The 142,695-nt window shown below is 35.1% G+C and overlaps 12 protein-coding genes, 1 long non-coding RNA gene and 4 pseudogenes across 21 annotated transcripts; 6 read left to right on the top strand and 11 right to left on the bottom strand.

Annotated features, from left to right (window-relative positions):
• The first annotated feature begins 174 nt into the window (after positions 1–174).
• Positions 175–4,339, top strand: LOC120115075 (annotated as a pseudogene).
• Positions 4,340–5,231: 892 nt separating this feature from the next.
• Positions 5,232–10,894, bottom strand: LOC120114948 (BTB/POZ and MATH domain-containing protein 1-like). The gene is made up of 2 exons (XM_039135715.1): positions 10,660–10,894; positions 5,232–5,550 (listed from the first exon to the last, which is right to left on the bottom strand). Exons 1-2 carry the CDS (start codon positions 10,802–10,804, stop codon positions 5,360–5,362), a joined length of 336 nt encoding a protein of 111 aa, XP_038991646.1. The 5' UTR covers positions 10,805–10,894; the 3' UTR covers positions 5,232–5,359.
• A 2,903-nt stretch (positions 10,895–13,797) lies between these two features.
• Positions 13,798–17,897, top strand: LOC120115016 (annotated as a pseudogene).
• An 18,950-nt stretch (positions 17,898–36,847) lies between these two features.
• Positions 36,848–46,217, top strand: LOC120115074 (protein BLISTER-like). Its single transcript, XM_039135833.1, has 14 exons — positions 36,848–36,913; positions 37,820–38,345; positions 38,467–38,973; positions 39,015–39,082; positions 40,040–40,159; positions 40,355–40,420; positions 41,140–41,250; positions 41,628–41,704; positions 42,881–42,948; positions 43,066–43,179; positions 44,649–44,809; positions 44,903–44,971; positions 45,340–45,498; positions 45,724–46,217. The coding sequence occupies exons 1-14, from the start codon at positions 36,848–36,850 to the stop codon at positions 45,808–45,810; spliced, it is 2,199 nt and encodes a 732-aa protein (XP_038991764.1). The 3' UTR covers positions 45,811–46,217.
• An 8,335-nt stretch (positions 46,218–54,552) lies between these two features.
• On the bottom strand, positions 54,553–70,329 carry LOC120115013 (annotated as a pseudogene).
• LOC120115015 lies at positions 60,018–60,465 on the bottom strand (annotated as a pseudogene).
• Positions 62,420–62,958, bottom strand: LOC120115014 (non-specific lipid-transfer protein 1-like). Its single transcript, XM_039135792.1, has 2 exons — positions 62,558–62,958; positions 62,420–62,467 (listed from the first exon to the last, which is right to left on the bottom strand). Exons 1-2 carry the CDS (start codon positions 62,893–62,895, stop codon positions 62,458–62,460), a joined length of 348 nt encoding a protein of 115 aa, XP_038991723.1. The 5' UTR covers positions 62,896–62,958; the 3' UTR covers positions 62,420–62,457.
• Positions 69,449–71,747, bottom strand: LOC120115012 (PHD finger protein ING1-like). 4 transcript variants are annotated; one of them, XM_039135787.1, is made up of 7 exons: positions 71,610–71,747; positions 71,378–71,449; positions 70,997–71,184; positions 70,358–70,421; positions 70,158–70,251; positions 69,816–69,972; positions 69,449–69,718 (listed from the first exon to the last, which is right to left on the bottom strand). In XM_039135787.1, the coding sequence occupies exons 1-7, from the start codon at positions 71,638–71,640 to the stop codon at positions 69,608–69,610; spliced, it is 717 nt and encodes a 238-aa protein (XP_038991718.1). In that variant the 5' UTR covers positions 71,641–71,747; the 3' UTR covers positions 69,449–69,607. The 4 variants fall into 4 exon arrangements, with proteins under 4 accessions (XP_038991718.1, XP_038991720.1, XP_038991721.1 ...); XM_039135789.1 differs by having other exon boundaries at positions 69,816–69,969; XM_039135790.1 differs by having other exon boundaries at positions 69,457–69,718; positions 69,816–69,969; positions 70,158–70,248.
• A 1,875-nt stretch (positions 71,748–73,622) lies between these two features.
• LOC120115010 (beta-glucuronosyltransferase GlcAT14A-like) lies at positions 73,623–77,170 on the top strand. The gene is made up of 4 exons (XM_039135786.1): positions 73,623–74,276; positions 74,376–74,451; positions 74,819–74,934; positions 76,431–77,170. Exons 1-4 carry the CDS (start codon positions 73,676–73,678, stop codon positions 76,940–76,942), a joined length of 1,305 nt encoding a protein of 434 aa, XP_038991717.1. The 5' UTR covers positions 73,623–73,675; the 3' UTR covers positions 76,943–77,170.
• Positions 77,171–77,661: 491 nt separating this feature from the next.
• Positions 77,662–78,051, bottom strand: LOC120115031. Its single transcript, XR_005515447.1, has 3 exons — positions 77,989–78,051; positions 77,821–77,871; positions 77,662–77,738 (listed from the first exon to the last, which is right to left on the bottom strand). It is a non-coding gene; the product is annotated as an uncharacterized LOC120115031 (long non-coding RNA).
• A 4,311-nt stretch (positions 78,052–82,362) lies between these two features.
• LOC120115008 (mediator of RNA polymerase II transcription subunit 33A-like) lies at positions 82,363–91,664 on the top strand. Of its 3 annotated transcripts, none has more exons than XM_039135783.1 (12): positions 82,365–82,831; positions 83,751–83,861; positions 84,619–84,966; positions 85,336–85,655; positions 85,767–85,858; positions 86,272–86,638; positions 87,809–88,019; positions 88,384–88,498; positions 88,699–88,860; positions 89,174–89,834; positions 90,062–90,268; positions 90,478–91,663. In XM_039135783.1, the coding sequence occupies exons 1-12, from the start codon at positions 82,554–82,556 to the stop codon at positions 91,593–91,595; spliced, it is 3,990 nt and encodes a 1,329-aa protein (XP_038991714.1). In that variant the 5' UTR covers positions 82,365–82,553; the 3' UTR covers positions 91,596–91,663. The 3 variants fall into 3 exon arrangements, with proteins under 3 accessions (XP_038991715.1, XP_038991714.1, XP_038991713.1); XM_039135782.1 differs by having other exon boundaries at positions 90,472–91,663; XM_039135784.1 differs by lacking the exon at positions 83,751–83,861 and having other exon boundaries at positions 82,363–82,831; positions 90,472–91,664.
• A 6,299-nt stretch (positions 91,665–97,963) lies between these two features.
• LOC120115009 (DUF21 domain-containing protein At4g14240-like) lies at positions 97,964–102,337 on the bottom strand. The gene is made up of 13 exons (XM_039135785.1): positions 102,016–102,337; positions 101,508–101,584; positions 100,644–100,727; positions 100,446–100,559; positions 100,165–100,248; positions 99,952–100,023; positions 99,653–99,720; positions 99,193–99,280; positions 99,007–99,080; positions 98,594–98,927; positions 98,461–98,507; positions 98,276–98,360; positions 97,964–98,197 (listed from the first exon to the last, which is right to left on the bottom strand). Exons 1-13 carry the CDS (start codon positions 102,275–102,277, stop codon positions 98,156–98,158), a joined length of 1,431 nt encoding a protein of 476 aa, XP_038991716.1. The 5' UTR covers positions 102,278–102,337; the 3' UTR covers positions 97,964–98,155.
• Positions 102,338–103,670: 1,333 nt separating this feature from the next.
• Positions 103,671–104,634, bottom strand: LOC120115073 (beta-amyrin 11-oxidase-like). The gene is made up of 2 exons (XM_039135832.1): positions 104,608–104,634; positions 103,671–104,381 (listed from the first exon to the last, which is right to left on the bottom strand). The coding sequence occupies exons 1-2, from the start codon at positions 104,632–104,634 to the stop codon at positions 103,671–103,673; spliced, it is 738 nt and encodes a 245-aa protein (XP_038991763.1).
• A 1,479-nt stretch (positions 104,635–106,113) lies between these two features.
• On the bottom strand, positions 106,114–108,060 carry LOC120114939 (zinc finger CCCH domain-containing protein 25-like). 2 transcript variants are annotated; one of them, XM_039135707.1, is made up of 4 exons: positions 107,861–108,060; positions 107,689–107,757; positions 106,605–106,711; positions 106,114–106,520 (listed from the first exon to the last, which is right to left on the bottom strand). In XM_039135707.1, exons 1-4 carry the CDS (start codon positions 108,030–108,032, stop codon positions 106,434–106,436), a joined length of 435 nt encoding a protein of 144 aa, XP_038991638.1. In that variant the 5' UTR covers positions 108,033–108,060; the 3' UTR covers positions 106,114–106,433. The 2 variants fall into 2 exon arrangements, with proteins under 2 accessions (XP_038991638.1, XP_038991639.1); XM_039135708.1 differs by having other exon boundaries at positions 106,114–106,506.
• Positions 108,061–109,264: 1,204 nt separating this feature from the next.
• On the bottom strand, positions 109,265–116,117 carry LOC120115072 (protein RecA-like). The gene is made up of 4 exons (XM_039135831.1): positions 116,022–116,117; positions 111,196–111,273; positions 110,521–110,805; positions 109,265–109,447 (listed from the first exon to the last, which is right to left on the bottom strand). The coding sequence occupies exons 1-4, from the start codon at positions 116,115–116,117 to the stop codon at positions 109,265–109,267; spliced, it is 642 nt and encodes a 213-aa protein (XP_038991762.1).
• A 10,903-nt stretch (positions 116,118–127,020) lies between these two features.
• On the bottom strand, positions 127,021–136,557 carry LOC120115007. The gene is made up of 2 exons (XM_039135781.1): positions 136,262–136,557; positions 127,021–127,147 (listed from the first exon to the last, which is right to left on the bottom strand). Exons 1-2 carry the CDS (start codon positions 136,462–136,464, stop codon positions 127,036–127,038), a joined length of 315 nt encoding a protein of 104 aa, XP_038991712.1. The 5' UTR covers positions 136,465–136,557; the 3' UTR covers positions 127,021–127,035.
• A 3,332-nt stretch (positions 136,558–139,889) lies between these two features.
• On the top strand, positions 139,890–141,900 carry LOC120115006 (nuclear transcription factor Y subunit C-3-like). Of its 3 annotated transcripts, none has more exons than XM_039135779.1 (2): positions 139,890–139,992; positions 140,918–141,900. In XM_039135779.1, the coding sequence occupies exon 2, from the start codon at positions 140,937–140,939 to the stop codon at positions 141,705–141,707; it is 771 nt and encodes a 256-aa protein (XP_038991710.1). In that variant the 5' UTR covers positions 139,890–139,992; positions 140,918–140,936; the 3' UTR covers positions 141,708–141,900. The 3 variants fall into 3 exon arrangements, with proteins under 3 accessions (XP_038991710.1, XP_038991711.1, XP_038991708.1); XM_039135780.1 differs by having other exon boundaries at positions 139,891–139,992; positions 140,927–141,900; XM_039135777.1 differs by lacking the exon at positions 139,890–139,992 and adding an exon at positions 140,368–140,432.
• Positions 141,901–142,695: the final 795 nt, after the last annotated feature.

Here is a 142,695-nt window from a genome sequence, read left to right as displayed (position 1 = left end):
GTAAATTCTTGAAGTGCCCTTGTAGAAACAAAATTTCTTTCAGGCTAATAAATTTGTTTTTTCCTTGAGATTGTCGTCATGTCGTTGTGGTGATTATATTGTCCTTTTTTGGGGCATTGTATGCATTACGCAATTTATCATTGATCATGCTATATGATTCGCCTTCATTAGCAGTCGGCGGCGGATGTAGATTTTTTTCACTGAATATGGTGAGGGAGCAGAATAGGGATGGAGGAAGTAATTGGAAAAGGAAGCTATGGTGTTGTTTGTTCTGCGTATGACACATACCGGAGAAAAGGTTGCAATTAAGAAAATCAATGATATATTCGAACTGTCTGATGCTACCCGATCCTCAGAGAGATTAAACTTCTCAGGCTCCTACGTCATCCAGACATCGTTGAGATCAAGCACATCTTGTTGCCTCCTTCAAGAAGGGAGTTTAAGGATATATATGTGGTATTTGAACTTATGGAATCTGATTTACACCAGGTCATCAAAGCAAATGATGATTTGACTCCTGAACACTACCAGTTTTTTTTTTGTATCAGCTTCTTCGAGGCTGAAATACATTCACACAGGTTATCATCTTACTTTGCTTTGATTCTTCTGTTTGAATGTAAATAGCATTTCGGAAATGCATAGTTATCATGCAATTTCAAGCTCGTGTTGGTTGCTTTTGATATCCTTGTTTAATTGTTTTCTGTTCTTGTAGCGAATGTTTTTCACCGGGATCTAAAGCCTAAGAATATCTTAGCCAATGCTGATTGCAAACTGAAGATCTGCGATTTTGGACTGGCAAGAGTAGCTTTCAACGATACCCCCACTGCGATATTCTGGACGGTTGGTGCTCTTTACATGATGCTGCATTCAGGAGATAGTTTACATATATATGCAGAAACAGAAGCTTGTTTCTTGGTTCTGAGTAAAAAAATTCCCCTTCTCCTTTACAGGACTATGTTGCAACAAGATGGTACAGAGCTCCAGAATTGTGTGGATCCTTTTTCTCAAAGGTGCAACATTGTTTGTACATTTTATTTGATTGAAAGTAGCTTGGTTTTTCTCCCTCGTTCATTTTTTGATTGATGTGAGGTTTTCGTTTTCATTTTCTAAATAATTTTGTAGTGTGACCACTCACTTTAGCCAAGGCCGTTGTTTTAATACTATACTTTGTGCAACAACCTTAGTTGACATCTGCAGATGCTTTGGCATAGGGATTTTTCTCATTTTTTATTTCTCTAGCATGTACTAGCTTCTAATACAAGTAATGGTGTTTTTCCATCTCTAAATGCGCCATAAGATTTTACACTTATATTCACATTTAGTTTTTTTCTTCCCTTCTATTTTCAGTATACCCCAGCAATAGATATTTGGAGCATCGGTGCATCTTTGCTGAACTTTTAACAGGAACCTTGTTTCCTGGAAAAAATGTTGTCCACCAATTGGATCTGATGACTGATCTTTTGGGAACACCATCTGCTGAAGCCATTGCTAGGGTATGTTGGCATCCATTTTCATTTGTTTACATTGTTCTATTTTAAGCCAAAGCTATTCAGAATCAGTTGTTCTTTGCTTAGATATGGATATCATTTGAGCAGGTACGTAACGAGAAAGCCGAAGATACTTGAGCAGCATGCGAAAGAAAAAGCCCACCCCACTCACCCAGAAATTCCCTAATGCAGATCCTCTTGCAGTTCGTTTGTTAGAAAGGATGCTTGCCTTTGAACCCAAGGATCGGCCTACTGCTGAAGGGTATACACGTTTGTTGCGTTTCATATACTTTATTTAATGTATGGTCTCCTTCTAACATGGATATTTTATTCCTTGCTGGCAGGCCCTAGCTGATCCATATTTTAAGGGATTGGCCAAAGTTGAAAGAGAGCCTTCTGCTCAACCAGTTACCAAGATGGAATTTGAGTTCGAGAGGCGTAGGATTACAAAGGAAGATGTTGGGAGCTCATATACCGTGAAATTCTTGAGTACCATCCTAAAATGTTGAAAGTATTTGGAAGGATCAGAGCCAACTGGCTTCATGTATCCTAGGTATTGTTCTAAACTAACTATTTTTGTTGCAACTTTGACTATATGGCATCTTATGAAACCATTATTCGTTTTTAGGGTTCCATACTCTATTTTTTTCCAGCCAGCCTTTTTTTTATAAGAAGTGGAGGCCTCGTTAAAACCCCCTTCATGATTAAAGGAACACCAATAGGTGTCCTTAATCAGCGGAAGGAGGAAAAGAGTGCCTCAAAATTCATTAATAACTGAAAAATTACATAATGTTTAAAACACCCAGCCCCCTTACAAAAGAACAACCCGAAACACTCAAACAAAACTAACCAATACCTGCCTTAGCTAAGCTATCAGCCCTATATTTCCAGCCAGCCTTGATTTATTTTGTTCTGCTATAATGACTCTCTTTCCCGTGTTCTTCGGTGTTAAAATATATCTGTTGCTTGATATTGCTCGTCTTTAAAAGAGAATTTTAGCCATTATATGAAATGAAAGAGCCCTGGTTCAACTTGTTGGAAGATGCTATTGTTTGTGCCAATCCAAACTTTGGAATCAGTAGACTCCTGCCTTTGGCATTTGGTGCTCGTCTATATAGTTTGGGAAATTTACATTCATATAGAGTATTGCTTATATACAGGAAATGAATGCGAAAACCTCCATTGATGATAGCTGATTCCACTAGTTTGGAAGAAGCTGCAATATGGCATCCTTAACTTGGAATCAATGGGGTCCTCCCTTTGAAATTCCCACATTTACAAATATTCCTATCAATTTGTTTGTGCTTGGAAGCGAAATTAGATTTTAACTATCGGAGATTTTGTTCAACTGCTGTGATTGATTTAATGCATCTTGTTCTGAAGATGTTGCTTTAACGATTCTGAATCTCCGAATTGAATATGTTGTCACTTGTATGTGTGTTTCTTCTGAATGCAGTGCGGTCGACCATTTCAAGAAGCAGTTTGCTTTCCTTGAGGAGCACTATGGAATGGTACCACTGCAGCTCACTCGAGAGACAACATGCATCTTTACCAAGGTAAGTCATCATTAATTTGCATGCGGCTATCAATATCCAGGTGGCAAAGGGCACTCTAGGCACTAGAACCCTTATATTGCCTTACCAAAAACTGTGGCTAGGCGCACCACATGTGTGCCTGATCAAATGCACTATGCCTGAAAAGTTTTAGATGCTTTTTTTCGTATATTGCTAAGGTGCAAGGTGCAAGTAGGTATATAAGCGTATGCTTTGATAACCCTAGTGCTAAAAGTTTATATATGCTCAACAATTATTTTTGGAAGGCAAGATAATTTTGTTAACACGGGTTTCGTAAACAAGCCCTTCATACTTCATAGAACTGAAACTAGCACCTATTAATACCAATCTATCCAAAACTAGAATCCTCAACCTTGTGTTATCTTCATAGGAAATATAAATTTCTCCATTATCATATTGTGATTTTTATACTGATTAGTACACTGTTAAAATGTGTGCAGGCCATGTGTGTTATATTCAGATAATTCTGTACAAAACTCGACAGATGTGACAGATAACTTGTCTAAAGTTCCATCAAGGAGACCGAGAAACCCCTGGCAGAGAGAAGCTTTGCAATCCCCATGTCAAGGCTTCCCCTTCAAGTTCCTCAAAGCATCCAAGGTATGAATTTTTTTCTGAGTGTGTGTGTGTGTATATATATATATATATATTTCCTCTATTTGTTGCCATGCTAATCTCGCACTGAGATTAGAAAGGTTATAACAACTGTCATGCTTCCGATTTTAGAGGCCACCTTTTCTTTATTCATCTAAATCTCTGGTAGAAATAGCCCTACATATACACAAATAAATCATTCTTTTGTTTATGGAAGTTCCAGTACATTGATTAAAATAGCAGATAGAAAGCAAATATCCTACAATTTGCTGGAAGCAGCTTGCCATGGACTTTATATGATCTGCTCATCTTTACTGTTCCGTCTCCCAAACACTGCATCTTCTCCTAGTAACTTGTTTATATAATGAATACAGCATGTGCTTCCAGACCGGGAAAAGTAGTTGGATCGGTAATGCGTTACAACAATTGCGGGGCAGTAGCCGCAGGTGAGGCTCTTGAACAGCGATGGATGGCTCGGAACCCTATAGTTCCAACTCAATATGCATATCCACGGAGAAATCCAGTCTGTAAAAACGATAGGGGAGAAGATGTAGTAGTTGAAGGTTCAAATGATTGCTTCCAAAACCCCAGTACATGGCTAGGAAAGTTGCTGCTGCCCAAGGTGGATCCAGAAGTCAGTGGTATTGATCTAATATCAACTGCTAATGGCTAACAAAAACGCCGGTGATATCCATCCTGTATCGCTCTTCCTTAAAATTAGTTGTTCATCGGGTGAGGAGGCGATGTTATACATCTCCGCTGAGCTGGCTAAGAAAGACAAACTACACACGTTAAGCTATAATTAATTTATAGCACTAATTTGGAGGAGATTGAACTGTGTCTACTGCCCTTCACATCATGGTTTTATGGTCCAGATCACCGCAAGATATGTGAACTTACAGACTTTGATCAGAAGGCAAAGCGAACTCTTAATTTATGAAGTTCTCTACTTATGTTCTTATTCTTTAACACCCTTTACCCTCCAAGTTGGCTTGCAATTACTTATATGATGCTTCAGTTGGTGTAATGACATCAAATATTGGTCTAAAAAATGGAACATGTTTTACTTCTGCCCCTTGTCTGCTTGTTGATGTTGTCACATTCCTAGATAAATATGCATTTGAGCATTCGTAAAGGATATATGTTAAAAAAAAGTGGTAAGTAGACGTTTAGTGCTTTTATTAGCATTTTTATTCATTTGGTCATTCAATTACGTTTTCTTAAAGTTCAGTTTTAATTTTATTTTTGCTTATTTGTAAAAATTTAACGGTAATACTAAGTGTTATATTAACGTTTTTTTTAAATAATACTTATTATTCATGAAAGGAAATATCACATTGCTTGTCTCGTTAAAAAAAATTCTCTAATCCTAAACGAAGGAAAAAAAGTGCGCCTAAGCATAAGCAGTGGAACAAAACAGTCAATAACTACTATAAATTCAACGAAACCTTTAAAACAGTTCCCTATCAGCACAAAAAACAATCTAGCCATGCACTACAACCAGGAAAAGCAGCTAACAACCACAAATCAAAGAAAAATTTCAGCCAGGGGGAAAGCCTGAAGCCAATTCGCCAACTGATTAAATATGAATTTTCAAATATTCACCAATGTTAGTACAAGTGCAAAGAATGTCTAATGCTATCTTACTCTCTTTTATTAGTTTTTCTTACTAATCAAAAGATGAGTTACATGTTATTCGCTAAATCATTGTAGTCTTGGTTTGACCCGTCGGCCATTAACATCGGAACCATCCAACGGTGGTGCTTCTTTTCTTCTTCGATATCCACAAGTAATAACAGAATGCTCCCCGATTCTCGCAACATATTGCAGCAGTTCGGTAAGAACACCTGGGCAGCTTTCCTTCAGATACTCGAATCCATATTTTTGCATCACAGCTGAAACCAATGCAACAACGATTTTTGTCATTTTACACATATCTCTTACAAAGGTATAAGATATAATTAAAAGGGTTCCTCATTAGAGAGAACTCTATCAGTAACAATGAATTCTCATTGCATTTGCTTTATTGCAAAGAGAAGGATGTGTAAAGTAAGGGGCACGCCTAATGCACAAACAAATTCAAAAAGGGTGTGCTGCACTGAAGTGGTGCAGTTATTGTTGAAATGGAAATAGGAATATTATAATTTTAGTTTATTGTAATTTTTAGGGTATTTACAAGATTAGTCTTTATGCTTCAACTATAATACCCTAACCCATTTAACTTCAAACCATCCCAATCTTCTAGTTCTCTCTCAAGTGTGTTTTGTAAACACCTGTAAGTTTTTCTCTCTTAGTAAAATATCTGCAGCAGTCCGGAGACATAAGCAAATTAGCTGAATTCTGTTATCAATTTCGGGTATTTTTTCCGGTTTTATTTCGCACTCTCACTAATCTAGTTATAGGGAAATTACTCGTTACTCGTTTTATTTCCCAACAACTGATAATCAGAGCTTTTAGTTGTGAATTTTGTCAATTTTGCGAGGTTACTATTCATTACTATTCACGTGAATAGTGAATTATGTGAATAGTAAAAAAATTATCAGCGATACGAATTTGTCGATGGAGGTGTTCTAATACACGGTGGTTCGTAAGAATTGTCAGAAACGATCCAAACGAAGCCATATTCGAGTGGAAGCGATGGCTGCAGACGAAGGTAAGGTGAAAATTGAAAAGTTCGATGGTGCGGACTTTGGCTTTTGAAAGCAGATTGAAGATTTTCTGTACCAGAAAAATCTATATCAACCTCTCTCAGGAAAACAACCAGAGGGCATGAAGAATGAAGACTGAGCTCTTCTCGACAGACAAGCCCTCAGAGTTATCCGACTAACGTTATCCCGCAATGTTGCTTTCAACATAGCAAAGGAAAAGACCACGGCGGGTCTTATGGCGGCTCTCAGTATGTATGAGAAGTCATCGGCCTCAAACAAAGTTCATTTGATGAGGCATTATTCAATTTGCAGATGGCGGAAGGGGCATCGGTGGCTCAACACCTAAATGAACTCAACACAATCACAACCCATTGAGTTCCGTGGAAATTGAATTCGATGATGAAGTTCGAGCTTTAATTCTCTTATCATCTCTACCAGACAGTTGGAATACTACTGTTACAGCAGTCAGCAGCTCGTCGGGAAACATCAAATTAAAATTCGACGATGTTCGGATCTGGTATTGAGCGAAGAAATTCGACGGAGAGAATCGGGAGAAACATCAAGCTCATCAACCTTGCACACGGAGTCTAGAGGGAGAACTTCAGAAAAAATTCAAATCGTGGCAGATCGAAATCCAGAAGGGCAAATCAAGAACAGAAAAGAAGATTTTACCTGTTATAATTGTGGCAAGAATGGCCACTTTAAACAGATTGTCGAGCACCGAAGAAAGATACCGGCGCACAGGAATCTGCCAACGTGACAGAGGAGACAGATGATGCCATGATTTTAAGCGTTAACAGTCCGATTGAATCATGAATCTTGGATTCAGGGGCATCTTTCCACTCCACCCATGACAAGAAATCATGGAGAACTATGTCAGTGGTGACTTTGGGAAGGTTCATCTAGCAGATGATGAAACCTTGAAGATCGTCGGAAAATGAGACATCCGATTAAAGCTGCCAAACCAAACCACCTGGACGCTGAAAGGAGTTAGACATATTCCAGGCCTCAAAAGAAATTTGATTTTTATAGGACATCTTGATGGAGAGGTTATAGTACAACTTTTTTAGGTTGTGAATGGAAGATTACCAAAGGAGCACTCGTCATTACTCGTGGTAAGAAGATTGATACTCTCTATGTAACATCAAATTTAGAGAATATCATTGTTGCAGCAGATGCTGATGGAAAATCAAACCTATGACACCAAAGGCTTGGCCATATGAGCGAGAAAGAGATGAAGACACTTTTGTCAAAAGGGAAGCTATCGGATCTAAAGAATGTAGATGTCAAACTATGTGAAGATTACATCTTTGGCAAACAAAAGAAAGTCAGTTTTGCAAAGATTGGTAAGACACCCTAGGCAGAAAAAGTTGGAGTTGGTTCATACTGATGTATGGGGACCATCTCCAGTTCAATCTCTTGCAGGCTCATTATTTATGTCACTTCATCGATCAACAAGGAAGGTGTGGGTTTATTTTCTGAAGATGAAATAGAAGTCTTTGATACCTTCAGAAATGGAAAGCCATGGTGGAAAATGAGACTGGTTTGAAAGTCAAGCGGTTGAGGTCTGATAATGGAGGAGAGTACAAAAATAGAAGATTCAGAGATTTCTGAGCAAACAATAGGATTAAGATAGAGACAACAGTTCCCATGACTCCGCATAGAATGGCGTAGCAGCGCGCATGAACAGAACTCTGAATGGACGTGCCAGAAGCATGAGGATACATGTCGGATTGCCCAAATTTCTATGGGCTGAAGCTATCAACATTGCAGCTTACCTGATCAACCGTGGACCCTCAGTTCCTTTGGATGACAGAATACCAGAGGAAGTTTAGAGCAAGAAAGAAATAAACCTTTCACACTTAAGAGTGTTTGGTTGTATTTCTTATGTACACATAGACTCTGCTGAAAAAAGTAACTTGATACTAAGTCCAACAAATGTGCCTTGTTGGTTATGGCGGTAATGAATTCGGTTACCGGTTTTAGGACTATGAAAATCGAAAGATCATCAGAAGCAGCGATGTCATTTTCAATGAGAATGTGATGTACAAAGACAGGTCAACCGTAGAATCAAGTAGCTCAAGGTCGAAGCTGAAACAAAGGAATTTGCTGAGTTCGAGGAGATTTCTGGAAATGATATTCAGATCAATCCTGAAGCAGTTCAAGAAGAACCAGCACACCAAAACTGAGACGCTCCTCCAGAATTCCTAAACCACCCAACGGTAATCTCCTTCTTTGCACTACTTGTTGCTTCTGACAATGGTGAACCAGAGTGCTATGATGAAGCAATGCAAGTGGAGGATTCAGTCAAGTGTGAGTCTCCATGAAAGATGAGATGGATTCGCTTATGTCAAATCAGAAGTGGGAATTAGTTGAATTACCACCAGGCAAGAAAGCGCTCCACAACAAGTGGATTTACATGATCAAAGTAGAGCACGATGGGAGCAAACGCTACAAAGCAAGATTGGTTGTCAAAGGTTTTCAGCAAAAAGAAGGTATTGACTACAATGAAATTTTCTCTCTAGTCGTAAAACTGTCTACAATAAGACTGTGTTGAAAATTATAGGTGCAAGAATTTACATCTTGAGCAGTTAGATGTAAAGACAACTTTATTCATGGTGATTTGGAGGAAGAAATCTATATGAGGCAGCCATAAGGCTTCATAGAGGCAGACAAGAAAAACCTGGTATGCAGGTTGAAGAAGAGTTTGTATGGTTTAAAACAAGCTCCTAGACAGTGGTACAGAAGTTCGATAGCTTCATGAGTAGCAGTGGTTTTAACCAGATGCCAAACATATCATTGTTGCTACATCAAGAGGTTCGACAACAACTTCATTATTTTATTATTGTACGTTGATGACATTCTCGTTGCAGGCTCAACATGCAAGATATTATAAACTTGAAGAAAAAATTGTCGAAGCAGTTTTCTATGAAAGATCTGGGCGTTGCAAATCAGATTCTTGGGATGAGGATCAAGAGAGATACAAAGTCGGGACTTTGATGTTATCACAGGCTCTGAGTACATCAACAAAGTACTCTCCAGGTTCAACATGCAAGATGCTAAACCAGTAAGTACACCTTTAGGTGTTCATTTCAGACTTCCAAAGAACAGTCACCAAAGACGGAGGAAGAACGTGTACACATGGTGAAGGTGTTGTACGCCTCAGCAATTGGAAGTCTGATGTATGTCATGGTTATACCAGACCAGATATTGCTCAAGTGGGAGTTGTTAGCAGGTACATGAATAATCTGGGCAAGGTATTAGGAAGCAGTCAAATGGATCATCAGATATCTGCGAGATACTACAAACAAACACTTTGTTTCAAAGGTGGAGATACGATACTAATAGGCTATGTGGATGCTGACTTAGCCGGAAACGTTGACATCAGAAGGAGTACTACATGGTATGTCTATACTCTAGGAGGTACTGCAGTGAGTTGGGTTTCTCAACTACAGAAGATAGTTGCTCTCCACAACTGAAGCAGAATATTCTGTTATGGAAGCCAGTAAGGAGATGGTTTGGCTCCAAAGTTTCTTAGAAGAGTTAGCAAGAATAAGAAAACAATGTCATGTATGCGACAATCAAAGTGTTATCCATCTAGTAAAGAATCCGTCTTTTCATTCCATGACGAAGCACATACAATTACGGTATCATTTTATTCGGTCTTTCTGTAAGATGGGATTTTGAAACTTGAAAAGATTAGTGGAGCTCAAAATCCGGCAGACATGTTGACAAAGACGGTGACCACAAACAAACTGAAGTTGTGTTCAGCTTCAGTTGGCATGCTAGAGTACAAGACCAGAAATGCTGCTGCATCGATCGAGGTGTGAAGAGAGATTAAATCAGTCTTCAAGTGGGAGATTGTAAAGTCAAGGGGGCACCGCCTAATGCACAAACAAATTCAAAAAGGGTGTGCTGCACCGAAAGTGGTGCAACTATTGTGAAATGGAAATGAGAATATTGCAACTTTAGTCATTGTAATTTTTAGAGTATTTACAAGATTAGTCTCTAAGCTTCAACTATAAATACCCTAACCCATTTAGCTTCAAAATCACCCCAAAATCTTCTAATCTCTCTCAAGTGTGTTTTGTAAACACCTGTAAATTTTCTCTCTTAGTAAAAGATCTGCAGCAGTCCGGAGACGTAAGCAAATTGGCTGAACTCCGTTATCAATTTCGGGTATTATTTTTCCTCTTTATTTCACATTCTCACTAATCTGGTTATAGGAAAATTACTCGTTACTCATTATTCTCAACAGATGATGAAAAGAGACTGGAAAAGTAGGAAGACGAAAAATTTAGACATTCTCTAAGCCTACGCTGGTGAATCTAAAATAGAATTGGTTTTCAGTCCTACCTTTTAAATTTTCCGACGATGCAACGAATTTTAAGCATACAGCTTTCAAATGCAAACCGTTGTGCTGTTCTGCCAAAGCTAATGTAGTTGCAACTGTGTTTATTGCAACACCCTCACAAAGCTTATCCTCACAGAGCAATCTCATTTCACAAGCGCGTAACAGTCAGCAGCGGCAAGCAGATGTTGAGCAACAAGCGTAGAAGCCCATTTAGAAGTTGAACCCACTAGCTCTTCCATGTCTGTAAGGTATCCCAGTAAATAAAATGGAGCAATGCCTGCAAATATCCAATCATGGCGATAAGAATCTCTCTCTTTATATATATTCAAGATCACTTGCCAAGTCACCTTGGGAATCCTCACGAGATTCAGCAAGTTTTAGTTATGCCTAGGAAAATTTAAAACAGAGAATGCTAGTTAAATTGCTCAATCAAAAGGAAAAGAAAAAGAGGGGTTAAAATATTGGTTCTTGACAAGGAAAGAGCAAAGCAGGACCAAGAATCTCATAGCATGGACCTGCTATTTTTTTTTTTTTTGATAGAAATAGGAGGTCTCATTAAAAACCTTCCTCTTAGTTGGCTCTTGTGGAAGAGGCAACTAGTGGAAGGAGGAAAAGAGTACCTAATCTTATTGATAAACCATAATTACATAAGATTACAGCTTACATAATAAACTTCCCGAAATAAAATACAAACCAAACCAACCATAAATCTCTAAACATCAACCAATCCCCTCCTTAGCTAAATTGTCAGCATCCTAATTGCAGCTCCTAGGAATCCATCTAACAATAATACCTCTAGCAGAAACTAAGGCCTCAATTTCCCCAACTCCATTCCAACTCCATGTTCACCGAAGTAAAATGAAGCCATGATGTCATCTGTATCAAGTCTCATAGTTACTAAGATATGTTTCATTACATTTTATCCACTGCCATGCACATTAAGCAACATTTAGAAATTAAAATAGGATTAACATGGAGATATCTAACACTTGGGACACCCAATGCCTGATGTCACAAGTAAGCAGCTGGATTTACTGATCCAAAAGCTGGATCCTCAATGCGTCTAGCAGAAGCACTTCTGCAGACAGCTCAGAAATTTCGTAAAAGCATTTTAGTGTATATGATTATCAAATCCATGTCAACTGAAACTACACTTATATTATTTCCACTAGCAATTAGAAAGGAAGCAAAAGAAGACACTTAACCGAGGATAGGAAGAGTAATGTACAGGAGCAGCGCCTTAGTTAGGAGAGGAATCCCGATGTACACTCCTGTATAAGCCATCCTGTATGGCACCACATTACTCAACTAACAGAAAGAACCAAGATAGCTTCCGCTTCCTCTTCCTGTGAACCTTGCCATACCATCCAAAAATATGCTCATGATGAACACAATTATAGGTTCCTAAGACACACAACAGCTTGAAGGAAGTCGGATCATTATGTTCTGCTCCTAATCACAATAATTGTGCTTCTAATTGTAAAATAAGTTAATCATTTAATAAACCCTGGGATTTATGATATGCCAACAGAAATCCAAATTTCACACTCAATACCTAAACCAAATTGAAATACAATAAAACCATTGCTCTAGCGAAGTTCATATTAAATAATTCACCCCAATGAAAATAACCTTCTATTTCTCGATACTTATCACCATCCAGCTTGCTTGCACTAGAGAAAATGACGATTCTGAAGCTTAAGTTCTATATATAAGTCTATGGGAATTATGAACTCACTAGTAATTAAACATTAGGTATGATTTTAAAAAAAAAATTAAAAGTTTAGATATTAAAACAGATCAAAACTTATAATTTATACTAAATACGTAATTACCCTTAGTTTCATCTGTTTTTGTATTTGGTTTGTTTGGGGTTAAGGAAGCCTTCATTATCTCATCCAAATAGTCCAATGCCCGAAGATGGCCGAACAATGCAATCCATTAATTCTTCATGACCAAGACCAATACTAGAAGAAGTGTTTATGCGTTGAATCGAAGTATATTTTAGGGTAAATTATATATTTAGTACCTAACTAATATTTTATTCTGTTATGGTCACTCAACTATTTATTTTTCAAAATCATACCTAACGTTATGTTTTGGTTTCATTTTAATCACTCATCGTTAAAAAAATTAACTGTTATACTGACATGTCACCATAAGATAATGTCATATCATCATTAGAAAAAAAAATTAAAGAATACAATGTCAGCAGTTTTGTTAATTTTCTTAACAATGTTGACTAAAATGAAATTAAAATTTAACGTTATGTACGCTTTTAAAAAAAATAGTTAATTAATAAAATAGAACAAAAGTGATCATTTAGATATTATATAAGTAGTTTACCCTATATTTTATTTTTTTATGAATCTTAAATTTAATCCTAATCCTATCTAGAGGGACGGAGAAAAGAGACTCTAGAGGAAGGAAGGGGAGTGTCCTTACTGGGCCTATAACATATGACCTAAGGAATATAAAGGAACAAAGTTGAGTAGCTTGCAAACCGACTAAATGTGCTTATAAATATTTAGTCACCCAACTATGTATATTGTTTCATTTTGGTCAGTTAATTTTTTTTTTAAATCATAAATAACTTTAAATTTTGGTTTTATTTAAGTCACTCGCCATTAATAAATTAATGATGATATTGATGTGTCACTATAAGATAATATCACATCATCGTTGAAAAAATAAAAGAATTTACCACTAATTTTATTATTTTTAACAAAGAATTAGTAAAATAAAACTAAAATATAATATCAATATAAATTTTGAAAAATATATTTAACTGAATAAAATAAAACTATAAAAATAATTAGTCCACTAAATACATAGTTTATAAAAAAACCTAACCCTCTTGTATAAAACATTGCCCACATTATAAGATAGCTGTCACTTATTAATTAGGTACTTTTACCCATAGTTTTTATTTTGAAAAAATATTATTTTTTAATACGTGAATAAGATCAGCTCTGCATATTTTTATCTTAAAAAAATGTAGATGTATAGCCAAAGCTCCCCTTGGTGGCACCAAAGAGCAGGAAATAATTTCCTCCACTCATAGCATATCCTATCTGCTTATCAAAAGCCAAAGACAACTTCTCCATCAACAACCTCTTGTTTGTTTAAACTTATATTTTACACTTATAAATTAAGTTCCACTCCTCTCTCTCTCTCTTATTGTCTTCTTTTCTTCTCCTTGTACAGCCAATCCCAGCAACACACACTTTTCTGGTTCCTTGTCAGACCATTTTCAGGCACTTCCCAGGTCAGTTCCTTCTCTCTTCATCTCAGCATTATTTGGCTCTTTTTTTTTTACTCTTGATGGCTTGAGATCTTTGTGCTTCACATTATGCACCTTTTATGGCAACATGATCATGCTGTAAGCCTGTAATCACTACCTTTTTCACTTGTATATGAGCCATATAATGTGAGATGGTGTTTATCAAAGTGGCATTGTAAGTTGACTTTTAGATCTCTTTTAGATTCTTTGTTTCTCTTGTGTTTAATTTGAACCCTGAATAGTTGGATCTTGAATCAACTGAACAAAAGTGTTTTCCCTTGGGACCCTTTTGTTCATTGAAATGAGAGTTATTTGGCTGGTCCCCCACTAGTTTTTGCCAAAGTTTTGCTACTGATAAAGGATCAGTGGTTGGAGTTTGGAGCTTTGGACCAGCAGCTCCCTCATCAAGGAGAGAGCAAATATCACTAGGTCTAGTCCCTATCCATTAAGGCTTTGCACATGGTCCACTTAGCTGAAGATTAGTGTATAAAATTCTTTAATTTCTAGTTTTCTAATACTTTTTTTTCTTAACAATGCTGTATTTGTAAGAACTAAGACATCCTGTTGGATTCCAAAAGTTTAAGAAAGATAATGTTTGTGGTCCAAGATTTAATCTGACCATGAGTTGAACAGGAAAAGAAAATGGTCTTTTATGTACTTACCATTGTTCATTTCATTTCTTTTTTTTTGGGTATAAGGATCTAGGAATAAGAGAATATGTTGAAGATGGTTTGAACTATACACTTGTTGAATGCCACCTTTTAATAGTGACTACATAAACCGATCGGTTTAATCCCGAGATCCGTTCATTTATCCTTTGTGATTTTGTATAAACCTTAATATATATGTATACCATGTTGGTGGTAAGTTAGTATAAACCTTGTACTGGAAAGAATAGGGCCTTCTATTCTTGCATAATCTGTATTAAAACTTTGATTCTATTTTTTTCTCGGTTGGATGTGTCGATGTTTATGTTGATTGTTATCCTTGTTTGATTTCTCTCAGTTGGGAGAAGGGGGGAAATGGCACAGATTTTAGCACCTTCGACTCAATGGAAAATGAGTCTACCAAAGACCTCGACCTTCAGAAGTCCCGACGCGACGAAAATGTGGAGTCCACTGGTATTGAAACATAACAGGAAAGGAGCATCTAAAAACTCTTGCAAATTTAGAGTGCTTGCCCTGTCTGAGAACAGCACCGTCAACAGGCTAGAGAAGCTACTGAACATGGATGTCTCTCCATACACTGACAAGATCATTGCTGAGTATATTTGGTACATCATCTCTCTAACACATTTGATCTATGTTTCAATATGAAATCAATGTTCAAATATAGATTTAAGATGGCAGTTTTCCTTGTACCTCAATCACTGCTGTTTCTGCACTGAAACAGGATAGGAGGCAGTGGAATCGATATGCGTAGCAAGTCCAGGGTAAGAAAAATATCAGAGCTAAAATTGCATAAGTTTCAATCCGGGATATCATTTTTTTTCTTATGTTTCTTTGGGCCTTATGATATGCAGACAATATCAAAGCCAGTTGAACATCCCTCTGAGCTTCCCAAGTGGAACTACGATGGATCAAGTACCGGACAAGCACCCGGAGACGATAGTGAAGTTATTTTATAGTAAGCCCCTCTAAAAGAAATCAGAAACTTTATTTATTGCTTGTTATCATCAAAACACCATTTTGACTGAAAACTTCATCCAGCCCTCAAGCAATCTTTAAGGACCCTTTCCGAGGAGGTAACAATATCTTGGTGAGTATTATCGAAGGCACGCGATAAAAAAATTTCTTACTAATTATATAGTGTGGTTAACATTTTCTTATGTGTTTCAAAAAGGTAATTTGTGATGCTTACACACCAGCTGGTGAGCCAATTCCCACAAACAAGCGCGGAGCTGCTGAGATTTTCAGTAGCAAGAAGGTGGTAGATGAAATACCATGGTACGAATTACTTTATTTCAACTGTCTTATTCTTTCGTTTAATTTCGGATTGTTCGAGATTTATATCGCAATCTTGTATTTTCTTTTATCCTATATCGGCATTCATACTAAAGGAAATGTCCTCATGTTGCTATACCTTTCTGATTAGGTTTGGGATAGAGCAAGAGTACACTTTACTTCAGCAAAACGTGAAATGGCCTTTGGGTTGGCCTGTTGGAGGCTACCCTGGTCCACAGGTAATAATATGACTTGTAGAGTTCCGTAAGTTCAAGCTAGTAATATAGTCTTACATGAACTTATACATTAGCATGGTTGTTTGGTGCCAATTTCAGGGTCCTTATTACTGTGGAGCTGGAGCTGACAAGTCATTTGGGCGTGACATCTCGGATGCTCATTACAAAGCTTGCTTATATGCTGGCATTAACATCAGTGGCACCAATGGGGAGGTTATGCCTGGCCAGGTCTGCTTCCTTCGAATCCTTCTCATCTTCCTAATGAAAACAAAGTACTATTGCTGTCATGCTTGTTTGTTCATTAGTTATCACCATTTTGATTCTGTGAATTACCATCCAGTGGGAGTATCAAGTAGGTCCAAGTGTTGGTATCGAAGCTGGAGATCACATTTGGTGTTCTAGATACATTCTTGAGGTATTTCTTCTCCATATGATTTCGTTAGTCTTATGGAGACCACTGCAAAATTCCGACCTTTGCAGCATCTATAAATAAAGTCACAAATAAACATAGGCTTCGTTTAAACAACTTTGATCACCTTTACATAAATGTTGATTTGTACGATTACTTACCAATAGTTCCCTCTATTCTTACAGAGAATCACTGAACAAGCTGGCGTTGTCCTCTCACTTGATCCTAAGCCAATTGAGGTAATGTAACATTCCGTAACATTCGATTCCGACTATTAGTCCATCAGAGGGGTTGCTCAATTCATTTTCCTATTGCTAGGGTGACTGGAATGGTGCTGGATGCCACACAAATTACAGGTCTTACTCCTGACTTTTCTAAGTTTGATTTGCAACTTTGGGGGTTATATGCCTTCTTTGGTAAATTTAAATAGTAGTACTTCGTTTATGTACGAAACGGATTTCTTAACGCAGTACAAAGAGCATGAGGGAGAAGGAGGCTTTGAAGTTATAAAGAAAGCAATTCTGAATTTGTCGCTTCGCCACAAGGAGCATATTAGTGCTTATGGTGAAGGAAATGAGAGAAGACTGACAGGAAAGCATGAAACAGCTAGCATCGACACATTTTCATGGGTACGTTTCATGAGATATTTGTGCCTTGCAATGGAAGCTGTGGGAAACTTAAGATACTTCTTTAATATTCATAAAACTTTTCATGTATGAACTTGCAGGGAGTGGCTAATCGCGGTTGCTCAATCCGAGTTGGGCGTGACACCGAGAAGAACGGAAAAGGTACTACCATCATTAGAAATTCCAATAGTTATATTTAAGTTCCAACATGCCATCTAACTTGTAAGCCAAGTGAACGATCAATGGGTTGCAAGCATTATAAATACGGTTGAAAAACTTCGAACTCGGGATTTCTGATATGTTATTAATAGCGTATTTAACCATATAGTGAAAAGCTCAACTATTATATTTAGGATCCAAAGAAGGATGCAAAAAGCTCTAATTTGTTGACATCAAGCATCCTTAATGTTGTTTTTTCATTGCTTCATTGTTAGGTTACTTGGAAGACCGGCGCCCGGCTTCAAACATGGACCCGTACGTCGTGACATCGTTGCTGGCAGAAACTACAATACTGTACGAGCCAACACTTGAAGCCGAAGCACTCGCTGCTCAGAAGGTTGCTCTGAAGGTCTGATTCAAATCAGCTTGGCTTGGTCTAGCTCATTTACAGGGGTGGTTTTGCACTTTTTATAAATTGGGTGGCTTTTAGGCCTAATTCCTGTAAATGAAAGGATCCGAAAATGAGTACTTGTCTTTTCAATTGGTTCTTAAATGGATTGTCTTGTAAATTAAAATCTTTGGTCTTATCTTCCATCTTTGGTCAATGGATATTAATTTTAGATGTTTAGGTGTTGAGGATTTCCCTAAGCAACTAAAAGAATAAAAGTTCAATTGTGTTTGCATAGGCATATTCGTTTTCCTTGGGTGTCCGACTGGAGCAGCCAGCAACAGCAGCTGGAGGTTGCTGGTAAACTCTATTCCCAACCACTTCCGTCCAAGCAAGGTGAGCCATAGAATCCGCCACTCGATTCGTTCCGAGGCACATATGTAAACGTCAAATTCCAATATCTTCGCCTTAAGCTTCTGAATATAATGAACCATCGAAGAGGAAGTGTTTCTACCAGGCCCTGCATTAATGGCATCAATAGCTTGCTTGCGGTCCGACTCCACACTATCGGCAAACCCGGACTTCCTGCCAGAGTCGAACCTTCAACAATTCCCCATAATTCCATATCCATGATCGAGCAGTTTCCAATCAGCTTTGAGAAGCCACTAATCCACCTTCCCTCGTGATCTCGAATCACTCCTCCACAAGCAACATAGCCAGAATCCTTTGTCTGCGCTCCGTCCGTATTTAGCTTAAAAGTTCCAACCGGAGGGCCTTCCCAAGGACTGTTCCGAGCTGTTCTAGTCTCCGGGCGTACTGCAGCAACATAGTTACTCGCCATCGCAGTGGTTGCACCATTCTTTATGCGAAAACTTTGCATAAGAAGACTATCTTCAGCAACATGATCCGGGTCAACAAAATAAGATTTCTCCTGCACCAAAGACGCCACACAATGGCCCCGAAGGTTAAATCCCAATCAGTCGGATCATTGGGAAATTATTCCTGCTGCGTAACATTAGCGACAATCCAGTCATGTAACGATAAACTACAAAACTCATCAAGCCGATGTGGTTTTACCACGCTTTGCCAAACGGACTTCGCTGCTCTACAATCTAGAAGAATATGAAGGCTAGATTCAATTCTCGCTTCACATACTCCACAGCTTGTCTCCATTGTTAAACCATGCCGTCATCTCTCCTTTGTCAATAACCAGAGAAAGGGTTTAATTCGAGGAAGACCCCGATAAGACTTGATCGGATTCCATGCTAAAGTAGCTTCACCTCCCTCTCCGATACTACCCCGTCGAGAATACGCACTTTTCACAGTGAATTACTTACGTGTTTCCCACTTCCACGTTGGAATGTCGTCCTCATTTGGCGCCTTCATAGCAGCGATATAGCCAAGGACACGAGGGTGAAAAATTGGCTCGATTAAATCCCACCTCCATTCACCATTCACCGCCACATCTTGCACCTTCATAATGATATTCATGCAAACTAGCGGATCCATGCACCACTCTTTTAAAGGGCCAAGATCCTTAATCCATGTCATTCCAAAAATCTGCAATCGCTCCATTTCGAACGCTCCAACACACTCCCTCCCTCACATCATTCCACACTAATGAGAGACCTCTCCACAACCTCGAACGAGATGGCAAAGAAATACTCAGCAGTGCTAATTCGGACATCTTATACTTTGAGCGTAATTTCATGAGAATGCTTCATTTTGTTTATTCAAATCTTTAAACCCCAATCCCCCATTACTAACCGGTTTGCATACCTCCTCCCACCGAACAAGATGAAACTTTTGCTTCTCATCATTACCTCCCCATATGAAGCGTCGAATGAGCCGTTCAATGTCGTTGCAAATACCCTTTGGAAGATAAGACGTTTGCATGGTGTAAGAAGGTAAAGAAGAGAGGACCGACTTAGCTAACACTACTCGTCCTGCAAAAGAAAAAATGGTGAGCTTTCCACCTACTTGATTTATCTTGGACCTTCTGCACAATATAATGATATGTTGCCTTAGTAACACGATTATGCAGTAGCGGCACTCCAAGATACTTCCCAAGATCATCCACACACGAATACTGGATACCACTACTTATCTCAGATCGTAAATGATCCGGAACATATGAGAAAAACAGATCGTCGTTTTGGCAGTGCTAGCTTTATGTCCCGAACTGTAGGTGAAGTCCTGAAAGAACTATTGAATGAGATCTAACTGAGACAAGGAAGCCTCGGCAAACAAGAGGAGATCATCTGCAAAAAATAGATGGGAAAGCCTGAGACCATTTCGAGAGAGTTGAATCGGTTTCCATTCCCCCGTCTTTACTTTGTTTGAAATAGCTTAGGAGAACCTTTCCATGCAAAGCACAAACAAGTATGGGGAGAGAGGGTCACCTTGCCGAATACCACGCGTAGGCCTGAACTTTGCTGTTTTATGACCATTCCATACAACCTGGGTAGTTGTTGTCGAAACACAACTCATAATCAGATGGCGGAGCTGAGAAAGAATTCCAATATCAATGAGGGTATCATCAATAAAGTCCCATTCAAGCCTTTCATAAGGTTTCTCCAAATCAACTTTGATTACCATCCATCCCTTGTTTCCTTTCTTCCTTCGCATCGAATGAACAACTTCCTGTGTTATGATTATATTATCCGAGATCCTACAACCAAGGACAAAATTGTATGAGTTTCAGAAATCCACTTCGGAAGATGACCTTTAAGCCTGTTAACACAACCTTAGTAATAATTTTAAATACAACATTCTTCGAGGATTCTCCACACTTTACAAAGACTTCAATTCCGACAGCTATGGCTTCTATCTTTGTTTGAGGGTAGAACTCGGTTATGTTGGATTGAACCCAATTATCGGCGACAGACTGGTCGCCGGCGATTGAGGCAAGGAGGTCGTTTGGAAGAGCGACGACGACGGTGATCCCGGAGTTCGCCAACGCAGTCAGAACGGTAACGTCGATGTCATAGAGCTTCACTTTGTTTTTTCCCTGTGTTAGGTATGGCTCATAAAGGACAGGAGATGGAGCGGAGTGAGCGAACATCAACTGTCCTTACAAAGAAAGTCTCGTTGTGGGGTTACCAATTATGTGGGTTGGGGTGCGGGGGCGTAGCCCCCGCGGTACGGTACATGGTTGATTTTGTAATTATGTACCAGGGTTTTCTATTATAAATAGAGATGTAACCTAGACCTAAAATATCATTGAATAAAATTCTAGCGCCGCCTAGGCACCGAGGACGTAAGCAAATTGCCGAACCTCGTAAAATTCTCGTGTTCTTTCGTTTTCTTTACCCGTTTTCGTCAACAATTGGTATTAGATGTCAGGAGCAAAATTCGAAGTCGCGAAATTCGATGGTCAGGGTAACTTCGGATTATGGCAAACGAGGGTGAAGGATCTATTGGCGCAGCAAGGGATCTTGAAGGCTTTGCGACCTATAAAGCCGACGTCGATGGATGAGGAGATTGGGAAGAATTGCAGCAGCGAGCGGCAGGAACCATACGATTATGCTTGGCGGACGAGGTCATGTATCACGTCATGCATCTATCGTCTCCAGACGAAATTGGAGGAAGTTGGAAGTCAGTTTATGTTCAAATCCTTAACGACAAAATTGTATCTGAAGCAGCGGCTGTATGGGCTGAAGATGCAGGACGATCACGATTTGGCGCAACACGTGAATGTCTTCAATCAAATCGTTTCTGATCTGGCTCGGCTTGATGTGAAAATTGAGGATGAAGACAGAGCGATGATTCTGTTGTGTTCGTTGCCTTCCTCTTACGAACACATGGTGACTACTCTTACATATGGGAAAGAGACTATCAACGTTGAGGAGATTACTGCAGCCTTGTTGGCTCACAACCAGCGGAAGCAGAATGCAGGGGAAAGCTCTCAAGCCGATAGCTTATATGTCAAAGGTAATCGAGATCGTGGACGGAAGCCAGAGAAGGCAGGGTCCGGGAAGCGGAATTCCAGATCCAAATCCAGGGATAAGAAGACGATTCACTGTTACAAGTGCAAGGAGGCGGGACATATGAAGCGATACTGTCCGAAGTTGAAAAAACAGACTGATGAGAAGCGTGATGGCTCATCCAAGTCTGTGAACGTGGTCGAGGATGATACTTCTGATTGCAGTGAGGGTGATATGCTTTCTATTTCAACGACACAATTGATGGATGCTTGGATTCTTGATTCTGGATGTTCTTATCACATCACGCCAAATAGGGAATGGTTTTCGACATACAGGCCGGTTAATTCTGGTTCGGTTTATTTGGGTGATGATCGATGTTGCAATATTGTTGGTATTGGTGATGTCAGAATTAAGATGCACGATGGCTCCGTTCGGACGTTGAGTGGTGTTCGACATATCCCAGACTTGAAGAAGAATTTGATTTCCTTGGGCACTTTGCACAAGAATGGTTTTATCCCTAAGGCTGACGAGGATAGGGAAACCATTCGGATTGTTAAAGGAGCATTGACTGTGATGAAAGGCAAGATGACTGCAGGGAATATCTACAGATTGTTAGGGAGTACCGTTGCAGGTGGAGTTCACTCTGTTGAGTCCTGTGATGATACGACAAAATTGTGGCATATGCGCCTTGCTCATCTTAGTGAACGTGGTATGGCAGAATTATACAAGAGAAACTTGTTGCATGGTGTCAAAAGCTGTAAGCTCGATTTTTGCAAGTATTGTGTTCTTGGTAAACAGACTAAAGTCCGTTTCAAGACTGCGAAGCACACAACTCAAGGGATTCTTGATTATGTGCATTCTGATGTATGGGGGCCTTCCACGACATCATCTTTGGGTGGATCTAGGTACTATGTTACTTTTATTGATGATTTTTCACGGAAAGTTTGGGTGTATTTTTTGAAACAGAAATCTGAAGTTTTTGAGAAGTTCAAGCTGTGGAAAGCTGAGGTAGAAAACCAAACAGGACGAAAAATCAAGTGTTTACGGTCTGACAATGGTACGGAGTACACAGATTCATAGTTCCTACAATTCTGTAAGGAGCATGGGATTCAGAGGCATTTTACAGTGCGCAAGACACCACAACAGAATGGTGTTGCGGAACGAATGAACAGGTCATTGAATGAAAGAGCCAGATGTTTGCGGTTGAATGCGGGGCTTCCCAAACACTTCTGGGCTGAGGCTGTTAACATGGCGTGTTACTTTATCAACAGATCGCCAAGGGCATCGCTGGCTGGGAAAGTTGCAGAAGAGGTATGGACTGGTCATGATGTTAGTTTTGATAACTTACGGATTTTTGGTTGTCCTGCTTATGTGCATGTACCTGCTGATGAGAGATCCAAACTTGATGCAAAATCGAAGGAGTGCATTTTTCTGGGTTACAAGAAAGGTGTCAAAGGATTCAAGTTCTGGGATCCAGTTGCGAAGAAAGTTGTGATTAGTAGAGATGTCGTTTTTGATGAACAGTCTATGTTGCAGCAGAAGCAAGACACGACAGTGGTAGATTTCGAGCAGTTTCCAGTTGAGAAACCAGAAACTTCTCAACCGACTTCTGGTGGTTCCACTACGGATGATTTGCAGGATTATAGTCTCGCCAGAGACAGGGTGAGACGGACGAATATAAAGCCTCCGAACAGATTGGGTTTTGAAGACTTGGTATCTTTTGCACTTACTGTTAGCAGTGATGATCCAGTTACTTTTCATGATGCCGTTACTAGTCAGGAAACGACAAGTGGATGGCAGCCATGGTTGAGGAGATGGAGTCTTTGAATCACAATCGCACATGGGAGTTAGTTCCCCTTCCTGAGGGTAAGAAGCCGATTGGTTGCAAATGGGTGTATAAGAAGAAACCAGCAGTAACAGAAAAAGAGGGGGAGAAGTTCAAGGCTCGTTTGGTAGCGAAGGGTTTTTCACAGCAGAAAGGAGTTGATTATGATGAAATCTTTTCTCCTGTGGTCAGGCACACTTCAATCCGAGAAGTACTTGCATTGGTGGCTAGTTGGGATTTGCATTTAGAGCAGATGGATGTTAAAACTGCTTTTTTGCATGGTGATTTAGAGGAGATCTACATGCGGCAACCTGAAGGTTTCACTCAACCTGGAAACGAGCATTTAGTTTGCAGATTGAAGAAATCTTTGTACGGGTTAAAACAGTCTCCGAGACAGTGGTATAAACGGTTTGACTCCTATATGATCAATATTGGCTACAACCGATGTGAGTATGATTGTTGTGTCTATGTTAAGAGCCTTGATGATGGTTCTTTTATTTTCTATTACTGTATGTTGATGATATGTTGATTGCTGCGAAGAACATGGATGATGTTATCGGTTTGAAAACTTTATTAAGTCAGGAATTTGATATGAAAGATTTAGGTGCTGCAAAGAAAATTCTTGGAATGGAAATTTGCAGGGACAGAGACTCAAGGAAACTGCGGCTATCTCAACGGGGTTATGTTGAGAAATGCTAGAAAGGTTTGCGATGAGCAGCGCGAAACCAGTTAGCACTCCATTGGCGAATCATTTTAAGCTCTCATCAGAACAGTGCCCTAAGACAGATAAGGAAGCTGAAAATATGACAAAGGTTCCGTATTCTAATGCTGTTGGCTGCTTGATGTATGCGATGGTATGTACTCGTCCTGATTTAGCTCATGCTGTTAGTCAAGTTTGTAAGTACATGTCTAAACCTGGTAAGCAACATTGGGATGCAGTCAAGTGGATCTTTCGGTACTTAAAGGGTACTGTGGGACATGGAATTATTTTTGGGAGTCAGGGGATAATCCTTTGGTTGTAGGATATGTGGATTCAGATTATGCAGGTGACTTGGATAATAGAAGATCTACGACAGGGTATGTGTTTACTCTTGGTGGAGGGCCTATTTGCTGGAAGTCTACTGTTCAATCTGTCGTGGCACTATCTACAACTGAAGCTGAATACATGGCAGCGGCTGAAGCTGCAAAAGAAGCTTTATGGCTTACTGGTTTAGTGAAGGAGTTGGGTGTTCAACAAGGTGGAGTTCAGTTGCTTTGTGATAATCAAAGTGCTATTCACTTGGCTAAGAATCAGGTGTATCGTGCTAGAACTAAACATATTGATGTAAGGTTCCCACAAGATCAGAGAGTTGGTTGCATCTGGAGAGGTTTTGTTTCAGAAGGTACATACTGATGAGAATGCCGTTGATATGTTCACCAAGCCAGTTACGACAGACAAGTTCAAGCATTGCTTGGACTTGTTGAATGTTTCGAGTTGTTAAAGAAGTAAGGTAACCCAACCCACATTGAAGTTTCCAAGGGGCAGGATATTCGCCAAGGTGGAGATTTGTTAGGTATGGCTCATAAATATACCAGTAAAGAGGACAGGAGATGGAGCGGAGTCAGTGAAGCGAACATCAACTGTCCTTACAAAGAAAGTCTCGTTGTGGGGTTACCAATTATGTGGGTTGGGGGTGCGGGGGCGTAGCCCCCGCGGTACGGTACAGGGTTGATTTTGTAATTATGTACCAGGGTTTTCTATTATAAATAGAGATGTAACCTAGACCTAAAATATCATTGAATAAAATTCTAGCGCCGCCTAGGCACCGAGGACGTAAGCACATTGCCGAACCTCGTAAAATTCTCGTGTTCTTTCGTTTTCTTTACCCGTTTTCGTCAACACCCTGGGACTTGAACAGCTCGACGACTTTCTCTGGCGACGGTAAGTTGTTGGTGACACAACCTTAGTTAATCGGATTAACTTAATCCTGACCGAACCAGCAGCATCTGTAAGAAAGTAAAAAAAATACAACTTTGAGTTGTTGAGACTAAAAAAAGGAAAGGATTTCATTTTGAAGCCCATAACCCAGACAAATATGGAGGAGAGGAGAACAATGGGTGAAATGAGAAGATATATAATGGTTGGGAAGCCATGGCCAGAGCTCTGAACTTTGAAGAAGAAGAAGAAAAATGAAGTGTTTAAGTTTAAAAAAGAGGAGAGGGATTTTACCGTGGAAAACCAAACTACTTGGATTGAAAATAGCAATGACAGCTACCACCTAGAGGGTAAAGTGTATTATAATAACAAAATCAATAAAAAATAATATTTTAAGTAGTATTTTATCCAATATATTAATAAAATTAGTAAAACACCCTGACGATTGTCATTTCGATGTCAAAATAATTTCCTTCTTCTCGGATAATAAATAAAGGAAAATTCGTAGAGAACTAGGGTCGAATCCACAGAGATTTGAAAAATTTTTAATTTATGTTTGATTGGTCTATGTCAGGCGTGAAAGATAGTAAAATATGGGGTTTTGGTAAAATGAGATTTAAGTAGTAATAAAAAAGATTAAATAAATAAAAGTGATTAAAGTAAAAAAATAAGAGAATAAATTTTGTGAATAAATAAAGTAAAAATAGTCTCAAACCTTGCTTTGACTCAATTTCTTTTAGATCATCGAATAAGATTTTCTCTTCGGGATTCACGTCGGTTACTTTGTCTACGAGAGCTATCCCCGCGACTCTATCTTGTATACCGAATACCCAAGATAATTTTTTGATTTCGGCTTCGGGAATTGATTCTATCAACATCTATTGTCGTAGACCAATTACCGTTTAAGTTTGTGGCGACCGACTCGGATTGTTGCTTCTATAACCGTCAATTCCGATCTCAAATCCCTCTTGGCGAAGCTATCTCGCCAAGTGTGTTCCCAGGAAGTCGAATTGCTTTCTATAAGTCGAATCTTCCTCCCACACATTTAATCGCAACAACCTCTTGACCAAAGTCAATCTTTGATTTTGAAAATTGTTTTGATTTTGAAAACTGTTTTGATTTTGAAAACTGTTTTGATTTTGAAAAAGAATAAGCACAGAGATTGAGAAAGATTTCTGAAGATATTAGGGACATGTTTCAATTATCCCGTTGGAATTGAGTCATCACGACAACTCTCGACTTATGAAAAGTTTAGCTAAGCATGACAAAAGTCATACTTAACATATTAAAAACAAGTTTGAAAATAAAAAAAAATAAAAGAACTTGAAAAGGAAAAAGAGAAAACTTTTATAAAAACTAGAGAGAAAAGAAGAATGTATTTCGAATGATGATTTTAGGCTTATCCCAAGTGGGTATTTATAGTCTCATAAAGCCTAAGAGATAAACAAAGAAAATAAATAAAATAATCATAAAAGATAATTGTTTTAAATTTAAATTCAAACTTAAACTAGTCTCCTAATACAACTCTACTCGTCAATCCTCCAGAAGGTGTGCGGATGAAGTCTTCTAAAAACCGCCGCTTATTGGACCTTCTAGAAACTGCCACGTCAGCCCGCGTCGTGCCCATGTCTCCAGCCGTGACCAAATAAATAAAAAAATGCAGAATTCGCCCCGTTTTGTCACAAATTCTGGAAAGCAAGGACCTGTACGTATAACACGACCAATTCAGCAGCAATAATTCCACAAAATCGAAGAAATAACGAGCAAATATTAACTATTCTGAACATTCATCAAATTCCCCTTCACTTATCTCATGCTTGTCCTCAAGTATGATTAACCAAATCAGTCAAAAACTTCATTAAACGTTCTTTTGTCAAGTTTCACATTCAAGGAAGCAAGGTAGAGACCACAATAACTATTCAAGTCAAGAAATCAATCAATTGAACATTACCAATTGGAGCAAGTCAAGTGCAATTGTAATATCCATTCATTTATTAATCTCAATGCTCATAACTCAACACCTTACCGGGATTCACTCAAATCACTCAATGTGTTTGGGGTAAAGAAACTCTAAATGTCAGAATTGACACGGTATTACCATAAGCCTACAAGTAAATCAAATCTCCACTACTAATAAGAACAAAATGCATAAATCAAATGGTCTTTTATTGGTTGTAACGGGGCTTAGGTAAAGGTGGGGCAAAGACTAAAAATATGGCTAAAAATTCAAGGTAAGAAACTGACAAATAATAATCTCAACTCCATCAAAACATTAAGCACAAAATAAAAAGACGATATATCAAACAACAAATTTCTTTTCGAAATGTAGTTTTTTCCTTTTCACACTTTGTTGTTTTGTTTTCTATTTTTTTCTTTTTTCTTTTTTTCTTTTTCGAACAGCTTCTTTTTTTTTTTGAATTGCTGTTTTTTTCCCAATGGAGCATACAATGGAAAATATTATTCACTTGCCCTGAAAAAGGTAGAAAAGAGGGATAAAATAAAAAGGCTCGGGTTTATGAATATGGTGAAAATAAAGAAGCGAGAATAGACTCAAAAGTGGTTAACTAGAGGGAAAATGCATGGGTATGCTATTTAGTGGGGAAATGGAATGGTTAATCCTAAGGTGCCCAAATCATCTTTAAGCATCATGTTCATGTGTAATCTCGACAATATTTAACATGCAGGTTCTAGAATACCAATGTCAAATTCGACACACTCAATCCAACAAAATGAGAGCGAAAATGATATGCTCGTAAATGCTCAAATCTCACCAAATTGTTTCATGCATTGAGCTAGTCACATTTCAACCAACAAAGTCATGGAATATCACAAAAACACCAACTTATCACAATTCATGCTATTCGCTATCAATAACATCCTAACTTAAATAATCATGTGTTCTCAAACAAGCATAGCAAAAAAAAATTCAACAAGACAAAAACAATTCAATGAAATTTCCGACAAATCCTATCAACACATACTAGCATCTAAACATAAAGATAAGCAAGGTGAAATTCAATCCTACACTCTACTCCCCCTCACTTAAAGTGTTTTACCTCAAAACGAAAACTAAAGTGTAAGAGAAGGAATTAGAGTACTCCCCGGATTTCATGTCGGTTTTGCTAACATGTGTCGTTTAATGAAACGGTGCGCACATGCTTCTCATTCCTCCCTTTTTTTTTCTTTCCTGCTCGACTGTGCATTGTAATTTCCGAACTGTTTGAATGAAAATATTGCAATTCTTCATCGTTTAAGTTCGAATAAAAATATTATGTTCCTGAAAAATAAATTAAATTAAATTAAACATGTTTGATTGAATAAAATAAAACAAAAACAAAAAATAAAATAAAATAAATAAATAAATAAATAAAATGTAACAGAATTGAAAATAATGGGTTGCCTCCCACGAAGCGCTTTATTTAACGTCGTTAGCTCAACAACCTGGTTTAGACTATAGGTTCTTCTAGGTTGAGATCTTCAATTAAGCAAACTTCACTGTTCGCATAATATGGTTTAATCCTATGTCCATTTACTTTAAACCGAGTACCCAAATTATCTTTAATTTCGACTACGCCATGAGGAAATATTCCAGTTACCGCATAAGGTCCGTTCTATTTTGATCGAAGTTTACCTGCAAAAAGTTTTAATTTTGAGTTAAAAAAAAAGAACTTTTGTCTGATAGAAAAATATTTAGAAACAATTTTTCGAGCATGGAATTCTTTTGTTTTGTCATTATATATTTTGGCGTTGTCGTAAGCATCTCTTCAGATTTCCTCAAGCTCTTGTATATGTAACTTCCGTGTTTCGCCAACCGCTTCTAACTCCATATTGCACTGTTTTATGGCCCAATATGCCTTGTGTTCTAGCTCGACTGGTAAATGGCACGGCTTGCCGAACACAATGCGATATGGTGACATTCCGATAGGTCCTTTATTTGCAGTCCGATAAGCCCACAAAGTGTCAACTAATTTCAAACTCCAATCCTTGCGATTTGGCTTAACTATTTTCTTAAGAATCGTCTTTATTTCTCGGTTTGAAATTTTTGCTTGTCCGTTTGTTTGGGGATGATAAGCCGTGGTGATTCTGTGACTCACTCCATGCTTTTTCATGAGCACATCAATTACTCGATTGATGAAGTGTGTGCCGCGATCACTTATTATCGCTCTTGGTGTACGAAACCTGGAAAAAATACAATTCTTTAGAAATTGAACAGTAGTTTTTGCATCGTTATTTCAAGTGGCTTTAGCTTCTACCCACTTCGAAACATAATCAACCGCAAGGATTATATAATAATTGCCAAAAGAAGAAACAAATGGACCCATATAATCAAGTCCCCAAACATCAAATATTTCACATATATGTATAGAATTAAGGGGCATTTCGTTTCTTCGACTCAAATTACCTGCACGTTGACAATTATCACTAGATTTTCAAAACAAATAGGCATCGCGAAAAATATGAGGCTAAAAGAATCCGCATTCCAAAATTTTATGAGCGGTCCGCTCCGGTCCAAAGTGTCAACCACACGAATAAGAATGACAAAAATTTAAAATTAAGCTTACCTCGCTTTCAGGAAACATCGTCTAATTACCTGGTTTGAATGATACTTCCAAAGATACGGATCATCCCAAATGAAGAAACGAGATTCTCTTTAATACAGTTTACTTCAGCCCTCGTTAAATCAGATGGTAATTTACCTGTACTAAGTAATTGACTATATCTGCAAACCAAGGTACTGACGTTTGCGCCATCATCAAGCTTTCCTCCGGGAATTCTTCACGAATGGGAGGATCAACTGTAGTGATTGGAAGTCGGCTTAAGTGATCGGCCACTAAGTTCTCACATCCTTTCTTGTCCTTGATTTCCAAATCAAACTCTTAGAGGAGTAAGATCAAACGGATTAGTCGTGGTTTCACCTCCTTTTTACTGAGTAAGTACTTCAAGGCTGCTTGATCAGAGAAAATGACAACTTTAGTGCCAAGAAGATATGATCTAAATTTATCTAATGCAAAAATAATAACAAATAATTCTTTTTCAATTGTTGAATAATTCCGTTGTGCAGAATCCAAGGTACGAGATGCATAAGCGATAACGTGAGGTTCTTTCTCGATCTTTTTTCTGAGCACAGCCCCAACACTTCCATCTGAAGCATCACACATGACTTCAAAGGGGAAGTCCCAATTCAGTGGTTGGACTATGGATACCGAAACCAACTTCTTCTTTAGTATGTCGAATGATTCCATGCATTGTTGGTCGAAATTGAAGGCTTTATCCTTCTGTAATAGCTCGTATAATGGTTGCGCCACCTTAGAGAAATCCTTAATGAATCTACGGTAAAAACCTGCAAGACCAAGGAAAGAGCGAATTTCCCTCACTGAAGTGGGGTAAAGAAGTAAACGTATTATATTGGTTTTCGCCTTATCTACCGCAATTCATTTAGATGAAACAATATGTCCTAGAATTAGACCTTTATCAACCATAAAGTGATGTTTCTCAAAATTCAGAACAAGGTTAAATTCTAGGTATCGATGCAACACATTTTTCAAATTTAATAGACACTCATCGAATGAATTACCGTAAACAGTGAAGTCGTCCATTAAGACTTCAATACCTTTCTCAATAAAATCAGAAAAATACTAATCATACACCTTTGGAATGTGGCAGGTGCATTGCAAAGTCCGAAAGGCATGCATCGGTAAGCGAAAGTGTCGAAAGGACATGTAAACGTCGCCTTTTCTTGATCTTCAGGTACTACTGGAATCTGGAAGAAACCTGAAAATCCATCAAGACAACAATATTGAGATTTACCGGCTAATCGTTCTATCATTTGATCTATGAACGAAAGAGGAAAATGGTCTTTTCTAGTTAAAGAATTCAACTTCCTGTAATCGATACAGACTCTCCATCCATTCTGAACTTGTGTTGGTACAAGTTCTCCTTCAGAATTTTCAATCACTGTAACTCCTGTTTTTTTAGGAACTACATGTATCGAACTTACCCATTTGTTATCCGAAATTGGATATATAATATTTGCATCTAGGAGTTTTTGTATCTCATTTTTTACAACTTCCATCATTAGTGGGTTTAGCCGGCGTTGACCTTCACGTGTCGGTTTTGCACCTTCTTCGGTTTTAATTTTATGCATGCAAGTGGATTGACTCAACCCTTTTATATCAGCGATGGTCTATCCTATGGCCTCCTTGTATTGGTGCAAAATAGTGATTAAGTCCTTTTCCTCCTCATCGGATAACTTTTTTGATATGATTACTGGTAGAGTGTTATTTTCTCCGAGGAAGGCATATTTCAAATGATCAGGCAACGGTTTTAGTTCAACTTCGGGTGCCTGCAAAACAGAAGGAAATACTTTGGGCTTAGAAGAAATCAAATTCAACTCGGTATGATCAGAACTCATGTTTTCATCATGATCCTCTAGCTCCCTGCATATATCAAAGGAAAATTAGTCCTTAAAAATTCATCAGCCAAAAGATCAATTAAATCAACATAATTTAAACTTTCCACTTTATCAGGATATCACATTGCCTTATATACATCAAATTTAACGATCTCACCGTCGAATTCTATAGTTAAAATTCCGCTCCTTACGTCAATTTTTGTATTTGCAGTGCTTAGGAAAGGGCGCCCCAAAAGAATATCAGATGATGTGCTTGTGCGATCATTCTCCATGTCGATTATATAAAAATCGGCGGGAAATATCAAGTCGCTTGCCTTCACCAATACATTCTCTAAAAGTCATTTTGGATAGATCACCGACCTGTCGGCAAGTTATATCGAAATCTTTGTATCCTTCAAAGGGTCGTTAGTAACCATTTTATAAACAGATAGAGGCATTACATTAATTGATGCACCAAGATCACACATTGCTCGTTTTATCTCAACTTTTCCACTTTTACAAGGGATTGCAAACATACCTTGGTCCTTTAGTTTAGGTGGTAACTTTCGTTGGAAAACGGCTGAGACATTCGCTCCTAAGTTCACTTTCTCGACTCCGGTAAGCTTTCTTTTGGTCGTACATAGATCCTTTAATAACCGGGCATACCTTGGAACCTTCTGAATAACCTCAAAGAGAGGTATGTTAACTTCCACCTTCCGAAGTACGTCTAATATTTCATTTTCCTTAGTTTTTTTGATCTTTTTAACTAACCTTGATGGAAAAGGCGGTGGCACGTCATAGTGAGATAAAGTTGGGTCGTCTATTTATTCTTCGTTATTCTCTTTCTAGGACCTTGAATCATCAGTCTTTTTCTCATTTTGGGTTGCTTCGTTTGATGGAACAGGTGGTGCCACTATTGTACCGCTCCGAAGAGTGATGGCGCTGACGTTCCCCCTCGGGTTTACTTCAGTTTCAGATGGAAGTTTACCTTGTGATCCCAAGCGACCTACGGTTTGAGCCAGTTGGCTCATCTGCTTGTATATCTCTTGTAAGCGGGTTTCAGTATGATTCTGAAACTTTTCCTGTGAAAGTGCTAACCTCTCGACAATTGATTCTAATTAGGGCTGAGCAACGAAATCGAGAAAACCAAAAAACCGACACGAACCGAGTAAAACGGTTCGGTTCAGTTCAGTTTGGCTTTAAACGGTTCGGTTTTCAGTTCGGTTTAAAGGCTTTATTTTTTTGATTCGGTTCGGTTCGGGTTTTCCATATGGAACCCATTTATTCCATATTGAACCGAATAGGCAATTTTTGTAAAAAAAATTATAGTTTCAAGTGTTTTTTTTATTGAAAAACCGATAAACCGAACCGAACCGAACCAAAAAACCCGAACCGTTAAAAAAACTGAACCGAACCAAAAAAACCGGTTTCGGTTTTTTTGATTTTTTAACTATTCGGTTTCGGTTTAAATATTGAAAACCCGTTTATTTCGGTTCGATTCAATTTTTGGTAAAAAACCGAACCGAACCGAACCGAATACACCCCTAATTCTAATTATGACTTCTGTGGTTGTTGCGGTGGTGGAGGTCTTTCTTGATAGCCTTGATTCGGTCTTGAGTTCTGAGCATAACTGAAGTTCGGATGATCCCTCCATCCTGGGTTGTATGTATTACCGTAAGAATTATAAGCTCTTTGGGGATGTCCCGGAAAATTCCCGACTGTATTGGCTTGAGTTGATGCGTCGTCTTGAATCAGTGGATAACCGTCTGTCGGATGATCAAGTAATGCACATATTCCACATACTCGGTTTTGCCCTATCTTTCCTGAAACAAGAGAGTTTACGACTTCAGTAAGCTTATCGATTTTATTTTCTAAGGAAGATGAATTTATCTCATGAACCCTTCGAGAAGGTTCATTATTTGTGCAAAATTGTTGGGAGTTTGCAGCCATTGTCGATATTAAGTCCCTAGCCTCAGTAGGAGTCATATTCACCAAGGCTTCACCGCTAGCTGCATCGATCATCTTCATTTCCAGGGGGATAATCCTTCATAAAAGTATTGAAGGAGTGTTTGTTCAGTTAACCCATGTTGTGGGCAACTAGAACATATCTTTTTAAACCGCTCCCAGTAGTCGTAAAGTGACTCTCCATCAAGCTGTTTGATTCCGAGTATTCTTCTTCGTAGTTCACTTACTTTTTCCGCAGGGAAAAACCTGTTAAGAAAAAGACGAGTCATGTGAGCCCACGTAGTAATAGAATTAGGAGGAAGATAAAATAACCACTCTAATTGGCTAAGGAAAAAGGAAAAGCTCTAAGTTTAATTTGGTTCTCGGTTACTCCTTGTGGCGTCATGCTAGAGCAGACCATGTGGAATTCCTTGAGATGTTTGTGTGGATCCTCGTTTGGCAATCCGCGGAATGTAGGGAGGAGATGAATAAGGCCAGTTTTCAACTGGTATGGAGTTTCTCCTTGGGGAAAATCAATGAACATAGGTCCTTGTTCAGTGGGTGTCGCGGCTAACTCCCGAATAGTAAGTTCGGCCATCAGATTTGTATTACCTGAATTTGATTCTTATTCTGGATTTGTTTGTTGTCTCTTTCTTTTTCGAAGTGTCTGTGCGTGGAGTCTCCTAGCTTTAGCTTCGATCTCCGGGTCGTACTCCACTAATGCGCCCGGATTAGTCCTGGTCATAAATCAAAAGTAAACAAAAATTAGTAACTTTGGCGAAGTTCCCGGCAACGGAGCCAATTTGACAACTGTCGTTTCGATGTCAAAATAATTTCCTTCTTCTCGGATAATAAATAAAGGAAAATTCGTAGCGTAGAGAAGTAGGGTCGAATCCACAGGGACGTGGAAAATTCTTAATTTATGTTTGATTGGTCTATGTCAGGTGTGAAAAATAGTAAAATGAGGGGTTTTGGTAGAATGAGATTTAAGTAGTAATAAAAACGATTAAATAAATAAAAGCGATTAAAGTAAAAAAATAAGAGAATAAAGGTTGTGAATAAATACGGTAAAAATAGCCTCAAGCCTTGCTTTGACTCAATTTTCTTTATATCATCGAATAAGATTTTCTCTTCGGGATTCAAGTCGGTTACTTTGTCTACGAGGGCTATCCCCTTGACTTTATCTTGTATACCGAATACCCAAGGCAATCTTTCCAGCTTCGGGAATTGATTCTATCAACATCTATTGTCGTAAACCAATTACCGCTTAAGTTTGTGGCGACCGACTCGGATTGTTGTTTCTATAACCGTAAATTCCGATCTCAAATCCCTCTTGGCGAAGCTATCTCGCCAAGTGTGTTCCCAGGAAGTCGAATTGCTTTCTATAAGCCGAATCTTCCTCCCACACATTTAATCGCAACAACCTCTTGACCAAAGTCAATCTTTGATTTTGAAAACTGTTTTGATTTTGAAAAAGAATAAGCACAGAGATTGAGAGAGATTTCTGAAGATATTAGGGACCTATTTCAATTCTCCCGTTAGAATTGAGTCATCGCGACAGCTCCCGGCTTATGAAAAGTTTAGCTAAGCATGACAAAAGTCATACTTAGCATATTAAAAACAAGTTTGAAAATAAAGAAAAATAAAAGAACTTGAAAAGGAAAAAGAGAAAACTTTTATAAAAACTAGAGAGAAAAGAAGAATGTATTCTGAATGATGAGTTTAGGTTTACCCCAAGTGGGTATTTATAGCCTCTCAAACCCTAAGAGATAAACAAAGAAAATAAATAAAATAATCTTAAAAGATAATTGTTTTAAATTTAAATTCAAAATTAAATTAGTCTCCTAATACAACTCTACTCGTCAATCCTCCAGAAGGCGTGCAAATGAAGTCTTCCAAAAACCGCCGTTGACTGAACCTTCTAGAAACTGCCACGTTAGATCGCGTCGTGCCCAGAGTTGTGCCCATATCTCCAGCCGTGACCAAATAAATAAATAAATGCAGAATTCACCCGTTTTGTCACAAATTCTGGAAAACAATGATCTGTACAAAAATAAGTATAACACGACCAATTCAGCAGCAATAATTCCACAAAATCGAAGAAATAATGAAAAAAGATTAACTATTCTGAACACTCATCACACCCAATAATAATAAAATCAATATAAATAATAATATTTCCGGTAACTTTTTACTGATTTTGTTAAAGTAATAATAACAAAACCGATAACGATTTTCTTTAGTCGTATATTAAGATTGCAGCATGTGAGGCTTTTTGCTCGACCGTTTTCTTCGAAAGGCACTATTTCCGTGGTGGACGACAACGGCAGAAGAAAAGCATATTAAAAATTGATAAATTCTAAACTTTTCCTTAAACCCCTATAGATTTACAAAATGATCCATAATTAAATTTTATCTAAAATTCAAGGATTAAAACAAAAATTAAACAATTTTATTAACATGCCTAATCATCAAGTTGTTAAACCTTTAACGACCATTTATGGTAAGTGATCACATCTTAATCAAAACGAAATGAGAGTAATTACGAATTAATTTTTTTAAATCGAGTGACCATACATTAAAAAATAAAAAAAGTTACCAATTTTGTAGTTTACCCAACAATGTACTAATTAAATTTGAAAAAAAGGATTAAAAATAGAAAAAAAACTAAAATGTTTTTAAATCGAGTGACCATACATTAAAAAATAAAAAAAGTTACTAATTTTGTAATTTACCCAACAATGTACTAATTAAATTTGAAAAAAAGATTAAAAATAGAAAAAAAAACTAAAATATTTTTCCCACGCTTCAATAATAATAACTAATAAAAATACACAGCTCTCCGTTCTGTGATCTGATCGGAGCTCCCGCCTCCTTTCTCTTGTTTGTTTCTTTTTTTTTCCATTTAATTTTAGTTTTTGTTTTTGTTTTAATCTCAAAATTTCGTAATCTTCTATCTCTTAATTATCGAATCTCGTGTTTGTTGATCTGCTTCGAAGAGGCAAGAGAGGGGCGGGGTTTTTTTGTGTGGAAGCTTTGTCGCTGAACTTGATAATTTATCTATTTCACCTTTTTTCTTGTGAATTAGTAGGGGGGGGGGGGTTAGAATCGTTAATTGAATAGATTTTTACGAGGTTTTCGAGAAATGGCGTCGGCTCAGGTTTTGACTAGTTCGCGGAAACAAGGACATTTAGAAGCTGGGAAACGACGGGTACATTTTTTTCATCCTTATTTTTTTCCTATATTGTTTGATTTTGATTATTTGTTGTTTTAGTGGTTTATGTTTTGAGATCTGGTCGATGATTTTGTTTCTCATTAAATTTATTAGGCATATATAGTCAGCTATTTAGAAAATTAATTTCAAGGTTGGACTAGAATTGAGGGTGTATTTTGGTATTTTTATATATGATCTGTGGAACATTTGCATTGTTTTGGTAGATCATGGCTAGAATTGATGGTATTTGGACTCAATTATTTTGCTAGATGATACCTTTTGGAAGATAAAGTGCTTTTATGCATTAAATCTTATGTTTGTGACGATAAGGTGATGCCATTGGAGCTAAAAAGGGAATCCAATGTTTTTTGTTTTTCTTCGTAAATTGAATCAATGCTACTGTTTGTATTCAAGCTGGAAAGGATGAAAAAACTTTATTTGACACTCTAATAGGCTGTGATTTCTATGAAGAGTAAATTTAAGTTGCCTAACTGATAGCGTTGCTGATATGCTTTTGTACCGGAGTAATGTATCTTATTGCTACTTCCATTTTGTGATGGGTTGGGTCAGTTCTGGTTGTTTGGAACTGTTCTTTGATTTGTTTCGGGTCATTCTCGTCATATTAATTAGGACCACGAAACAAAAATAATTCCCATCCTAGAGTTGCATGTTTTGTCTTGGACTGCTGCGCTCTTTACATATTTTGATAAGTTAATATCCTCCTAAATAATCCCGTACGTTGATTGGATTTTGTATAATTTTACTCTGGGTTGTACCTACAATAAAAAAAATTTAGTTGCATATTTTTAAGCAAATGTGTATTTTTCATTTTTTGTAAATGAGAAAATAATTCGTTGAAGTATATCCCATGTATGGTTACAATTCATACCTCCTTTCTTGCAGCTTGAGGAATTTCGTAAGAAAAAAGCAGCTGAGAAAGCCAAGAAGGCAGCATCTACCTCCCAAGCTCAAGCTTCCGATGTTAGCTTAAATGATAAACAGCAATTAGAAACTGAACAACTACGGGTCACCGAATTAGGTGGTGCTGGTACATCTGATGGACCTGAGCCCTCTTCTGTAAAAACAATTAACAACTATAAAACATTTGAAGCTTACTCAAACAAAATGAATGATTATAATTCATCTTCTACAAAAGCACATACGCATGCAAAAAGTCAAGAAAATGAGAAATATGGTACTTCATATAATGCTGGACCATTGTCTAATGATAGTCTACTGACAGAACATATGAGTAATGCCTTTCAAGAACCCAAGTTGAAAGAAGATGGTTATTTGAAGGTCCCTGCAACTTTAAATCCTATTTCTTCTGAATATATTGTTAGTAAAATATCTCCACAGAATTCACTGCAAAACAAAGCCAGTGGCAGCTTGCTAGGTAGTAGCCATGGCCCATTTTCTTTATATGAAGGTAATGTTGAATATTTGTTTTGAATATGACCGGAATTTATTTCTATATATCTATGTTTTCATCATATTTGGTTTTGCTAGGAAACTAACATAGCATAGCATTTTCTGTGGTTTAACTGCAGACCCTGATCAATCTACCTCAGGTAGAACAGAGTCTATCCGAGAAGTTGGACAGAACTTGCAGGGAACAGCAGAATTTAAGGAACCTATGATTTCTAATTTTGGAGAAAGAAAACTCAGTAGTTCATCCAGTGGTTTTCCAAGTGTGCATATTCCATCCATACAAACATCTGGGTCATCAGAGTTAAGTTTTGATTTCAGAAATTCCTCGAGTTACACGTTACAGCATTCAGTCACAAGTGATACTAGTTCCACGAGATCTCGCCCGTCTTTCCTTGATTCTCTTAATGTTTCTGGAGTTTCTTCTGGGTCTCATTTTCAACTTAATCAACCTGCAAAGGATGTATCAGCCTCCCACAGTTCACAATTCAACAGTAGTAATGCAATAAGATCATCTCCTTTTGAGAAACCATTAACAGAGACTGGAAATGTTGGAACTTACTCCAAGCTTGCATTCCCCGTTTTTCCTAGAGGCAGTGAGGACTCTGGTCATTTTTCAGCTCCTGCTAGTATTAATGGTGACCATTTGAAACTGAATATTGCTAATGAGAATATCTTGAGAAGAAGAATGAATTCTACTGTATCAAACAGAATGAGGATTTTGCAGCTTTGGAGCAGGTACTCATATCTTCTATTATTGAGGCTCCATTGTTCCCAAATTTCTAATGATTCTTCTGTTTTATGGTTTTCCCTTGGGTGATTTATACTGCTTGAGTGCTTGTAATACGGAGTTCCGTAGTAACATGAAAACACATTTCTTGAAGTGCACTTTTTGATGTCTTAGCAATATCTCATTATAGGTATCCAAGATTATATTTAACTCATCTGATGCAACTTGACATTCCATAATGTATATGAAATTTACTATTAGCTTATGTTCTATCCAAAAGAACCATGAATCTATTTTCTTCCTATAGCTGTATAGGGATCTATGTAGTTGTTTGAAATATACTGGAGAAGAAAGGTTTATGGGTCTCTAGAATGCAAAAGAAAAAGGGACTGTCATTCACCAGTCTAATATTTATGTGCTAAAATATATGATGTTGCTTTAAGTGGTGAAAAATCTAGGCTGGTAATTTAGAGTTTAGTTGAGGGATGCTGATTTTTTTTTATAAAAAAGGCCTCATTGTTCCTCTATGGTGAAACCGTAATGGATAAGAATATTCTTATCTGTAGATCTATGTCTTGTTTCACCATCTTATCTTTCGGTGTGGATGAGCTGGAGTAGGGTGGTGTTTGGTTTGGAATGGTAGGTTTGGATATTAAGAGGCAAGGAAGAGGTGACTTGTGACCCTTGAGCGTTTTAGTTATAATAGACTTTTTCGTATTTCAAGCCTTAATTTCATGTTGGTACCTTAGAGATGAGCTACTAGAAATGGCTGGTCAAAGACCTCCTGAAAACCATTGAGACGAAACCATTGCCATAGATTTTGAAGTTTCTAATATACTCACCCTTCAACTTTTGATGTAAAAGACTATAGTTTTTCATATGTTGTTTGTCAAAATGGTTTTGTTTATTGACTTTTTTCTGGTACATTGTTTTGAATTATTAATTTATTTATTCTTATTGTGCAGCATATTGAAGATTTGACTCAGGAAAAGTTTTCATTGCAACGAGCTCTTGAGGCCTCACGTACATTAGCAGAATCTTTGGCTGCTGAAAATTCATCTTTGACAGATAGTTATAATCAACAGGTGTGCTTCCTGTTATTAGATTAGCAACCTCACTACATGTCATGGTCATGATATGTTTGTTATTAGTTCATGGTGCATTTTCATTCTAGCTTATTTTATGAAATTATGGAAAGCACTTAAATGTCGCTTCATTGTCCCAATTACTATTCTGAATCCTTTTTAAAAATCTCTTAATTATTTGACTTTTCTCCCCAGAGAGGTGTTCTTAACCAGCTAAAATCTGACATGGTGCACTTACAGGAAGAAATCAAGGCCCAATTGGTTAGTATTCGTTATATTTAGGTACTGGTGGTCAGTTCAGGTTGTTAGAAATAATTGAATGTCTTGCAACTACATACAACTTTATATCATATAATAAATGCAATTGTGTTTATATGGCTAGTTTCATGTGTGCACATATGCACATGGATTTAGACTTTTTTCCACTTTCATAATTTTTTATCTTAAAACTGAGATTTCTACTGCTGTCTATTGCATCTTTAATCATACCTATTAACCAGAAAATGCAGTACAAGGATGAAGGAACCCCTCATGACGTTGTCCTTCTGTAGGCCCTTTTTGATCTACACATGAAGGGATCTTAAGTAGTATTATTATTCCATGTTTATTAAATATGAGGTCTCTTTTGGTTTTATATTCAGGTTGGGCCTCTTCACTTATTGCCCATTAGTTTTAGGTTAGATGCTTAACAACTTTAAATCTATAAAAATGATGCTTAAAGTTGGAGTTTGTTTATTATTCCTTGATTCAATCAGTAAGTATATTGTTTGTAATGGTTTTCTTTTGTTGCAAAAGAATGGAAGCACAGGATGCAATTCAGGTTTGTGCTGTATTTTAAAATGCTATGATGCATGTATTCTGTCTGATAATGTTCAAATGGGCAAGAAAGCTTGTCCCAAAGACATTTTTAATTTTCCTTTTACATTTTATTTCAGTGTACTCTTATATCTGTTTTCTTGCTGACTGTTTGGGATTTGCAGGCAGAGATCGAGTCTTTTAAAATGGAATATGCAAATGCCCGTCTGGAATGTAATGCAGCCGATGAACGCGCCAATATACTGGCTTCTGAAGTCATTGGTTTGGAAGAGAAGGTAACAAATGTTTTAATGGGTGACGTTTTTTCTTCCCTTTCTAATATCATTCTATTCATCGCAGAACCTCTCTCTCTAGACAACAATGCAGAGAGATTGGCAAACTGTCATGTTTGTGTAGGAATGGTTGTAATATCTACTACATGTTAAGGGTGTTTCTTGGACATTTATTAGAGATGGAATGTTTTTAAGTGTTGGTCTAACTTGAGTAGCTCTCTGTTCCTTTGTGATTGCTTTGATTCTGTTAATTTGCTTGTTTTAGATGATGTTATTAGCATTTGGAGTTTATTCTATTGAATATTTCTGCATAAAGCTGTTGACACTGGAGTAACTTTGTCATCTGCTATATTAAAACGTTTTTAATATCCTTTCTGTAGGCACTGAGATTAAGGTCGAATGAGCTAAAATTGGAGAGGCAATTGGAGAACTCACAGTCTGAAATTTCTTCCTTCAAGTATGCTTTATTATTATTATGATGATGTTGCTAAAGGACTAGTTATCTATATTTTCAGCATAAGTTCATTTCTTATTTCTTCTTTGTAATCTATCCAATATAGAGGCCTTTTTCATTCCGTAGTTATTTTCTAGATTGTAATGCTCATATTGAAGATGGTCATTGTTTCCATTCTGAACCAATGCTTAGATTGTCTGGATATATTTATCCATTTCAAACTTTATGATTATGTGGTTATGAAATATTTATGCAGATGAAAAAAAAGGACATAGTATAAACAAAAAGCTAAGTCTTCTTGTTAAGTGTTTAATTTGTGCATTAAAATAATTCAATATGACATAGAATGCAATTTTATGTAATAAGTCGCTTTTATTTGCAGTCATATTTAACATCAAAGTATGTTTTGTTAGTGACCATAGGAGAGCTGATCCCTCAGTATGCTTGGATTCTGTTTTCTATTAAGTTTTATACACAGAAACTGCTTTGTTTTTGGATATTAGTTTTGCTGCTTATGCCATGTGAATGATTGTTGTCAAGTACCTCATTATTGGATGAATTATTTGTGATTGTTATTTACTAAATAAAGAAAACAGAAAAGAAGAAGAAGAAAAAGGGTGGTGAATGGTGATATGGGATTTAAATTGCGTCTGCTATTGCATTGTGTTTATCGTGATTGCGGACGTGACAGATGCTATCGCAGTCTTTGTGGGCATCACAGTCTTGGACTTTTTTCTGATTCGTGCAACGTATTGTAAAACATAACAATTATAATTATAAAAACCATTTTTTTAAAACCGGTGATAACAGGGAATAGCGTTCGTTGTTGCTGCTATTTCCGTTATAGCATTTTTTTGTGGCCATTATGCACTGTTATTGGCACAATTTTTGTTCCACATCACTATTTGATGGTTAAGTGGCCGCGGAGGGTGCCACTACTGTGAAATAGTGGTCACGACACAGCTATCGAACTGCTATTTGAATCCCTGGTAATAGTGTTTATTATTGGTTTTGTGCATTTTGATTTCATGAATTAATAAATTCTTACTTTTTGTAGTTTTACCCAGGGAATCTCTTTGGTATTGTTTCTTACGTTTTCCATAATATTATCACGGAAATGTATTTTCATGTCAAGTTCTCTGTTATGCAAGGATGTCTTATTCATTTTTAATCTTGCAGAAAGAAAATGTCAAGCCTAGAGAAAGAGCGTCAGGATTTTCTGTCAACTATTGAAGCTCTTCAAGAAGGTAAGTTTTAAAATCTCAGGGGTGTTTGTTATTATAGTATTTAGTTATACGTAAGTTTTTATGATTTTTCCTATAATAGCCATATGCTTTCGTAATATTCTTATTCATTTAATGCAGAGAAGAAGGTACTCCAGTCGAAGCTTAAAGATGCTTTCCGCAGTGGAAAGTCCGTTAATGTTATCAAGAATCCTGCTTGTAAGAAGGATATGTCAACTTCAACAGAAGATCTAGGTAATTGCGTTGCCTTTTTTATTGACATCTACATGCATAAATGGCGTATATTATAAATAAGTACCTAAAGTATACCAATTTTTAAATCTAAGTACCTAAAGTATTTTTTGGTCAAAATAGGTACATAGAGTATTTTTTGGTCAAAATAAGTACCTAAAGTATTCAATATTTTTCATCTAAGTTCTAAAAAATTTGACACATGACGTTAATTTTTTTTTTGAAAAAAGAGGAGAATTTTATCAATGGCTTACACATGGGACTACCTTGGTCAGAGCCTCGTTAAAAAACCTCCCTACCCCTAAGTGGAGGAAAAAGAGTGCATCTGAGCAATGGCACAAGAGGATACAATGACAAAAACATAAAACACAGAGCAAACATTCCCAAAACTTAACCCCAAATCATATGCGCTCACTTCACACTCTTGGACTACTATAGGAACAGGACAACAGTAACCCCAGAATTACTAGAGAAAAAACTCTCCCTAAACATGGTACACCCCTATTGCCATATTTGCCAACTGATCAGCCGCCATGTTGCAGCTTCTTGGGATTTGATTAATTACAAACATCTCTCTTGCAATTGCAGCTTCTAAAGGGTGAATTTAGGCATTAGATGAAAAATATGGAATACTTTAGGTACCAATTTTGACCAAAGAGAAGTTTAGATACTTACTTCGACCAAAAAATACTTTAAACACTCGAATGAAAAAAAGGTGATATACTTCAAGTACTTTTGATATAATCCTGCATAAATTATCGTATCTTATTTTACTGAACCAAAATTCAGTTGCATATGGCAGGAAACTGCTAAACACATTCCCAATTCCCAAAATACTATTGGTCTGAGACTCAGGGTCACATGAATTCTGCACAGGGTCAATTTTTGCTCAATATTGGTATATCCCCATAAGTTGAGTATACAGGTTGAAGCGTAGCGAGATTTAAGAAAAAAATTTCTCCTTGAAGTTGTATATTGTTTTGACTCTGATTTGAGGATATGACTATGGCATGTCTTGTAGGTTGGATTAATGAGATAAGTGTAGTATTATTATCTTACATATTAGAAGCGTTGCTCTTGTGCTAGGTTTGGAGTAGGTATTTATTAGGATGAGGATGAGTTACTTCAACATTCGAGTTTTTGTAATGCATTTGTACCACACATGAGCCTGATGCTTCGGAGTACGCATTGATATAAACATATCATCCTACATGGACGTACAAATAAGAAAACTTAAGGACAATTTAGTATTAGTTCTAGACCAATATCAACATCCGTATTTGAACTTGATTTTGAGCTACTTGAAAGGAAAATCAAATATATTATTGTTGCAGTGCATCAAGCTCCAGTACTTCATAGCCGTTCTGACAAGTCTGCTGGCGATTGTAGTATTTATGGTGATTCTTTTAAGTTGCTTTGATTTTCTATGGTCCTTTGTTTTAATGTCGATTTATTTGTTGCATTTTTTGCAGCAAGTTCGGACGCTACTTCTGATGACAAGGAACCAAATATCAGTAATGATGCCTCTACAGCAAGCTTGCTGCCTGAAAATGGAGGATTCGAAGTTTCTTCTGTTTATATTCCTCCTGATCAAATGAGGATGATTCAGAACATTAATTCTATGATTTCTGAGGTAGATCATTTTACATGTTTCAGATTTTCTTCTGGTTTTTATTATTATTTTTTACTCTGTTATAATCACCGGACCACATTTTTCTTGTTGCAGTTAACAATGGAGAAAGAAGAACTGATACAAGCTTTGTCATCCGAGTCATCTCAAAGTGCAAAGCTGAAGGTAACATACCCGAACTAGACATATAGTCATTATTTTCAAGTATTTGTATTAGTTTCATTTGGTTTTTGTTGCTTGGCGTCGTATTAGAATACATAGAAAACTTCTAAAAAATTGAAAAACTTGAAGGTGGAATTTAAGAACATATTTTAATTAGAGAAACTAATTGAAGGCACAGCATTTAAGTATTATTATATTTTCAGTAATTTTCTTGCCGACTATATTTCCATTTTTTTCAATTTGGCATATGAACTGCTTTTTCTTGCTAACTGTTTTCAACGGGCTCGTTAAATGGTTGATTGTTTCTCATTCTAAATGAATGATTGATTATAATTTCCTCTCTCTATAACATTGTTAATTCAAATGTGAAGGAATTGAACGAGGAGTTGTCTAGGAAACTTGAACTGCAAACTCAAAGATTGGAGCTTCTGACCGCTCAAAGTCTGGCAAGTGATAATATCCCGGCTAGACAACCTGAGTCTCGAATAATTCATGAGATTACTGCTCCATATGCAGATGAGGGTGATGAGGTACCATTTCTCTCTCTCATGTTAGTTATTTTTATTCTAACGTTATCGATTTTCGTAGCAACATGTTTACCTTGGTTTGGAGATGCACTCATTTGCACTTTTAAGTCATCTTACTGGAAGATTGAGCCTTCTGTATATGTTAACGTTCAATTCAACCTTGCCAATAATCGATACACGCAGATATTCGAGAATTTCAAACATTTAAAGTCTTTAATTTCCTTGTAGGTGGTGGAGAGGGTATTAGGATGGATCATGAAGCTCTTCCCTGGAGGGCCATCAAGACGGAGACCCAACAAGCGGCTTTCGTACTAAATCCACATAATCTTGGAAAAGACAGGTCTAAACTTGCATATACCTTTGTTCTGGTTTGCCTTCCCTTGTTTTTGGTGGTTGTGAGGGAGATTGCAAATTCATATAGTTCGAGTCAATTATACACAACTAATTCTTTTTTGATAGAAGAAAAAATTAGCTCATATTGATCGGGTTACCAACAAAATCCAAATGTCAGTTTGTTAGAGTGGCATAAGGAAGGCCCTCGCCGCAGTCACTGTGTTTTCGTTTCCGGTATCAAATATTGATGGGAGGGGAAATCACTCGATGCTGAGAGGAACTAAGAGACATAAGGTATAGGAGAGATTGTTAAGTTTGTAGCGTGCATTTGTTGGATTTATGATGAACAAATTTGGGTTTTTAAGAAACACTTGATTCTGTTGCCTTCACTGTGACTGCTTTGATGCATCTTTAGTCCATAAAAAGGTGGCCTTTGATGCAAATGCCAAGTTTTTTTAGTTAGTGTTAAAGACAGTAAATTTTGAACTCGAATTTGAGTTTCGGTTAGAACTCGAAGTCGAATATGAGAACCCAACTCATTAAATTTTTTTTGATCGGCCAACTAAATAATTTACATGACAGGTCTTGGGTCATTAAGATTAGATCAACTAAATCATAATTGAAATTGCATACAACACAATATCTAAATAAATCTGAAGAAAACTCACACATAATTTACGTAGCAAGAGATTCGAACATGAAATATTTTTGTGCAATCTGTACAACCATATCGCTCTCCCGATAGATGTTTCTCAAACCAGAAACAACCCAAGTCTCGTTCGTGTAACTTCATCTTTAGGAAGCTCACCACTGGCCGAAGAAGCACAGGCGAGATCAAGATTGAAATTGCAGGAATCACGCTACCACGAGAAGCAAGAGCATCACGTCTCCTTCATGCGTGTGAGATAAACATGCATACTATCACTGCCCTTCTTGAGAGGCTGAAGTTTGTAACGAAGACTCATAACATCAGTGGTGGATTGATTTGCAAAGGATTGAAGAACTGTGCTCCGTACAGCAGTTGCCGCGCGTTTTTGTCCAAAACAAACTGTGTTAGGAGAGGACTGCTTACCATTAAGAGAACCAAGAAGCAAGAGAACTATCCTGAGTGAGAAAACCTTCATAGTTATCATTCGGAACCATTCCACCGGCTTTATTAACGGTCGTCTCCGACAGAGGTCTCATTAATCTCGTCAAGAACCACTCAAACCGATGACTCCTGCCTATGAGCAACACTTCTTGTTTCCACAAAAGAAAGTTTGTTTCATCAAGGTTAACATTCACTTTCTTGTTGGTAAATGCCTTGGTATTCTTTGAAAACTCCATCGAAGTGGCATTGCCTTGCTGCCCTGCGCCAACTTGCGACATCGCAACAACTCCAACACGACTGAGCAATGGGAGATTGGAAGTTCAAAGAGAAACCAGACAGCATTTATATCTGACAGATACCCATGCAGTTGACCTAACAGACTATCAGTTTTAACAAACTAAACGCCTATAGCTCAGCTAAAGCCACGTGTTTCACAAGCCGATTATACAACCAATACATCATCATCTTCCGACCGATATATTTTAAGAACTTTCACAGCCTTTTCATAAATCTCAGTATGGTAAGAAGACGGTGAAGTTGAATTTTGATTATAACTCTGACTATAGAGAGACAGTAAATACCCGATCTTCTCTCGACCCTTTGCATCACCAATCATTTGTGCATAGGGATTGACTCCTCCAGATGTTCCCATAGTTTTATCACCTTCTCCTACCTCCAGAATGTTTTCAAGCCCTTCCAGGCAAACTTTGACTATCCTTGGATCACGACAGATAAGAAGATCACACAACGGTTTGATGCAACCTTGATGTGCAAGGAACCTAAAATATAGATAACTTATCATCGATAGGTTAGCAGGAACATGATTTCAAGCAACTAATATAGGAAACCATTCTCATACCTGATCTGATCAAGAGTTCCGGAAGATATAGCATTTGAGATTGCCCTTGCAGCTTCTCCCTTGATATCGAATTCAGCATTTTGTAGCAGATGAACCAGCGGAGATTTGATATCAGCTTCAATCACTGCCTGTAAAATCATACCATTTGCATAATCATTATACAAATGAAAGTGGAACAAAGAGATCATCAAATTTTAATAAAAGGGAAGTGTCTAAAACCTGGAGTTGCACATCATTTCCTGCAACGATATTTCCAGCTATACGAAGAGCAGGTTTTAGCACTGAAAGAGATGAGTGCCTATGGAAGCCAAAGAATTTTTATCCTACTAATGAAAACGACAAAAAGAAAAACAAGAAATAGAAAGACTTTTTAGAATTAATAACCGTGATATAGTGTCTAACTCACAGCAAAAGCTCCACCAGACGTCTGCATACACCTGCTTCAATAACAGCTTGAATTTCATCATTGGAAAGATATGAGAGTGCCCAACATGAAATCACATAAGACTTTTTCATCATTTGAATGAATAAGACGTGCCAATGTAGGAAGTGCAGGCTTAACCTGTAAAAGAAATAACTAGTACCTTGACAATGATACTCAACATCCATTAGCCACCAGATTAGATTTCAAAGATCCAAGACAATGAATTTTCTTTGTAAAAGGAATAACGTTAAACATGAAGTAACAAGGTCAAACCTGATCAAATGGGGGCCTGGGTTTGCCTCGACAAAAGTTTAACAGGGTCCATGTAGCAATTCTTAGTACAGAAAGTTTAGGATGCTCATTCAAATTAGCCAATAAAGGAAGCAAAGCACCATGTCCAAGTACAACATCACGACTTGCAGTAGAATCACCAGCAACATTTCCTAATGCCCAGATTGACTGAATTCCAAAACAGAGAATATATATGATTCGTACAAGCTTTTTCTAAGTAAGATTATAAAACTATAATAATTTCATTTCCTATGCATACCTGCTCGCGAACATCATCACTTAGAGAATCGAGTAACTTGATGAATATTGGAACAGCCCCGTGATCAATCACCACCTTTGTGTTCTCAGATGTGCCAGAAGCAATATTTGTAAGTAACCAGGCTGCCTCAAACTAAATGATTATTAGATTAGCAACAATCTTAAACTAATGATGGCATAATGTTGAAGCTTTTCTAACGGGAAATCTAACCTGAAGCTGTGGGAAATCTTCCCTTAAAAGGAACTCAACAAAGCGAGGAACAACTCCAGCTTGTATCACTTGGTCAATGGGTGGACTGTTTTCTATGATAAATAACAAAAGGAATTGAAGTACATAATTTAAGTCTTATATGATCATCAAATGAAATATTTCAAAATGATTTCTCACCAACTGAAAGCAATTCCCTAAACTGTGCGGTTGCCTTAAGCTGCAGATTAGTATCATCAGTCCAAACACCAATAACCATGGCAGGAACATTTTCCAGCAGAATTGGCTGTGGTTGGGGCGGTGCTTCACGTCGCTTCTTCTGCAAACTCTCTTCACAGCTAACGTCCTCTACCTAACAGCAAGAGCAAGTCATTATAGAGATTTGTCTCATAATGCATTTTATCTCTATATTTAAAAAGTTTTAGATGTAATTAACTTACTTCTCTTTGCAGAACACATTCAATGTGAGCGATCGTCTGACCGTTACATTCTTTACAATAGTATACATGATCTTTTGGGTTTCTCTCTTTCTCGCAAAAATCACAATAATACAATCCGGAATCATCTTCAACAAAAGAATCCGTCAGGGTTAAAGGATGACAATGATATTTGGATTTGACAGTGTCTGGTATGGGAACACATTTTAAATGAAAGTTGATGGAACACCGTAGACAACGATAAAAGGGCTCTCCTTTACAGATATTTTCACATTTCTTACAAGTCAAATGTGTTTCCCATGTTGAATAGGAGTAATCTGCACAGAGGAACTGATAATCTATCCCGAAATAATAAAGGTCATCTAAGTGGGACTCACATTTTAAGGGTCTCTTTAAGGAATTAGCACATATAGGATGGAGGTCTAGTTGACAATCTTCACAACTATATGCAAAGCTATCTCGAAATATGTACAATGGGCAGGCATAACATTGTGGGTTTGAATGTTCCCCTGGTTTTTGGATAACCAACATGTGTTTTAGATGAAACGGGACTTGAATCTTTTGTGGTAGCCTAAGGCATGACTCGTGAACGATAAATTCGCAAGACTCGGAGCAAAAATAGGCTGGACCTAAGATTGACAAGTCACAAATTTTGCATCCTGTTTCTTCTAATGGGTCACTGCAGTAGCCAAGGACAAGCTTATGCTGGTGGCTGAAATGGTGCAACTCGGTTACTCTATTCATCTTTTCTTCTTGTGAAACCCCAGTTCCATGGGATGTTAAAGCAGCGCATTTCACATCAAGCTTGAAATCACATTGCTCGCACAAATATATGAAGCCACGACAAATGTCTTTACACTCGTCACATGTAATGAATCTGTTTCTCCATCTCTCACGTGCATATAAAAGATGTAGGAGTGAAGTATTGAGGTAAAGAGGATGAGTAGAATGAAAAGGGTGTCGTATCTCTTCCGGCAATTTAGCGCATTTTTCATGCAGGTAAAAGTCCTCACACATATCACACAAGTAGATAGGACTATCAAGTACCAGACGACAACCTCGACAATATTTTTCACCTTTCAACTCCTCGGTTACCTCATACATTTTATCTTCGTGGATGATAGGTCGAAACTGCATTTAAAAAGAAACAAGTATGTTATATAATTTGCATAGGCAGAATAATTTATATAGTATAATTTCTGGCAATTTGAACCAGCCTCCAATGTAAGCTGGAGCATAAAGAGAATTTTAAAATTGAGGGCTGATGCAGCCTCTTTTAATTCTAACTCTTTTCAGTTGAAGGAAGTTTGGGATGAGATTAGACCAAAAGGGCAGAAAGTTCCATGGCATAAGCTTATTTGGTTTCCAATGCATATCCCGAAGCATTGCTTAATAGTTTGGATGGCTATTCAGGACAGATTACAGACCAGAGATCGACTGCAACGAATGGGAATAATCACTGATACAGTATGCGTAAACTGCAACTTATCTCACGAGACAAGAAACCACCTATTTTCTGAGTGTTCACTAGCTGTCTGCTTATGGAATTCTGTTTTAACATTGAATGGAATGAATCCTACAAACTTATCATGGGAAGAAATGGTTGCTACAGCAAGCACTTCATGGAAAGGGAAATCTCTTATCACCTTCATTTTAAAGATAGCTTGGTCTGCTTTTATCTACAATATATGGCAGGAAAGAAATCAGCGAATATTCCAACATCGATCAAGACCTGCTGAAAATTTGCTAGCTGAAATCATTGATGCTGTTCGGTTTTGTCTTAGGGGGAAAAATATCAATAGGCTAGATAGTACTAATCTTAACCTTTGTAATGCTTGGGGTTTATAGTTCTGCCAATCACCGTCTTTGTTTAAGTCTGCATAGTTTCCTTCTTGTATTGATTGGTTGAATGATTTGTAGCAAAATTTTGCTGTTTGGATAATAAAAATTCTTACTTATCCAAAAAATGTCATTACATATGGCAAAAGAAGGTTGAATTATGTAGTTTGAGGAGTGAGATTATTGTTCAGGGGGCAGAAGGCAGTAAGCATTGGGTTGCTATGTTTTCTGTTTTGGTTATGGAGCTCTTATATACTTTGTTTGTAATGATATTTATTCTTGAATAAACCAAAAAATAAAAAGAAATTTGAATTTAAAAGCAATTCATATATATATATATATATATATATATAGAATAGTTGCAAACCAGAGCGTTGATGCCATTAGCCCCTTCATTCTGCTCCATTTCCTTCTCAGACAAAGCTTCCTCGCTTTTCATGGAGGATGCAGTTTCATCCTATTCATCGAGCAAATATTAATCATGAGAGTTCGATAAATGCCAACAGCTTCACAAATTTAATTCATGGGAGTTCATGATATTATATATTTCCCTTTTGATTGTAAAAATTAGATTGAATGGCAAAAAGAAGTATTACCTCATCATCATCATGAGGGAGTAGACATTGAATATGAGCAACAAATGTGCAACTTTGACAGTAATACACAGGATGCTTGGGATCCCTTTCCTTCTCACAAACATCGCAACAAAATTCATCAGAATCATCTTCTTTGACGGATTCGGTTAGGATGAGTGGATGCCTGTGATACTTTGATGTAGCTTGGGATGGTAAAACACATTTTAGATGGAAACTAACATCGCATTGCACGCAACGACAAATAATAGCACCACCCCCGCAATGCTTGCCACAGGTACGACAAATACTAGCACCACCATCATAATATGTGAAATAAGCGAGAAGGTGAGGGTGGCAGGCAAGCTTTAGGGTGGGAAAGAGTTTAGCACAGTCAATATCAATGCGGAAGCTGCACATCTCGCACATATACCCAAAATCATCAGAAAGAAAATCTGCAACAGGGCTTTTACAAGCATAACAATCCCCATTGGCATAGCTTAAGCGAAGAGGGTGGGCAGGATGAAAAGGATGAGCAAGTGTCCTTGGTATCTTATCACTGCATCCGGCATGAAGATAGAATTTGCATGCTGTGCAACCATAGCACACTCCCGATAGATGTTTTTCACACCAAAAACAATCCAAGTCTTCTTCATGTATCTTCCTATATTTGAAGAAGCTCAGCTTGTGACCATGGCTGTAATGCTGGATTGTCTTTTTCTTCCCATCTTTAAACCTCAGCGGCTCTCCATCTTTAGGAAGCTCCTCACTGGCCAAAGATGCACAGGCAAAATCAAGTGTGAAACCGCACGAATAACACATGTATCTGTAGCCAGAAGACACGTACAGACATTTATCACAGATGAAATCCCTACTGGAACCAAGGCATTGGAGTTCGAGTGGGTGCTGCAGGTGGAGGGGGTGCGTAATCTCATGAGACAGATTACGATCAGGCTTTTTGACCGCACATGACTTGTGAAGGCAAACATCGCAACCTTGACAAGAAAAGGCACCATCAGAGACCGAGATCTTTCCTCCACATTCATCACAACATTTCCCTTCAGCCTTCTCAACATATCTACAGGAATGGTGATCACATTCGTTGAAACATTGAATAAACATCTCAAAGGACAAAGAAGATAGAAATTGATGTAAAAACAAAGAGTGTGATAGAAAGATAGAACAACGGGGGGATGGAAATTAAAGCAACTCTGTTATTTGAGGAAAAACACATACATTTTACCACCTAAACTGTACTTTAGAATAATTCATTTCTTCAGTGATAAGAATACGTAAAGTATATACGCATCAGCAGAATGTAAAAGCAACAGCTTCCTATTCAAAATTTGAAGAATAATTCGTTTCTTCAGTGAAGTATATATGCATCAGCAGCTGTGTAAAGTTGGACAAGGCGTACGCATAATGAGACTTAAACAAATTTTGAAGATAACCCACACATAGTATACATGGTTCGGTTCGGATATGGATAAATCAAATTCGGGTTACTTTCAATTCATATTACTTTCAGTTCGGGTTGATTTCGGTTCGGTTAATTTCGGTTCAGTTTACCTTAGGTCCAACTAAAATTCGGGTCAGTTTCGAATTTAATTTTATATATATGCATAAATTATCTTCTTCTTTTTTTATAGAAGATAGTTCTGATTAAAAAAACTCCTTCATATCCTACATGTTACATTGGTAACATAAAGGACATAAGAAGGCGGAAAAGAGTGCCTCTGAATTTTATTAATCTGAATCATAACATACAACCAATCTCTAACCAGTAACTGCTAACAACATAACGCTTAAAAATTATCTTATATATTTATTAATTCATATTAATTTTATTCTTATTTTATATTCCTTTATTTATTGATACTTTGCTCGAATATATTTTTAATAACACTCGTCATAGAATGACATGAAAAGCACTATTTGATCGAAATAGTGTGATTCGATACGACATTTGAACGATAGATGAATTTGAAAGTGCTCAAAAAAATTCAATTCATTCTTTTTATTTTAGTTTAATGGCAATGTTTGTTTCTTAAAATAGTATGTCATGTTGTTCATGAAATTACCAATAATTTTCGTTTAATTTGTAATCTTTGGCAATAATGAGGAGGAAATATTATTTTACAGATAAGAAATATGCGATATAGTTTTTCTGATGGAGGGTTGTTAATCTTTTTTTTTCAAGTTAAATAATTTTCCCTAATAAATAATTCAAAACAAATTAATTAAACTTTAATATTATCGATGTGAATTCACAATTTCCGTCATTTACGATAATGTGTAAGTGATCAAGTATCAATTTGAGCGTTGTGAGGGTACTAATCCTTCCCCACACGTAATCGACTTCCGGACTCATTAAATCAGATTTTGGTAAACGCATATTAATTTTGTCTTAAAAAACGATTTTCCCTTAAAATTGTTTTAAAATACGTTTTTAGGTATTCGACCTACCTAGCTCAAAAGTCGATGGCGACTCTCATTCAATTTAATTCAAATTAATTCAAATCGATAATTTTTCAAAATAAAGTTATAATTATTTTTAAACTTAATTGTTTCAAAAAAATGGTTATGACAATATATATATACAACAATTTTTAATTGAAAATGGGTCAAAATACATGTTTAGTATTCTAACTATCAATTTTTTCTGTTTTGGTCACTCAACTATTTTTATTTCAAAATCATACGTTTTGGTAAGGCGCACACATGGTGAGACTTAAACAAAAGTAAGTCCGAAGAAAACTCACACATAATTTACGTAGGAAGAGATTCGAACATGAAATATTAAAATTCGAAACCATTTTTCTAAGGGTGACGATGAGACAATGTTGCATAAGATTGTCTTCTTATTTTCAAGAACTCGACGACTCTGTCATAATCAGGGAGATTATGTTTGATCACAGGTTGTTCACTGAAGTTCTGGACCCATGCATGCAGGCGAGGGAAGCTATTAGCTTCGATGAACTTGACTCCTACGACCTCTCCCATGGGGGCCAACATGTGAATAACCATCCCGAAAACAAGATCGGCTATGCCTATTTTGTCTCCCCAAAGAACTTCTTGTCTCCTAGCCCATGTTCCTCTATTGTTCTCAAGATTTCCATGTTGTTCTCGATTGCCTTTTGCTGTTCTTCGCCGAATTTTTGAAAGAATTCCCACATCAGTCGAGTCTGCAAACGTAACAATAGGGTTAGGATTAAACATAAATGGACCGAGGGAAGTGCTGGTGGTGACGGTAGTATGCCTAAAAATTTTAAATTCTTAATATTTCTTGTCTCATAATTTGTCTTATGTTAACTATTCATAGTTTTAGTACATATATTTGACCAAAGGAAGTGACAAAATTATCCCTAAAAAATTATTGATAGATTTGACATATTTATCTGATATGTATAAAAGAGAGACGTGAAAAAAAGAAATATAAGTGTTGTTTGTCCATTTTTCCAATAAGATAATTTTAAAAATCAAAATAGAGACAAAGAGAGTATAGGTATTTCATTTATATTTTTCTATGATCTAATTTTACACCCCTAAATTTCTAATAAATTTCCTAAAGGTTGTAACCGGCATAAATTGATGATCATACTTGAACTAGCACTTAACACTTAAATTGATGATCATGCTGATGTAAAGACCTATTTGATACAATATCGACTAGGGATGGCCATTTCACCGGGACCCGATTTAACTAGTTTTTATTTTAAAAATTCAGATTCTGGTCGGGTTTGGTTTTTTAAAGTATGAGGTTAGAGAGTTAGATTCGAGTTTAGGGTGAAAAAAACTTAATATAATATTATGATTATTCTTTATATATTTAGGGATAATTACAATAATTCAATTTTTTCAATTAGATCCTTATTTTACCTCATAAAAAAAGATTATATATATATATATATATATATATTTAGGTCAGATGGGGTTCGAATTTTGATTTTAAAAACAGGTCGGGCTGAGTGTGCTAAAAATCAGACCCGACCCGACCATGGTGATCCCTATTCCCTAATACCGACACCTTGAGAACTCAAGTAAAGCATATTGAAGCTTAAGGACTCATTTTAAAATAGTTTCAGGACATTTGAAGAACAAAATCTCGGAAAAACATACCCTTTCCTCTATGAACTTGGCCCAAAATCTGGCAACAGATCTCTCATAAGCATCATCCGGCAACAAAGGGTCATGTGGCCAAACCACATCAATGTACTCCAAAATAACCAATGACTCCGCAATCGGCTTCCCGCCATGGACTAGCACCGGGGTCATCTTGTGAACAGGGTTGTACTTGAGCAGCAAGTCGCTCTTGTGCGGCAGATCTTCCTCGACGTAATCGAAGTCCACGCCTTTTAGTTTCAGAGCCCATATGACCCTTCGGGTGAAGGGACTTGGCCAGAATCCAAAGAGCTTCACTTCATCCATGGCTTGATCGATGTTGAACTGGATTAGTGGTTGTTTATATAGTTGTTTTGGGTGAGGATTTTGATTGTTGTTTGCTGTTTAGGTTGACTTTTTGATCCAATCACTTGCGTCATGGATGATGAATCTGAATTACTATGCTTCCTGGCCGCTGCACATGGTATTTGCATAATAATAATATTATTTATCTTTGTAAGGGTTAATGTGTATTTTGGTACATAAATTTGGCTTCAAGGTTCAATTTGGTACCTAATAAGGATGGAGGTAGGATCAAACATGGGAAGGGACAAGGATCTATTAAGTATTTAAATGTAAAATTTGGAAGAGACAAAGGCTTTATTTGACTAATGTTTAAACTAACAAGGACATAAAATACTATTCTACCAAAAAAAAGGGGGTTGGAAAGCCCCTCCCACCCAACAAATGGGTGTCCCTAATACCTAAGTTTTTTCTTATCCAATTATATGCTTAAACTTTACTTAAAAGTACTTTTTGGTTCAATTTGGTAAATGAACTTGACTCCTTCGATCAAATTGACAAAATAATTTTGAGTACTAATTTTAACCGAAACGTCAAGTTCAAGTTCTGATTTGAACTAATAAGCCAAGTTTAGATACTTAATTGCACACACAAAATGTTCAAGCAACCTTGTGCCTTTTAATTATAGTGAGTCAAAAAAGAGTTTAAGGACTAAATTATTATTAAAAAAATGTTCAAGTTTAGGTTTTTAATTATCAAAACTAAAGACTAATGTTGATAAAAAAAGAATTGAAGGACTAAATTAAAAATATTATCAAATTCATAAAATAAAAGTAACATTGTGCCTTGTATGTGTAGCAGGTAAGGAATTTTGAAACTTCAAAAGTTTATAAAGTTTGAAGGTTACGTCATGAATGATGCATTTCATTTAATTGGATTTGGTATGAATCTTTTAATAGTATTGTTTTTAAATTTCTTTTAATTATATGTAAAAATGACACATCAATAACACATTGATCGATAGTTAATTATATTTTATTAGCTAACATGAGTTTATCGTTAGTTAATTATCAGTTTTCATCCAACATGAATTATTTTAATTTAAAATTAAAACGTTAGGGATTAAAATATTAAAAAAATTAAAATTAAAATAACTCTTTATATAAATATTGGGGCTGATTTTTGTTATTATGCCTATTATATTAATGCAACATCATTTTCAAACACCAACTTATCCACTACGCATGCTTTCCCAACCTACTCCCCTCAAAATCAATTTCTATAATTAAATTTATTAAATTATTTAATATTAAAACTAAATCGAAGAAACCAACAACCAGTTGATCTAGTGGGATGAGGCACTAGGTTACTTAAATAAGATCAATGGTTTGAATCCTGGCGTTTGATAATTGAGCAAACTGGATTGGGAGGGTTATCTCGCCTCTGCAGTACCCGAATTTAGATTAGTCAGTCAATAGACCGAATACTAACGATTAATTCAAAAAAATTAAATCGATAAATTACATAAATTTTAATAATGAAAATTATTGTTATAATATATCACATCACTTTTTCGTTCACAATTTAATCGCATAATGATTTATTTATAATAATAATAATTTAATTAAATAACTTTTTTATATGTTTTAAAAATATGGCAAAGCACATAAATGATCCTTTGATTATAGGATAATACTTTATTAAGTTCCTCAACTATTAAAAGTTAAAAAAGAGTCCCTCAACTAAAGAATGTTACTTTGTTAAGTCCCTCGACTATTAAAAATTATAAAATAGTCACCAGACAGTTTATTATATTACAAACTCGTCCTTTTCCGAAAAATAAATTGGTGATTATCTAAGTTGTATATCAACAAGATGGCTGAGATATGATAGTCGTTTGAGATTCTGAGATCATATTTTATCATATCACAATCAACAGGTTAAGGTTCAACTCAGAATACCGTCAATTCTTTTAATGAAAAAGGACGAGTTTGAAGGATAATGAATAGACGGGTGATCATTTTGTAACTTTTAATAGTCGAATGACTTAACAAAGCAACACTATATAGTCAGAAAACTATTTTAAAACTTTTAATAGACGAGGGACTTAACAAAACAATGTCTTATAATCGGAGACTATTTATGTACTTTACCCTTAAAAATAATATATATATATATATATATATATATAGCAAAAATTCATGATTAAGTAACCTTGAATATAATCATATAAAAATATTTAAAGATCAAATTAAAATATGGCTCATCAATTAACTCTTTATTTATACCAGGGAACATTTTAACACATGCATGGATTCAATGTTCGTATTCGTTAGTTGGATTTTGATGCCAACGTCTCCTCTCTCCGACGCTTTAACAAAGCGATCATCTTATCACGATCAGGCAGGTTCTCTTTGATCACAGGGACTGATTTGAAATTTTGGATCCACGAGCTTAGTTTAGGGAACTTGTGTGGTAAGGCCGGAAAATTCTTCGACGACTCCGAGCCGTGAGCGACGGAGCAAAATGCGATGTCCGCCATGTTTATCTCGTCTCCTCCGAAGAATTTATTCCCTTCAATCGGCCCGTGCTCCTCGACGGTTTCCAACACTCCTTTGCTGCCTGCTCGTGTTCTTCGCCTTCGGTTCGGAAAAGCCTTCCAATTGAGAAGTTCTGGTATCGTTATACAAAAATCATCCAAAAGTTTAAGGATAGAATTGAAAAAATAAAAAGTTAAAGGACCATTCTAGAATGAAGATAAAAAAGTATAGAGATGAATTTAGAGTATTCAAAATGCAGAGATGAAAAAGTATAGAAGCTTTGATAAGCGAAGAAGTCTATGTAAAGTTCTAGCGGAACCAAACAATTTACGAAGGTCTAACAAACATATTTTAAATTTTTGTTAGTTTTAAAATTGAGCAAATTCATCTTTTTAAAAAGAGTAATTTTTTTTAATTAATTACTGTATCTGATCTATTGACCGACTAATCCAGATCGGGTATTGCAGAAGTGAGGGCAACCCTCTCAACCCAATTTGCTCCATTCGTAAATGACATGATTCGAACTCCTAACATTACTTAAAGGATCTAGTGTCTCATCCCACTAGACCAACTGATTATTGATTAAAAAGAGTAATTTAATTGATGATAGTATTATGTGTACAATTATGATTGGATTACCTTTTTAAATAAAATATAAATATAAATTTTCATATAATTTTATGTTATTTTGTTTTTTTATAAACTTCAATAAAGTTTTAAATATTTTTTGGATTATTGCATCATGCTTTTCAATTAAATTTTTACTTTCACTCTAAATATAAAAAAAATTAAGTAAATTCCTCCTTATTTTTTTAATTAATGCTTTATTATTTTTAAAATTTTATGTGAGATTTCTTAAACTTATAAAATCCAAATATAAAATTAGCAAAATATTTTACTTTTATCTTCTATTTTCTTAAATGCAAATATAAATCTTAATTTAATGATAATTTGTATAGTTTATAATTTGTTTTTGAGATATTAATAATGATTTTATACTGTTCTAATTCGGATTAAGTATAAATGCAGATATAAACCAAATTCCGATTAACAAAGCGTAAAAGTCCAATAATAAAACACAACACAGCCGATACATGAACCACATGGTTATAGCCAACATGCAAAACTCAAAGGATAAAACAAATTAAACAAGCCTCGCTAAACCAAAGTAGAGACTGATTTTAGAATCTGGGAAACCTCCCAAAATCTTTATTCATACACTTCTTCTGTCTTCTATATATATATATATATATATATAGCTCCTGCATGCCTTCATCCATCTCACTTCACACTACAAGAAAAAAGGTGAAAAAAGAATTAGATTATGTAAAATCAAAGTATGAAGGACTAAAACTGTTATTAAACAAATAAATTTTACTTGTTGCAGTTAGCAGAGGTGCTGATCTTGTAAGGGATGCTGACGCCGCATTTTCCCGGGAGGCTCTCGGCCAACGGAGGCTTGATGTTGAGGATGGACCTAGCTGCGTTCTGCAAGCACCTGAATGCATTTTGACGGTCCGAGGTGGTTCGAGCCATGCCGTTCAGGCCTCGGACCCCATTGCAGCAAGGCACCGACGCGGCTCCCCCGTTCTGCAAGTACAGTACGCAGGCGGCCATCTTCGTCGACACGTCTCCGCATGTCAGGGGGTTGTGGCGACCGGAGAAACCACCAACACGCACAACACCAGACCACAAACAAGCTTGAGTCCAGCCATGTGGATTTTCTCGAGAGAGAAAACAAAGGAGAAAAGTTTACAAGATAGTAGATGAAAATGAAAGCTGCTGGGTGTGAATCAATGGGGGAAGGGATTAGGGTTAATGTAGGATGGAGTTGATTGAATAGGGTTCGTTGGTTGGTTGTTGTTGATGCTTTTAATTGAATCTGCAAGTATTAGTTGAACCATATCCTTGCTCTCATGGTCTCCATGCTCTTTTTCTGCATGCAGCTTTGATTGCAGAGTTGACAGCTGATCTCTTCTCCACGTGCAGTCGTATTATTTTTTTCCTATAATAATATATATTTTTACGTATTTAAATCGAATCAAAACATATAATAATAATAATAATAATAATAGATATTGAAATCAGCCATATTATGACGTGTAAACAATATATATTTAAAATATATATGCATGGTCTTTACTGCGTGCAGTGTTCAGCCGGGATAAGAGTCAATCTTTTCGATGTTTTGATAGTGGCAAAGATCTGATATAGATAATATGAGGCGCCGATTCACCTTTCGAGAATATTTTTTTTTTAGGTAAACTACATATTTAATATCTAAATTGTCAGCCTTTGTCAGTTTAATATTAAATTTTTAATTTTTTTTAAAATTATATTTAACGGTTAATTTTTGTTTCATTTTAGTATCCATTAAAAATTTAATGGACGGACTGATAAGACATAGCTTCGATGGATGGACAATTAATTCAAACGGTGGACTATTAGAGCAGTTCTATTATAAAAATCCAATTAAGAAGCAGTGACAGATATATGTGTTCTTCGTGATAAATATGTGTTTATTTTGAAATTTAATTTTTTTATATTAATTACTCATTTTACTAATGATGTCAAATTTGAATTTTATTTATGCCCACCTCAAATCAAAAAAAATTATGTTATTAATAGGTATATATATTCACTCTTAAAAATGTTTTTGACACATTTTCATCTGCTTTTATGGCACATTTTCTTATGTTTTTTGGTATATTTTTCGGTTCTTTGGCTGTTTTTTCATTTATTTTTTCTAAGGGTTGATTTGAGATCGCCACAACTGATCAAAATGGCGCTAATCTGATATCTTATGATCTTGCTTTACACCCTCATATTGGATTTGAATACTTGATTTGCGTTCGTGGATAGCTTTTCATATCGTTCGAGTCTGATTTATGGTTTGTCGGTGGTCTTTTAATAGCTTGATCCCCTTTTGTAGTTCGTTTGTCGATTCGATCAGATCTGTTTGTATCTATATTTGTTCGAGTTTCTTGGTTAGATTTAATCTTTTCTTGTATAGTCCTTATGTGATCTTAAGTTGCTAGTTTTGTTTCAATAATTATAAGAAATTTTTTTAATTATGTGTTTAATTTACGATTATGATTGTAAATCTTTATTGTAATTTGAGATATTTTCTATTTTAAATAAAATTAATCACTTCTATAAAAAAAATGTTTTTAGATCCAAAACTGTTAAGAAGTGTATGCAAGGATAAACATAGGAGGTCTATGTAGGCCATTAAATTGACCGAATGATAAAGGATAATAATGTTACCTCATCTTATGTGATTTCAAATCCTGACATTTATTTTAGTAATATAATCTCTTCCCTTAATAAAACGTAGGAGATCAATAGGTGATTACGTAGATTTTATGTTTTAAAGTAAATTACATGAACGGTCCTCTGACTATAGGATATTATTTTATTAAGTCCATCGACTACTAAAAAATGTAAAATGATCATTTTAATTATAGAATATTGTTTTATTGAGTAGAATCAAAGTGCCATGTAAGAAAGAACTAACATTCATTAATAAAACACCAACACATCCGAATACATGAACCACATAATTAGACCAACATGCAGGAAAATCAAAACAAGACTAATTTTTAGATTTTTGGAAGCAACCCAAAATCTTTATTCGTACACTTCTTCTATCTGGTACACATATATAGCTCCTGCATGCCTCTTTAAACCCCTTGCCTTCATCCATCTCACTTCACACTACAAGGAAAAAGGCAAGAAAAAAGGATTAGATGGTGAAAAATTAAAGTTAAAGGGACTAAAACTGTAGTTATACCATTGAAACTTTACCTGTTGCAGTTAGTGGAGGTGCTGATCTTGTAAGGAATGCTGACGCCGCACTTGCCCGGGAGGCTCTCGGCCAATGGAGGCTTGATGTTGGGGATCGACCTAGCTGCGTTCTGCAAGCACCTGCATGCAGCTTGGCGGTCCGGGGTGGTTCGAGCCATGCCGTTCAGGCCTCGGACCCCATTGCAGCATGGCACCGGCACGGCCCCTCCGTTCTGCAAGTATCGTACGCAGGCGGCCATCTTCGTCGACACGTCTCCGCAGGTTAGGGCGGTTGTGGCGATCGGAGAAGCCACCAACACGCACAACAATAGAGCACAAACAAGCTTGAGACCAGCCATTACGAATTTCTTTTTTTTTAAACACAAACTGTAAATGAGTTTAGAAGATGAGAGGAGATCGTTTTGCTGGTGGGTGTGTTTTAATGGTGGAAGGGTTTAGGGTTTATATAGAGATGGGGGTAATGGAAAACGACAGAGCTTCATTGAAGAGGGTAGGTTGGTTGTTGAGGATTTGAATTGAATCTGGCATTATTAAATGAATCGATCTTTAGGGTTTCCATGCCGAATTTGAATACAGAGTTGACATCTGATCTTTTACACGTCCGGTAATGACAGGTATCCCTTTCCTCATGTTGTTTTCTACTATTATAATAATGTACCGATCTGGTTTTTTGTTAGGAGGATTCTTATGTGCTCAACGGACGGTGATGAGCACAATTAACGATAACAATGAGTATTATTAATTTAATTTATAAAATTTAAAATTTTTAAGGGTTTAACGTATAATTATAAATTAATTAAAAATTAATGATAAATTATTTAAAATAAAGGATGAACTATAACAGTGATTACTTAACTATTGTCTCTTTCCATTTTGACCATTATTTTTAAAACTTTGTCAATCAGTCACTCAACTATTTAAATGCATTTATTTAAGCCACTTGTCGTTAATATTTAACGGAGAAGCTAATGTGGAGTTAAAATATTTGATATAATTACATATTTGGTCACTATTACTTATATATTCTATCAATTTGGTCTTAATTTTAATAAATTAAAATAAATTTAACCTTCAAATCTATTAATAGCAACAAAAATGGTAAAAGTCATCCTTTGCTAGGTAAAAGGAATCGACATTAGATCTTGAGAAATTAATTTGGGAAATAGGTTGTTTTGAACAATAATTGTAAAAGTCGTCCTTTGCTGAGTAAAAGGAGCCGACATTGGAATTATTGATGATTTTGACATAATAAAATGAAGAAAACAATTTAAATAATTTTAAAAAGGAAAAAGAAATAAATAAAAGCAAAATCCTAACCAAAAAATATATTTTGATTACATAATAAAATATAATTTTAAATATTAAAATGAAAAATATTGTCACCCACAGTGTTTAATCTCGTGTATAATTTGATACTATTTTATTAAAAAGAACAAGGGAAATGAATAAACTACACATATAATTTTTTTTTATTAATGCACATAGAAATTGAATGTAGGAATCTGCTCCTAGCAAGGCCACAACAGGTTGATGAGTTTTTTTTTTTGTATTTTTTATTTTTTATATTGAGGTTTGTGCAGTTATTTTGGTCTTTAAACATTGAACTTCACCTGTGTCAATGTTGGAACTTTGAAGTTATGCAATGCAATAACAGTGACTTCATAATTTTTTTATTTTTATTTTTACATTTTGATATGCTTGATGTAGAGCTATTTAGATGAATTTTTGGATGCAAGTGCGTTAGTAGGCACAAATACAATAGAGTAACGTGTTTTTATTTTTTTTAGTTTTAATTTGATACTTGAATTTGATTTTAATGATCAATGTGATACTTAATTTTCATTTAATCTCTAATTAGATACATGAATTTAACTTTTTAATTCAAAACATAATTTTTTTGTTCCAAATTGATAGTTTATATTATGTCGGGGTTCCTAAGCCAAAGTCGAAGGGTTAAGTTTATTTTAATTTATTAAAATTAGAATCAAATTAGTAGAATATATAAGTAACAGTGACCAAATATGTAATTATATCAAATATTTTAACTTCCACATCATCTTCTCCGTTAAATATTAACATCAATTGGCTTAATTGAATGAATTTCAATAGTTGAGTGACATGATTGTTAAAATTTCAAAAATAGTGGTCAAAATGAAAAGGGGCAATAATTAAGTGACCACTATTATAGTTTGCCCTTTATTTTAAATAATTTACTTTTAATTTTTTAACTAATTTACAATTATACGTTTAGCCTTTTAGAATTTTAAATTTTATAAATTAAATTAATGATACTTATCGTTTGTGGTGCTCATTGCAGCTCATCGAGCGTGATAGAATTTTCCTTTTTCTTATGTTAGGTTTTTTGTATTTTAGCATATATTCAATTCTTTTTATTGATTATTTAATTGTTTTTATTTTATTTATAGGGTTAGATTTAGGGATGGGCATGTATCAAATTTGAGTTGTGTTTTGGTCAACTCGATCTGACCCAAAATATTTAACATCCACCCGAAACTCGACCCAAACCGAGTTTAGGAGTGACTTCACTTGATATGAACCCGACGACTTTTTGATATAAAATACGAACTCGGTTCGACTCGAAATAAATATATATAAAAATGTTATTTTTATTCAATAAAAATAAGGATCTAATTGAAATATATATATAAAGAGTTATTATTGTAATTATCCATAAATATATAAGATAAATTTAAATTACTTTTCGGGTCGGATCATGTCAGATATTTTTCACTCTAAACTCAAACCCGACCCCGACCCGAACATATCCTCCAAAAAAACTTGACCCGAGCCGGACTCGATTTGTTCAAAACCCATCAGATTCGGGTCCCTTACCCATCCGTAGTTAGATTTGATGTTGTTTGTTAATAATATAACCTTTTGTTTTGAACACTTAAATTAGATTTGAACTAGTGATTTACGTTCAGAGATATTTTTCTTATGACATTTGATTCTAATTTATAATTAATTGCTATTGATCTTTCATATATTTGATCCATTGTTGTGGTTTATTTGACGTGAACAATAAAATCTATTTGAATTTTTAGTTTTTTTAATATATTTTTTAATATTTTTCTTTTATGATTTTTGTATAATATCAAGTGACTACTTTTTTATGTTAATGTTTATTGAAATATATTTTAATTATATATTTAATTTACCTCTATTGTTATTATAAATTTCCATTATAATTTTAAATATTTTCTTTTTTATATATATAAATTAACGGATTTTGTTTACGAAAAAAAGTTAAATTATCGATGATTTAATTTTAAAAAAATTATAATTGAGTAAATTAAATAAGTGTCTATACCAACAACCGGTTTGTCTAGTAGGATGAGGTACTAAATCTCTTAAGTAAAATTAAGGATTCAAATCTTGGTGATTGTGAATGGAGCAAACTGAGTTGGGAGGGTCGTCTTTGCCTCTATAGTACCCGATCTAAATTAGTCGATCAATAGATTTGATATCGGTGGTTATATAAAAAATTAAGTATCTATAACAGTCGCATTAATTTAAAATAAATAATTTTAAATTTTAAATTTTTTTATTTAAATATTTTATATATTTTAATAATTAATTAATTTTATATCTTTTAAATTTTGTATTATAATATAAATTTTTAAAATTTATATTTTAGATATTAAAATCTTACATCCACCTTCGAATCTCTAAAGACGAGTTTTCCTTAATGCTTCGAGAGGGGCAAAAATATTGCAGGGGATAGAGGATCGCCTCCCAATATCTAATATTTATTTACTAAAATAAATTTTAAATTATAAATTATAAATCTTTAGTTAATATGAGAAATCACTATTATAATGATAAATAATTGTAATTTTTGTAAAAAAATATATTAAAAACTTCTTCATGATAATCTATTTTTTATTTTATTAATAAACGATTATTTTCTCATTTATTATATATATTTTTTCAAATCAAAATATATGAAATGTTTCATGTCGAATAGTAAAATTTATTCTCTTAACAGATTGTATGTTGAATTTTTTTTAATAAAAAATAGAAATATCAATTTTTTTCACCTAAAGACTCATTTAAATTATTTATATAAATTCTTGTAAGATTAAAAATTAACAATTTAGACGGTTTTTTTTCAATTATTATTTTTTTCCAAAAATTATTGATGAAATAAAAGTCAACAAAATTAGGAGGGGTGAAATAGGCAAAGGCAGGCGAGTGGGCCCGAAACAGTGACGCGTGATTCAAGAAACCCCATTTCCTAGATACACTGAGCACCGACGCCGTACAAAGACGAAAACACGTGTTACAAATGTATGGCGAGTTCATTTCAAATCAGGACGGAAAGTATATAAATGGCTGATTGATTATATAGTACTATTTTATTAAGTTTATTAATTATTTAAAGTTATAAAATGATCGTTTAATAAAGAATGTGTTTTATTGAGTCATTCGATTATTAAAAGTTATAAAATAGTCACTTGACTATTCATTATGTTCCAAATTCGTCATTTTTCGTTAAAAATTAACGATATTCGAAATTGAAAGTTAACATGATTAATGGAATATGATAGTCGTCTGAGATTATAGAATAAGATTTTATCATATCACAGTCAACAGGTTAATGTTCAGCTCAAAATATCGTCAATTTTTTTAACTGAAAATGATGAATTTGGAATATAATGAATAATCGGGTGACCATTGTATAACTTTTAATAGTCGAGATACTCAACAAAGTAACACTCTATAGTCGAAAGATCATTTTGTAACTTTTAATAGTTAAGAGACGTAATAAAGTAGTACTCTATAGTCGATGGACCTTTTGTGTACTTTATTCTAAAATTTTATGTTAAAGATAAATTTATAAAATTTTATGGGGAAAATAATTTATTAACAAAGTATAAAAAATATTTAAAATATATAATAATTTTAAATTTATATGGGTGAGCAAGAACCTTGGTCCATCCTTGTTTCCAACCATGCAAATTAGGATTGTATTCAATTTAGGTCTGTTTTTTTAATAAAAGATTAATCAAATTATATATTATTTTTTAAAAATAAATAAAGCTGAAATCGAAAAGGCTTAATATCCAAATAAGTGTCTAAACTATATCTTTTGTGTCACATAGGTGTTTATATTTTTTTTGGCTTATTCGGGTGCCTAACGTTACAAATGTTAGCACTTTAGGTGTCCGGGTAGTCAATAGCATTAGTTTTTCCCGTTAAATGACACGTGTCATAATTTGATAGTTTTTGAAATTGATTTTTTCAAAAAAAATATAATAAAAATATTCTTATATTTATAAAAGAAAACCTAACTTTTCTTATATTATAAAATAACCCAAAAATCCTAAATCTTAAACTTAATTCACTGTCTATGTCCTCTCCGACCACGACCATCGCCGTCAACGTGTCTTTGCTATCATCCTAAGACTTAGTTATATGTTGTCGTAGTTGTTGCTGATTCACCATCGAAATTGCGTGAGATTGCGATTTTCATCATATGATTCGTGAGATTTAAAACATCGATTTGTCATTGATCGATCACAATTTCATAGGGGTTTTGGTCGGACGACGGTCGGCATGAGTTTAGGGGTTGAAATGAAGGTTTATAAATTTCAAGGGTTATTTCAAAATTTATGTATTTTATTTTTAATATATATATATATATATATATATATATATATATATATTAATTTTATATAAAAAATTTAAAATTTCCATGTTGTGACATGTGTCACTTAATCAGAAAACTAACGCCATTGAAGCCCCAGACACCTAAAGTGCTAATATTTATAACGTTAGGCACCAAGATGAGCAAAAAAAAATGTAGACACTTATTGGACAAAAAAAAGTATAGTTTGTATACTTATTTGGGCATTAAACCAATCAAATAATATAAAAATTAAAATTTTAGATTAAATTCTATTCGATTCAATTCAGTTCGGTTTTATGATTTTTAATTGTTTATAATTTTTAAACTCAATATAAAAGAAGACAGATTCCAAGCTTAAGCCAAGTATAAACACACAAATTTAAAATTCATAAAAAATAATATAATTAAGTTTAGAAATATATGAATTTAAGTTCAGCTTATCACAAATTCAAAATGAATTTGAATTGGAGCATATTTATTTTCGTTTTTGTTTTTAATTCAAATTTCAAAGAGAAAAAATAAAATAAAACTTAGTTATAAAATTATATATATATATATATATATATTTATTTATTTAAGTGCATATAAACGAATTTTATACGGAAAATCGAGATCAAACTAAATTATAAATTAAATGTCTAAATCAAACCAAAATCGAAACCATAAAATGAAAAATCCAAACCAATTGAACCACATAATATAATTCGGATCGATTTATCGATTTGATTGCTCAGCCCTAATCATGAGTGTAGTTGACCCCCCCCAAAAAAATAATAAAATCTAGATTTGTTCCAAAGATAATCAACATATAAGCAAAGATTACCCCATATTTCAAACTAACATCTGGCTTCCATGGCCGTGGCTGGGGCGGCGCGACTGCGCTACCGCGCAGGGCTCCCAAAAAAGTATATATATAGTTACGTTTTTTCAATAAACGCCACTATAGATCGACCTATTGCGATGTTTTTCAAAAAAACGCCACTATTATTGTGGCTTTACTGATAAAACACCATTATAGATGGATTTATCGCGACGTTTGTAAAAAAAAACTACTATTGTTGCCCTAAAATCGAATATATCTAGAAAATAGGGACCCCTTTATAAGAATTTGTACAGGACCCCGAAAACCCAACCACGGCCCTGCTGGCTTCCATAGGACTACGATTTTCTAGTTTTGTAACATATCTTTTTCTTTCTCCATTAAAAAGATACAAAGAACTCATTTACACCTGGGTCTCAGTCAACAAGCTTTTAGACAATGGTACAAAAGCACCCAAGTAGCTATAAATAGTTGAACACTTAAGTTCCAAATGCAAACAAAGATGCTTGAAAACGTTAACATGATTATGCAATGCTAGCTGCACCAGCACAAGCTTCCCTATATATATATATCATTATCACCTTCCTTTACGACGATTTCTCAGTGCTGCACAATCCGGACAATACCATTTCCCTTTCGGCCGTTCTTTCAGACCAACACAGCCAAAGTGGAACCACTCTATCTTGCACTGTTAAAAGGAGCGGAAGTTACATTAGATCAAAATTAGGGATTGGGACCCAAAATAGTCTTGAAGAAAAAATATATATGGAACTCAGTTTACATACATCAGGGTTATCACATGCCACCATCTCGCCATAGCTAACTTGGTTGCACAAACAATAAGTCGGCTCATTAGGATCCACTGGCAAGTCTAATTCCATACCGGTTGGATTTGCTGCCGTTGCTGCAGAAGAAGCCGCTGCTGTTGCCAGTCGTGTTCTACTGAAATATGCGACACACATGATATCATGAATCTAATATAACTTACAGAAGGAAGTTGATTTTTCGATTAATAGAATTAATGTTCAAAGTTAGGGGAGATTTATCTAAATCGGGAAACCAAAATGGATGACCATTGAACAATATAAAAGGAAATTGTAATGAGCTCATATATAATAGGTGCATACTTTTTACGCCCTCTTCCGCTTTCGGACCTGCCAGATTTAGTGGTACCATCAGGAATTTGGGGAGGTGCAGTAGCAGCAGTATTCTCTCTTTCCACTAAAAACCATAATACGGTATGAATCAAGAATGCGTCACAGAAGAGGGGCTTAATGGAACAAAGGACATGTTAAATAGTGGTGGAAGAGGAAAATCAGCAACATACCACGCCGTAGCTCTTCACCAGATTTTTTCAAGTACTGGTCAAGTTGCTGTATATGTGAATCAACCTGAAACATGATTAAACCAAGCAGGGGTACAAACCATAAGGGTTGAAACCAAGTTCCGTCCGGCTATGAAATCTTACCATGCATTATGTTACAAATGGGAAGATTCAAAACAAAAATGACCAACTTAAAGCCAGTATCAATTGAGCAATCTGTATCGGAAATAACACCAATCGACTTTGCTTTCACGAAAGCTTTCTGCAAAGAAATGATACAAATACTTTCTCCATGAATAAGAGAACCATCCACCGTGTTATTAATATGTCTCTGTTTTTATAAGTCTTAGATCAATAGTCGATGAAGCACAGCAGGATGAGGAAACAGCAAAAACAGGAGAGTCGAGACTATTACCCTAAAAACACATTCATTTAGAAGATTATATAAACCCCACAAAAGAATCTAACAGCATAATCTATTTACACTTCTCTACATTAAAACACCATCCTAGAACACCTGCAACTCTAACCAATAACCAAAAAGCAATTAAAAATCTCGATCATAACCATGGCATATGAATCAGATAAAAAGTGCACGGATCAAACAGCTCCCGAGAAGAAAAAACAAACAAACAAACGCACCAAATCATATGCCTGAATTGCCAAGGCAACCTTTTCATCCGCAATCCTAATGCTATGCTTTTGTTCATCGAGTGCCTCATCGGAGAATCTAATAAGCGAAGTATCCGGTGTACTGTTTCCTGCCCTTACTCCTCGTTTTATATCCTCTATTTCTTGTTCACAACGTTGTTCATTTTGCCTCACAATTTCTGCTCATATTAACCAACAAAAAAGGTTGTATTTTCCAACCAAATGAAATGGGATTTCACTTAAATTACATTCATTGGTTTTGATTTTAGTACCTTTGAAGTTCTCTTTTCATATAAGCTAGTTAACGCATTAAACTTATTAAAACTTCAAATAAACCCCAAACAGTTGAAAATTTAAAGCTAAAAAGAATACCTTGCAAACTTTTGTCAAGATCACGCATCAACGCATACTTCTTCTGAAGAATATTGGGCAGAGCTTCTAAATCTGTAAAATTTCAATAAACAACAATACCAAAAATGAAAATTTAATTAGCATGCCATAATCATAGCATATAACCTTCAATTAGGGTTCCTTTTTTCCTCTCGAGTCTAGAATATAAGAGATAGAGACAAAATGTCAAAGAAATTGAGAAGGGAGAAGTAACCTGCTTGAAATTCATCGATGAAGAAGGACATTTTAGGAACTTAGGGTTCCGCAATTGAATTTTTGATGGGAAATTTCACTGGTATGTTCCCGCCACTGCTCTAACGAACCAAAAGCCCTAGAAGATGAATTTGGGTTACTCACTCTCATCCAAATGACATATTTAGCCTTATAGTGTTATTTTAGGATCTATTACAGCAGATATCTTTGAACTTTAGTATGTGTAACGATTATATCATTAAATTTTCAATTGTTTTAATTTTAACATTAGCCTCTAATTTTGACTTCAATTATATAACTCGACCGTAAATTCAATTATTGTTTTGATGTGATCTTCCAAGAAGATAGAATTCCCTTTTGTATTAACTCTCTGACAAGGATAAGAGAAAAATACGAGATTGTCTATTTCTTGAGGACCATAACCCCTTTATATAGCTGATTTAAGAATTAATTATTGTTTGTACTTATAACTTTGCCCCTCATTGAATTATAAATACAACTTTAATAGTATCTACATTTTTTTATTTCCATGACACTTCTAATACCTTATAACTATATAACTTAATTGGTCACTTAATTTATATAATATTTTATGATAACAATATACATTATAAATATGTGCCCATAATTATAGATTTTAAACCAACAGTTCGAACTAGGACTGTAAATGAGACAAGACAGATTGCAAGCTACTCGAGATCGACTCGGTCAAGGCTCAATAAATACTCAAATACTTTATTTATTATTATTTATGACAAAAGTATTATTTAAATATTATATCTACAATTTTATAAATAAAAATATTAAGATTATTATATATTATTAAAACAAAATTATTATAAATTATATTACTTATTTATGAAAATAAGAATAATATGTTATTAATTATATTAATTACTTATTAAAAATAATATTAATAAGATATTAATAATATTAATATTAAAATCAAAATATTATATTATATTTTAAGGAGTATATTTTAAATATTAAACAATTCAATAATATTATTTTCATGAAACTAATAAATATTATTAATTTTATTATATATTATTAAAATAAAAGTGAAATATTATATATTATAATAGTGTAATTATAACAATAAAAATATAACATAATATTATTAAAATTATCAATAAATATAATATAATAATTAGTATTTTTATTAAAATGATACTAAAATAATCTATTATTATTAAATATATAAAATAATAATATTTTGAGTGTTTATGCTTTAAAGTGAAAAGTTTATAAAATTACTTACGAAAAATCAGAATGTAAGTCATTTTTCATAAAATGTAAAGAAAATTCAGTTGACCAAAAATATGAATTGCATTGAACATCTGTTTTTCGTCAACCAAATATTGAAAAATAAGGAAATTATTTTTTAAAAACCAATTACTTTGTGCACAAGTATCTTGAAGCATACCTTTTGGAGTACTCCTCGGTGTTCAAGCAATTTGAAGGTTGAAAGTTTTTAATTTACCAATTTTAAAAATAACATCATAATAAAAATTATATTAAATTATAGGAATAAAATAATTTTAGTGATTAAAAATTATTTTTTTAAAAGTTTTTAATTCAAAGATTATGTATATCAAATTTATGTACGTTAATATTATCTTATACTTACATATAATTATTAAAAATTATATTAAATTAAAAAAACATAAAATAAATCTTGAAACAAACTCATTATTTAACGTACTTATTTATTTTAGGGTAATGTACATCAAATAATATATTGATAGTATTTGATATACTTTATCATTTTTTATTAATATAAAGTAAATATAAAATAATATATATTTAAATATAATTTTTAATTATATAAAATTAAATATTTATATATAATATTTATGATATTCGAACTTAAAATCTCAATAATAATAATAATAATAATTATTATTATTTTATGATTGAATTCACTTTATGAGTGTAATTTAACATAGTTGTTTTCTCTTACAATGATAAATAATAAACTTAACCCATCTAACCCCCCCCCCCCACAGAAAAAAACACCTGTTAATTTCAAAAACCTCCTCCTTCTCCAGCACCACCACCACCACCATGCACAATAACAAACACCAACCGCCGCCGATGACACTTCCATATACCTCTAACGCCACCGCGACAACCACCACCTCAAAAGACAACACCAAACCCACTCTTTACATAATATTATTCACCGCCATCTTTTCCCTCCTCTTTATCCTCTCCCTCCCTTCCACTACCTCCTCCCGAGCCCTAATCGCAACCCGACCCGATTCTGCTCTCTTCCCGAACCGACCCATATCCCAAACCGGGATCTCCTCCGCACCCACCCCTCCTTCCATTGCTTACTTCATATCGGGTTCCTCCGGCGACGCGGCTCGGATTCTCCGGCTACTCTTCGCTTCATATCACCCGAAAAACCATTACCTCCTTCATCTTGATCTGTCTGCTACGCAGACGGAGCGTGACCGATTGGCCATCACGGTACAAACAGTACCCATATTTAAAGCTGCCAAAAACGTCGACGTTATTGGGAAATCAGATTATGCTTACCCGAGAGGGCCATCCTCAATCTCTTCTACTCTTCACGGTGCCTCCATTTTGCTACGGTTAGCTTCTAATTGGGATTGGTTTATCTCCCTCAATGCCGGTGATTACCCGCTTGCTACTCAAGATGGTAATTAAAGATTTTTTTCTTTTTCTTTTTTGGATTTGAGTCGCTGGGTTTTGGTTTTTTGGTTGATTTTCTTTTGTGGGTATTTGTTGAATTTTGCAGATCTTCTTCACATTTTGTCTTACTTGCCGAAAGATTTCAACTTTGTGAATCACACAAGTTACATTGGCTGGAAAGAGTATGTTAACTTCATTTCTATTTCACTACTTTCGCAAATTGCACGTTTGGATGCAAAAGTGATGTGGTTCTTTGTCAGAATTGTAGTTTTAGTTCACTCATTTGTTCAATTTTTAAAATCTAATTATTGTTTTGCTGCCTATAACATCAACTCTATAGCAAAAGCAACAACCAGTTCCAACAGTTTGCTTTTTTTTAAACAGTTTATTTTTATTGAATTGATGTGATTTAAGGTGAATGTAGCAAAAGCAACAACCAGTTCCAACTGTTTACTTTTTTTTAAACAGTTTATTTTTATTGAATTGATGTGATTTAAGGTGAATGTTGACTAATATTAGTTTTGTGCATTCGGTTTTTTACTTATTAAGGTCGAAGCGATTGAAGCCGATAATCGTTGATACGGGGCTTTATCTTTTGGAAAAGGAAGAGATATTTTATGCTACTCAGAAGCGGGAATTGCCAAATGCTTTCAGGTTGTTTACAGGTATGTGTTTGTGTATGACTTGTTTTTGTTTTAGCTTTTGGTTACTTCCCCTTTTATCATTCTTTTAATCGTGTTTAAGGACGATCGGCATCGCTAACCGTTGGAGCAGATGTGAAATGTATGCATATTGAGTGCATTCTTTACTACTGTAGCTCCTGATACCAATAAACTAAAAAATAAAGCATAATTTTAGAGTGGTGGACCTACAAATGCGGAGTTGATTAAGGATTGGGCTTAAATATATAGGTTTATATATTTCTGTAAGATCATAAGTTTGCATAGTTTGGGTGAATGCTGTCATCATTGTGCTATTTCTTGAAGGAATTAGAATTATTGAGTGCATGATACTATACTACATAGGTTCAGAATCTTTATTTTACCTCTTAGAGGTGCAATAAGAATTTCGTATCTGGAGCATGCAACTCTGTTAGACCAATCAGTTTGAAACCGACTTTTACTTCACCTGCATCTGTTCTTATAAGTATTCATCTAATTATAGGCTTGTAGGAGATGCAACGAACATCAATTCATCTGGTATAAGCTAGTTGTTTTCATTCTTCTTGCAAGTTGAGGAGCATACTTTGACACTGCGGTTAGCAATTCGACATACAACTGAGTGCATTTAACTAAAAATAAGAAGAGGAAACAAGAGCATATGTGTTCAGAATCTCCTTATTCTTATATGAATTTAGATTGCTCTTCAATCATAGGCCTCCTGATTTTTATAGTGTGACCTGAGCTAAGTGCATATAGTTAGGCAGTTTTGTCTGTATCTGCAGAATTGTGAGGAATGAGGATGGATCCACAGGTGAATGGTCTTGTGTGCTATTTACTCACTAATGTTTTGCACTCAATTAAGCCCTTATACTTTGAAAATTCGTCAATTTACCCCTTTGATCAGCGTTGGCCATTAAATCTTACAGTTCTTTTGGATTAGTCGATGTTAGTATGTTACATGTCACATCCAAAGACATCCTTGTGGTTTGAAACTTCCAATTCTGAATTGTAATTTGCTTGGCTAATCTTAAAAGAAAGTGAGGAGAAAAATAGGTTCCATGCATTTACTAGGAACGAGCTAGTTACAACTAGTATTGATCTTTTTTGCCTTAAAAGGAAGCTTTGCTATCACCTCACCTCGTAAGTCATAACTGAGTTGATAAAAATTGTGAAAGATATTATGAGAATGTTGTAGGAGAATGTCTCTATCGATGGAATGCCGATGTCGAACATATGCTAGAGCTTAAAGTTCCTCATTGTGCCAATAGTTTAATTAGTTTCCGTCTTGTACCAAGTATAGATGTCCGGCCAATTGCTTTTTAATTTTCAGTTAGCTTTCTGGGGATCATTTTCTTTATTAACTATGTATGTATAACTGTTGCAATCATGCAAAGATATTTCAAATCTTTTTTATTTTTTGCTGAGAAAGTTTTCTTCCTGCATTGCCAAGCACTATAAAAAAAATCGTGACCTAAAACTAGCGGTCAATTCTTTTGCAGGTTCATCATTTACGATGTTAACCCGAAGTTTCGTTGAGTCCTGCATCCTTGGTACCAACAATCTTCCTAGGACTTTGCTGATGTATTTTGCCAATATGCTTTATTCCCACGCCAATTATTTCCCTACCATCCTCTGTAACTCTGACCGGTTCAAGAACACTGTGATAAACCATGACCTACAGTATGTAGCCTTCAACAAAACCTTTTCAAAGAAGCCTCCCCCTATGAAGCCTGAAGAATTTGATGCTATGATTCAGAGTGGAGCTGCATTTGCAGCACAGTTCCAATTTAACAGTCCAGTACTTGATCGGATCGATCAAGAAATTTTGAAACGCGGCCCTGGAGAAGTTGTACCAGGTGGATGGTGCTTAGGTGAGGGCAATGACACATGTTCAGTTTGGGGGGATGCCGATATCCTGAGGCCTGGTCCAGGAGCAAAAAGGCTCGAAAAACGAATGGTCAAATTACTTTCAGACGACAAGTATCTATCCCAGCAATGTGTAGATGAATGAACAAATGGATCAATCAACATGAAGATGCTTGAAATTGAGGAATCAATACGTTATTGATGCTGATCTCTCTTAACACGGTCTTCGCAATATTTTCGGAGTAAACTTTTATTGAGCACCTAGTTGTACCATGATGGTTGTAAAGTAAATCAAGATTCATTTGTTATTCAACTCTTGACAATTTGTTTGTCAGCTTGGAATGTAGTGTCTATGAAATATTCAAAGTTTTTATTCCAAGTCTAATGCAGAGAACATAAAAGGAGAGAAGTGTAGCAAAAACATGTCCATTATGGCTCCAATATTACCTAAAAACTACACAAGAATCACATGGTTCTAATATAATGATAACCCCTTCTTCGATTGTAGCAAGGATGCTTCTAAGAACTAACATGGCAGCCTCTTAATAGCCCCACTGGAACAATTTTCCGGGCAGGTGCATGGCACCGATTGTGCCGGAAACTTGCCCATCTCTCCCTATATGCTCCTCTGTATAATCAATAAGAAAACTCCAAAAAATGTAGCCACGGCAAAAACGAGAAAGAGCACTCCGCCCAAATAACCAACCTGATGGAGCACTCTGCCCAAATAACCAACCTGATCTAGCACACGGTGATTATATGGTAAGTCGAAAAACAGGTATCTGGATATGTCATACTACGAGTAGTACTAGCAAAAGACAAATATTCAGTCTTACCAGCTTCTCAGAAATATAGTTAGCAAGAAATGCTCTTCCAACAATTGCAATCGATGTCGCAAGTAGGTGTCCAGCGATGGCTCCACTTGCCACACCCCACTGTGACTGTTAGACAGTAGCAACAACTATTTAACCATTGCGAATTAATTCCTGTATAAAATGAGGAATGAAGTTAGCAAAGTTGCACCTGTGCAGCACCGAGTGCGATTGCTGCAAGCATTGATCTGTCTCCCCATTCCTGGGAATTATCGTGACGTTATTCATTGAGAGTAATTGAAAGCAACCAAAAAGAACAGCCGATATCGTCTTTTATGGATGATAATTTTGCTTTTAAATAGGATAATGAGATGCTTACGGCAAAGAATACAAGGCTGAACGACTTCCAGAGAATTTCAAGTGGATTCGAGACTTTTTTTGATGTCTGCATAAAGTAAAAGTAAGTCTATTAACTTCCCCCCCCCCTCCTTTTTCTTGTGATAAAATAAGACACGTTAAACCAACTGATTACCTGTTCTTTCACGAGTTCCTCGGCTTCGACAAACTCATCAGGTTCGGGGCCTCTCTCAGTACCTTTCTTTGCAACTGCTGGTGGAAGGTCCCATGCATCTTTCATGGACTTTAAGCCAAAGAACATCAGAAGAGCTATTGCTGCATATTCTCCTATTGGCAAGGCTACAGAAGAATAAAAGCATAATGTGTTCATCAGAAAGTTTATGATAGATATACCATAACAATGGATAGGCTGAAATTCATTAAGGAACATCTCAGGCTAAAGGAAACAGTATTGGTGCATGTTTCGCTTGACGTACATATATCCGGCACATTTTTGGACAAAAGCATGTGAACATAATCCTTTACGGACCACCCAGAAACATGGAGAAATTTAGTATTAGACTCGTACTGGTAAGAAGGCTAAATGGGCTATGGATTGGATTCAGAGGTATTATTTTCTAGTCCTGCTCTTTGGAGAGTTATTATTTGAAGCCAAATAAGCAATTTGATTAAAGAATTCCCAACGCATAGGACTAAAAGCTCGGTTGAGCATTTTTATGAAGGTTTTTCTAACTTGTATTGAACATTTCACCTGTTTGATTCCTTATTGCAGAACTTCCAGCCTAAATATGATAGAACTTGAGTTGGAAAACTGATGCATATATGTTTGCAGCTCTTTACTTTATATCACAATTTACACCGATTTATTTATCAAATATTGAGTTCAGTAGCATTTGGCCCTTTCTGTACCATTGAATGGATGGACTTTGTTTGGCCGGCATCATTGTGGTTGTCAAGTTGATTTACACTTTAAACTAATCAAAGCAGTACCTCTCTTTCTTTAAAAGGATTCTTTGTGTTGCTGTATGCAGTTCCACTTCATTTGCTGAGGGATTTACACCGATATACGCATTATTATATATTCCATAGAACTTATAATTTGTTTCTTAATCCATTTATTTACAGGTTGCATGGGGCTGTCAAAGAAAGTACAACGTGGAAAATCCCTTTGATCGGATGGAATTTATATCTTTTACAGTAAGTATTAATGGCCATATTGCTGCATCTTTACAGTGGTTTTAAGTTATGCTGATTGCTACATTTTCTTTAAGCTGACGTCCACAATGTCGACTCTTCCACATCACATCAACTTAAGACACGTATACCCCTTTGCCTGTGGCATTCTTTCTACCCTATTTTGTCCACTTTCCAAACTTTTTGCTTTGAATGATTCTTGCTTTTGGAGATCAGGCATGTATGTGAAATGTGAGTGTTCATTGAAGTCTTCCCTGCTAACATCACCATAATAAATATAGGGAGGAAATTTGTGTTACAGGGGGTTGTAAAGTCATTTGACTTTTTTGTGTTTTGGTTATCATGGATGGTTTATCGTCAAGCTTAGCTGTGTGACTGCAACAATCATTTTTGGATGCATGTTGAATGTTCCTTATCTAATGCTTTTAAGTGCATGCAGGTTGGAGCTTTGACAGCTGATGAGCAAAGAGAAGTGATTTACTTTTTAATCCTACTGCCTTTCATCATCATAAACTGACTGTTTCCAATTATGGTTGCTTTGCTTTGCCGCATTGGTGTAGGTTTGATTCATGATTAAATCTAATTTGAATTTGATTCGGATCTATGATAAGTCAGATCGAGTGAAATATCATATTGGATCATCATCGATTTAGGATAATATATATACATATAAAGTATCTTATTAGGGATTTAAGTTGTGGTTGTGATCACATATTAAGTTCCGTTGCATTTATTATGATTACGGCTATAATAGGTGTTATTTTAGTAGTTATTACAAAATAATATCTGTTTTATGTTACTCTCAACCATTTGACAATGAACGCTCAATCACTCTTATAGTCGATGGTGTTCGAACCCATGACATCTAAGAATAATAATGATTCTTTAACTACCGAGGTAAACTGATCCGTGGATGTGATGATGCTGAATGGATGGACCATTTCACCCAACTTTAGAATATGTTGCATTTACAGCCATCCAACTCTTAATTGGGTGATGGCTGTAAATGCAACATATTCTAAAGTTGGGTGAAATGGTCCATTCATTCAGCATCATCACATCCAGGTGGTTTAGCAGATGATCTGTTGGCACCTGGCAGATGATTTCTGGCATTAAACATGCATTCATTATATTATTTGATTAATCTTCTGGGAAATCGCATGTAGAAACGTGGCAAAGTCAGATTTCTTCATTTAAACGATTACTATATCTTCATCTCTAGGGAATCATATGATACCATGCTGACAAACCAAACCAGATCAAAGTCTATAGGATGTGACAAATGAGGTTTAGGTCGAATTGATCTAGATCGGATCAATTCGAGTTCTGAGACCAACAGGAATTGAACCATATTTGTTGAGACTCAAAATAATGAGATGTGACCTCAACTGTATGAGTTCGATGTGATTCGAGTCAATTCAAATTATAAATTTAAGGTTTAAAGTTTAGAATTTAAAGTTAATGATTAATTAGAGTTCAGGGTTCATGGTCAATTCGAGTTGTAGGGTGGTGGTGGAGGGAGTTGAACCATATTTGTTGAGGCATGGGATAATGCTGTGTGGCCCCAACAAATCATTTTCCCCTAACTAATAAGCTCTAACAGATAAAGCCAATCCCACTTGAGCTTTACCTACCACCTTTTATCGTGGAATCAAAACATCACATAAACACAAAATAAATATACAATTATATTATACTATAGGGTAAAGTACATTGACGATCTCTAATTTATCGATAATTATTTTGTTGAGTCATTTGATTATTAAAAATTATAAAACGATCTTTTAACTATAGGGTGTTGTTTTATTAAGCAACTCGACTATTAAAAGTTATAAAAAGATCACTCAACTATTCATATATTCCAAACTCTTCTTTTTCTATTAAAAATCAACAGTCGTCTTAACTAAACATTAATATGCCGGTTAAGATATGATAATAGTTTGAGATTTTAGTCAACCATTTTAAAACTTTTAATAGCCAACAGACTCAACAAAACAATATCATATAGTTAGACGATATTTTTATATTTTACCCCATATATATATATATATATTATTTTAATATAAATAATGATAAATTAAAAAAAAAAGGGTTTTCCATTCCCACCTTCCACATCCTTTTCCTGCTGTTGATATATGCCCATGTCATGATTATCACTTAAGGAGTGGGAATTGGGGTCCAATTCTCATCCCTGTCATCATCTTCACCTACCCTAACCACTATATATATATATATATATATATATAATTCAATTAATTACCAAATTCCCTGCATTGAAAATGACAACATGCTGGAGTAAGGTTGAAGTATGCATACATACATTTACTTTATAAAGGTGGGATTGATTTTGGGGATTTAAAGTACATTTGTCTCAAAAACATTGTATTAGTAAAGAGTTATTTTTGGTGTTCCTATGGGTTTGGTGAGTTGTGGGGTCCTATAGGTTTGTGGAGTCTCCATGATTTCTTAAATTCAATTTTTGCATAATAAACAAATATCATTCATTTAACAAATCATCACTAAAACCGTATTATCTTAACGATAAATGAATTATTACTATTATTTATGGTATCGAATTTAAACATTAAGAATGTCGAAGGTAATTATAAATCATTACTTAAAATTTAACATTATTAATAGATAAAATTTATTAATAATCCATTCCAACCAAACCCTCCCATTGCCTTTCCTCAATTTATTAATAAATTTATTAATAAATTTATGTTTAAGGTTGAGATAAGGTTATAAAATATAATATTATTCTTTATTCAAATTATATTATGTTACCAAGTTTTTATTAGGGTAAGTATAAAGTAATATCTATTCAAAGATCTCTTCGAATTGATCGCTCACACCTTTGATATTTTTTGTGCTCGAACTTGATTCCTCGAGGAAGATCGATAATTCTTTTATTACATAGATCACTTGATTAAATAATATGTAGTCGACTTAAAAAATATAATGTGATATGATCCGAATGAAATTATAATTAATAAAATTTTATAATTGTAATCAACTCTTATACACAAAAATAAATTATTAGTGATTTTTTATGTATAAAATTCATGTTTTGGATCAAAGAAATGTTCTTATCTAAACTGACCGCTGCTCCGCTGGCCGCCTTCCTTCTCCATTTTTTTCCATCGTTTAGTTTTCTCCATTTATGTCAAATTTATTTCCCAAAATCCCATTTTTTTATATTAAAAAAGACCCAAAAAAGACGATAAAATAACTCCAAAAACCATAAACAAAAGAAGGGTCTCCGTTTGAAGCCTCACACTGGCAAATTCCCAGCAATTTTTTCCCTCATAAATGTGATTTCTTTTTGTCATTTTTCATTGCAAAACGAGAAAGGGAAACAAAGGTGGCTGCTTGCTGTGGAGCTTTAGACCAATGGAGTTGAGCTTGCAAAGCAGCAGGCTATGGGAAGAGGTCATAGAACAGACAAAGGTGGCGAAAGAGAAGGGCACCGATCCGTTGTTTTGGGCTTTACAAGTGTCTTCCAGTTTGAGTTCATCTGGAGTCGCTTTGCCTTCAACTGATCTTGCCCACGTGCTGGTTAACTACATTTGTTGGGATAATAATATCCCGATTATATGGAAGTTTTTGGATAAAGCTTTGATGATGAAGATCGTTCCTCCTTTACTTGTTATTGCTCTGCTTTCACAAAGGTGGTCTTTTTTAATCAACTTGCTCGGATGTTTCTTCTTTTGTGGATTTTGGGAGGTTTTAGATTCTGGTTTTTTGATGAAGTTATGATATCTGTTCATTGATGATGAATAGATTTGATGAAGTTAAATTTGATTCGTTTCAAGTTCCTCACATTACATGTTTCCCTCCCTTTTTTCTAGTGTTTAGTTTGGGGTTTCTACTTTCAATTTTTGGGAGATTTAGAGAGATTTGGAAAAATATTTTACCTGTTTCCTTTGAAAAGCTGAAAGATTTATCCTTTTTCTATTTCAATAAATGAAAATCTTCATTCATTTTTTACTTCAATTTGAAGATGATATTGATAATAATCTATAGCTTTTTTTTATAATTTTTTCTTCATTTATGATTGTTTAGCTTCCTTATCTGTTATTCATGGTAATGAGAGATTGGACAGAAATTAGTGAGGACAACTGGATAAGAAAGCATTGGTCTTAATGTCACATTTAATCTGCTAAAGTGATGAAAGAGAAGCTGCAAATAGAAAGTCAAATAGTTTGATTGAGCTGATTTTTGGCTTTACTTCAATAATTTTAGGACATGTATGACTTTTCTTTCCATTCTTTTTTTCTCAACCATTGGATGGTTGCCATAAATTCATAATAGTGCCTGATTAATTAAAATGTTGTGCTTCAAAAAAGAAAATAAATTGTATTGAAGCTTTGTTTGAGTGGAGTACTTGTGTTTATGATGTTGTCAGGAACAGGAAGCTTAAATGTCTGATATTTAGGATTGGAAATATAAATTGAGTTACGGGTTGGCAATAGAGATAGTGTTGTCTGGGAAATTCAATACAGATAGTGTGTTTCAACTTGTGGTGTAGATTCTATCATTTTCTACATATTTAATTTCCTCACTTTCTTGGTATCTTTCTTTCTACAGAGTATTGCCCAATCGGCGTTCCCATCCAGCTGCGTATAGGCTTTACTTGGAATTTCTTAAAAGACATGCATTTGCAATTAAGTGTCAAATTAGTGGACCGGATTATGAAAAGTGAGTTCTCTGATTCTTATTGCGTGCTTTAGTTGACACACACATACTTGCAAAATGGAAAAAAAACTCGAAACATGTATATAAATATCAGCTAGCAAAATGTGGGACAAAGAGAAGGAAAAATATTGTCTAGGTTGCAGCTTTGAGCATTATATCACAAAAATTGTCTTTACGATATGAGTATGGGCTCTACAGTTTTTGTTATAGCATATTATTTCATGTCAGTATATCTGTATCGAAATTAAATAATGTTGTTTCATATGCTTTATAATAACCATATTCTGTCTTCAACATGATCATTGTTCTTCAACTGTAATATCTGGAGATGTGTTAGCATCATAACCAACTCCTAAGAACTCTTTAGGCTACAATTGCTAGTTACCCTTGCTAAACTGCACAGTGTACTAGCATTTCATGGTTGTCCTGGTAAATTTAAGGGGTTGTGTTTTTAATTTATAAAAACGCTATTTCCATTTTGTACTCATGACATGCTTAAACTATGGCATTACAGAAAATAGTGCAACCATGAATACCTTTTACTATCTCATCGACTTGGACCTTTTTAAAATATTTAGACCGTAATAAATTGAATTTTGATTAAAATGACCATTGCAGATTGTTCTGATTATTATCAAGTCCATGACGAGCTTTGGACCCTCAACACCATTCAAGTGCTTTTGATTAAAATGACTATTGTAGATTGTTCTGATTATTATCAATTTTCCATTTCCAATTTCCGTGCTCTCTCTCCACACAGGGTCATGAAATCAATAGATGCTACTCTTCATCTCTCTGAGATTTTTGGTCTCCAAACAACGGAACCTGCCATTCTGGTGGTTGAGTTCATCTTTTCAATTGTGTGGCAGTTGTTAGATGCATCATTAGATGACGAGGGATTGCTGGAACTTACTGAGGAAAAGGTGTCTAGATGGGCAATTAAACCTCAGGAAATGGAGATCGATGGTCATGATGTTTATGATGAGAAAAATATTGCATATCTTGAGTGGTTGCAGAATTTCAATACTACAATGGCTATTGAGATAATTGGACAATTTCTGCAAAATAAAGTGACTTCTAGGATTCTTTACCTGGCCCGGCGAAACATGTATGTATAATTTTAACTCACAATACCTTCCCAACCTTTATGTGTTCTTTTTATGTAACACTTTTAGTTATTTCCCGTGCATTTTGGTTTTCCGAGCAGTGGAATGGTAAGCTCTTTTATCCTAGTTAATAACAAAGTAAAAAAACAGGATACCATTTGCACATTGTTTTTTCTTTAAGTGCATACACACAATGAATGATTTGTATGCATGCGTCTGAATGTGTATCAATAAAGTTCTTTTTTTTGTTGTTGGTAAATTTAGGTTAGTTCTACCTTCAGGGTCGTTTCTGTTTAGTGTGTTCTACTTGAACAACCCATAGCCATTTTTTGGGTATGATAATTGCGTAACAATCTTAAACCACTTTCCAGGTCTTCTCACTGGGTGAATTTCATTCATAGTTTGCGTCTTCTTGGCACAAATTCAGCAGCACTGAAAAATTCAAAGGCTTTAACATCTGAGGATCTTCTAGAGTTGACATCAGATAGTCGTATTGTCTTGTCTAGAAAATGCAAAACAAGTTCGGTGCAAAAGTTCCATGCTGTTATGGCATTTGGATCTCTGGCTTCTTCAGCTGGTTTATGCCATGGAGCTAGTCGTTCTGATCTTTGGCTCCCTCTTGATCTTGTATTAGAAGATGCTATGGATGGTTATCTAGTTAACACGACAAGTGCAGTTGAAATTATAACTGGTAAAGTTAGACATCTTTGGTTGAACGGTATTTTCAGTTGAAAATTTTCGGTAGCCTGTTGTAGCAAACTGATATGCAAGAACGTGAACAATTAAGTTTAATACTGTTCAGGTCTGATCAAAACTCTTCAAGCAATAAATGGGACCAGCTGGCATGACACCTTTTTAGGCCTTTGGATCTCATCCCTTCGGCTTGTTCAAAGGGTTAGAAGTTCTTATAACGTTCAGAACTTTTCTGTTATTTTTTCTCTGAATGGTAACTACGTTCAACAGATGATCTGATGAATTCTCAAAGCATTTAAAATTTACCAAGACTTCTGTTCCTGTGACTTCTTCAGCTCTGAAAAGGACTTAAATTTTCATACTCTTAGAAGTGTAACAGTAATATTTGGTGTTGGTACTTAAAATTCATGATAGAGATACGGCCAATTCAATAGAAAAATTATGCATACACACCTAGAGATATATAAAAGGAAAATGTTCTTGCTTTGCTTTACCAAGTTCTTTCTTTTATAACAAGCTTTACATTCACTCTGGATGAACTATAGGTCTAATATTCTTTTATAACAACTACGCTGACTGCTATATCTTACCTTTAGTTCTTAATTAACTGTTAGGAAAGAGATCCCATTGAAGGTCCAATTCCCCGGCTGGATACCCGTTTGTGCATGCTACTGTCTATTATAATTCTTGTGGTTGCTGATCTTATTGAGGAGGATGAGGGTGCACCAACTAATGAAAAAGAATATGGCTCTACAACCACTAATCACTGGAAAGAAATGAAGTTTTCCAGGAAACGTCGTGATGATCTAGTCTCCAGCCTACAAGTACTTGGTGATTATCAAGGCTTGTTAGCTCCTCCAAAGTCTGTTGTTTCTGCTGCAAATCAGGCTGCTGCCAGAGCAATGTTGTTTGTCTCGAGAATCAATGTTGGCAGTGCATACTTCGAGTGCGTCAATATCAAAGACATGCCTATCAGTTGTTGTAAGTAATGTCTTGTTCTATCGATCAGTATCGCTGATCACTTTTCCTTTTTCACAAGTATTGAAATGTAAACCATGTGCATATGTTTATGGGGTAGCGGATAAATCCATAGGTGGTTTCCTTTTGTTTTAGAATTTGACCAGAGAAGTTTATGTTGGGTTCTAAATACATACTGAAATGATATTCAGCCAAGATAAATTGGGAAGCCAGATCTTTTGGAGGGATGGGGGCAGAAAATTCTAGGAATGGTGCAAATGTGGAGATATTTGTGGGGTGGAAAATTGTACAAATGGTGCGACTGTTTAAATATTTGTAATGGATTCAATTGGAGACGTATTTTACTTTCCCAGTATGTTACTTGAATGGGTGTTAGACACAAGTATGCATCCAACACGGATATGGTTAGATTTTTCTAAGTTTTTTTCATATATTTGGGGATCCTTGAAGGTCATATCTCCATATCCAAATGTCGGATATGAGTGTCTGACTCAAGTACTTCATGAAAATGAAGAGTCCAAGCAACATAGCTTTCCCAATTGGTCTGTCCATTCCATAGAATTATTTCAAAACCATCTTATTTGTTTTTTTACAAGACCCCAACCAAAACCTTCAAAAACCTGTTAAAATGAAGAGAATGATCTTACTGGCTTGTGGTTCAACTTCTTGCTTCAGGTTACTCCTAAATCCTTGCTTATTTTGTAATCTGCGTCTGTCTGCACTCTTATATGACCTAAAATGAAAAGCATAGAAGAGTATAATCTTGTAACTTCAAAGTGAATCATCAGAAGTAAAGAAGCACCGGAGCTTCATGATGAAGTGGTGATTCCAAAAGGGTTTCTTGATTCTCAGGGCTTTGTTCCGGCTTCTATTAAACACATAAAAGAGAAGAATTACTCTTCTTCTTCTTCCTTCTTTTAGTAGGAAAAGATTTGCATTTGATGGATAAACATATGAGTAATGCACCCATTTAAAGGAAATAGTCAACAATTACCATTTGCTCTGGTTTGTGCTGCACCAGAGAACCATTTACACCTAGAACGCATTTTTTAAATTTTCGTTACTTGATTTCCGATTTGTTATACCACCAAATTCCTTCATGAATTTTGATTATTTCATATAATTCTCTCTTTTTTAACACTTTATAATCTTGCGTTCTGATCTTTTTTGCAGCTGGAAACATGCGTCATCTGATTGTTGAGGCTTGCATTGCAAGAAATCTACTAGATACATCGGCATATTTTTGGCCAGGTTATGTGAATGGACGCATTAACCAATTACCTTATAGTGTTCCAGCTCAGGCGCCGGGTTGGTCATCGTTCATGAAGGGGGCCCCACTCACTTCAGTAATGATTAATGCTCTTGTTTCAAGCCCTGCTTCCAGGTATAAATATTTATCTCTTAAATTGTGCTTCCTCTTTTTTTTTTAGTACTATATTTCCTCAGCTTCTGTGAACGATAAAATTCTCAAAATATAAGAATCAAGCTGGAGGAAAGAAGACCCGGCATGCAGAACACATAATATCGTTAAACCAAAATTTTGGCTATTTTCACTCATTGGGTACACTTTATGGGATCCGAGTGATCTTGATACATACAAGTTTTCAAATATCTTTAGTGTTTTGTTGATTTGGCCTGGTCTTCAGTTATGCCTTTTTCTTTCCTGAAGCCAGGTATATCAGTTGCTCTTTTTTGTAAATTTACCAAGGGTAAAGCAACTGAATTTAAGCTCATGGATTTGATGGAAGCTTAGCAGAGCTGGAGAAAATATTTGAGATCGCGGTCAATGGATCAGAAGATGAGAAGATATCTGCAGCTACAATTCTTTGCGGGGCTTCTCTAATTCGTGGTTGGAATATACAGGTAATGAGATGAATATTCCATTTTATGTCACCATATTTCATTTGTGACCCTTAGCAATAATTTTCATGCAACTGCATTATCGTAACATTGAATGGTTCTTCCCATTTAACCTTCCCGTTTTTCCTTGGCATTTTGTTTTCTTTATCTCGTCTTTTTATTATCCTTGCTTTCTAATTATGTTTGAATATATATCCATGCAGGAATATACAGTTCAATTTATAACTAGATTGATGTCTCCTCCGGTTCCTGCTAATTTTTCTGGGAGTGACAGCCATTTGATAGATTATGCTCCTATGTTGAATGTACTAATTTGTGGAATAGCATCCGTCGATTGTGTTCAGATTTTCTCCTTTCATGGTCTGGTATGATTTGCTAACTTACCTAAGCATATCCAATTCACTGATAATGAGTGATATTGCTTCACAACCTTTCATGTATGAACGATAATGTATCGTTATTCTTTATCATCCACATTGATATTGTTTCTGTACCTCGGTGACTTTGGATTCAAAGATATATCGAATTTCCCATTAATGTAAGCTACAGCAAATTTTGTAAGACAAATGTCATGTATGATTCATATATTTATTTTTTTATGAATGTGAGTTGTTTATTGATGAAGACCTTTATGCAAACTATTTGTAAATTGTTTTGCTTTCTTTTTTTTCCTGCCAGGTCCCACAGCTGGCTTGTTCATTGATGCCAATATGTGAAGTTTTCGGGTCGTGTGTGCCCAATGTCTCATGGAATCTTCCCTCAGGGGAAGAAATCTCTCCCCGTGCAGTTTTTTCTAATGCATTTGCTCTTCTTCTGAAGCTATGGAGGTTTAATCATCCTCCTATTGAACACGGAGTTGGTGATGTACCCACAGTTGGATCCCAACTGACTCCTGAATACCTTTTATTAGTCCGAAACTCCCATCTATTGTCTTCTGAAAACACCCATAAAGATCGTAACAAAAGGAGACTCTCGGAAGTTGCAAGTTCATCATCCCCAGAGCCTGTATTTCTGGACTCATTTCCGAAGCTAAAAGTATGGTATCGGCATCATCAAAGATGTATAGCTGCAACACTCTCTGGTCTCGTTCATGGAACTACTGTTCACCAGACGGTGGAAGGACTTCTTAACATGATATTCCGAAAAAATCACAAAGGAAGCCAGTCGATAACTACTGTTACTTCTGGAAGTAGTAGTTCATCTGGAGCTGGAATCGAGGACAACTCCCTGAAACCGAACTTGCCTGCCTGGGATATCCTAGAAGCCGTTCCTTATGTTGTTGATGCTGCTTTAACAGCATGTGCTCATGGAAGACTTTCTCCACGGGAACTGGCCACAGGTTAGTCTGGTGTGCTTATCTTATTTATAATGAGGAAAATGAGAATCATACATTTGCAATAAGCCGTTTGTGTTAGAGGAAAATGATAATGTTCAAAGCCGGTGACCTTTGGGCCAAATGTCACCCCTCCATCTATTTGTTTTGATCGAATTTATGTGACACATAGATAAGATGCTTAGTTCTGATAAAATAGATACTGTTATAACAAGGATCTTGGATTATTTCAGGGCTAAAAGATTTAGCTGATTTTCTGCCTGCATCTTTGGCAACCATCGCTAGCTACTTCTCTGCTGAAGTAAGTCGATGTGTATGGAAACCCGTTGTTATGAATGGTATGGACTGGCCAAGCCCTGCTGCAAATTTGTCCAATGTTGAGGAACATATCAAGAAAATCCTAGCAGCCACCGGTGTTGATGTCCCTAGACTTTCTGCAGGTTTTTACCTTTTGCCATCTTAAATTCTGAATGTTTACGTCGTTAAAGTTTATCGTGAAAGTATGCTGGCTATCATACACAGATTGCATTTTGGACTGCATTTCTATTTTCCTCATTTCTATCTCTTAACCAAATGTCAATATTATGTTTTGTTTTTGTTCTCGAAACCCTTATAGTGATTATATGACTGATGCATAATGTAATTACAGGTGGTAGCTCTCTAGCCACTCTTCCGTTACCGTTGGCTGCTTTTTTAAGTCTCACCATTACTTATAAAATTGACAAAGCCTCGGAAAGATTTCTGAATCTGGCTGGCCCAGCTTTGGAGTCCCTTGCAGCAGACTGTCCATGGCCTTGCATGCCGATTGTGGCTTCCCTATGGACCCAAAAGGCAAAGCGATGGTTTGACTTCCTTGTCTTCTCTGCATCTCGTACCGTGTTTCTTCACAACAGTGATGCTACTGTCCAGCTTCTTAAAAGCTGTTTCACTGCTACACTTGGCTTGAACATTGCACCAATCTCCAGCAACGGTGGTGTTGGAGCTCTTCTTGGCCATGGATTCGGGTCGCATTTCTGTGGTGGGCTTTCACCTGTTGCTCCAGGGATTCTCTATCTACGCATTTACCGTTCCATGAGAGATATCATGTTCATAACAGAAGAGGTGGTTTCTCTCTTGATGCATTCTGTTAAAGAAATAGCATGTAGTGGCATGCTAAAACAGAAATTAGAGAAGCTGAAGACGAGCAGGAACGGGCTGAAATACGGGCAGGTTTCCCTTGCTGCCGCAATGAACAGGGTGAAACTTGCAGCCTCCCTAGCTGCATCTTTAGTATGGTTGTCTGGTGGCCATGGTCTCGTTCAGTCACTAATAAAGGAAACTCTTCCTTCTTGGTTTATATCCGTCCACAGGTCCGACCGAGAAGAAGGATCAGGGCTCGTGGCAATGCTCGGGGGATACGCACTCGCATATTTCACAGTGCTTTGTGGTGCATTTGCTTGGGGAGTCGATTCTTCATCATCAGCATCGAAGCGGAGACCCAAAATCCTCGGTTCACACATGGAGTTCCTTGCAAGTGCACTCGACGGGAAGATATCGCTCGGTTGCGATGTAGCCACGTGGCACGCCTATGTGTCGGGATTGGTGAGCCTAATGGTCGGTTGCACCCCGAATTGGGTCCTAGAGGTGGATGTAGATGTGCTGAGGAGGTTAAGTAAGGGACTGAGACAATGGGATGAAGAAGAGCTTGCTTTGGCCTTGCTTGGCATTGGAGGGATTGGCACAATGGGTGCAGCTGCTGAACTTATAATTGAACACTGTGACCCCTAACTGTAACACCCTACTTTTGTACACTTGTATTTCATCAACACACTTGTACATTTTGTAATGAAAGCCTTTATTTTCTTTTCCAATATAGAAGGGGTTGTAGATATTAAGATTCGAATCTCAGTCATGTCGAATGTTACTTTACCGCGTATTGGTATAAGTGGTCTCATTTGATGACAAATGAATCAAAGTCATCGTTTTTTAAGACGTCCAATCAATATTAATTTCACAACAACTCTTAATATTAACACATCCTATCTCTCTAAATATTTTTTTCTTGAATTATATTTTTCTAATCATTTTTATTCTGAATATATCTCTAATCAGTAGCAGATGTATATAGAACTCAGGGTGGGTACTGGAATCCGATTTTTTTTTTTATGTTAGATGTTCATTTTATATACGTCCATTTCATACAATTTTTTTTTATTATTAATATATATGTCCACTCTAAAAATGTTTTTGGATCAACTATTGTGTCTAATCTAACCCATGTATGAAATGTCTAGTATGTGGAGACGTGGAGCACTAAAGTTATTTCTATAATTCTCTCCATATAATTATATACATTGGATCTTTCTATTATAATGTTGTTCCTTGAGAGAAACTACTTGCCTCCATGCAACAATCCATGCATGCTGACGTTATTCTCGAACCCAAAATTTTTAGGGATAATAATAATCTCTTTAACCATTAAAATTGCTTGATTTGTGATTTAATAGAATGTAGTCTTAAGTCTTTTAAAGAACGTTTAAGATTCAAATCTCGATATTATAAATAGAATCCTAAATTTTATTTAAAGTATAACATGTTAATGTCTTGGATCCAAGTGTATGGTGTCCATTGTCCCGATCCTACTAGCATAGTGCCCAAACATAGTCAAACTGTTCTTAAACAAAAGGGGCACATTGATCTATAGGGTATCATTATTAGAGATCTTATCTTGGATGTACTTTGGGTTTTAAGATAAGGTGGTGGGGTTTCCCTTTGCTAACCTTCTGCATGGCAATGGAACATGATTTGAATATTGGGACGTGACACTAAAACTCCAAGTTTACAATCATTATCGGAAGCTTAGGGATAAACACTTGTGGACCAATTGATTTCAAATAACATGTCCCTTTCATTCCTTTTTCTTGATGTAAAAATAGGATAGAAAAAAGAAGTGACAACTAGCATTGACAATCCACCTTGAGCTTGACATTAAGATATAAAGCAAGTAACACATGGGCTACCATGGCCGTGAATGAATCTATCTTCAACAATGTTATGTGTCATTATGTGAATTTGGCATTTAGCATACCATATTCCCATTTCTTTTCTTCTTTTAGTTTTATAAACATATGGTTTTACCTTATTAAGTTTATGTTGTTCCTACAAACCATAATCCCACACTTGAAGACCACCAACTCCTCCATACCCTTAGTGTGGTCCAAGAAAGAGCTACGTTCATATACTCAAAATCATAATATATGCTATTAGCAGATGTTATTAGCCACATTTGGGGGTTGTTTAACCTTAGACTTGGGTTTTTTTTGGTGGGGGGGGTCAATGGGGTCCCCTACAAGTCTTGTCCTAGTCCTTTTGAGCCTGGAAGAAGTGGGGTGGAAAATGGTGTCGCGAAAAAGGCTAAAGAAAAGTGGGGTTTAGGTAAACTATGCAAGATAAAGTTTGGTGTTTGATATGCTTTAAATGGAACTGGTTTCAAAAGCTTGGCAAATCATCCATCAATGGCCGGCAAGATTGTAGCTTGATAAAGGGTGTACTGTTCAAGTTGAATCAGTGAAGAACGAGGCAACTGCGCACGTGATACTGATGTGTTCCATGGTAGAAATTAGAAGGTGGACCCCTGGTGTCAATGGAACCCTAGGGTAAGAATAGGGATGACCAAATAATCTGAACTTATCGAGTTTCGATCGATCAGATGTTATAAGACAATTATATCAAGTTTAGGGCACGTGATCAGATGTTCATATGTCATGTCATTATTATATGTAGACGAACATATCAATATCGTAATAATCAATAATGATTTTTATCGATTAAAGGCTATAATGATTAATTTTCAAAGGTTTAAGAGCTTAATTGAAAGTAAAAAAAACCAAGGGGCATATTATTTCTTTTTAAAAGTTAGAGGGCTTCAGGAACTATTAAACCAGTAATTTAAATAATTAATCTCAAATGTCAATATTTGATCAAAACACTTTTCATTTGGGGAAGATACAGTTCTGTTTTCTAACTAAATATAATATATTTCCCTTGTACCGAACTCCCAACGTGCGTGTGTATGGTATACTTCAACACTATAACATAGGGTAAGTTTCGCGTATAGTACATAAACTATTAGTTTTGATTCATTTTAGTATTTAAATTTATATTTTTTTAAAACCATACTTAAAGTTTAGTTTTTGTTTCATTTTAATATTCCGTTCAAAATTTAACATTAAGTTTTTGAATTTTTTTTGAAAGTTTAGGTACTAAAATAGAACAAAACTGATAGTTTAATTACTAAACGCGTTAATTTTTTAACGGTGAGTACTAAAATGAAGCACAAACTAAACTTTAGTTATAATTTTAAAAAATTAAAAATTTAAGTACTAAAAATGACCAAAACTAATAATTTAAATATTAAATGTGAAATTTACCCTATAATATATCATGTGTATATATATATATAACTATTTACTCGTATGGTAGTTAACAAATCTATCAATTTTAAACCGAATAAAAAATTAGTCCAGGTCACTTTGAGTTAATTTTTTTATTAAACTAAGATGATTACAAAGTAATATTTGTTCTAAATACTCTTAACCATTTGACAATGAACGTTCAGAATCACCCATCTACAGCCATTGGTGCTTAAACTCGTGACTTCTAAGAAAAACTATTATTTTAACTACTGAGATAAGTTGGTCCGTACTTTGAGTTAAGTTTTAATTCAACTAGGTTTTAATAATTAAAGGCTATTTGTATAATCTAAAATAACACAAACATGAATCAAAATCACTCTATAAAATGAATTTTTTAAATTAGACCTTTTCTAAAATTAGACTCACGTCATGTTTAGAATCTTTTAAGAATAAATTGAGTCAGATTTGAGTTTACGATGAAAATTACTCAAAACTCGTGAATAATAATAGGTTTAATATTAAAATAAGTATTTAAATTATACCTAAATTTTCGAATAGGCGCTTAAACTATTTTTTGATCTATTGAGGTGTTTATCGTTACAAATATTATTCATTTAGGTGCCTGCAACGACGTTAATTTCCTCATTAAGTAACATTTGTCACAATCTAGTATTTTAAAATTGGTCGACAAAGCTACACCTGACCTCATCTCCCCCCGACAACCAAAACCCCCCATTAAATCGTGATTGATTGACGGTGAATCGATGTTTTATACCCCGCGAACTCTAGGATGAAAATCGCAATCTCGATGACCAATCGACGACAACTGCGACAGAGTATGACTAGGAGGATGGCAGGGACTACGTCGGCGGAGGTGGTCGTGGCCTAAAAGGGGGCAATGGCGGGTTAAGGATAGGATTTGATGATTTTAGGTATTTTGGGGCTCTTTTATAATTTAAGAGAAATTAGGGTTTTTATAAAGATAATAATATTTTAAAAAATAATTTTCAAAATCATCAGATTAAGAAATGTGTCACTTAACGAGGGAATTTACGCCCTTGACGACCAGACACCTAAATGAGTAACGTTTGTAACTTTAGGCACCTGAATGAGCAAAAAAATAGTTTAGACACATATTCGATAATTTAGGTATAGTTTAGGAACTTATTTTGGTATTAAGCCATAATAATATGATTGACATTTTATATATATAAAGCGAAAAATACCTTATATTTTTTAAGGGTAAACTACAAGTTTAATATCTAAATTATCATTTTTAATCTATTTTAGTACCTAAACTTTTAATTTTTTTAAAACCATACCTAACATTTAATTTTATTTCATTAATACCTCACTATTAAAAACTTAACGTGTTTAGCATTTAAACTATCAGTTTTAGCATGTTTTAGTACCTAAACATTCACATTTTTTCAAAATTTAACATTAAGTTTTTAACGGGTACTAGAATAAAACAAAAACTAAATATTATATATGTTTTCGAAAAAATTAAAAGTTTAAATACTAAAACATATCAAAACTAATAATTTAAATACTAAACTCTTAATTTATCTTTTTTTTTAATAAGGTCTGTGTTTTATCTAATAAAAATAGGATGTGTAAGTGTGTCGGATTAGATTGAGTTGAGTTTAGATTTTTATTTAAAAGTTTAGTTTAGGTTGAGTAGAAATTTTATAATTCTAAATTGGATCGAACAATAGACAAAAAGATGTTATACTCAAATTAAATTCAAATAAATCAAAAACCTAACTCCACCTACGAAGATGATCCAAATGCTTGAATAACATAAAATCAAAATTCATCTTATCCAAACCAACCGGAAATTTCAAAAAGTCGAATAGATATAAACTAGATTCACCCAAAATCGAAATTAGTTGACCCTATTCTCATATATAATAGGGTAAGAGGGAGGTAGGATAGTAGGCTACCCCCAACGTCAGGTTACGTCAGGTTGAGAGCAGCTTCCGTAGAAGACATCCGTTATGAATTGCTCTCAGTGAGACTCAATCCCACTTCCGTAGAAAACCTCCGTTATAAATTGCCCTCAGTGAAACTCGATCCCACGACCACAAGATTAAGAGTCTACCAACTGAGCTAGACAATTCAAAATCGAGATAAGTTGAAGTACAAATAAGTGCATGCTCCAGGGTTGATTTGTCAGGCAGACAAACAGAGATTGAAGGGGGCCTCCTATGTTAACCCGCATTTCATCAAACACTTGTCGCTCATTCACCAATCACCCATTCATCATCCCCCCAAATCCATCTCCCCCTCTATATATAATCCCATTTCCCCACAAGAGCAAACCATCTCCAGAACCCATATAAAACACCATAAACCCAGTTTTTTTTTGTTCGTTTACCTTGGTGTGTAATGTCGTTCTTCTGCTTGAACATGAAATCAACAGGGATCCCGAAGCTCCGGCTATGGCGGAGATGCTCGAGGCTCGTGAAGGAGCAGCGAACCCGGTTTTACATCATATGGAGATGCACCGTGTTGCTCCTGTGTTGGGAGGAGTAACCGCGTCGAAGGCTGGAATTATGTATGGCTGAAGTGTAGCTTTGATGGAGGTGAATTCTGGGTAGGTTGAAATTGTATACAGATTCTTGTAATATATGTTGTAAAGGCATGAATGATGATGGGTTTTCTTTGTTGGCCTCAAATTTTGTTTTCCAACTCTTTCTATTTGCTTCAACAATCATCCTTCTTAGGGAAATTCCAAAACGAAAATGATTGGAATTCACCCATTTGGGTACTGTAAAAATCTGTGAGAGCCTTCCTTATAGGTTGGATCTTGAGATCTTCAAAACAATTTATAAAGTACCATCTATCAGATAATCGATCGAGCATCTAATCTAGTTATCGACATTATCATTTATTGTCAAATGATTAAAATTTTCGTTATAATATGAATGATAAGATTGATGTGAGATTAATACTACTTATTAAGGTTTTATATAACATTTATGGTTACATTTGTGTCGTGTTTATCACGGTTACAAATATAACGGATATTATTGTAATCATTACGGATATTGCGATCGTGAATTTTTTCGAATAAGTAATAAAAAATCTGTTTTTTTATAAGTAAAATAACGAAATAACAGTCCTCTATTATCGCGATTGGCCGCGATCTGCTAAATTACGACCACGATCCGTCGTTATTAGTGTGATTCCGTTTCATATCATTATTTTTCGTGATAACGATTTTGGACACCACCGCAATCGCGATATAACAACCACGACACCATTATTCGGCCGCTATTTGAAACCATGTTACTTAATATGAATTTAATAGATTAGATGGTACTTTACAAACTTCTAAAATTATTCTTGATGGAAAGGGCAATTGATAAGGAAGATTTTATGTTGTCATTTTTTTAAAAAAAATATTTTTTTAAAGGAATAATTATTAGTTTTAGAGGTTTTAGGTTGAGTATAAAAGGTTAAAGGGTATTTGAACGTTTATTATCAAGTAGATAAAATATTTTAAAACATGTATTACCATTTATAAACGTCCTAAATTAATTAAAAAATATTTTTTTGTAATTTTTACTTTTTGTCAAGTAATAAATAAAGAAAAACATTTTTTAATTTTTTAAAATTTTCCTGTAAAGGAATCAGAATATATATATATATATATATATATACAGAGAGAGAGAGAGAGAGAGAGGTTATTTTCTACCTTGAAAATTTGCATGCAAAAATATTCAACAATGTGGATTTTTCAGTGCCATGCACGTAGATTTAGATAACACATTAAGCACAAGAAAATTTATTGAGACATAGGGACCAACTCAATGTTCCTTTTTCCACCCCTTGCAGCTTAGAAACCAAAAGAAAAACAAAACTCTTACCTCTGGTTTTCTGGGAATCGGTTCCTTCACGATTGCAGATATAAATAATGTTTTTGTTTCAGCTCTTGTGGTCAGCTAGTGTAACCCTGGGGGAGTTGACCTATGATGCACAAGAATTTTCTGTTTAGTGTAAATGGAATTTTAGTTAGTTTCAAAAGCTTTTCTATTGTTTCCTTACCGCTCCCTTTTGATAACTAGTTAGCCTCCTGATTGATGGTGCCCTTGCCACTGATGAAGCGGCAGCCGCTGCGGCAACACGGATTCTGCAAAATGTATACATATTGCACATAGAGCGTCATCCATTATTACATTTTCTTTTTTGGAGATAACCATGTGAATATTGAAGTTCTAGCACAAAAATACCTTTTATGCACATCAACATATTCATCTGTTTCATCCACAATCTCCTCCTGTGTTTTGTAAAGAAATCAGCAGCTGGATTAGGAGTAAACACGGTCGAGATGAACCGAGATACAATGGGGACTCTTTAATTTACCTGTAGGAGTTCTTCAAAAACATCTTCTAAGGTGATAATACCAATCACTTCGCCTTCGTCAATATCCTCTGACGTCAATATCTTCAAGGGAGCCTTTGAAGAATACTTGTCGATGTCGACAGTTATGCTGTCCGGCTTCTCATCCTGCTTAGGTAGCAGCGGAGTAGTGAGTTGGGGCTCTGCATTGGAGACTCCATTTTCTTCAGCTTTTGCTCCATCAGCTGTTGCAGGAGGATTCTTAACTTTTCCTTTAACCTTGACAACAGCTGCCATATGACTGCTGCCCTTTTGAAACTCATTCAGTATGTCATACAAAGGCATATCAGCTGGAACTCTGTTGAAACATTCCATACGTGAATTTTACACTTTTTACTTGATAAATTGTAAAAATTATCTAAGAAAAACTAAGAAACCTTGGAATTCTCCGGATGGAAACAGCACTGACAGGTGTCTCGGTTTCAGGGCGTACAGTTAGAAGGCTTTTCACCTTATTCCAATTTTCAAACAAGATTTGAGATGAACAGTTAGTAAAATAACCAACAAGATTGGCGAAGCTTTAGATGAGATTTCGTTGAAAGACTTTTAAGTCTAACACCTACCAGCAGAAGTCCAATAATGTTTTTTGGATTCCCCGAGTAGACAGGGACTCGGCTATGACCTCGTGCAAGAACCTTACCCATTGCCTCCCTGACGTAAGAGATAAATTAATGGGAAACTTATTACACAATTCTTGTAAGAATGTCAACTACGATTTCAGCAAAAAAACAAAGGAAGGAACCAATTCAGCAGTTATTTTGATATTCTTGATGTCACTGATAGCTGCAAAATCTTTATCAATGCTAGTGAAAACGCAACTGCAGTTAATAAGTATTGTTCAATGCACTGATAAAGTATATGATAAGTTGAAGGAAGTTTTAACATGTTTATAACTTTTCGTATGACAGGTTAGAGGCAAGGCAGGGGATTAGTTGTAAGAAATACAAATTTCAGCACTAAGTAAGGATTAATGGATTAATCCTTCTTATATTAACTAAAATGTGAATTGAATAGCAACTTTACCAGTCCAACTTTGAATTGACATCTAAAGAGAAAGTTGATTCTATAGGTGTCATAGCCTCCTCTGCGGTCTGTCCAAATATTAAATCAAAAACAGAACAAAATAATTTAAGATGCTGAAATTGTCTTAAAAAAAAAGATTCCAGTGAAGCCATGATGACAAGAAAGAAAGTAGCATGAAAATTCTAAAGCTCGTGTTATTTAATACTGTTCCATTATTGCAAGTCTTCAACGAAAGTGACCATTGACATCAGAAGCTATAAAATGGTTCTCAATCACTTTAGTTTCAATGTGATGCGTACCTTTTCAGTCAAATCTAGTGCTCCACTAATAATCGTAGTTTCGTCATGAGTGAGTTCACCTCCCTTGCCAGCCTAAAGAATTATGTGAATACAGAATCTACATCATGATACGAAGACGAGACATGGGATGTAATGGAAATTTTAGTTGAGACCGCAAATAGTGCCAAAGAATTACTATATGATGAAACCTGCAGCAACATCAAATTGACTTACCTCCTGGCTGTGGATGGAGACAAGAGCTTTTAGTTGAGCCCGCCTAAATAGTGCATCATTATGCCCCAGCATCCAATCCAGAATCTGGAGAACATATATACCTTCAGAGCTTCATCAATTCAAACAGCCTGTTAAAACTATCTGCATTCATATGTTTCGTACTTGAATTGTGTTTCTATGCCCATCCTTTCTAAGGAAACTACCTAATACTTGAGCTAAATGTTATGGCCTTTACAATGAACTTTTTACAGTATAGGAGTTTAATGATGTAAATCATATACCTTTCCAACGGGATAAGCTATTGGATAGCAAATTAACATTAAGAGCCGCACCACTCCTGATAAATTTGCACCAATAGCAAGCCCATATCTTGTGCAAACTGCTTGTGGTATAACCTTAAAAGTAAAAGGGAAGGTCTTGTCAAGGATTCAAAGGAAGAAGTGAAACTAATGCCCTACAAAGTTTCTTGAACAGCCTACCTCACCAAAAAGTAGAACAAAAGTCACAGAAAGTATGATAGCAAGATACTCATTGAAAATCTTATCCAGATATATGGGAAGGGCCTGCAAATTGGAAACGTCAAAGCAGTCTATGAAATTCAATCTTCACTTGAGCATTCTTAGTGAAAAGCTTTATATTATATGAAATGTTAATTGCCTAGAAAAAGAACCAACTACCAATTCATAGCAACCTTATGCTAAACCAACCCCATTACCATAATGGTGGTGGCCGGCTTGGTGCTCATGCCAAATGCAAAGCTCTGGCCAATTTGCATGAAATGGGACATTTTAACTCAAACATGACTTTTCAACAGAAAATTTCAGTTTATGATAAATGCTGTTTTAGCAAACCAAATCGCAATTCTTCATATAGAAACCTTATTTAATCAAATACTCTGTATCTATCCTTTTTGTTCTAAATTATGGTTTTGGTCCCTATTGTGCTCAAATTTTGGATTTAGTTCTTACACTTTAATTTGACTAGGTCTTTCGCTTTTATAATTACTTAGTCCAAATAGTTAACACCATTAACTATTCCAGTTAAAATGCCTATGAAAATTTATTTCAAGAAACACTAATTCCAAAAGAAACTGAGAGTCATGCTGGCATGATAATTTTTAAGAAATATATTCTTTAAAAATCTTAAACCAAACAGTTAGCATGTTAACTATTTTGACTGTAACTACTGCGATATCAAATTATGCCAAACTAAAGCACAGGACTAATCTAAAATTTTTGAGAGTTGAACAGGGACCGAAACCACAATTTGTCCAATGGTATAAACAAATACGTGTTAATTCAACTCGAAATTGAACAAAAAATAATAACTAAATCAATGCTTACTTCCATAGCAACAGCATTGCAAAGAAGCAAGGTCACCAAAAGCTGATGTTGTTTTTGAACCACAGGCAAAATAGCAGCTAAAAACATCGACAAAAAAAATATCTCAAATACAATATAATAATGAAGAATGAACAAAACTAAAGGTTTTCTTAGCATCATTTCCATTGTACAAATAATAAGAAGGGTTAAATATGCATTCATACATGAACTATACTAAATTATAGATATCATACATTTAGTTTAAAAATTATCAATTTCATACATGACGTTTCTACCGTTAACAGATTCGACTACTTCCGTCACGGAAGATGACGAGGAATCCTACGACCGCTGACATGTGGGAAAAATTAGTCGATCAAAATGACACGTGTCATGATAGTAGGGTAGGAACTGGGTGAATCTGTCGTCGCGTATGAAATCAAAATTTTTTTAAATTAAATGTACAAAATCGAGAATTTGGTATAGTTTACGAATGAATTTGATAAGAAAAAGTATAGTGCCTTTGTACCAGCTTGCTTTTTCTCAGTGGGAGTGCCGCTGCGTTGAAGAATCTCGAGTTCGACGAGACCAAGGGACATGAGTCCGAGAGTAAGGCCCGACATCATCCCGGCGAAGAGGACGAAGAAGCAAGAGCAGCCGGCGTATATGAACCACCATAGAGTCCCGAACGGCACCACTCCTCCGATGGATTCCAATCCGTCGACGGATGAAGCCGCCGCCGCCATGTTCGACAGCATCCTCGCCACCAACACCGAATTTAACGGATGCATCGTGGATCTGTGTTTCAATCACGGGGAAATCCAAGGCAGATAAAGGGAGAAACAAATGAAAAAAAAGACTTTTTTTTAATATTTTTTTCGTTTTTGTATATATATATATATATATATCGAACCGAAAATGGGACGGGATTCGATGGGACACGTGGCGGTACGGCAAGGTTTTACTAGGTCAGTTTCGATACTCGGAAGAATATCGGGATCAAATTATTATTAGACACGTGGCAGAAGAGTATGGAGTGATTTTGCGGCATGTAAAGAGAACTTTTCTTTTCTTTCTTTTTTTAAGGGTAAACTACATAAATGACCATATAACTATGGGTTGGGTTGTGAAATGACTATCATTTTTAAATTTACATTAATATGACCACTAAATTATTTAAATAGTTTTAATATAGCCACCTGACATTAACACTTAACGGAAGTGTCTACATTGCAGTTAACAAAATTAGTATAATTAGGGCACAAGTCCTTATAAAATTACATATTGGCGGCGGCCGGAAGCCTAGAACCCTGCTCTGTTTTCTTCTATTTTTGGTCATTACTTGTGTAATGTATATGATTTGTTTCCTTGGATTTTCATTTAATGCAATTTGATCCTGGTTCTGTTTTTAATTTGTCTAATGCTTTAATTTGAGCATTAGCTTTAAAAATATTTTATTATAGTCATGTATTAAATTTATAGATTAAATTCATAGATTTTATAATTAATTGTTGAGACAATTCTCACACTTGTTATCAAGATTATATAACTTTTTCAAGTTTAGGCAAAAAATAAAACTAAAATAACTTAGTTTCATTTGAACCCAAAATCAGTTAGTAACTAAGCAAAGCCTTAACCAATAGGCTAAATCTAATATTTAGCAATCAATTAAAATATTTTTATATATTATATATTATAGTTAATCATAGAAATAGACAAGTAAGGACATAATTTTAGGTCAATTGAAAATATGATAACACTTAAATTGCTAAAAAAATTCTAATATATTATTTGGCTTTTCTTGATTAGAGTACAAAACTGATCACATATCGGACAAGTACGTCTCACCTTAGCTTTCTGCAACATTTGTTGATGGTGATTGAGGTGGATGAGTGCCCACATTACGGTGTGTGCCGTGGTTTCGTGACCCGCGAACGAGATGAGCAGCAACAAGTCGACGATGTGCTCATCCTCCAGTTTTTCGCCGGCCTCGTTTTCGACTTCCATGAGCAAATCGATCATTCCTTTGTTCCTGCCTGCAGGGGATGAAGTCATCATTCTTCTTTCATGCACCTCGTCTTCGATCATCTTTACCAGCTTTTTTCTGGCCTAATAACATTAACGATTGATGACTTATCGAGTTCGGTTAACCGGACATGACATGAATGTAATAAATCGATAACGTCAACGAACTTTACCTTGAGTGCTCGATGGAATGTCAACACCGGGGAACAACTCCGTGTAATATCTCACCATCGACGAAAGATTCGAATCCTTAATGGAACCGAGGAAAACTTGTGCAGTGACCTTGAGACCGATCCTCTTCATCTGGGTGAAGAACTTGATCGGTCGGTTCATGGGAGCAAGCTCTTCCAATGAAGGGATCACAATGTCTTCAATATGGCCTACGTACAAAGCTAGTGCACGGTGGCCATTGATGGGATCCGATATCAGCCTACGCAGACGCAAGTGCTCCGAATTCGGAACCCCATACAACGATTTCTTCCCACCTAATCGTATCGCCGCCGAATGGTAGCCTAACGAGAAGTGTTTGTCTTCCGTCAACACTTCCGGCAAAGCTCCGTGCTGCAAACTATGACGCTCGGACTCCCGAACAGATGTGTTTTGTAAATGCTGGTCGGTCCACACTTGTAAATCAAGTTGTGGATGAAAGAATCGGGGTCTTGGGACTTGAAAGCTCGGAGGAAAGACCACATGTTGCCGATGAACGGCCACCCCATATCGAGGGTTTTGCTTCTTCCCCGACCAACTATTAACATAGCACCATTCGTTTATTTTCCTCAAGAAACCAAGAATTGCAGCAAGACCATAACAATTCTGACACCATTTTAGATTGTTTGCTCCGTCTTTTACACATTTTCGCCTTCCGATGAGCTAGTTTTTATAGCAGCAAATTATTCATTGCAATAAAAAAACAATAGGGTAAACTACATATCTCATCATTCAACTTTGGTTTCATTCCTAATTTGGTCATTGAAGTTTAGAGATTGAATTTTTCATCACTCAACCGTTATATATATATCTAACTCTGTGTTGACTTGATATTTTTATTCAGTTTTTAGTCACGTAGGTGTCAGCTCTGATTTTGACCATCATTTACGTGACCAGTCATATCATCAATTGGCATCTTAAACGGATAATATTAAAGAGTTATTCTATTACCAGAAATAGAGTCTAGTATTATTTAAGCCAATAATATTAGAATAATTGGAGTATGATATTTTGTATTTGTTAAAGAAAGGTCAAAAGGTTTATAAGGGATTAAATTGTAAGAATTTTTAAAGTATGAAGGTTAAAATTGTAATTTGTCCCAAATGAAGTCAAATTCTTTTCCTTTTGCAAATAGGCCCGAGAATGATTAGTAGATAAGATATTGAGGGTTTTGAGGTGTTACGAGATTTATAGCGACCAATTTGTAAAAAAAATAAGTAATTTAAAGACTAAATTGTCAACTATTCATATGTTTAAAATTTAGATGAAATAACTATGGTTCAATTGTCATTGGTAGTTGAGGAATTCCATTGGAATTAACCAAGTGGTTAGTTATAAAGATTAATTTAAAGACTAAATCGCCAGGTGTTGGTAATTGAGGATTTCGTTGATAAGAAGAGAGGCGATCTTAGTGGCCGATGAACTTACTGGTAAGGTAAAGGGGTGTCTTGTTGAAGAAAATCATTTTCCGGCTCCACCAGATGATATGGTGTCCCTGGTTGGTCATAACGCGAATCAAGTGACTTCAGTGATTAAAAAAATGATTGTTATTCGTAGAGGATCCAAATTCGAACACAAGCAGCTGTAGAATATTTAAGCGTTTATTGTGAAATAGTTAAATCCTTATAACATATACTATTACTTGTAAGCACCCTATATTAATAATAAAAAAGGGTGCACCACATGAGATACCACTGAACTTTAGGAGCCGCATTATTTATGCCACTGAACTTTCAGTTTTACCAATTACAGCACTAAATTTTGGTGTTTCAATTATACAACTGGATTGTTAAATCGTTAACAGCCAAATCAAAATGACGTCATTTTGGTGAGGTGTCGACATTCATCAACCACATCATCAGCCGTTAGCCACGTCATAATGCCATTAACGATTTAACGATTCAGTAGTATAATTGAAACAAAAATCAAAGTTTAATGTTATAATTGAGAAAATTGAAAGTTTAGTAGTACAAACGATACAACTTCTAAAGTTCAATGGTACCTGATATAGTTTACCCTAGAAAAATACATTTTCAATCACATTAAAATTGGTCATTAGAAGTAACAAATTTAGAATTGTTAGTGACCATTTTTTTATTCGTCACTATTCTTATAAAAAATATATATATTAATTATAACATTAACTATACGAAATACATTTTTGAAAGAAAGAATATAAAAATATTAAGATTTAAACGTAAAACATTAACTATTATATTTTAGAATAATTATATAAATTAAGTTAATTAAATTCAAATTAACAATAGAAAGGTTCTTTATGTGATGAGTATTTGGCATACTGACATTGTAGCCTAACGATTGGAGCTACCATTGAAGCCACACAAAATTCATAATGTGTTTTATGTTTCCATGCCGAGAAGATATAGACTGACGATAAAAATAAACTAACATTTTAACTCTCATTGCTTTCGGGTCACGTTACCCGGATTCTTTTTCCGTTTACAATACTCGAATCCTAAAACTCGAAATAAATCGAGCATACCCTAATCTATTTGTATTTGTTTAATCTGTTCATTTCAAACTTTCATTCTATGAAGATCATACAACAGTAGTAACAAATGTTCATTATGGTAAAGACAGCAGAATACCACCCCCAAGAACTCGATTTAGTTTTTACTTGTCGATAGTATAGCGTACCTGCCGATAAATGAAATCCATTCTACTATCGTATAGGCTTCAAACGTTTCTGGGAAATTAGAACTTGTATGGTGTTGTTCTCCCCCGATTTTTGGACAATCCGGGTATCGCGATTTTAACTAAAACGAACCTGCCATCAAAAAACTAAACAGTTTGGAAGTGATGAATTATGAGATGTGAGGGAATTATGGAGATGAGTGTTGGTTTTAATTGCCAGATATAGGATACCTTCCCATTCATCTCGTTCACGGCTAGCTGCGCGGACTCTTCCTTATCGAACCAAACAAAAGCGGATCCCAAAGACTGCTTGGATATTTTTTCCCTCACAACATTGACTGCAAAATCATATAAAACGATTAGGAAAAAAAAAGCTACAATCCGAACAAGTCCTGCTCTAAATCTTGAGCAATATAAGGAAATTCAGGGGTTCATGACATCTTGGATAAATGCTTAACAAATGGCACCTAACACTGTTTGTATTAAATTTACAAAAATAATCTCCGATGCAAAGCCTTTCCGCAGATAGAAAAAGTAGTGTTCACAAGTGAAGCCGAATTAGATAGGGCAACCGATAGTATCTCTTTCTGTAACTCTGTTGTAGGCGCTCGTATTTGCAGATTTAGTAACATATTTTACCATATGGGCATATACAATCAGACAGAAGTCAATCATTCTTCTCACCTAACATGGGAGAAATGTACTCCAGTTTTGTTGCATGTTTTATACTCACGCCGACCTCGCTACTCTTCATATTCATATAGTAAATTCCTTTGCCACTAGTTCTTTTCCATAAAAAAAAATCCATTCAAACACAAATATATGAGAAATATTCTACAAAACATCCCGCTGTTTCTCTGAGTCAATGGCGAGTGTCGGATACGGGTTCGTGTTCAACACGAATACGAGAATGGTACCCCACTGCCCATGTCCAAGTATGTATTGGACATAGGTGTCAAAATAGATACAACAATTGGACTAACATAGCAACAATCAATTGTTAAAACCAAATACTATGTCTCCGGGACATGAATAGGGTTGTAACTGAATCGAGCTGAACTTGAGTAGTGAAAAGCTATAGCTCGAGCCTAATACGAAGTCGTTGCTCGAAGCTCGACCCAATGTTGATCAAATACTATCATCTAAGCTCAAGCTTGGGTCGAAACAAATCGAACTATTAGACCTCAGCTTACACGAAATATATACTCAAAACTAGGGTTTGAGCTCGAGTTCGTTCCATAACAAATTTCTGATAAAAGGGTATTTTAATATCAAACAATTAAAAAAAGCACATTTATAAATCAACAAGATTTACCATGCTTAACCTCCCCAAATTCTGAAAACGCTTTCTTGAGACGTCCTTCAGCTGTTGACAGAGGCAATCCTAAGACGAACAACGTACAAAGACAACTCACAACCACGTCAGCTACATGTAATTGTTAATCCAAAAACCCAAAAATAAATAAATCTCAACCCATTTTTTTTACCTTTGATGAAAACTCCAGTTGAAGGAGAAGTAGAAGATTCCGATTGAGAAATTGGTTTAGAACAGCAAAAGGGGCGATGGGTCTGAGAAGGAAAGCTTATTCTGAATGTTTTGGAGGGCTTTGGAGGTTGAAGAGAGGGAAGTGGCGATAAAAACGGCCGATGTAATGCCATTGGAGAAACCTGCAAATGCCCAAAGGATTGTTGGAATAAAATTATTTATTTATTTTTTATTATAAATAAACACATTTATTTAAACATAATATAATATCTAGAAATAAAATTTATTTTATAAATAAATTATAAATGATATTTATAAAAATATTAATTTCTTTATATATTTATATAAAACTTTTAATTTTACATATTTATCGTGGATGAGTGAAAATAAACTGTTGAAATTATTTTCTTATATTTTTTCAATGAATATATTTTCATTTTATACTATTAATCTTAATCGTCTATTTTCACTCGTTCAACATATTAAAAAGATGTACAATTAAATAATTTTACATAATATAAACGAATATGATCTCCTTATAAAAAATTATATTAAATAAATGATATTAGTCTTAACTACAATTTAATATATGAATCTATACTAGTTTTGTTAAAAGTATCACAAGTTCTCCCATTTAAAAAAAATATCACAAGTTCTTAGGTTTGTTTTAATGGAGGATGTTTGGGTTCCCTTTGAAGGACCAATATTGGAGTCTTTTTTATAGATAATTTGATATTTTTTTCTTTTCAAGCTTGTTAATAGCACGAATCAAATTGCCTTAGTGATTAAAAAAATGATCGTTATCTCTAAAGGTCCTAAGTTCGAGCATAAGCAATTGTATGATATTTGAGTGTTTATTATCAAATGGTTGAGATTCTTTAGAACATATACTACCACTTAAAATTACCTTAAATTAATAAAAAATAATTTTTTCAATAAAATAACATTTTTTGTCTTTTTAGGCACTATAAGAGTTGGAGCAAAAGAAACCGTGGTATTGTTATCGATTTTACGTTAAGTGGTATAATTGAAACGAAAAATAAAATTTGGTATTATAAATAAAGTACTTAGAAGGTTAAGTAGTATAATTGAAACGAAAACTAAAATTCAGTATTATAAATAAAGTAATTAGAAGTGAAGTGGTATAAATAATATACTATCTAAAGTTTAGTGGTATCTAATAGAATTTTCCCCAAAATAAAAGTTGATCCGGGTCAAATTAACCCTAACGGCCCTCCTGTTTTTGAAGAGAACAAATTCAGTGGCGGCGAATTGCGCTATAAATTAACCTCAAGGATCGTCTTAAAAATCCCTAATAATTCAGTATGAAGTTATTTGATTTCTTCTTCTTCCTTCTTCTTGTTGTGTTTCTGGTCTTTAATCCAATCGATACATGGCGGAGGATTCAAAAATCCTTATCTATGAAAACGGGGCAAACTGAAATTGTGTTTGTAAATCTCGAAGATAACGCCATAGAAAAACGCTCGTTGACGTTGACGGTCCTCTCCTCCGGGGAGTTCCTCCGTCGACGGGCAGTCTCATATTCCATCGCCTTGTGGAGCGGCGTCGCTGCAATTACCTCTTGGGACTGGCCATGAGACAAACATTCAATTCTTTCCCCTTTTCTTTTAAAGATTTCGCAAATTTTCTTTCGCTATTTTTTAAATACTTCTTGTAGAATGGGGTCTTCTTCAATGGAGGTTCATTCGAGTCCTGAAATTGTTTTTGTTTTCTTCAAATTACTGAACGAATCTCAAGGCCGGAAGGGGTTTTGTTTTAGGGTTAATTTGATGGCTTAATACCAAAATAAAGGGTAAAATATAAAAAATAGTCCTTGAACGTTTAGAGTTTTTGTATTTTGGTCACCCAACTTTTGAGACTTGCAATACAGTCATCAAATTTTTAGTTCGTTTTCATTTTTTTCCCTGCCGATTACTCCTTTAGTTTTTGTTAACGTGGCATTAACTACCTTTAACCCATATAGGGTATCAAATAGCGTTCCGAAAACGTGATAATGGCCGTGATATTACGATCGTGCCATCGTCTGAAATTGATTTTTATGATTTTTGCGATTGGTCACGAATTCACACCAATCTCAGTCGATTGCACCCGCAATTTAACGAAAAACGGATGATTGCGCCGATAACGAGACACAATAACCGTTATTCAACCGTGGCGCAGTTTTTTTTTAGAAAATGATGGGGGAAGGAGGAAGGGGGAGGCAAAACTCGAAAGATCGGGGAAGGGAGGAAGAAAGGTCGGGAAGGGGAGATTTATTTCTTTTTTTTAATAATTTTTAAAATATAATTTTAAAGGTTATATTAATTTGAGATCTCTCTCACTTTTATAATTTATAATTTAATCCTTAGTTTAAAATATAGACTTTAATTTTTATTTAATTTAGTCTTAATTTCAGTAATCTAAATTTATTTAATTTAAAATTTATGATTTTATTTTAATTATATTTATTTTAGTCATTTTAGGATAAGTTGTGCAACATTTAAAAAAATTAACAACCGCGATACCCGTAATGACATCCGTTATGTCCGCAATCGTGATAAACGCGACGTGACTGAAAACGTGATCGCGAACGCTATTTAAATCCTGCTTCTGATGTATTATCATCGGAGAGATATGTATGACTTTCCTTTTTGCTCTCACCATCAAGTAGCTTTTTCTCCAAGTTTCGTCACAACTCTCAAGTTCTTCGAGAGCACTTCCATTTTCAGCCAAATACCTTTTAAAGGCTTCCTTGCCGTGGAGTTTCTTGTCGTTGAAGCTATAGATCGCGACAGACTTTGTTACGAGTTTGTGTTTCGTAGCCAAATCTATGATCTCACCTTCCCCGCTTATTCCCTTGCCAAACTCGAGCTCGAATTCAGCATTCTTAAAAGGAGGGGCAAGCTTGTTGTTCACAACCTTCACAACAACTTGACTGCCGATAACCTCTGTGTCATAGAAGAAAAAAAAAACACAATGAGACAACAATGTCGGTGTCATGTGTTCCGTGTTAAATGCCATCGAAGCTATCAGTGATGAATGGTCTACCATCATACAGTCGCATGCCGTGGATGATCTATGTTTATCCGCTAATGAAGAGAAGCTTGGAGAATTGATGGAAATGAATCAGGGTTTGCTTTTCTCAGTTGGTGTTAGCCATGCATCTATAGAAACCATTCTTCAGACAACAATGACGTATAAGCTACCTTCGTATTAAATATCTCATTGCCAAAAATTAGTGGTGATGCAAGTGGCGAAAATGGAGGTCCAAAATTAGTCATTATCTATAAGGAACATGCAAATATGCACACCACAAAATCTTTTCATCTACTATACCTTCTCCATGACTTGTTGAAGCTGCTGAAATCTGGTTGCTTCTAGTGAGACTTCATCCAAACTTACACGAGAACTTTCCTGCTCGTTTGAAGAAGAAGAAGTAACCTGGAGAAGAAGAAGAAATAAACAAGAGAAAAAGAAGAAAAAATTAACCTGGAGAATATGATGGGGGGTGGGCAGAGACAATTAAAAACGAACTAAAAGTTCAATGAATGACTGTATTATAAGTTTCAAAAATTGGGTGACCAAGATGCAAGTGCTTTAAAAGTTCAAGGATTATTTTCTATTTTACCCCAAAATAAAATAAATGTCCAAACTATATCTCAATTGTTTAATAGGTGCTTAAATTATTTTTTTAACCCATACAAACGATTAACATTTTAGGTGTTCGGATCATCAACAATGTTAATTTTTTGTTAAGTGACATGTGTCATAATCTGATGATTTTAAAAATTTTTAAAAAAATTGAAATTTTATATTTTTTTAAAGAAAAACATAAACATTTTGAAATAACCTCAAAACTTTGAAAACCTTCACCTCTCCCGGCGACTAGGGGTGTGCATTATCGGATATCGGATATTATTCGATCCGAATTTTTAGATATCCGAAAATTTCGGATACCCGAAAATTTCGGATACCTAAAGTAATGATTCGTATCCGATCCGGAATTTCGGATATCCGCATTTTCGGATCGGATATCCGAATCCGATTTTTTTTTGCAAAAATTCAAAAAAAAAACAACATAATAAAAACATTAATCAACATAAAATTAAAAGTTTAAGTACTAAAATTGATAATTTATATACTAAACGCGTAAATTATCCCATTGTTATTCACAATCTTATACTAAAATAGCCCATTCAATAAGCATAAAATTATTGCTCCACTTCACTCTTAAGACAACAATAGAAGACAATTGCAATCAACTTGAAAAAAAAGAGTTGAAACATTCTGTGTAAACCATGAAATTAAATAGCTCCACTTCAAAAATGTAACATGAAATCCTATTATCCAGGGAGAATTTGGTTGGATACTGATGGAAATCTTATTCAAGCTCATGGAGGTGGCATGTTATACGATGAAAGATCCAGTACATACAATTGGTATGGAGAGTACGAAGATGGACCAACATACCATGCTCATAAAAATGGTGCAGCACGAGTAAGTTTATTAATTTAAATTCATAATCTAATTTAGAACTACAACTTTGCGAATATGGCATTAGTCCTTATCCTTCATTGACTGAGTAGCCAATATCCTTGCTTGAACAACCGAATTCCTGGGCTAAGGTTAATGCTCAAACTACCACAGTACTATTCTTTGCTTAACTTGGTACATTACAACTGAGGAGCTAACGCTGGTTTGTTATTTTTCTGACTTTGGAAAGATTCGAGAAATGTGACTTGTGGCTTTTGAGTTCAAGTTTTAATAAATTAGGGGTTTTATTAATGTATAGATTTTTTTTGGAGAAAAGGATTTTTTGGTTTAGGATGTGAGAAGTGGAAAAGCTGTAGGTTTATGGTTTCTGGATTTTCTGTTACTGAGGAAATATGTTGCTTACATTCTATCATTGGAGTAAGTCTGCAGAACATAAAGAAACTAGATGTAGGATTTGTTTTGTGAGGAAAAAGTTTTGAGATTTAAGGGTATTAGTATTTGAGGACTAAAGGTTTTAAGGGTTAGAGAAAGATGAGACAGATATAGCCCAAACATCTCTGGGCTAATAATATAGCCCAATAAAATTTCGGATTTTCGGATAATCTAAAATAGGATTTTGACCGATCCGTATCCGATCCGAAAATCTGAAAAAAATTTCGAATACCCGATCCGAACTATCCGAAAATTGAAAAACGGATCGGATATCCGAATTTTTGGATCGGATCAACAGATTAACGGATCGGATCGGTCGGATCGGATTTTTTTGCCCACCCCTACCGGCGACCAAAACTCTCATGAAATCATGACCAATTGACGATTGACTGACGTCGAATCAATGTTTTATACACCGCGAACCCTATAATGAAAATTGCGAACCCATGCAATCTCAACGGCCAATCGCGACAACTACAACGGTAAATAACTAGAGGATGACAAGGACTACGTCGGCAATTGTAGTCGAGACCGGAAAGGGCGGCGGGGGTTAAGAATAAGATTTGGGAATTTTAGGTTTTTTGTGACTTTTTAATAATTTAAGAGAAATTAGGATTTTTTATAAATATATAACAATATTTTAAAAAATAAATTTTAAAATACCAGATATTGACACATGTTATTTAACGAGGAAATTAACATTGTCATGGGCACCTAAAATGGTAATGTTTGTAACATTAGCCACCTGGATAAGTCAAAAAATAGTTTAAGTACATATTCGAAAATTAAAGTATAATTTGCATACTTATTTTGGTATTGAGCCTAATTTGATTAAGTATTACCTTTATTTCTTACTTTTTTATAATTTAATTTTAAAATTTATATTTTTATCTTAATTTTTTTAATATAATTTATTGAAGACCAACCCTTTTTCTTTTAATCATAAAGTAGAGTCTAATTAAAGTTATTTTTTTTATTAATCTTATAAGATAATATTGTTCGAAAGAGTCTCGACAATTTGATAATAAAATATTTTTATATATATTATTCTTGAGCTATACACTTGTGTCCATCTTCAAATACTCACAGAGAAGTCCTTAGACACTGCTGGCCCTTCCACCTGAAATTACAATTCCGCAAACGAAAACATCAAGACGTCGTTTGGGAATTAGGGTTTTGGAGATTTAGATTTAGATTTTAAAAGTAAACTAAACAGCATTTACATAACAAAATGGAAATCTGTATATGGAGGTCTCTTGTAGTTGGTTTGACTTGGTTATAAAATGAGTTGTAAATATCTCTCTCCTCATTAATTTTTGAAATTGTAAATAATTTGTTGATCCACATAAATACAAAAGGACACTGATATATATATATATATACGATTCTTAATAAATTTACGTATTTCTATTAAGATGTTAACTCTTTCAAGCAAGGTCGGAGATTTAAATCTTGAGAGTTTGGACACGGGGATAGAATTTGATAAAAGTGTTTATGAACATTTTCTTTTAAAAATAGAGGCTTAAATTAACATTTTGAAGGGCATAATTTACATTTTTCAAGAAAAATAGGATTTGATTAAATTTTTTAATAATCTTAAGAGACTTAATAAGAACTTTTGAAAATTAAGGGAAGGGATTTAATTAAAAATATTTAAAAGTTTTAAAACTTAATGAGAATTTTTAAAGATTTTTAGAGGGTCATTCTTTTTAAAATAAAATTTGAGGGACTATGATTTTCTAAAAATTATGTGGCCAATTCACCTCTAGTCTCTATAACATACCAACTAGGGGTGTAAACGAGCCGGGTCGAGCTCGAGTATTACTAAGCTCGACTCGAAACTCTGAAATGGAGCTCGACTCGAATGCTCACGAGCTTTTCGAGTCGAATATCAAGTAGCTCTTTTCGGCTCGTTAAGAACTCGAGTCGAGTATTTATCGAGCTTTGATCCAATCGATCTCGAATAGATCGTGATATGTGTCGTCTCATTTACAGCCCCAATACCAATAGGTAAAGAAGCTTTGATGTGATTCTGTTTAGCACCGACTTTCTCCATAACGTGAGCACTTCATGGACGTTCTATCAGGATCAATCTAAAGGAGTTCTTCCTTACTTTATATTATATTTACTTATTTATGCATTAGATGTCATGTTAGAATAGCTATGCATATCATTACAACATGTTTTTAATTAGTTCATCAACTCATTTCAAGCATGTTATTATCTCATACTAGTTTGCATACATATTAAGCATGTATTCATTCTTGCATATTAGAATAGTCTTGCATTACTAATTAGCATGTATTCATATAATGATAGCATACTTATCATTCCATCATACACATTGTTGTTTAAATATGTTCAACATATTAAGATAGCTTTGCATCACATTCATCATAGTATACATTCATGTTACTCATTACATTTATCTTAGTATTTAAGATGTTCACGTGTTGTTCATGTTATGCATTCATATAAGCATATTTCAATAATAGCATACATATTATTCATATAGTTCATTTGCATATCATTATGTTTCATGTTTTCATTCATTCATCATGTCCATTGTTAAAAACGTTTTGCACTCACATTCGCATAACAAAATGTTTAGGTAGCATATTTGCATTCATTCAGCATGTGTTTTTCATCTAATATAAATTATCATTCATGTGCATTCATTTCGTCATTCACGTGCATTCACATTCAAACATCATGTTATCATTTATTTTAATTCACACATGGCATTCATTTTAGTTGGTGCACACATGCACAACAATTCACTATTATAATACATTCATTTTAGTTGATGCACACATGCATGGTAGCTCATTATATTATAATGCATTCATTCAAGCACATTTCATTTAATTACTTGTTTATCATCTTCTTTGCACATGTAGGTCAAATAGCATGATATAATATGGTACAAAACAGCTTGGTTACACGTCAAACAGCATGGAACACTTGATAACTGTAACACCCCAATTTAAGGGCTAAATTTAAGAAATTATAAATTGGTGGATTTAATTGGTATTTTGAAAGAAACGGTGGATTAAATTATAAGATTTCAAAGTTGGCAGACCGTTTTAAGAAGTGCAGGAAATTCAGTAGCTAGATTCATGATTTGACCATTTTTCTTTTGGGTTGAATTATAACACCCATTTCCGTATGTTTTTCTGCAGATTTCCAATTTTTCTCTTCACTCTCAACCCTCATTTCGACTCCGATCTACTCACCGTCTGACGTCTGATCGATGAACCAAAACCACCACCGTGTTCGTTATCGACCGAGGAACAAAACCCCTCAAACCTTTCGTCATGAATCGTCGCCATTCGTAGTTAATTTTAGTCGGAAGTATCATCAGTAATAACTCGATTTCAGTTGGTTTTTCGTTGATTCACGACGATCCAGTCATCCGTTTACGACATCTCCCGCACCATCGTGTTCCTTGTGCCGTTCCGAGTTCGCCGGTGTCATTCTTGGTCTCCGTAAACGGCGACGCGTGAGGAGGTGAAGCGGTTAAAGTTTTCGATTTGTTGAAATCGAGCTCTCTGCTGTTGAAAAATTTGATCCGAGTTTTGTAAGTATCTCGAAATCGCTCAAAATAATTTTAAATTTTTTACGTGATTTATAGGACACCGGAAGAGGTCCCACGCACCGCAACATCGCGTGGGGATAGTCCAAATGACCGGTTTGACCGGTTCCAACCCGACCTGACCCGACCCATTTACCCGACCCGACCCGTTGACCAATGTTGACCAAAACTTTGACCGGCTTTGACCGGGCATTAAACGACCTTTGACTTTGACCGAGTATACCTATCCTGACATTTTTCGACGTTCCAAATCTGATTCCACAGTCCATTTTTCGAAATTCAAACCCGAAGGCCTCGAAATTGCCAGTCAAACCCGTTGACTTTGATTTTGACCGAAAATTCCAAATTTTTGAAAAGTCATAATTTTTTCTTTCGACGTCCTGAATCCGAATCCGAAGTCTGTTTCACCAAATTTGAACCCGGTAAGCTGTTTTTGACTGATTTATCATCCGATTCGATCCATTTTTCAGAATTAAGCTCCGTTTTTATGTAATTTCTGTTGATATGGATCCGAGGAAATATTAGAAGATGATTTCAAGATCGAGGGCGTTCGAATGGAATTTAATGGTCGATCAATATTGCACGGAAATCAAGGTAATACTTTACTACCTCTTTATGCTTTATGGAATATGTGAATATTGGTAAATGCATGAATAAGAGACTTAATAAGAACTTTTGAAAATTAAGGGAAGGGATTTAATTAAAAATATTTAAAAGTTTTAAAACTTAATGAGAATTTTTAAAGATTTTTAGAGGGTCATTCTTTTTAAAATAAAATTTGAGGGACTATGATTTTCTAAAAATTATGTGGCCAATTCACCTCTAGTCTCTATAACATACCAACTAGGGGTGTAAACGAGCCGGGTCGAGCTCGAGTATTACTAAGCTCGACTCGAAACTCTGAAATGGAGCTCGACTCGAATGCTCACGAGCTTTTCGAGTCGAATATCAAGTAGCTCTTTTCGGCTCGTTAAGAACTCGAGTCGAGTATTTATCGAGCTTTGATCCAATCGATCTCGAATAGATCGTGATATGTGTCGTCTCATTTACAGCCCCAATACCAATAGGTAAAGAAGCTTTGATGTGATTCTGTTTAGCACCGACTTTCTCCATAACGTGAGCACTTCATGGACGTTCTATCAGGATCAATCTAAAGGAGTTCTTCCTTACTTTATATTATTATATTTACTTATTTATGCATTAGATGTCATGTTAGAATAGCTATGCATATCATTACAACATGTTTTTTAATTAGTTCATCAACTCATTTCAAGCATGTTATTATCTCATACTAGTTTGCATACATATTAAGCATGTATTCATTCTTGCATATTAGAATAGTCTTGCATTACTAATTAGCATGTATTCATATAATGATAGCATACTTATCATTCCATCATACACATTGTTGTTTAAATATGTTCAACATCTTAAGATAGCTTTGCATCACATTCATCATAGTATACATTCATGTTACTCATTACATTTATCTTAGTATTTAAGATGTTCACCGTGTTGTTCATGTTATGCATTCATATAAGCATATTTCAATAATAGCATACATATTATTCATATAGTTCATTTGCATATCATTATGTTTCATGTTTTCATTCATTCATCATGCCCATTGTTAAAAACGTTTTGCACTCACATTCACATAACAAAATGTTTAGGTAGCATATTTGCATTCATTCAGTATGTGTTTTTCATCTAATATAAATTATCATTCATGTGCATTCATTCCGTCATTCACGTGCATTCACATTCAAACATCATGTTATCATTTATTGTAATTCACACATGACATTCATTTTAGTTGGTGCACACATGCACAACAGTTCACTATTATAATACATTCATTTTAGTTGATGCACACATGCATGGTAGCTCATTATATTATAATGCATTCATTCAAGCACATTTCATTTAATTACTTGTTTATCATCTTCTTTGCACATGTAGGTCAAATAGCATGATATAATATGGTACAAAACAGCCTGGTTTGAGCAAGATGCTAGAAGTCTGTTAAGGAATCATTTCAAGATCAGAGAATATTCGGGAAATCAATTAACCATAGAATCTTTAAATTATAATTATTTTCGTTAAGAGCTAATATCGAAATTATCTGGTTAAGAAATTATGAAAATGCCCTTGAGAGGTTAAATAGTCTGAGTTGACCCTGAATGAGAAAATACTTTGAGAATTTGTACTTAACTCGATTAAATACGAATTTAATTGTTAAGATCCTGTCTTTGTACAGAAAAATTCATGATATTCCGTTTGTAAAATTTGAGAAGGCACTTGACCAAAAAATGTTCGAGTAATGAGTTAATAACGGAAGAATAATTTATCAGGGGTATTATGCTGTCAGAATTGCTCGAAATGACTGAAATAAACGATAAGATTGAATTTAATAGTAAGATCGGACGGAAGAAAAAGGATTAAAATACACTGAATCTGTAAAATAACCAAAATACCCCTGTAATGAAAATGGCTCAAGAATATCACCAAGTTCAGGAATGATTGGATATCTTCAAGCTATGAAATAAATTGAATAAAACTAACACCAAAATTACAAAATACCCTTGTGTCATATTCTAAGTAAATGCCTTGGATTAATTAGGGAATCCAAGTAAGCATAGGTATTAGACTTCCTTTAAAAAGTTATGGAACACAACTTAAGTAAACCGATCAACCTTAATGATATGTCAGTACCTGTACGGCATATATATTACTTGAATGTGTGTTTGTCTACTCAAGTTTAGCTCGATAAATTTGTAAGTATTCAGCTCAGCTCAACTCTAGATCGCATTCAGTACTAAGAATTGGACGTTTGTTAGACGAATCGACCACGAAGATCACATTGAATTGAACGTAAGTACAATACGTATCGGAAATTCAAAAACGTATGAATTACTCTGGAAAACCCCAAAGTAACTAAAATGGACTTGACTGCTAAATAAGCTAAGTAACCTCAATGACTGAGGATTAAGTAAGTGAATTGGATAAGTTTGGAAAATTCTGATGAGTTTATAAGATGTACTGTAATTATGGAACATGAACTACAAATCAAGCATGTCAGTATTTCATGATATCATGGAAGCTTGGAAATGAAATAAACACCATTGAAAGATCTATTCAGCGATGATTCTAAAGATGATCTATGAACAAGAATTTGTGGTATTAAAGAGTAAATACCCTGGAAGGAAAATGAATTGATCAGTCGACATAGATTATTAAGGTTCTGAATTTTCGTTCTCAAGTTGTTCGATTATCCGATCAATTGACATGGATGTAAAGGATTCTGAATACCCTTCTGATTACATACAACTTCTGAAAACTGTCCGAATAAAATATGATCCCGATAATTCACATTCTAAATAACTGATGATTCCATCAGTTAATGAACTTTTCCAATAATATTTCTAACTTCCTGTATTTTATCGGTATATTGAAAATCCGTGTTTCTCTGCCTGCTAAGATTATCCAGTACCTCTGAATAATATATGTAAACTCTGGTGTGTTCCCTAATCATATAAATATTTTATCTAATTTCTGACTTGAATTCTGTTATTATACATGACCTGAATTCTGTTCTGATTTTATATCTGGATTTTGTTCTGAATTATGTTTTGATTTCTGATATCTCCGTTTAATGACAGAAAAATGTTTTAATTGGAGGGTATTGTTGAAGGAAGTATTTTCGCAGGTTCCTCGACTTTGTGCTCAGGGCCTTACAAGTTGTGTGGGTTGGGTGTATGGTTCTGGGGAACCTACACATTATGTTGTGTTGGAATGAGGGTATATATATATATGTTTTAAAAAGATCTGAAAAGTTACATGATTTTTGGGAACACACTAGATAACATATTATGATCTCCTGAACTCAGTCATCCGAAATATTTATCTGAACTGAAAGCTCATTGTCCGTTAGCACCTGAAATATCAGTAGGATCTCTGCTTAATATAAAAATCTGTAAATGTTCGAAAACAATAAGGAAATATATATTTATCTGTATCTGCACGTTCATCAGCATCATCTGGTAGTTCTGTATTATTGAGCTTTCCAAAGCTCACTCTGTTACTCATCTTGTCAGGCTAAAAGAATTGTAGCAGTGCAACTATCGACTTCAGTAAGGGAGTTCTTCCGGTGCTGTTTGCAGAGTACGATACATGTGATTATGGGGCATGTAATTGTATTTTGTTTTATATACAAGTCTGAAAATCTGGTTTATTTCGAATATTGATAACGTTTTTTTTGTACTCATAAATGATTTTATGAGTTTACAAGTTTTAAGAAAAGTTTTAAATTTTTTGCTATTTTTACAGTGGTTCGCTCCGGTGGCCCTAATGTGATACTCCAGATCGGATCGGTTATCTGCATCGGTCTGAGGGGGTTACAATAACAGCTTGTTGGAGCACTATAAAGAAGCACACCAATCAGTAGAGCATGGGACACGATGATATCAATATGTTGAAGCATTTTGGAGGCTGACACACATGCTGGACAGTTTTTCCTTGGAGTGAACACGTGAGGTTTTATGAGAGCATTCTTGGTAAGGTCCTTTTACACATTTCCATTCTTTATTTCACTAATAATTTTTTCTTCTTCTTTTAATGGAGCACATTCAGCAAAGAGAGAACACATTCCATACTAGTTGCCATGTGAACGATAAAGATGGCAAAGTATGTCTTGTAGCCATTGATAGTGGAAGTTGTGCAAACCTTGCTAGCACATATATGGTAAAGAAGTTGGGACTTACAACGTTCAAACATCCCAGTCCATATGTTTTGCAAGGATTAAATGACGATGAAGAGCTAAAAGTCATAGAGCAAGTACTTGTGCATTTTTCAATTGGGAGATATGAAGATGAAATCTTGTGTGATGTTGTTCCCATGAATTCAAGCCATCTTCTTTTCGGTCAACCTTGGCAGTTTGATAAACGAGCAACACATAATTGCTTTACCAATCGCTTCTCATTCATCCATAATGAAAATAAGATCACTTTGGTGCCAATGTTGCTAAATCTAGTGCGTGAAGACCAAACTCAACTGAAGTCACGCATAGAAAAATGGGAGAAAGAGAAGGCCATAAAAAGAAGTTGTGAAGAAGAACATTTTGATGAGACAAAAATAATTGGAAATGAATCAGTTAGAGTTGAAAATGAGAATAAGAGCATTGAGTTGAATTTTTAGCCTTCCTTTCATTATTTTCCAGTTTCCATTAACCTTTGTTGTTCCTTAGCCGACACACTTGACATATTTTGAAAGATCGAATTTAGTTCATAAAAGATCTGATTACGAGGGAACGAGTGAAAAAAAGGCTAATCGAGTGTGTGAGATCAAAAGAGGACAAGTAAAAGCCTTAAAGTCCTAGAATGAAAATACGACTGTTGATTGACATTATGATGTGATTCAACCTAGCATTCCTCGGAAGATGAGGTTGTACCTTTGATGTTTCGATCTAGGAGAGCAACAAGTATCCTGCACAAACAAATAGCTTAAAATAGAATGGTTAAATGGAAGTAATGAAATGGATAGATAGTATGGCAGTGGAAGATATAAATATATAATGGTGGTAGTTTTAATGGAAATGATGAAGTGTGGTAAATGGAATAGAACGATTGTAATGGAAATGATTATGGAAGGTAGTATCTTAAGAAGACTCAAAGAAGAACCAATGTTAAAGAACAAAGATCCAGACTTTATATTGCTTCATTAAGGGATGGTAATAAGCACTTTGACCCTCCATCTATAACGAGATAGGAACCATAAGTATCAGGATGAATAGATGGGGTTGACGCCACAAGCATAAGTTTGATAAGTCGATAAAGTTCAATTAAGTACTAAAGAGATAAACTCTCACAATTTTCATTTTACACCAAAGTCCAACATTTCTCACATCAATTTTCTCATTTTTAATGCTCTCAATGTCTTTTTCAACTCTCGGTCCATCTTTTTTGCAAACAATTCTTTTTTCTAGTTGTCTTTGCAATTGTGTTTCTTTGACGAGATTGTCAACACACTTTTGAAGACGAGCTAGATTTTCTGGATTGAAACATGCAAAATTCCTTGGCTCTCTTAGCTTTGAGCTTTTGGCATTGTTTCGAAAATTGGGATCCTCCACTACAATTAGGTGTAGACTAGAAAATGATTGTGTCGTCTCTCCTTTTTAGTTGTGTATTGATCTTCGTTGGACGCGTTTGTGAACAAGAACGTCGTTCTATAATTTGGTCCAATTTCTTTGAGATTGGGTCGATATACTTTCAAAACAAACTCCTTATCTCTCGTGTCCTGGATTCCATTTCCAAGTTTGGTGCATGACCATCATTTTGGGCGTCACCTCCTGAAATAAGAGAATTGTCTCTAGAAGTACGAGACATTATTAGTAATAAAAAAATGACAAATAAACCTCACCAATACACTCCAAAAAAAGGAAAAAAAGTCACTCACAGTCGTGCACTCGTTCCTCTCTTGTAAAGTTCTTAAAAGGACTAACTCGAGACTTTTCAAGTGCTATAGACGTCGGCTAAAAAGTTCGTTAGTGTAGAGAAAAAAATAAAAAGGTAGAAAGGTTAAATAATGAAGGGTGGTCTTAAAAAAGGAAGAAAGGTTCACGTACTGTGCAAAGATACTCACCACCTTCCTAGAAGAAACAATCAAAGGTCTTGAAAACTTCTTTAGGATGTTGTTTGTTACCTTTGGCAAAGAAGTGCTTTTGCTTGGAATCCCTTGTTGACACTGGGATTAACTTGCTGATTTGTACTTCTCTTTTTTATTTCGTTTCCTTTTAATGGTAGGATATTGCTTTTGCTTGTTCTTGTTGTAATCCACCTTAGCTCTGATTACCACATGATACGATCCAACCTAGCATTCCTCGGAAGACGAGGTTGTACCTTTGATGTTTCGATCTAGGAGAGCAACAAGTATCTTTCACAAACAAATAGCTTAAAATAGAATGGTTAAATGGAAGTAATGAAATAGATAGATAGTATGGCAGCGGAAAATATAAGTATATAATGGTGATAGTTTTAATGGAAATGATAAAGTGTGGTAAATGGAATAGAACGATTATGATGGAAATGATTATGGAAGGTAGTATCTCAAGAAGACTCAAAGAAGAATCAATGTTAAAGAACAAAGACCTAGACTTTATATTGCTTCATTAAGCGATGGTAACCCTCCATCTATAACGAGATAGGAACCATAAGTATCAGGATGAATAGATGGGGTGGACGCCACAAGCATAAGCTTGATAAGTCGATAAAGTTCAATTAAGAACTAAAGAGTTAAACTCTCACAATTTTCATTTTAAACCAAAGTCCAACATTTCTCACATCAATTTTCTCATTTTCAATGCTCTCAATGTCTTTTTCAACTATCGCTCCTTCATCTTTTTTGCAAACAATTCCTTTTTCTAGTTGTCTTTGCAATTGTTTCTTTGACGAGATTGTCAACACACTCTTGAAGACGAGCTAGATTTTCTGGATTGAAACATGCAAAATTCCTTGGCTCTCTTAGCGTTGAGCTTTTGGCATTGTTTCAAAAATTGGGATCCTCTTTGTAAGATCTTGTTTATGTAGAATACTTGTTGCTTTCCTATATCGAAACATCAAAGGTACAACCGTGTCTTCGGAGGAATGCAAGGTTGGGATCGTTTCATATGGTAATCAAAGCTAAGGTGGATAGCCCATTAAACATCCACCCTGGTTTGCTAGTTCTATTCATTTTGTTAATAGTTTTTCAACACACTCAAATTCAATCTCAATGCTTTTATTCTCATTTTCAACTCCAACATTTCTCACATCAATTTTCTCATTTTCAATGCTCTCAATGTCTTTTTCAACTCTCGCTCCTTCATTTTTTTGCAAACAATTCCTTTTTCTAGTTGTCTTTGCAATTGTGTTTCTTTGATGAGATTGTCAACACACTCTTGAAGACGAGCTAGATTTTCTGGATTGAAACATGCAAAATTCCTTGGTTCCTTAGCGTTGAGCTTTTGGCATTGTTTCGAAAATTAGGACCCTCTACTGTAATTAGGTGTAGAACTAGAAAAGGATTGAGTGTCGTCTCTCCTTTTTAGTTGTGTATTGATCTTCGTTGAACGCGTTTGTGAACAAGAACGTCGTTCTATAATTTGGTCCAATTACTTTGAGATTGGGTCGAGATACTTTCGAAACAAACTCCTTATCTCGTGTCATGGCTTCCATTTCCAAGTTTGGTGCATGGCCATCATTTTGGGCGTTACCTCCTGAAATAAAAATTATCTCTAGAAGTACAAGACATTATTAGTAATAAAAAAATGACAAATAAACCTCACCAATACACTCCAAAGAAAGGAAAAAATGTCACTCACAGTCGTGCACTCGTTCCTCTCTTGTAATGTTCTTAAAAGGACTAACTCGAGACTTTTTAAGTGCCATGGACGTCGGCTAAAAAGTTCGTTAGTGTAGAGAAAAAAAATAAAAAGGTAGAAAGGTTAAATAATGAAGGGTGGTCTTAAAAAAGTAAGAAATGTTCACTTATTGTTCAAAGATACTCACCACATTCCTAGAAGAAACAATCAAAGGTCTTCAAAACTTCTTTAGGATGTTGTTTGTTACCTTTGGCAAAGAAGTGCTTTTGCTTGGAATCCCTTGTTGATACTTGGATTAACTTGCTGATTTGTACTTCTCTTTTTGATTTTCGTTTCTTTTTAATGGTAGGATATTGCTTTTGCTTGTTCTTATTACAATCCACCTTAGCTCTGATTACCATATGATACTAATCAATTTTTTCCTTCTATTCATTCTTTGAATTTGCAGGTTATTCCGAGGGACATTCAAGATGATTCAAGCATCATTCCTTTTGAAATTCCAAAAGATGTGTCACTTGAAATTATAGAAGACATGTCCATTAACCTTCCAAGTACATTCACCTCATACTCAAGATCGAATGAACCTTATGAAAGGGAAGATTTGATGAACCTAACCATGGAGAACATTAAGAGTCCAAACTCATTCATTCATGAATCTGATCCTTTTCTTTCATTTGAGTCTAAATCATCTACTTCTAACCTTGTTTCATTTTTCAGTTGTTGAATTAGAAGGAAAGACTTGAACATGTGAAGCATTCTGAGCAAAGCAAACGATGCAAGATGAAAATGAAGGAACCTCCATTCAAACAAAGATCAAGTTGTTCTCATATGTATCAAGCATCGATTTGAGGACAAATCGCATTAAAGAAGGGGGATGATGTGATCCTGTTTTAGCACCGACTTTCTCCATAACATGAACCCTTCATGGACGTTCTATCAGGATCAATCTAAGGGAGTTCTTCCTTACTTTATATTATATTTACTTATTTATGCATTAGATGTCATGTTAGAATAGCTATGCATATCATTACAACATGTTTTTAATCAGTTCATCAACTCATTTCAAGCATGTTATTATCTCATACTAGTTTGCATACATATTAAGCATGTATTCATTCTTGCATATTAGAATAGTCTTGCATTACTAATCAGCATGTATTATGATACGAGTCAGCCCGTCGATTGAGGACCTCTTCGATTGTAACGGATCTAGAACGAAGTAAGTAATTCCTCTATAGTAAACTCACTTGATAGTAAGGATGATGGTGTGGTTATATGGGTATGGCTATGAACGAAAATGAATAAGGATGAATAATAGATGTGGTAATGGAATTTAGGATGCTGGAAATTGGATAATAACAAAGAACAAGGAAGAACTTATACTAACAAGTATAAATCCAAACCTTATACGTTCAATGTTCAAGGACTTGGACCTGTTAGATAGCAATCTAAGAACCCAAAGTATCAAAGGATTGACAATACAAGATCAGACTTGAAATGTCAAGAAGATAGATCTAAGAATATTCAAATTGAGAGAAAACCTCACAATAGTTTTAATTCATCAAATTCTGTCAACAAAATGAAACAAAGCTTATTTAAGATGTTTGAAAGATTTAACCAAAAAGAATCGTGGTATTTAACCAGCTATTATGTCTTACTAAAAGATATTTTTAGTTCATAATTATCCATGAATTAAGGTGATGATTCGGTGTAAATGGATAGACAACTCTTCATGGCCGCGTAACACTCATGTCTCCTCAAGTTGATGCTAAATGGAGTCCAATGTCTTGCTGTTCATACGCACATGGCTGTGTTTTGGAGAAATATTCTTGTGCAATAATATAAACTGAAAACATGTGCATCATTATAGTTCTCCTCCAACAGGCGTGAGTGATGATCTTCAAACATGGGATGGTCAAAGACATTGCTGGAAATTGATTCATTATGGGCGTGTATGACATGTCTCCAATATGTGTGAGTGCATAGCTGAGTCATCAAGCATGGGTTTATTAAAAGAAGACAAAGCTAGAATGTGCAGCATGGGCGTGTCTTATGGAATCTGGAAATTCTGTCTTATGCTCCACTTAGTTGTTCCACTAGCTTCCAACGTGTTTCATGATCCAAGGACTTATTTTTTTCTTCAAAATGCTCATCCAAGCTGTTACAAACGTGTACCATATTCCCATAAACTTTGCTGCCATGTTTTGTGAGCTGTGTTTTCTAAGTGCTCAAAAATTGTCCAGCATGTGTGTCAGCCTCCAAAATGCTTCAACAGATTGATATCATCGTGTCCCATGCTCTACTGATTGGTGTATTTCTTTATAGTGCTCCAACAAGCTGTTAACAAGTGTTCCATGCTATTTGACATGTAACCAAGCTGTTTTGTACCAGATTCTATATGTTGTTCGTAGCTACATGTGCAAGAGAATGATAAACAAGTAAATTAAATAAAATGTGCTGGAATGAATGCATTATAATATAATGAGCTGTTGTGCATGTGTGCATCAACTAAAATGAATACCATGTGTGAATTAAAAATAAATGATATCATGCTGTTTGAAAGTGAATACACGTGAATGATAAAATGAATGCATATGAATGCATATGAATGATAATTTAATTAAATGAAAACACATGATGTGCTTTAACAATGTGAATGTTGAATGAATGTAAATATGCTACCATGACAAATGCTAATGCAAGCCAATCTAATTAAAAATAACAAGATGCATGTGGTAATGATAAATACGCTATCATTTCATGAATGAATTGAAACATACTTAGATGGATGCAAAACTAATATGAAAAAACATATGCTTAAAGTAACGTGACATGAGCTTATGAATGAATGATAACATATGATTATTGAATCATAGTTTATATTGCAAATGTATGCTTATAATAATATGTAGTGCATAAATGAGTAAATATAATATAAATTAAGGAAGAACTCCCTTGGATTGATCTTGATGGATCTTCAATGATGTGAGTATGTCATGCAAAAAGTTGGTGCTAAACAAGATCACATCATCGATGATGTGATCCTGTTTAGCACCGACTTTCTTTATAACGTGAACACTTCATGGACTTTCTATCAGGATCAATCTAAGGGAGTTCTTCCTTACTTTATATTATATTTACTTATTTATGTATTAGATGTCATGTTAAAATAACTATGCATATCATTACATGTTTTTAATTAGTTCATCAACTCATTTCAAGCATGTTATTATCTCATACTAGTTTGCATACATATTAAGCATGTATTCATTCTTGCATATTAGAATAATCTTGCATTACTAATCAGCATGTATTCATATAATGATAGCATACTTATCATTCCATCATACACATTGCTGTTTAAATATGTTCAACATATTAAGATAGTTTTGCATCACATTTATCATAGTATACATTCATGTTACTCGTTACATTTATCTTAGTATTTAAGATGTTCACGTGTTGTTCATGTTATGCATTCATCTAAGCATATTTCAATAATAACATACATATTATTCATATAGTTCATTTGCATATCATTATGTTTCATGTTTTCATTCATTCATCATGCCCATTGTTAAAAACGTTTTGCACTCACATTCACATAACATGTTTAGGTAGCATATTTGCATTCATTCAGCATGTGTTTTTCATTTAATATAAATTATCATTCATGTGCATTCATTCTGTCATTCACGTGCATTCAAACAGCATGTTATCATTTATTTTAAATCACACATGGCATTCATTTTAGTTGGTGCAGACATGCACGGCAGTTCACTATTATAATACATTCATTTTAGTTGATGCACACATGCATGGAAGCTCATTATATTATAATGCATTCATTCCAGCACATTTTAATTAATTTTCTTGTTTATCATTCCTTTGCACATGTAGGCTCGAACAGCTTGTAGAATCTGGTAGAAACAGCTTGGTACACGTCAAACAAGTATGAGAACAGCCTGTTGAAGCACTATCACGACACATATCATTCAGCAGAGCATAATACACAATTATAACATTTTGTGGAGCATAATAAAGGTTGAACTTATGTGGGAGATATTTTATGTTGGAGCAATAAGGGACATCCATTCAGCAAAGCATAAACAGCACACAAAGAGAGGAGGAGAAGCACTTAAAGAGAGGAGGAGCAGCACTTGGAACACAAAAATCAGCCACATTCTTGATGACTCAGCTATGCACTCACACATATTGGAGACGTCATACATGCCCATAATGAATCAATTTCCAGCATTGTCTTTGACCAGCCCATGCTTGAAGATCATCACTCGCGCCTATTGAAGGATAATCATAATGTTGCACATTCACCTTGTTTTCTTTATTTAATCAACCCATAATAAACAAACAACAAGATATCACATTGAAGAAGCATTATGAAAATATAAACAACTCCTTAGATCATGAAACACGTTGAAGACATGAATAGCTAGTGAAACAACTAATTAGAGCACAAAATAACATTTCTCTGATACCATATGATACGATCCCAACCTTGCATTCCTCGGAAGTCACGGTTGTACCTCTGATGTTTCGATCTAGGAAAGCAACAAGTATTCTACATAAACAAGAAACTGATAATAGAATGGTTAAATGGAAGTAATGGAATGGATAGATAATATGGCAGCGGAATATATATATATGATGGTTATAGTTTTAATGGTAATGATGAAGTATGGTAAATGGAATAGAATGAAGTGATGGAAATGAATATGAAATGTAATATCTTAAGAAGACTCAAAGAAGGAACAATGTTAAAGAACAAAGACTTAGACTTTATATTGCTTCATTAAGGGATGATAATAAACACTTTAACCCTCTATCTACAAAGAGATAGGAACCATATGTATCAGAATGAATAGATGGGGTTGAATTAACACTTGTGTTTCTTTAATCTGATGCTTAAGTGGAAACACACAAGTCTTGCACATGACTTGTTTATTTGGCACGCAGAATGGTGAGGTAGATAACCGTGTAGTGCATCTTTGTTCCAAATGGTGAGTGTTGTCCATGTGCAGAATTATGGGTGTCATATGGAATTTGAAAATGTTGTTTTGTGCTCCAATTAGTTGTTCCACTAGTTATTCATGTCTTCAACGTGTTTCATGATCCAATGAGTTGTTTATATCTTCATAATGTTTCTCCAACGTGATATCTTGCTGTTTGTTCATTATGGGATGATTAAATAAAGAAAATAAGGTGAATGTGCAGCATTATGATTCTCCTTCAACAGGCGTGAGTGATGATCTTCAAGCATGGGCTGGTCAAAGACAATGCTGCAAATTGATTCATTATGGGCGTGTATGACATGTCTCCAATATGTGTGAGTGCATAGCTGAGTTATCAAGCATGGGGCTGATTTTTATGTTCCACGTGCTGCTCCTCCTCTCTTTGTGTGATGTTTATGCTTTGCTGAATGGATGTCCCTTAGTGCTCCAACATAAATTGTCTCCCACATAAGTTCAACCTTTATTATGCTCCACAAACTGTTATAATTGTGTATTATGCTATGCTGAATGGTGTGTGTCGTGATAGTGCTTTAATAGGCTGTTCTCATGCTTGTTTGACGTATACCAAGCTGTTTCTACCAGATTCTACAAGCTGTTCGAGCCTACATGTGCAAGGGAATGATAAACAAGTAAATTAATTAAAATGTGCTGGAATGAATGCATTATAATATAATGAGCTGTCATGCATGTGTGCATCAACTAAAATGAATGTATTATAATAGTGAACTGTCGTGCATATGTGCACCAACTAAAATAAATGACATGTGTGAATTAAAATAAATGATAACATGCTGTTTAAATGTGAATGCAAGTGAATGACAAAATGAATGCACATGAATGATAATTTATATTAAATGAAAAACACATGCTGAATGAATGCAAATATGCTACCTAACATGATGTTATGTGAATGTGAGTGCAAAACGTTTTTAACAATGGGCATGATGAATGAATGAAAACATGAAACATAAAGATATGCAAATGAACTATATGAATAATATGTATGCTATTATGGAAATATGCTTAGACGAATGCATAACATGAATAACACGTGAACATCTTAAAAACTAAGATAAATGTAATGAGTAACATGAATGTATACTATGATGAATGTAATGCAAAGCTATCTTAAAATAGCGTTATTAAATAAAGTTTAAATTATAAAATAAGACTTAAAAACTCAATTTTTTATAATTATTGGATTGATTTTTATGTTCGAGTAGAATCCCTTAACTCTACATGATATATGTATATCACACATGGTATCAAATAGCGTTCCGAAAACACTATAACGGCCGCGCCACCGTCCGAAACCACTATTCATGGTTTTTGCGGTGGGTCACGGATTCACACCGATCGCGGTCGATTGCGCCCATAATTTAACGGAAAATGGACAATTGCGCCGATAACGGGACGCATTTACCGTTATTCCAACCGTTACTCAAAAAAAACTTAAGAAAATATTATTTTTTTGTGTTCATCGTCACCAAACCTTTTTTTTCTTTTCAAATTCACGTTTTTTATATATGCATGTTGAGATTTAAAAGGAAAAAGAAAATAGAAAACTAAAAAGGAAGAACAAACCTTTTTGTGGGTCTCGCCGAGTGAAATTCACTGTAATCGGAGAAAGGAATCTTCGTCGGAGCTTAAGATTGTTGAAGAAAAAAAGAAAAACATTCACACTTTGGATTTAGGCTATAACATGTTATGGTTTTGGAGTTTTTTTTTCCTGGTTTTGATACTTGAGTGTGAGAGTATAAAGAAATGAAGAAGAAATGAGAGAACGTGGTGGGTGGGGGGGAGAATAGAGTTTAGGATTTAAATATTTTAGGCTTTATTAGTCTTAAAACAAAACATTATGTACCCATTTTTATTAAGTTATAAAATATTTCTTTAAGGAAATATTAATTTGCTATCCTTCCAATTTTTAAAATTTATAATTTAATCTATAGTTTAGAATGTAAACTTTAATTTTTTTTAATTTAGTCCTAATTTCAATAATTTAAATAATAATGTGTTCACAATGTTATCATGAACTAATTATCTTATCTTATTACCAGAGTTTTAAAGTCTTCTATATAGTTAAACTATATTACATATATGTCATTTTAGCATAGAAACAACAACAACAACAACAAAACCCTATTCCCATATGTAATGGGGTAAGGGGGAGGTAGGGTAGTAGGCTGCCTCCGACAGTCAGAAAATTAAAAATAAAGATAAAATGCTATGCATGTATAAAAATAAAAAATAAATACATAGTCAAACAGTCTACATATGCAGTCTACATATGTACATCTGTAATGAGAATTAATCCCTACAATTAAATCCCTGCGTAAAAAGCTCTGCATATAGACAGAAACGTAAGATCTGACTAAAATTAAAAAGAGGAAACATGAAGAGAAGAATACACAGAAGTCAACGATAGCAAGCAACGTGAAGAAATAAGGTCAAATGGGTTAAAACCTAAACTTAGGCAACATTTCTCCAATACCCTAGTTATTAGCCTTCATAAATTACAATGACAGAGACGTATAAAAAGTAGAAGTTATGGAAAATTCTATAAAGGCATTAAAAAACAGAGAAAATATACCATAAAGATGTGACCCGTACTACTCAGCTACCATGATCTTAAGTCTCCATACTTTCCTATCTGAGGTAATGTCCTCGATAAGGGTTAAATCCTTCAAATCAGTTTTCAAGCAGTCTTCCCACTTTCGCCTTGGTCGTCCTCTCCTTCTGGCACCGTCGACTGTAATCGACTCTACCCTCCTGACCGCATCCGACGATTGTCTCCTAAGGACATGCCCAAACCACCGTAGTCTTCCCTCCCTCAATTTTTCGGATACATGCACAACCCCCAATGACATCCTAATAGCAGAGTTTGGTGTCATGTCCCACAGAGTCCTACCACATGCCCATCGAAGCATTCTCATTTCTGCGGCCTCCATCCTCCTTACGTGATCCTTCTTGATTGCCCAACATTATGATCCATACAGCAGTGTTGGTCTTATTGTCATTCTATAAAATTTTCCCTTAAGTTTTAGAGGCGCCTTCTTGTCACACAAAACTCCGGTAGCAACCCTCCACTTTAGTCATCCCTCTTTTATACGATGTGTAACGCCATCATCCACACCCCCATCTTTATGTATCATAGACTCTAAGTACTTGAAACAATCCTTTGAGGGGAGAACGTGTCCTTCTATGCATACCTCTACATCTTCATCATTTTGGTTCCCACTGAAGTTTGAACATAAATACTCTGTCTTTGCAATATTGATCCTTAGACCTTTTTCTTCCAAAGCAGTCTTCCAGGTAACCAGTCTACTATTTAGCTCAGTTCTTGTTTCAGCAACTAGAACAATGTCGTCAGCGAAAAGCATACACCATGGAACATCGTCTGGTGTCGCACAATAGATGTCATCCATAATCAAGGCGAAGATGTAAGGGCTAAGAGCCGACCCCTGGTGGAGTCCGATTTCCACCAGGAATGCCTCGGTGTCGCCAACTATAGTCTTGACGTACGTAGTAGATCTACAATACATATCACGAATCGCTCGGATATAAGCAGTTGGGATCCGTCTCGTTTCCAAGGTCTTCTAGATCGTATCTCGGGGAACACTATCATACGCCTTCTCAAGATCAATGAACGCCATGTGAAGATCTCTATTTTTTTCCCTATATTTCTCCATAAGCTGTCGAAGTAGATGAATCACCTCCGTAGTAGACCTGCCTGGCATAAAGCCAAATTGGTTTTCCAAAACCCTAGTAACCTGTCTCAACCTAGCCTCAATCACCCTTTCCCATAGCTTCATAGTATGGCTGAGTAGTTTAATACCTCTGTAGTTGCCACAACGTTGGGGATCTCCTTTATTCTTATAGATTAGTATCACCGTAGACTCTCTCCACTCCTCTGGCATCTTGGCAGTCTCTAAAATAATATTAAAGATGTTGGTCAACCAGTTAACTCCCTCTTCTCCTAGGGCCAACCACACAGTGATAGAAATTTGATCTAGACCGACAGTTTTGTCCCTCCCCATCTTTCTAAGAGTCATTTTGACTTCCTCAAACTCAATCCTATTTGTAGGGCATTCATTGGTCGTAGTATGATGGTCGATTGACCCATCAGAGGTACTATCTCTACCGGGAGAGGCACCGTCATTAAATAAGCCAAAAAAGTAACTACCCCAAACCCTCTTAATATCATGATCTTTCACTAAAAGAATATCATTGTTGTCCTTAATAAACTTAATGCTACATAGATCCTTTTTAGCTTAGTAAACATTCTAAAAATCATTAAAAATGACTCATTATAATTATAATTATAATTATAATTATAATTATTATGTTTTACGATAAGTTATGCAAAATTTAAAATAATTCAAGACTGCGGCACCCGCAGTGACCGCGATGACTTCCGTTATGTCCGCAACCACGATAAACGCGACGCGACCGAAAACGCTATTTAAATCCCTGATATCACATATAAAAAATAAAGATATATATATATATATATATATATATATATATATATATATATATATATATAGAGAGAGGGAGAGAGAGAGAGAGAGAGAAAACTGTTTAATTTACAATCAATTAACACCATAACATTATATATATTTACATTTAAATTTAAACTCGATTTAAGTAAAAAAAAATAAAATTTAAATTATATAAGATTCATTAATTCGATTAACTTAAATTTCTTTAACTAAATTCGAAAAAAATCAAAGATTATCTTTGATCCCAAACATCAACATGGGTCTCAATCCAAATAGGCAATCCTTATCCTTCTATTATTATTAGTGGGATATTTTCTATCAAACCCTGTATACTAATCCTATGGCCAAGGAGAAAGATACTAATCCAAACAGGCTGTCTACTTTTCAATAGCACTAGGGTAGTGAACTACTGGATGTTAGACACGTGTATGGCTAAACTGAATCTAGAGATTCCCATATTTGAAAGGAATGAAAACCTTTCCATCTGGATTCAATTAAAATCATGTTAAAATAGTCACACATACACCAATCACCGGAACCCCACCACTAAAAAAAAAGGATAAAAATACGACTTTTAATGAGATGGGGTTATCATCTTGTTTGGTCCCCACAAGAACAAAAAAATTCAAACCTGAATGTGCAATCACAGCCATGTTATCTCCCACGCTTCCCATTCCATTATAAGAATTTAAAACTTCTCATCTATTATAAGATATTTCTTGATTTGATCTATTCAATTTTAAATATATAAGATTATTAAATCCTTTAAACGTTAAAAGATATTGTTATTTTCTTTGAATATCCTAGATTTGATCAACGATGTCTACAAAATATATGTGCATACATTTTAATCGATTAAGATAATACTAAACATATACTACTTTATAATCACCCCAGACTAATCAAAAAAGAATATAAGATTATTGAAAATAATTGAATCCTAAATGCTAAGCTATTAATTTGTCAAATTTCAAAATTAAAACAAGGTAATTTGACCCAATAGAAGTAATTATTTAGCTTAATACGACACCTGATTTTTTATTTGAGGAATTACGACATTTGATATAGTCACTTGGAACTCATCACGTCGAGATGAAAAGTTCTAATAAAATATATTTTTTATTAAAATTTTACTCAGACGCGACAAAATTTAATAAAAAATTATATTTTATTAGAACTCGTCATTATCTAGACAAACTCATCATGTAGATGTGATAAATTTGTCATCCACTGTAGCATTTGTCGTATATTCCAAATTAATTTTAAAGATGACATAATGGGTTAATTTGCCTACATTGCCATTAAATATTTAACATTCATATCAAAACGAAATCATTTTTGTGATATGTATACGTGGACATTCGTCAATCACGCCATCGTGGCATAATTGAAACAAAAATCAAAATTTAATACTATAATTGATAAAATTGGAAGTCCGGTATACAAGGACTAAAGTTAGATGAAATATGATGTAGTTTACCTTAAAAAATAACTTGTTAAATTTATATGGAAAAGTGTTAAAATTTTTAATCTCAAGCACGCGATTGGTCGTTGATTCATTTTTTCTTTCTCCAAAAAATGGATAAACACTACCTAATGTAGCTCATAAATCCATTAATCTGATTAAACTAATCACAACGATTCCCTCAGTTCAATAAAGATCGGACTGAGAAGCTTGAGATTAAGTGAAAACAAAAAGCCTACAAGCTTTTCAATAAGAACAATTTGTTTTTCTTTTTAGTAATATATGCGTATAATTTCATCCAAACAGTTGAACAATTTTGATCAAATTAAGAAGACTAGAAGCTAGAGATGATGATGATAATCAAAGAAATGAAAGTTTTAAATTCGAATCGTTTTCATCGTGAACTAATTCGTAAGAAATGAAAAACACGCACACAACGAGTTCTTAACCACTTGATGATCAAATGATCCAGAGATCTAAATCTTAAATACTTCCATTTAATTTTAAAATAGAATAATATTTTACCTGGGCTGTAAAGCAGATTCGTTTTGGTGCGAGTAAGCGAACTGGACATGGTCTCCGATCTGCACGGACACGGCGGAGGAGTTCGTCTCGAGGAACCGTTTAACAAGCGCGTCCGCCGATATCTTGGGCGACGGAGTCCGGCAACCGGCCGCCACCAGCTCGTCCGGTGGGGACACTATCGTGCTGCTAAACACTCCTAACATTTTTTTCTCCCCTCCAGACGAAAATACTCCAAAGAAAAGGATCGGCAATATTTTAATTGTATTTTTTGGTCGGAACTGGAAGAATCTATTAAGGCTTGAGTATAGGAACGAAAAATCAAAAAAAGGTAAATTACACCCTATGGATCATCTAATTATTGATAATATTATAAATTGATCACTATTTTTCAAAAATTACAAAAAGACATGTAATTGATCAATTATTACAAATAAGTCATTCTATCGTTAAATATGCCATGGACGTTAGCTTTATTGGTAAAATTAAGTGACCTGATTTTAATAATAAAAAATGTAATGACCTAATTATTACATAATAAATAAAGTGATTTAATTGCAACTAAAGAGTTAACGTCCATTTCATTTTCAACGATAAAATGAATAGTTTATGATAATCGATTAATTAAGTGATTAGTTTATAGCTTTTTGAAATTTAATAACTTATTTATAATGTTAATAATAAGTGATATAAAATGTAATTTACCCAAAACAAAAATACTAAGATATCACTAAAGCTTACGTCGCATATCGCAACGTATCGCTAAAGTGACGTATCGAATCATATCACAAGTAAATTTATCCTTATTATGTAAATATTAAAAAGTAAAAGGATTTGTTTAAAATTAATTATTTATTAAATTATAATTTTAATAAAATTATAATTTTTTAACTAAAATAATAATTAATTTAAGTAATTTAATTAGATTATAAATAGAAATTTTAAATTATAAAAATAGAATCACCATCATAATCGGTCACCGTCGATGAACTCTTGACATGCCGGAAAACCAATTGTCTTAATATATAGGCTTGCTGTTGCCGTCCCAGTTTGTCATAATTCAGTTCGGCGTCACCCAACGTTGTCTATCTAAAGGAGAAGCTCTGTCCCGTCTTTTTTTGTTTTCTCGTCGTCTTGTTTTTTTTTTTTTTCTCTTTTACGCCGATGACATTCGAAACATCATACCCGACCGTCAGCCGGCCTAGCCAAACCGCCGCGTGTAAGGCCTCACATTTCACTCCGATCGTCTCGTGGTAAGTTTATTATTTGTTAATGGTAATATCACGTTACAGCCCCCATATTTGTGTTTTATTTCAGACGGTTAAATTGCATGAAAACCCCCCATAGTTTCCTCCATTTATAGTTTCGTCTGTTTTATTATACACGGTTAAATTTGTTTTAATTTAAATGGCCAAATTGCATTTAAACCCCAACACTTTCCCCTAGTTAGATTTCATACTTCTAGGTTTTAAATCTTCTATAATATGTACTTTATTTTTATTTTTGATAATTAATTTCAATTTGACTCTTTCATTTTAATTAATAATATTATTAAATATTTTATTTATTCATTAATTTTTTAACATTAATTTCATATCATTTGATATTAATTGTTATCATTAATCTTAACAATTTGATACTTAATTTTTACTTGATATTAATTGAGATTTTTTGAATCATTTTAATATTAATTTTTGTTAAGCAAATTTAAATATTGATCATCAATTTTAAATTTTGATGCTTAATTTTAACTTGTTATTCATTTTTATAATTGCTTTTGATTTAGTATTGATTTTGATCAAATAAATTTTAACTTGGATTTCGGACCTATTTGAACTAGTTAATGGGATCTTAATTTTACTCCTTCAAAACAAGTAAAAATGGAGTGTAAGTGGCATCTCGATATGAATTCAGAAGATATCAATATTGAGGTACATTCATTGTGATTAATTGAAAGAGTTATGTATATTAAGTGTTGTAGTTAAAATGTTAAATTTGTCGTCATGGAAGAAAATTAATTTTTATTTATTAATTATAAAAAGATTTTTTTATACTTATCTAGTGTTTATGTTGTTAATTTAATGAGGTTTTTCAAGGATCTCTATATTTTTTATAATTATGATTTTTTACATTATTTTATTTTTATGTAGGAAAGAGTTGAAGTTTTACATAAGAAGGAAAGTCCAATAAGTCTTTATACTATTATAACCAAGTTAGATACCACGATTGATTCAATAAAAAAATATTGAAAAGGCGTTGTTCGTAGGGATGGGCATTGGTCGGGTTGGGTCGGGATTTTGGTCCACCCGACTCGACCCGAGAACAAGAGAGCCTTCACCCGAGGCCCGACCTGACCCGACCAAATAAATGTTTCACCCGACCCGACTCGACCCGAATATATGACATAGAAACTCGATCCGACCCGAAATAATAAAAAAATTTATTTTTATTCAATAAAAATAGTGACTTAATTGAAAAAAAAATTATATATAGAGGGATATTATTGTAATTATCCCCAAATATATAGGGTAAAAATTATATATATTTTCGGGTTGGGTTGTATTTTTTCACCCTAAACCCGAATCCGACCCGAACACAACATAAAAAAATCCGACCCGACCCGACCCGAATCCGTATTTTTTAAAAAGAAAAATCCGACCCGATTAGGGTCGGGTCAGAACCCGACGGATCGGGTTTAAATGCCCATCCCTAGTTGCTCGCGTGGTTGGTCTATTTGAAAAACAAATTAAGGATAAATGTGTAAATAATAGACCACATTGGGAAGATTTACATGGGTGATCATTCTAAGGAAAAGTGATCAAACAATAGATCAAAAAAGAAAAGTGTAGATCATGGTTCATTGAAGGGTGAATGTTTAGATAGTGGATCGCACGAGGAAGAACAATTATGTATTAAGCCCTTGAAGGAGAAAATTGATAGTCATAGTAGAAAAGTGTGTAGCTCTCCATTTATCAGTTTTTATCCCGAGTATCTAAACTTACCGTTTTAGTATCTAAACTTTTAATTTTTTCAACTTAACGTTAAATTTTGAACTCTGTACTAAAATGAAACAAAAATTAAAGTTTTTAATGTTGGGGGTACTAAAATAAAATAAAAACTAAACTTTATAAATGATTCTGAAAAAAATGAAAGTCTAGGTACTAAAGGCATAATTTATCCTATCTATTTTATATAAGCCTACAAATTATATATATGGGTAAATTATAATAAATTTCATCACTGAACTTTACTCTCTCCTATTTTGGTCACTTTGTCGTTAAATAGTTAACAATATTAAAAACGACGCCGTTTTAAGAAAACAAAATTTTTCACCAAAACTTTAACAATCCATTTTAACTCTGTTAACTATTTAATGGTCGAGTGACCAAGAAAACCCAATGTATTCAGTTTAGTGAGAAAATCAAAAGGATTTAAAGTATAATAAGTGAAATAGAGAGAAAGTAGAGTTGAGTTACCAAATATATAATTTACCCATATATATATTAGGAAAGGAAAATGAAGGGCAAGAAAGTAAGAAAGAACCAAAAGTCAAACTAGGTTATAAGTGGAGAGATTGTGAAGGTTGTGCTCACTTCTTTTAATCTTATAATAGTAACACAGTGTCCACTTTCAGCTTCTCTTCTCCACCAGTCCACCAAATTATTCCCCCCTCCCTTTTCCCCTTCATCTAGGGTTCCAATTTATAAGCAAAATCAACTGATCCCAAGCACAAGGTACAATTTCCCCCTTTCTATGTTTTTACTTTTATAGCTCAGTTTATTCCTTCGATCATCGTTTAATTTGTCATTCTTTTGATGATCTCTCTTAGCTATTTTCGTAAATATAGAATTCAAGGAAGCAATTTGATTTTGCTTCGTAATTGACGCGGTAAGATGACCTGTGAAGTAAGATGTTGTGTTAGGCGTGTTTGTATTGTGGTATTTTATACGTTTCTCTATGCCTGTTTATGTATTTTTTGTATGCTTACGTATGGGAACTGAATTGTAATTCCTGTGCTTGTTTTTGTTTTGGAGTTTTTATTCATGAACGATTCAAATTGAATTTATGCTGTTTTAGAATTTTTGGATTGGTTTCATGCTTTGGGTTTTGGATTATCATTGATTATGGTGATTCCTTGGCTGTCATATTTTGTGGAATCTACAATCAAACATCAGTAATTTAACTCTGCCTTCACTATTGCTTCATTTATAGTCAAAATGTATTTAGCCATCTTGTCCTCGTTTAATCTGTTACCATACCTGTAACCAGCAAATGCTTATTCGAAGTTCGAAAATTTTTCTGTAGTTTTTATTTTGTTCGTTACAAAGGATAGCTAGAGTTCTTTGCAGTTGAGCTTTTACCGGTTAAATACCGGAAATGTCTTGATTGTCCACTTTTCTTACCATTTTCTTTCACTGCTGAGTATGAATTAGTTGGTAATTTGATTTCCTTCAAGATAAAGAGCGATTCATTTTTTCCGGGTTCTGGAAATCCATTTTCTCTATACTTTGTTTATTTCCTTTTAGGATAGTAGTTTATGGTGATGCAGTTGTTGAAACAATCTTCTGTTATCATTGTTTCCAGGTTCTGTGAATCAATCTATTTATTTTCTTTTATAAATGCCTAATGGTTTATTAATTATTGCTGGGCACCTCCTAGTCAATCTAGATCAACCAGTATGGACCAGCAAGGGCATGGGCAGAGCTCTGCAACGGGCATAGTTGGTAGTGCAGCAGCGGTTCCGTATGGTATAACAAGTTATCAACCTAATCAAATGCTGGGAACCTCCGCTCCCGGGTCGGCTGGTTCAATCCAATCCCCTACTCAGCCTGCAGGCGCCTCTGCACCGTCAACTCAGCTGGCACAACACCAACTTGCTTATCAGCACATACACCAACAGCAGCAGCAGCAATTGCAACAACACCTCCAGCACTTTTGGTCAAACCAGTATCAAGAAATCGAGCAGACTACTGATTTTAGAAACCATAGCCTACCACTGGCCAGGATCAAGAAGATTATGAAGGCAGATGAGGATGTTAGGATGATATCAGCTGAAGCTCCGGTAGTATTTGCTAGGGCCTGTGAAATGTTCATTCTAGAGTTGACACTGAGGTCATGGAATCACACCGAGGAAAATAAGAGGAGGACTCTTCAGAAGAATGACATTGGAGCAGCAATTACGAGGACCGATATATTCGATTTTCTGGTCGATATCGTCCCGAGGGAGGATATAAAAGACGAGGTTCTTGCATCTGTTCCAAGAGTTGAAGGTCCAGCTGATGGTCTTCCTTACTATTACATGCCACCTCAACTTGCTCCTCAGGCTGGTGCCCCGGGTATGACTGTCGGTAAGCCAATGATGGACCATGCCTTCTATGGCCAAAACCCTCGCCCTTATGCTGGTCAGCCGGTGTGGCAACCGCAGCAGCAATCACCTTCGGACTCATAAATGTAAACGTAACGGCTACTTATGAGCTAGGACTGCAAGTGAATTGATCATCATACCCATAGTATCATTAGTGTGTGATTGAATTCTACAACATATTAGTGCATTGCTATATTGCATTACAATTTAGTTGCTCCCTATATATTTTCTGTAATATTTCAAAGATGCTTTGTTTTAATGTATTTGAAGTTCTACGTATAACAATATTTATCTTTTGGTCTGCCAAAGCATACTTCTAGCACACAAAGGGATTTTGTTGTCGAAGCAGTTCGTGAGTAGGGATGGCAAACGAATACAGTTTCGTGGATTCCGCACCGCAGCCGCTCCAATTGGAGCGGAGATGGGTATAATTTTAGCGGGTAGTGGGCGAGTGTGGATTTATAAAGTGGTAATCGTCGTGGATGGTGGGCGGGTAATGGGTTTGAGACATTACCCGCCCCGCATCCGCCCGCCCCACATTCGCCCGACCAACTAAATATCTATTAAATTTTGGACCATTATGAATTTAGGTGTAATTTTAGAGACTAATTTATAAATTTTAATATTGTATAATATATAACATATAATTTAACCAAATATTAAGGATATATAGTCTTTAATTTGGTCTTTAATTAGGGAAATATTAGGCTCTTTGATTAAAGCCATAATCCCACTAACCACGTCACTTTCCATGTTCTTTAGCCCATGATGCCCATCCAAACACAAATTAGTCATACTATATGCATTAACATCAAAAGCAGCAGTTTTCATGTTCTTTATCCCCTTAAAACCATATTAGGCGCACTATGAGCATTAATATCGAAAGAAACTCAACAATCCAGCTCTACGACTACATGCTCCCTACAATCTGTCTCCATAACATTCGTAGAGCCACTCCTATGACAAATTGAAGCATGCGTTGCTACCCCATCACGAACTGTATGGGAACCAACTCCAACATCCCATTAGTTTGCTGTCAGACGGGTCTAGATGGGTATGTCGCTAGTGGGTA

The sequence above is a fragment of the Hibiscus syriacus genome, unplaced genomic scaffold, assembly GCF_006381635.1.
Source record: "Hibiscus syriacus cultivar Baekdansim isolate YM2019G1 unplaced genomic scaffold, ASM638163v2 tig00110257_pilon, whole genome shotgun sequence".
Taxonomy (NCBI): Eukaryota; Viridiplantae; Streptophyta; class Magnoliopsida; order Malvales; family Malvaceae; genus Hibiscus; species Hibiscus syriacus.
This window is presented reverse-complemented; position numbering and strand designations above follow the sequence as displayed.

What these genes read in the sequence shown, in the direction of transcription:
- LOC120114948 (XM_039135715.1), bottom strand. Translation starts at nt 10,804, where the DNA reads ATGAGATTGCTCTGTGAGGATAAGCTTTGTGAGGGTGTTGCAATAAAC. An exon ending in ATCGTCGGAAAATTTAAAAG is followed by an intron (nt 5,551 to 10,659) that starts GTAGGACTGAAA and finishes CATTGGTTTCAG; the next exon opens with CTGTGATGCAAAAATATGGA.
- LOC120115074 (XM_039135833.1), top strand. Translation starts at nt 36,848, where the DNA reads ATGGCGTCGGCTCAGGTTTTGACTAGTTCGCGGAAACAAGGACATTTA. An exon ending in TTAATTCTATGATTTCTGAG is followed by an intron (nt 44,810 to 44,902) that starts GTAGATCATTTT and finishes TTCTTGTTGCAG; the next exon opens with TTAACAATGGAGAAAGAAGA. An exon ending in CTCAAAGTGCAAAGCTGAAG is followed by an intron (nt 44,972 to 45,339) that starts GTAACATACCCG and finishes TCAAATGTGAAG; the next exon opens with GAATTGAACGAGGAGTTGTC.
- LOC120115014 (XM_039135792.1), bottom strand. Translation starts at nt 62,895, where the DNA reads ATGGCTGGTCTCAAGCTTGTTTGTGCTCTATTGTTGTGCGTGTTGGTG.
- LOC120115012 (XM_039135787.1), bottom strand. Translation starts at nt 71,640, where the DNA reads ATGTCCTTCTTCATCGATGAATTTCAAGCAG. An exon ending in CAATTCAGGCATATGATTTG is followed by an intron (nt 70,422 to 70,996) that starts GTGCGTTTGTTT and finishes ATCATGTTTCAG; the next exon opens with GTTGATTCACATATACAGCA. An exon ending in TGGCATGTGATAACCCTGAT is followed by an intron (nt 69,719 to 69,815) that starts GTATGTAAACTG and finishes TCCTTTTAACAG; the next exon opens with TGCAAGATAGAGTGGTTCCA.
- LOC120115010 (XM_039135786.1), top strand. Translation starts at nt 73,676, where the DNA reads ATGCACAATAACAAACACCAACCGCCGCCGATGACACTTCCATATACC. An exon ending in CCCGCTTGCTACTCAAGATG is followed by an intron (nt 74,277 to 74,375) that starts GTAATTAAAGAT and finishes TGAATTTTGCAG; the next exon opens with ATCTTCTTCACATTTTGTCT. An exon ending in AGTTACATTGGCTGGAAAGA is followed by an intron (nt 74,452 to 74,818) that starts GTATGTTAACTT and finishes TTACTTATTAAG; the next exon opens with GTCGAAGCGATTGAAGCCGA.
- LOC120115008 (XM_039135782.1), top strand. Translation starts at nt 82,554, where the DNA reads ATGGAGTTGAGCTTGCAAAGCAGCAGGCTATGGGAAGAGGTCATAGAA. An exon ending in ATTGCTCTGCTTTCACAAAG is followed by an intron (nt 82,832 to 83,750) that starts GTGGTCTTTTTT and finishes TTCTTTCTACAG; the next exon opens with AGTATTGCCCAATCGGCGTT. An exon ending in TACCTGGCCCGGCGAAACAT is followed by an intron (nt 84,967 to 85,335) that starts GTATGTATAATT and finishes ACCACTTTCCAG; the next exon opens with GTCTTCTCACTGGGTGAATT.
- LOC120115009 (XM_039135785.1), bottom strand. Translation starts at nt 102,277, where the DNA reads ATGCATCCGTTAAATTCGGTGTTGGTGGCGAGGATGCTGTCGAACATG. An exon ending in TTGTTCTACTTTTTGGTGAG is followed by an intron (nt 100,560 to 100,643) that starts GTAGGCTGTTCA and finishes TTTACTTTTAAG; the next exon opens with GTTATACCACAAGCAGTTTG. An exon ending in CTAGTTATCAAAAGGGAGCG is followed by an intron (nt 98,198 to 98,275) that starts GTAAGGAAACAA and finishes TGTGCATCATAG; the next exon opens with GTCAACTCCCCCAGGGTTAC.
- LOC120115073 (XM_039135832.1), bottom strand. Translation starts at nt 104,634, where the DNA reads ATGCCAATTGATGATATGACTGGTCAC. An exon ending in TTGATGATATGACTGGTCAC is followed by an intron (nt 104,382 to 104,607) that starts GTAAATGATGGT and finishes TATAAAAACTAG; the next exon opens with CTCATCGGAAGGCGAAAATG.
- LOC120114939 (XM_039135707.1), bottom strand. Translation starts at nt 108,032, where the DNA reads ATGGCATTACATCGGCCGTTTTTATCGCCACTTCCCTCTCTTCAACCT. An exon ending in ATTTGGGGAGGTTAAGCATG is followed by an intron (nt 106,712 to 107,688) that starts GTAAATCTTGTT and finishes ATGATTTTGCAG; the next exon opens with TCAATGTTGTGAGGGAAAAA. An exon ending in TGAACGAGATGAATGGGAAG is followed by an intron (nt 106,521 to 106,604) that starts GTATCCTATATC and finishes CAAACTGTTTAG; the next exon opens with TTTTTTGATGGCAGGTTCGT.
- LOC120115072 (XM_039135831.1), bottom strand. Translation starts at nt 116,117, where the DNA reads ATGGCGACGATTCATGACGAAAGGTTTGAGGGGTTTTGTTCCTCGGTC. An exon ending in CATCGATCAGACGTCAGACG is followed by an intron (nt 111,274 to 116,021) that starts GTGAGTAGATCG and finishes TCAAACGAGCAG; the next exon opens with GAAAGTTCTCGTGTAAGTTT. An exon ending in GGAGAAAAAGCTACTTGATG is followed by an intron (nt 109,448 to 110,520) that starts GTGAGAGCAAAA and finishes TCTCATGGCCAG; the next exon opens with TCCCAAGAGGTAATTGCAGC.
- LOC120115007 (XM_039135781.1), bottom strand. Translation starts at nt 136,464, where the DNA reads ATGTTAGGAGTGTTTAGCAGCACGATAGTGTCCCCACCGGACGAGCTG. An exon ending in GAATCTGCTTTACAGCCCAG is followed by an intron (nt 127,148 to 136,261) that starts GTAAAATATTAT and finishes TTGCACATGTAG; the next exon opens with CTACGAACAACATATAGAAT.
- LOC120115006 (XM_039135777.1), top strand. Translation starts at nt 140,383, where the DNA reads ATGGTGATTCCTTGGCTGTCATATTTTGTGGAATCTACAATCAAACAT. An exon ending in GAATCTACAATCAAACATCA is followed by an intron (nt 140,433 to 140,917) that starts GTAATTTAACTC and finishes GGCACCTCCTAG; the next exon opens with TCAATCTAGATCAACCAGTA.